At 36.4% G+C, this 144179-nt stretch overlaps 2 protein-coding genes and 1 long non-coding RNA gene across 3 annotated transcripts; 2 read left to right on the plus strand and 1 right to left on the minus strand.

The window, feature by feature from the left end:
- Window positions 1-29419: 29419 nt before the first annotated feature.
- Window positions 29420-54735, minus strand: LOC130246106 (uncharacterized). Its single transcript, XR_008839392.1, has 4 exons — window positions 54658-54735; window positions 42709-42817; window positions 36003-36057; window positions 29420-29525 (listed from the first exon to the last, which is right to left on the minus strand). It is a non-coding gene; the product is annotated as an uncharacterized LOC130246106 (long non-coding RNA).
- A 111-nt stretch (window positions 54736-54846) lies between these two features.
- rbm7 (RNA binding motif protein 7) lies at window positions 54847-65863 on the plus strand. Its single transcript, XM_056478857.1, has 5 exons — window positions 54847-55028; window positions 56164-56326; window positions 56735-56822; window positions 58597-58690; window positions 63333-65863. The coding sequence occupies exons 1-5, from the start codon at window positions 54936-54938 to the stop codon at window positions 63651-63653; spliced, it is 759 nt and encodes a 252-aa protein (XP_056334832.1). The 5' UTR covers window positions 54847-54935; the 3' UTR covers window positions 63654-65863.
- Window positions 65864-75912: 10049 nt separating this feature from the next.
- barx2 (BARX homeobox 2) lies at window positions 75913-111931 on the plus strand. Its single transcript, XM_056478686.1, has 4 exons — window positions 75913-76333; window positions 93574-93835; window positions 107676-107760; window positions 110324-111931. The coding sequence occupies exons 1-4, from the start codon at window positions 76147-76149 to the stop codon at window positions 110597-110599; spliced, it is 810 nt and encodes a 269-aa protein (XP_056334661.1). The 5' UTR covers window positions 75913-76146; the 3' UTR covers window positions 110600-111931.
- Window positions 111932-144179: the final 32248 nt, after the last annotated feature.

Below are 144179 nucleotides of genomic sequence, written 5' to 3' on the forward strand. Positions count from 1 at the left end.
TCACAGTGCCTGTGGGGTACGTCGGAGACAGCCCCACCTGCAGAACTGCTATATTGGTTTTGAGGCTTACCAGCATGGCTGTGGTGAGTTGATTATGATGCATTCCACAACTCTCTTTATTACTAGGATATGCTGCAATGATGCTACCCGTTCTTCCGTGAAATTGAAGAACTGACACACTATGTTTACCCTCTCTATTTTCGCCTCTTCCTCTCACAGCCTGCCTTTCAGTTCAATATCAAGCTTGAAGGTGGTCATTGGCATGTCTTTCTTGCTTCTTTTTTTTTTCGAAGCTCATTTTGATGGGCATTCAGCTTATCGACTCTTGACTGCCCTTTCTAAGAATCAATCTAACCTTTAGACAGGCAAGTCTTTATGGTTGGCGAGCTGGAGAAGAGTGTGCTGTGCTGTATTGTATAAGGTGAAAAAACCTCTCTTTTGACAAGACAGGGATTCTCAGTGGAAACACAGGTAGACAGAGTATCAGGAAAGACTTGTCACTGGATATAAGCCCAGTGGAAATGGGACGCAAAACAGTTGAACAACTGGCTCCAAGTGCTTGTCTGCATCTGCACAGAACATTGCTTGTTAGCATCAACATCTTTGCAAGATATTAACGTCATGAACAAACCTGCAGGGACCAAGTCGACCCGATGTTCAGTCTTAAATGTGACAGCAATGCTGTTTGTGCCTCATTGGTTTTCAAATCAGCTTGATTATTACACATCATGAAGGAAAGAAAAAATAACATAAAAATCTGAAGGTGGCACCTTGGTACACTTGTACAGGGCTGCCCAAACTCGATCCCGGAGGGTACTGCAGAATTTAGTTCCAACCCCAATTAGACACACCTGAACCAGCTAATCAAGCTCCTTCTAGGTATCCTAGAAATTTGCAGTCAGGTGTGTTGAAGGAAGTCGGATCTAAACTATGCAGGATAGCGGCCCTCCAGGACCAATTTTGGGCACCCCTGCACTAGTATATCACTATTGGATATATTATTTTGTCATTCCCCAAAGAATATTTAATTTTACATTTCCTAGAAGAATCCCTTTTTGTTAAGTGTAAATAATGTTTTGATAATCTAAGGAAACTTGATATGATATAGAATCTTTTATGCAATTTAAAGTTTACAAGAATTTTAACTACATTGAATCACTGATGCCATTGCCAATAAAAAATAATAATTATAATAATAATAATAATACTCAAGCACTTAAACACTCAAGCAATTGAACCTGTCTTTAAAATTGTATTTCAATAGGCACAGAAGTGGTCTTATGTAAAAACTTAGGATGCTTTCACACCTGCCTTATTTAGTTCGGTTGAATCGCACTAGAGTTCGTTTTCCCTCTTGGTGTGGTTCGTTTGGGCAGGTGTGAAAGTAGCAATCGCACTCGAGTGCGCACTAAAAGCAGACCAAAACAGCATACCGACACCTCCTTGAAGAGGTGGTCTTGGTACGCTTTCAAACGAAAACCTGAGAGGTTTTTTTGTGGTGAGAACATGGTCCGAACTAAAATAGACCCAACCGCAAATATTAGTGCACCTGTTTGGACTAATCCAGTTGTCGTAGTCCGATGCGCTGTGCATTATGGAATATGGAGGAAAAATATTTGTTGACAGCGCTTTACCAACAACTATAAACCGAGAGAGAGAGAGACAGAGAGAGAGAGAAAAACATTACCTGATAGATCATTGGTAATATTTCTGGAAGATGACCATGTTGTAGTTTAGCTAAATTAATTCACGCCTCTTCCTGAAGTGACTTGCGACGCGCCTTCGCCGTTTACAATGCATTAAAACATTTTTTTCCAGCCGCAGCCGCACAAAATGTATAGTTTTATCTAAAGTGATGTATACAAACTATATGGTATACTACGACCAGGGATACAATCAGCCAGTGCTGTCGTTCCTCCATAGTAAAAAGCGCCATTTTGTGTCTGCCTGTTAGTTTACTTGCGGGAGTTCCATTGGCATTTTCCCACATGTTAATTCTGACCAATAGAAAAGCAGTTTAGGAAATACGTTCAATAACATCTGGCTAATAAGGGATGTGGATTTTGTCACATGACTGCATTTTGGTTCTTTTTAAAGCTACGGTCACACTGGGCTTGGTGTGTGCGAAATTCTGTCTTAAAATTCTGTTTTAAACAAGATGATTAGACATTTAAAAAAACGAGCGATAGCTCTGTCTTAAATTTCTGTCCAGAGAGGTCCTGTTTTGATCCTAGAGTGGTCTCATGCAGTCAAGTGATGCGATTTCGCAGGTCAGAGTTCACCAAGCTTGAACTTTGCACCGCAGCAACATGCAAAACTTGACGCAGGACCTTGCGTTTCCGGTCTGACGCATTCGCGTGCGTATGAATGGAAGTCTATGGGAGGAAAAGCCCAGTGTGACTGCAGCTTAACTGGTTCGGACCAAAGTAATCAGAAAACAATTAGCATTTTTCCACCTCTGTGCATTTCTGTACACATCCAAGCTTGCAGGCATTGTTCATGTGTCCATTTACTACTGAAAGCAGGTGATAAACATCTTCACCATCTACGAGAGTCTTTCCACTGAAACAGGATCATCACTCTCACCGTCCTCAATCCTCATGCCTTTTTAACAAGAACAAATGATTATCGTCCACATTGCAAAATGTAAGTGAAAGCTGAACTTTGCTGCAGCGACGTTACACAGTTTCCCAACTTTTAAACAATTGGCAGCAGTGCTTTCGTAAAATATTAAGAAGAGCGATATGTTTAACCGTGCCTGTCAAGTGCATTCGGGACAAGAACATTGTGTGCCAACAGATTTCCTTGTGCAACATGAAATTCTGTCCAGAGAGATTATTTTCGCCAAAAAGAAACATGTTATGTATTGATTCCTCATGTTCGCCCGGCTATTAAACAGACTCTTCAACAACAACAAGACAGCTCTCATTTATTGCGACTGCGTCACCGCTGCCCTGCCATAAACCGCTGAAGCAAAGCTGACCGAAACTGATGACCTGAGCCCTTTAACGAACATGTGACACATCCTGACGAAAATCTGCCCTCGGCGTTCTCTGTCCCTGTCTCCTAAGTGATCACTTACATGCTCTTTGTGCAGAGAAGCATTAAGGTGTGACTGACTCTCTTGCCTTTAGCAGATCAGACAAGGGTCTGATGGCTCTCAGCACTGCTTCGCTGCTATTGAGGTCTTCTGTTCACTCAGAGCATGCTTGATATGTCTTTGAAGCTTGCCAATATAGTTACAACCCCTAAGTAGCTCTTAAAACTGACTCATTCTCTCGTGTTTTCCCTTTTTTAACTTCTTTCTTTCCTTCTTGCACTCTATTTGTCCACTTTGTCAGGTCTCATCAGCACAGAGATGAAGAAATGCTCTTTCCGGGGTTTGTGTGTATGTCTGTGCATGTGTGTCCATCTCCCTGTTCTTCTTTTCTTTGTACATTGCCCTATTTTTCTTCCATTAGACTCAATCCCCCCTGGATGTGAGACTTTTTGTCTTCTCAACATTTTCTACAACAATTAACATGTACAAGAAACAGGCCACTGCCCTTAATAGGTGGGATTTCTTTCAGTCAAGAAATCCAGGCTACTCTAGTACAGACATGGTTTACTGAATGCTACTTTGGAAGCAAAACAGTTCATTGTGCCAATAACAACCAAAATTCGATTAAACCTAAAGGCCTGATGCATATTGTATGCAAAATTGCAAAACATTTATCCGTTTAAAAGTTGTCATCTGACAGGATTGAGTTTTACAGGATTTACTGGGAGATGTGTGTTGTTGTTTTTTATTTGTTCAACTGGAAACAAAGCCATCATTACAGCTGACATACAGTCATAGAGTTATGAGAATTAGCATTTATCATGATCAACTAAAATCTAAACTCAACTCTGAGTTCTATGGCTTAAATCATTCCATGCTGGTCTGTTACAGTAGGGACAACAGCATTGACAATGAATTATGATTGGCTGTTTTAAAGGGGTGGTCCAGAGTGTATTTTTAAGGCTTGGCTGTGTTTATAAGATGCATTATTTGTGTAAAATCACGTTATTTTTTCATATATCGTACTTTGATTATATACAATTAAATACAATTTTGATTATATATATAGCTACTCAGCTAACATGAAAACGACGTGACATGAAAATGTCATATTTCCTAGCTCCTCCGAAAGGCCAACACTCAAGAGGCTCTGATTGGTCAGCTAACATAATGTGCTGTGATTCGCGGATTGGCTCCGTTAACGCTAGACACTACGCATGTAATAGATCAATTTAACCAATAAAAATACTTGCAGGTTGTGGCTCACAATCCACAGCTTCGTCTATTGTGGTTAGAGCTGCTCCTTCTTTGAGGAGTTTTTAACGGAATCCAGCACTAAACTGAGAGAAATGAGAGAAGCTAACTCTGTAAAAGCCAATGTCTCCCTTTCAGAGAAGTTGTTTATGTTCACACAGCTACATTACACATACACTAAAGTTTAAAATATGATATCATAGTGGACCACCCCTTTAACATCTCAGTAAAGCAACCTTTGAGTTGTTCCAGGCCAATAAAATCTATATCTTAAATATCTTAAATTGGGTACAAAATACATATTTGAGACAAATCTGATATATTTCCTCTATCAAAGTAACTACTTGCATATAAACTTCATTGCCTTTTCATGATTTGTACATCAAGTATCCATGCTTGATCTTCCATGACATCTTTTAAATGATGTAAACTTTGTAAGCAGGCCAATTTTTATTTATGAGTTAATAGCTCAAATCTGTTGATCACTCAGAAAGATAAAATGACTTAATATTGATTGATTGATTTATTGATTGATTGATTGATTGATTGAATGATTGAATGATTGAATGATTAATTGACTGGTTAGTTGGTTGGTTGGTGGGTTGGCTGGTTGGTTGGTTGACTGATTGGTTGGTTGTTTAATTGACTGTTCAGTTAATTGATTGATTGATTGTCTGATTGATTAATTGATTGATTGATTGATTGATTGATTGGTTGGTTGACTGATTGAGTGACTAGTTATTTGGTTGATTTGTTGGTTAGTAAATGGTTGGTTGACTGATTGATTGATTCACTGGTTAGTTGATTGATTGATTGATTGATTGATTGATTGATTGATTGATTGATTGATTGATTGATTGATTGATTGATTGATTGATTGACTGATTTTGTTGGTTGATTGGTAGACTGGTTTATTGATTGGTTGACTGACTGACTTTATTGAGTTCACCACTTCCAAACCAGCCCCACTACTGCATGACAAGGATAATACAACAAACACTTTCTGAAAAGCAATGTTTTACACTAAAGGTGAAAATTCTGCGGAACCAAGTACACAACAAACGGTAGAATTACCCGTCGAAAGTTGTTAGACCTGAAACTCACAAAAAGATATTTTCTACAAAAATATAACCGTAAAGTTTGGTTTATTTATACATTTTGAGAGAATCATGTGCTTATGATTGTCCACTGCTGGTCCCGCATTAGCTAACACATGATTCACCAATAAGACGATTCCTAATTCACAATAAACAACCAGAGTTTCTTACTTCAGTATCTTCATCTTGAAGTGTTTCCTCCTTTCTAGATTGGGCGACACAAATTAAGCGGGTTTCCCCAGGTTTCCTCTCAAATTCCAAAAACAAACAACCTAAGTATATTGAACATTCTAAATGGGCATCATAGTAAGCCGTATATCTCTCTTTAGCCATCCCTTTATCTGTCATTAGTCAGAAATATATCGGGGGAGTTCATCGAGACCTACCCCATTTCAAACTCCCCTCTCGTCCTGCTAACAGGAGGGAGCCCAGGCCTCGAGGATCTTATGAGCTCAGGGCTCTCTCCTGGGACAGCATGTCAAACAAGCTTTATAATCAATCATCAGCAAAGTGTGAACTCTTGAATTAGCAGTTTTCCGTATTTTGTGGCTCATGTTTTTATTTTCCCTCATTTAATTCTGCTTTTGAGTTTCATTTTGTGACCTTGATCTTTCTTTCAACCTTGATCTCAAACTTTTAACCTTGAAAAGATGTAAAAAGTGACTTTTAATAACATTTTTAATAGTTTAAAGTGATATATAGTGTGGGTTGGTGTTATATATCATGGTACAAACCCCTGGTAATAAACTTCCAGTACATTTTCTGCTATTTTACACTTGGAGTAATCATTCTGACTTATTTCCCTATGTATTATTTCTTATACATTATATGATTTCAAAATACTAAAATGTCAATAAAAGTCACTTTGTTAAACTGAAGAGTTGAATTTTCAACACCAAAAGTGGACAGAGCAGAGATCAAAATCCCATAATCCAATTCAAAACCCATAAATAAACAGAATTTTGTAGCTTTATGCAACGGATGTCAGAAAGGAAAACAGTCCCTTTTAGCAGTTGGGGTATTTTCACACGAATGATGAGCTCACCAAAGAAGCAAAGACAGGGCTGGACAACCATTTCACACATCTATAAGACTGGAACGCATAGGGACAGATGACTGGGCAGGAAAAACAGAATGCCAGGGAGCAAAAGGATGAGAAAAGAGGATGTGGTGATGGAAAAGAGAGCGAGAGCGAGGCATGTAAACAGTGCTCATCCATGGCTGGAGATGGTTGGCTGGCTGATCAGGAGGATGAGAGATGAAAGGGGTTCGTGCTCCTCTCATTGACTGTCTGTGCGTGTGAGATGCAATGTGACAGCAGAGCGGAGCTGGAAGGCCAGAGATGAATTCACAAATGCTCGCCCCGAGGATGAGCGTGGGGTTAAAGATGAAAGGGTGGGGCTGAACGGATGTGAGGTGAGGGAGATTAAAAAAAGAAGGCATCCAAGGATTTTCATTGCAGTGTTGAGTGGACCTTCAGTCTGGAAATTGTATAATTCAAAATTGTATATTAATATATTAATATATTTTTATAATAATATATTTTTATATATTTTTTTATATTTAATATATTTAATTCAATTATGTCTGATTTAATAATCACACTTGTTTTCAGTGTTTTCAGTGTTTTGAGGGGTATTAAGTGGTTCTCAATGATATTTGTGGTATTGAGTAAACAGTGACAGGCATCTAGCTTTACAGACACCTACAAACACCTTTTTTAAAGAAACATGTTTTGTGAACACTTACGCCAGAGATGCCCAAACTAGGGCACGTGGGTCAAAGTTGGCTCATGGTAACCTTTGATTTGGCCCACCATCCTATCTAAAAGAGAGGAAGAATGATGGGAAGGTGGTTGGGGCGAGTGCCATAGAATGATAGAGATTGTTATTTCAAATTTTAGCGTAACCTTTTTGTTATTTGTTTCATTGCTGAGCTACAAAAAAAGCCAAACTGAAATGAAATGATTCAATTAAATGTTGTAAATGAATCAGACTTCTAAAATGTAAATGTCACTTGACAGATAGAAGACAATGCAAGACATTTGCAAGCAAAAAAGGTAAAGGCAGGAGCATAAGTAATAAGTTTATTATAAAATCTTAAAAATGATACTGCATTAGTTAATATAATTTAAAGTAACTTTTCTAGTTATTGTTAAATATTACAGAATAAGTTGGGAAATTACCCATGCCAAATTTAATATATGCTTCAGTATATACAGCCCACAGCGCCCAATCAGGTTTGCTTTTTGGCCCTTAATAGGAAAAGGTTTGGGCACCCCTGACTTACGCTGTCTGTTGTTGCTCTCGATTTGCTGGTTTCAAACAGATAAATTAATAATGGCACAAACATGCATTTACAATGGTATGAACCATTATAGGGGTGGTCAAATGTATATTGAAGTTATCTATCATTTTAATTATAATTTTTTTTTAAAGATACAGATCAGAGCAAACCATTTCTCAACTATTAAAGGGCAGAACCCCCCACCCCACCCCAACCGTCTTTAAAGGGGACCTATTATGCCATTTTTTACAAGATGTAAAAAAAGAATCTGATGTCCCCAGAGTGTGCATGTCAAGTTTCAGCTCAAAATACCATACAAATAATTGTTTATAATTTTCAGAATTTGATTCGAATTGTGCCATTTTGGTGACTTTAAATCGCTTTATATTCAATTCAAATTTTAATTCAAATGAGCTTGTGCTCTTTTCAAAAGAAGGCGGAGCTATAAATGCCTTTTCATCAGTGTTGTGGCAGAATCAAAATATGACTAAGGCTATCTCTGTGAAAAAACGAAAATGTCAAAAAAGAGGCTCAGACTAAAGTTGTATATGAAGAATATGGTGCTTATCTGTGTGTCCTAAAACTCTGCATTTAGAATGACTCTTAGGTCTCTATTTTAAGGTGCAAAGTCTAAAGTGGATGGCGCAAAAGCATTAAGGGCATGTCTGAATACACTTTTGCCACTTTAAGGATGGAAACTACGCTTTGCGCCCTGGTGCATGGTCTAACAGAGTTGTGCTTATTTTCTTAATTAGTTATGAGTGTGTTTTGAAAATAACGTGGATTAAACCAATTAGAGCACGGGTGGGCAAAGTCGGTCCTGGAGGGCCGATGTCCTGCATAGTTTAGCTTCAACTAATCAAACACACCTGAAGATGCTAATCAGTGTCTTCAAGATCACTAATTATCTATAAGCAGGTGTGTTTGATTAGAGTTGGAGCTAAACTGTGCAGGACACCAGCCCTCCAGGCCCACCCCTGAATTAGAGCCTCATCTCCCATTCCCTTTAAGAGTCAGTTGCGTCCCACCATGGCGTATTTTCCATTTACATGGTGGACTTAATGTTCTCCATGGCAGACTCCAGTCGGCCTCTTTACTTTCTCTTTACTTTACTTTTACTCTTTACTTTACTCCTTTATAATTACCTATATATTTATTATATTATATATAGCCTACATATTTAATTTCATTTGTTAAGCACAAATTTTTGTTGCGAAACTATTTCTAAATTCAGTTCTAATTTCCAGCAAACGAATAAATGAACAATATTAACAAAGTGTTGTCATATCCAAACACACGTCCTGTTCTTATGCCCCATATCGTGATGCAGACGTCTCCAAAACCCGACAGATGGACAAATCTAAACTTGTTTTTATTAAAACAAATATAAATATGCATATAATAAATAATACTGCTAATAAAAATAACATTATACAAATGCAAACTGTCATGAATAAATTGAAAAAAGCCATGAATGTATGAAGAAGGCGTGGAGGTAGTGGTTTTATTATTTATGTAGAAAATAATCATTATTGTAACATTTTAATCCTTTAATTGTTTTCACATGTAAAGATATTTGCATATTGCTGTACATCCTGTGTGTATTAAGCAAGGTGTAAACGTTTGGACCTGCATAGGCACATAACTAATGCGCTCTGTGCTGGACTTTAGACCAGCTTTCAGTTGGTCAATGGCGCGTCTATTTCAGTTCCTCAAAATAGCAACGCACCAACAATGCCCCTTAACACACCTCCTTTTTAGACCAGCACACCCATGAGTCCACAAAGTGGCACAAATGGGTTTGCTATTTAACAAACGTGGAGCAAAGCATGAAAATTAGGGTTGCGCTGGTCTGAAAATAATTGTGCTGAACACGTCTCGCGCCTTATTGTGCCAAGTGTAGGGCCCTAAGTCGCTGACTCTTTGGCATATGGTGCAAACATCTAATGGCTGATGGCTGCCTCTCCCTATTTATGTTAATGAGGGAGATTGTCACAAATGGGTGGGGCTTTCCCCCTCTGACGACACATACAACGGGAGAATGTCAATCAATAATCAACGTTTTGCAGATTCCTTTTATCAAGTGTGATTATAAAAAATAGAATTAATTAATATTTTACCATTAGAGGCTGGATATAATCACACACTGCTGCCACACAACTGTGTTTAAACGTGACTTTTGCATAATAGGTGCTCTTTAAATTGTTTGTTTGTGGTAGTAGAATATTGCTGTTCCTCGGATTAATTTATGCAGACAAGTAATTGTTTAATGGCTTCGAAATGCCAAGGCGAGCAAGACAGTAGACACTTCCTGTCTGTTGAGATATAATTTAATTGTCTCCTTTAGGGAAAACAAACAGCCCAGACATGCTTGCTTGTGTCTTCTTCAATGAATTATGAAAGATAAGACAACATATGAAGCAACTGAAGGCAGAGATTTTTCCCTTACAGAACAAGTTATTTTTTGTGTGTGGGATGCTTTCAAACAGGGTCAGAATTAAAAACATTTGGATGTAAAAATTATATTCTCTCCATAGAGAATTATTTTTTTAAGATACCTGTCATAACCCAAAATTAATAATTAATTAATGGATTAAAATTAATAATGGATGAAAAGGGTGTCACGGTGGCTCAGTGGTTAGCATTGTAGCCTCAGAGCAAGAAGGTTGCTAGTTCGAGTCCCGGCGGGGTCAGTTGGCATTTCTGTGTGGAGTTTGCATGTTCTCTCTATGTTGGCGTGGGTTTCCTCCGGGTGCTTTGGTTTCCCCCACAGTCCAAACACATGCGCTATAGATGAATTGGGTAAACAATTTTTCAGTAGGTTGCGGCTGAACAAACATCCACTGGGTAAAACATATGCTGGAATAGTTGGCGGTTCATTCCGCTGTCGTGACCTCTGATGAATTGAGGACTAAGCGGAAGGAAAATTAATAAATGAATGAATGATGGAAACTGTGGATGTATACTACATTACCCATGATGCCCTGCAGAAATTTCCACAAATCAAAGAATCACAGTGAGCAAAGGATGCCAAAAAGGGATAATCTTCTCTGTCTACTCAATGAACAACCACACATTATGCAATCTAGTCAAGTATATGCTATCAAAATGCTTAAATGTGAGTGTATTTTGCAATAAGCTTGAAATACATTGTTTCTATAGATACAACAAAACAAATATAAATGACATTTTTAATATCATTCTCCATCATTTTGTTAATTTTAATTGTTACAAATGACTTTTCATCTTCTCAGATATGTTGTATGTATACAGATCAGTATTATTATTTAAGTATCATTGTAGTTTTTATTAATAGTTTAAATACTTTGTTATTTAAAGGGGACCTATTATGCAAAAATCACTTTTAATAAGGAGTTTAAACAATGATGTGTGGCAAGAGCGTGTGAATATAACCAGCTTCTAATGGTAAAATTGTATTGATTCATTTTTTTATAATCACACTTGATAAAAACAGTCTGCAGAAACTTTGATGAGAAACGCTTTGATGATACGCAGGCGTTTGTAGCTCCGCCCTCTTTTGAAAAATCTCATTTGAATTTAAAGCTACAGTCACCAAAATAGGACAATTAAGATCAAGCCTAAAAGAGTCAGTTTTAATGAGTTATAAAACATTATTTGTGTGGTATTTTGAGCTGAAACTTCACATAAACACTCTAGAGACAGACTTATTTTACTTGTAAAAAGGGAAATAAAAGGTCCCATTTAAATTCATGTCACAAAAATTTCAGCTAAAATATCTGCATACAGGCTAGTGTTATTGTTATGCTTGTTTAATATTACTGTAGTGATAAATGTAAATAATCCATTATTCCAAGCAATGAACCAGATGATATAATCTAACTTTAAATGAAGTATACATGGGTTACATAAAATAATCATTAGTTCAATGTATAACAAACACAAGACAGTGTTAAGTGCAATCACGATAATATATATAAAAATAAATAAATAAATAAAAAAGACCAACATTGTGAGGGTTTTGTTCATAATAGGGCTGCACGATACTGGAAAAAATATGCAATGTTGTTGTTGAGCATTGCGATAACGATATCTCTAATAACATTTGCCTAGTAAAATTATATTTTTATTAGCTGTTTTTTTTTTAAATAAACAGGCAAATTATATTCTTCTGAAATTTCTTTTTTAACTATGTCAAGGTGCAAACATTTAGCCATTAAAACCTTATGAATAAGTGAAAACCTCAGCAGATATTCTGACTGTGATTGGCTGCTATTTTGCTCTCTAGTCTCAACTCTCGCTATAAGTATTTATTTTCTGCTCTGGGTTTACCTTTGGGCCGCTCTAGCCAATAGCAGAACATCAACTACTTGGGAGGTGGGGATATCGATAGTAAGGCCACATATGATTGGTCAATTTTAGATAAACAACCAATGCATTAAATAATGCTTCAAATACATACAGTTAAAGCCAGAATTATTAGCCCTCCTAAATTATTAGCCGCCTGTACATTTTTCCCCATATTTTTTTCAACCCATTTCTAAACATAATAGTTTTAATACCTCATTTCTAATAACTGATTTCTTTTATCTTTACCATGATGAAAGTACATATTATTTGACTAGATAATTTTCAAGATACTAGTATTCAGCGTAAGTGACATTTCAAGGATTAACTAGGATAATTAGGCAAGTTGGGGTATTAGGCAAGTCATTGTATAACAGTGGTTTGTTCTGTAGACCAGGGGTTCCCAAACTGTTAAACTCGCGACCCCCAAAATACAATGCCAGTGTCTTGAGACCCCCAATATTCTCTGAGGTTACAAAAACATACAAAACTTGCATACACACCAGTAGACCCAAGTGTATTCTTTGTTGAATTTTTATGTGAGAGTGCTGTAAAAGGTGTCAAAGTTTAATCTGGTGCCATAAAATCAATCTGCTGCATCTGATGCTATTGCTGTGTCTTTAATATAATGTAATCACCCCAGGGGTCACAATACAAAGGCAGTTTTTTATTGCAACTATTAAATACTATTTTTATATACTGTAGTTGATGGATAAAATATGGTAATTCTAATAGTTTATTAAAACGTATTTGATCTTTGGAAATCACTAAGCAACCCTCGGGGTGTCCCGACCCCCACTTTGGGAACCACTGTAGACAATCAGAAAAAAAAATATATTGCTAAAGGGGGCTAATAAAATTGACCTGAAAATGGTTTTAAAAAATAAATATGCTTTTATTCTAGCTGAAATAAAACAGATATGACTTTCTCCAGAAGAAAAAATATTATAGGAAATGCTGTGAAAAAAGTCCTTGCTCTGTTCAACATCATTTGGGAAATATTTGAAAAAGAAAAGAAAAGAAGAAAAAATTACAGGAGGGCAAATAATTTTGCGAATAATTTTAAATACTGTATATGCATGTACTAATATCACAATAACAATAATTTTAATAATATAATATATTATATTATTAAATTATTATATTTAATTTAATTTTATTTTTAAATTGTTCAGAGCCACTTCATAATGTCCACCTTAACTGAAAAGCATGTGTGGCCAAAGGTCTTGTCAAAAAGTGAAAGAGCTGTGTGACTTCTCGTGGACCCATCGCCAGCACAGATGTGCCTTCGTCTCTGATATATTCATCTCTGCAGTAAGACGCAGCCCTGCGACACGTTCATAAGGAAACGTGGGCATCTGAGGCCCAGAGGTCTTTAGAGGAATCAATTTAAATTGGTTCGACGGATGATGTGATTCCGTCAGCGAGACCTCAATGCATTACATCAGGGTCTGGGTTTGTGTTGCATCAGTAATTTTAATAAAAATACCATTTCTACCTCTAACACCATCGATACGCACGGCAGAGGGCTAGATGAAACTCTGAGGTTTTATTTTACTCCAGGGCCGGATGTAGGAAACAGGGAGGAGAGTATTAATATCTCTCTCGTCTCCCTCCTGAGGAAGAAAAAAATACACAGCAACCCACATTTGCCTGTTAAAAATACCCACACCCCACTGCAGGGACAAACCTATATACAGCATCTGTACCCGAAGAGGAGACTTCTCATGCCTCTCATTTAAAGCCCACTTTGACACGCAAGATCCCACCGTGGTGTCTTCCTCCACTCTAGACCAATCACAGCACCCGCATTAATGTCCAGTTCAGTATGCGACTCCGAAAACTACAGTGTACACATTTTAGACTGCATAGACTGCACAGTACATTTTAAAGCTGTAAAATCAATTAAACAGACATAAAATAGTCAAGTTCTACAATAATATGTGAGAAATGTACGTGAATTCAATGGTAAAAACTGTAAATATGCTACAGTAAAAATCTGTAAGCTGGTTAACAGTATATTTCCTTAACATATACAGTAAATAACCGTAAATTGACTTTCATACACTGTTAACAATGTCCTGTAGAATGTACAGAAACTTACTGTGGATACCGAAAACTAGCCCATACCTCCCAACACTCCTGTTTTATCCGGGAGTCTCCCGTATTTCAGACCCATCCGCCACCCTCCCGTTTTTTTTATTTCTTAAGTAAACCTCCCGTAATTTCATCCCGCCCCCAGTCCTTAGCTTTTTGGTACAGTCTGTAACACCCCCGGATTGCCAACTTTGCTATAGCATCTGATCGCAGCGGCCAACCGAAACCCGGTCTATTGTACAGTTAATATCACCACAGTACAGTTACTAACCTTTTCTCAGCTGTGCTATTCAGACAAACACACACCGAATTTCCTGCCTGATCTCACGAGAAAACGTACGTATTTTACGTTTTGTCAGTTTAGTGGCTAATTCGTACGAATTCGTATGAGTTCAGTTGTACGAAATTGTACGATCTTTAAAAAGAGGCGTGGCACCTAACCCCACCCCTAACCCCAACCGATACTGAGGGATAAGCAAATCGTACAAAATTGTATGCTCATGGTTGTATTTTTGTCTATGTCACAGTTATTTTGTGTAGATTTTAGTACTTCAAAACATTGGTGTATGACATAAAACTGAATGAAATACCATAATAATGAAATACTTTTAATTGGTAATTTAACATCAAATTTAGCCATTTCTCTTATGTTCCTTCTGTATTTTAATGGTTACATACAAGCAACCACAGCTGTCATTTTGTAGGTATAGATTTTAGGTAGATTTTGTCCGATGAAACATCTGTTAAGCTGCATCCCAATCATCACAAATACTGCAGAGAACCTATTAGAATCAGCGTGGACCATGGAATCTTACAGAAATCAGTCAAGTTTGGTGAAGGAAAAATCAAGGTTTGGGGTTACATTCAGTATGAGAGGATGGCAACATCCATAGCCTGAGGTATCAAGACATTTGTGCTGCCCATTACATTACAAACCACAGGAGAGGGCAAATTCTTCAGCAGGATAGCGCTCCTTCTCATACTTCAGCCTCCACATGTAACGCTCAGGAAACACACTAGTCAGATGGATCCAATTGCAAGTAAAATTTAATGAATGAATCAAGAATGCTCAGCGAGCAACCACACAAAAACATCCAGCCTCGGAAGAGGAGGTAGTCGAATCTGAGGTGACCGAGAGTCCAAGAGAGTAACAGATCGAGGTTCCTTACAAAACACAGAGAGACCATAAACAAGTGTAACGAACTGACAATGAAGCACGTAACAACGCTTCTTAAATAGAAGAAGCTAAGTGCCAACAGCTGGGCTGAAGACAGATCAGCTGATCCTAGTGGTGAGTCACGTGATCACAACACACAACAGAAATACAAAACAATCCCGCGTGACATGACAGAAAGAGCGCATGCATCATCAACCGTGACACCACATCAAAGTTCCTGAAAGCAAAGAATGTCAAGGTGCTCCAGGATTGGCCAGCCCAGTCACCAGAAATGAACATTATTGAGCACGTCTAGGTTAAGATAAAGGAGGGGTCATTGAAGATGAATCCAAAGAATCTTGATTAACTCTGGGAGTCCTGCAAGAAGACTTTCTTTGCCATTCCAGGTGACTTTATTAATCAGTGATTTGAGTCATTGCAGAGATGTATGGATGCAGTCCTCCAAGCTCATGATGGAGTCATACACAATATTCATTCATGACTTTATATTCTATACTGTACATTATTTCTGTTCAGTGACAAGACTTTTGTCTAAGCAAAGTCAGAGCTTGTCCTAATTAAATAATTAAAAATCAAGGCATGATCATATTTTATTTTGGTCAAATAAGCATAATCTAGAGGCCTTTTATATAAGCTACTTCTGATACCAAATGATCAACTAGAAGTCAACTTATTAACTGTTGTTCCTAAAACTTGGATAGGCGACAAGACTTTTATCAGGTAGTGTATATATACACAATATGTTTATGTCTATCAAAGAAGCTTATTCCTAATTATAGCATTTAATTAATCAAAAGTACAATAACCATTTTCCATTTGATGAATATTTTTCCCCTGTAAGGGCCAAATGGCATCCCTCCAGTCTCCAAAGAAAACCCTGTTACGCAACCCTTCAAAACTCATTCTAACATGGTAATTTGGTACCTTTTTTTTGTTATTAGCGCAGCTGAAAATGGTTGTGCAGCTTAATGATGTGTGGAAATAGCAATAGAGTGTTTTCTTTTTTCAGCTGCTGAAATATTGAGAACATTTGCATTTCTCTCAAGTCACGTTGCACGCAAACACATTTTTCTAGAAACACAACAGCTCTTTGGAGGGATGTATAAGACTTTTCCTCGCAGCTTAGAACATAAAAAAAAGTCTGAAAAAAACTGGATCAAACCAGAACAGACAGAGAAGTGAACAGTCCGGATGCGAAATGAAGAGAAACAACAGCATGAGAGTGTGTAGTTTGAGAAACAGAGCCCTGACTGGCGCTCAGCTGGAAGCTTTATTGAACATCACACACTAAACACCAGTTTCATCTGCAACACCGACAGCCTTCGCTTTCAAAGACAAGTCACTGGAAGAGAGGGAAAATAGGTGTAATGGGGTCTACGAGGAGCGCCATCAGCTACTCAAAGAAACTACAACTGAAATAAATGCATATAGCTTTCTGCAAGTGTTGTAGATACCTATATGCTTGACCCCTACGTAGGGAAGGAGTGCAATGGAAATCATAGGGGGAATTTTTAAATAGCTTTGCAAGAGAAGAAACTATGGCGCCACATTAATTACAGAAAGTGGAGCAGTTAGAGTCGATGGTGAGGGATTCCCACTCTTATTCACTTTACTACGCCATTACAGAGGGAACTAATCAGCGCCACCGACTTTATCATGATTGGATGAGAGTGATTTATTGCTAGTCATGAGAAGAAATGACAGGGGAAGCCCTGCTCTCACACTTCAGCTCTTGAGAAGAAGTGGATTTGATGGAGCAAACAAAAAGCCTTCATACAATCTTATTTGAATAATATGTTAATTTCTGGGGCTGTTTACACCAGGGCCTTATGTATCAACGCTGCGTCCGCACAAAAACTTTGCGTACGCCAGATTTCATGCTCACGTTTGTATTTACTAACAATAACATGAACGTGAGAATGTGCGTTGGTCCGCGCCATCTTCATGTCTGGCGTACGTGTATTTCTTATGTGTCTTTGTTTTATTTTCATTGGCGACTCCTAGAGGCACTTATGTTATATAGCACACTACAAAGTATCGCACCAACAAAGTATCCTGGCAACTGGTTCTTTCCAAAGGGAACTGGCAGACCGCTCGGAGTTAAGCCAGTCGTCTTTGAGCCGTGCAATGCCAGCTGTATGGGACGGGATCATCCGCATGTCTAGCAGGTATATAAAGTTTCCATACCATGCAGTTGACCAGCCAAATATTAAAGCGCAATTTGCAGCGATTGTCGGTTTTCCCAATGTAATCTGAGCGATCGACTGCACGCACATTGCTATAAAGGCGCCATCCGAAGACGAATTTCCATACGTGAAACAGAAATATTTCCATTCAATAAATGTGCAAATAATTTGTGATGCTTAAATGCGATTGGGCAGCTGAAATGCCCGTGGCGCTGCCTTGATAAGAGAGGAGGGGTGCTGCTATACCGCCCTAACAAAGTGTTCCTCTAATACATCTGTCTCCCACAGACATGGATACTACTCCAGACAGTAAAGTGTCGCCCACAATTGAGGCAACTCTCTCCTTAAAGGGTGTTAGTTCAGCATCCCCTGTTCCCCCGCCTCTTTGGTCTACACTTTAACAGTGTGCCGCTGTTCTCTTCTTAACCTGCACCTTTACATCAGACCATTTCTTATTTAATTCACTCACAGTGCGATGTTCAGACCTCACTGCATTAACCGTCTCAGCTAAATTCTCCCACTCTATTTTTTTTTCTTTTGTTATTAATTCTGGAGGACAAACTTGCAAATAACACCGTTTTTCTCTGGTCTACCTCCAATAGGAGCACCTCCCATTCACATTCTGTGAAGTTTCTCTTTTTGCTTGCTTTTGCCATTGCTTTTTCGTTTGGTTTTGCGAAAGTGGAGTCATTACCATATTTATACGGGGGAGGAGGCAGAGAGGGGTTTTGCGCTCGTGCACGTGTGCTCAGTTTCACGTTAATTCAAATGTGCAAAGAGAATATGTGTGGGATTCTGCATACGCAGTGTTTCATACATCTGATTTTCTTACTGCGTACGCACATTTACAGCTTTGTCCTTACGCAATGTTTTAGTATTGATTCAACGCAAATCTTTGTACATGAGGCCCCTGGTCACTTCATGCACTTTTTTCTGAATCTAGACCAGATAGTTATCTGATTGTGAAAAGGCGTAAATGCCCTCCGAAATGCATTTGAGATGGATATGACTTTATGAGGTGGTTTGAGACTACTACATATGTAAACTGCTTATGGCAGGGGTGTCCAAACTAGGTCCTGCAAAGATTAGTTCCAACCCCAATCAGACACACCTGGGCTAGCTAATCTAACTCTTACTAGGCTTTCTAGAAACATCTTTGCAGGTGTGTTGAGGCAAGTTGGAGCTAAAATCTGCAGGACACCAGCCCTCCAGGACCGAGTTTGGACACTCCTGACTTATGGGATTTTTTGAAAGTGCATTTTGTTTAGTTTAGACATTCATTTTTAGTGTTTTGTTTTTGTTATGTTCTTCAATTTGAATGTGAATGTTATAAAGCAGTGGTCATCAACATTTTTATTACCGCGGACTGGTCCCGCTTGACAATTTTACCGCGGACTGGTTGGTTTGTAGGTTGCTAGGCAACCATCAACCGTTTTCTCAGAGAATGACAAGCAGAAAAAACATTGCTGCCACTCTGACACAAGTTTTATTTATAGAGGAAATAACAACACACAGCAGTGTTTAGATGTTCTAAGTTTGTCTGAGATAATTAGTCTACCGAAATGTACATATACGCTTATTTCACGCAGCCACCATTTTAAAGAATGAAAGCGAGGCTGCGGTAGGAAGAAACCCGGAAGTATAGGATCAGCACTGTAAACATTACAACAACATGCTGTGGACTACAAACCTCCAGCTATTGCTGTGATGTGGTGTAAACATCACTTTAATATCATTCAGTTCAGTTTAACTTAAACAATTTAACTTACAGCATATAAGGCATCAAACAACATCACAATCTCCTTACGAGTAATATGCTTAAGTGTCCTCCTAGACTTGAGTTCATCGCACCAGGCAAACCTCCATTTGAAGTAACAAACTAGAGTGAACTCTAGAAAAGACACGATATGCAAACGGCCCCTAAAAGGCTGCAATCATTTGCGATCTTCAGCAGTTGATCTTCTTGCACAGACATGCTAGATTGACCTGATTTGTTGACAAATAGTTTTCTGCAGTTTGCGTGTCCTTCACTGGGCTTTTTCCCCTTAGCAAAGAAACTATCAACAGACGTCTCTGTTTCTTGCTCACTTACTTGGCTGCTTGTAGGTAAAATTTGGGCGCTCAAGTGACCGAGATGTAACCAAGAGAATACGTCATTTTTCAAAATAAAATATTTTTCAAAATAAAAGCTCGTTCAGACTCACATAATATATAAAACAGAAATAATTAATGATTTGTTGTGCAGCCCAGTACCAATTGTTCCACAGAATGGTACCTGTCCACGGCCCGGTGGCTGAGGACTGTTATATAGGTATAGGAAATGGAATGGCACTGAGCCACAGACCAATGCAAACGAATGCTGTGCTTCTTGTCTGGTCTTGAGAGAGAATGAGAGTCTGGAATGAGAATACTGGACTGGAATGAGAGTCTTGGCCTAACTTACAGTATATCTTAACTCAATCAGGCAATGAAGACCATTGATTTTAAAGAAACCAGATCTTAATAATGTAATATAATGGCATGACAGTTCACTTAAAGTGCTTAAGCTGGCTTACTGAAAATGAAAAGTCCCTGTGCATATACAGAGGGGGAAATAAGCATTGAACACATCACTATTTTTCTCAGAAAACGCATCTCTAAAGATGTTGGTAACAACCAAAGAAGAATGTTGGTAACAACCAAAGAAATACATATACAGTATGCAAAGAAAACAAAACTAATTAGTTTACAAATGAAGTTATGTGTAATAAAATGGAATCAGAAGCCCTTGTAAATTCATATTAGCTAACATCTACGTTACCAGGATGGACATTTCAGCAAGACAATGATCCAAACACAGGCAAGGAAACTCTCTTATGGTTTTAAGAGAAAGAAAATAAAGCTGTATAATGGCCTAGCCAATCACCTGACTTGAAATTTATTAGAAAATACAAAATAAAGCCCAGATTTGATACACGAGACCCACAGAACCATCAAGATTTTTACACTCTGTTGAAGTCTGTGATATAAATCACACCTGAGCAATGCATGGGAAGTATATAAAGTATAAGATTGGTTTTGTTTTGTTTTATTTTTATGTTTGTATTGTTTGGGTTTTACCAAAATCTGATTTAATTCCCATGTCAGCAGCTCCTTTAGAAATATTATTCCCAGGAAAAAACATGACGTGTTCAATACTTATTTCCCCCACTGTAAACCATTATTTAGTATTCTCCACGAGCAATTTACTCACAGTCCACCTTGAAGGATCTCCCCATGTAACCTCAGGAGATCTCGCAATGTTGCAACAAAACTTTGGATGGTGTCAGACTGGTTAATGCGATTCCGACTGGCACTTTACCTCGGACTGAGAGCGGGGAGGTGTGTGACATGTAAGGAAGCCTTTAAAAATACATTCACAAAGAGCTTTTAGCAGACCCTGCACCAAAGCGCTGTAGCATCAATCGCACACGGCGACAAGCTCTCTCTGCTACTATGACAAGTGCTCTGTTTCCAAGGCCGCCGAGTATCTCTATCTTTAATTTAAACTGTAGTTTGCAAACAGTCTTGTAAAACTCCAAATGCACTTTATTGTACAATCCAAGAGACGCAAGATTTTGGTTCATACAATGGGTAAATCTGTAGACTTTTGATCCTGAATTCTATCAGAGGGCATCACGGTGGCGCAGCAGGTAGCACAATCGCCTCACAGTAAGAAGGTCGCTGGTTCGAGCCTAGGCTGGGTCAGTTGGCATATCTGTGTGGAGTTTGCATGTTCTCCCCGTGTTGCCGTGGGTTTCCTACGGGTGCTCCAGTTAACCCCACAGTCCAAAGACATGTGGTATAGGAGAATTGGGTAAGCTAAATTGTCCGTAGTGTATGTGTGTGAATGAGTGTGTATGGGATGGGATTGCAGCTGGAAGAGCATCTGCAGTGTTAAACATATGCTGGATAAGTTGGTGGTTCATTCAGCTGTGGCGTTCCCAGATTAATAAAGGGACTAAGCCAAAAAGAAAATGAATGAATGAATGAATGAATGAATGAATTAATTAATTAATGAAACTATCAGTAAACAACACACACAGAAATAATCGCTCTCATGGTGTTTTTTTACACTTTTTTTTCAATTAAAAACCTTGATAACAACAATGTGGGTGACTAATAAGGCCAAAAGGGTTTTTTTTGCAAATGAAATGATCAAATGAATAAAAATGGTGATAAAATGTTGATGTCTGTCTTTTTTGAATGTATAAGCATGAGCATGTCTGATATAGTATTTGCTTGGCACTTTATTCTAAAGAAATGCTGTGTTGTTTCAACCCAATGTTGGGTCAAACATGAACAAACCTAGCAGTTTGGTTAAGAAGTGTCATTTAAATTGAAATTGAAAGATTAACCCAATATTCCAGTTATGTGCATACATTTATTTCACCTCTTTGGATGGAAACATAGTTAGTGAGAACCATTAGTTCTGTGAATGTTTTGTTATGTTTTAAGAATTGAAAAGTCTGGTTTGTTTCCAGGTAGTACACGAATGATATCCCTGCAGGTGCAGGACGTCAACATGAAGTCAGACTGACATTGTACCCCCCAATGTTGTGGGGACCACGTTGCATTTTTTTTGGAAATTAAAATTGGGTTGACACCAGGCCGACGTCAATGTCCAACATCCAACCTAAAATCAACCAAATATCAACGTTTAATGATGTTACAGATTGACGTTGTGTGGATGTTACCACTATGACGCGTATCAGACGTTGGATTTTGGTTGCCATACCTGATGAACCTAAAATCAACCAAATATTAACGTCATTTAACGTTGCTATTGGACAACAATACCTTCCTTAGATGTTTGTAGACGTTGAATTTTGGTCACCTGACATAACGACCTAAATCTAACCTAATATTAAAGTCTTATGATGCTTTGTGCCTGCTGAAATGTCTCAGTTTTGCTTGAGACCATTTTTCAAATAATAAATGGGCAAAGTATGTTCGGTAACACATTTCTGGGTTTCTTACGGTTCAGACACTACTTTTTGGACCAATGACCAATTGTTTTTAAAGGATTACATAGTTCATCCCAAAACAAATTCAAGTTCTGTCATAATTTACTCACCTTTTACTTGTTTCAACCGTTATGAGTTTCTTTCGTTTGTTTTTGACATAAAAAGAAGATGAAGAAAGCTAAAAACCTGTAATAACTGGCTTCTGAAGTATCTGCTTTTCCTAGTTTGGTTCCAGGTTTTCAGCATTATTCAAAATATCTACTTTTGTAGGTGTGGAATCATTTGAGGAAGAGCAAATGGTGAGGAAATGTTTATTTTTAGGAGAACTATGCCTTTAAATCCTGGAGTAACATACACCGGTGAAATACTGACAATATTGAAAGAAGAAACTAGATTGCGCAATAGGAACACAAACATTTTCATTTTGGACTTTTTTGTGTGTTCGAGTCTTCTGTTGTTGTGTGGGAACCACCACAATATCCACCTAAGGGTCTTAACAGTTAATCCTGTTCTTAATGCTACCAAATGACATTCCCTTCAGAGACTCTCCCACATGGCCAAAACAAGCTTCCTCCAAAGCTTACAAAGAAAATATGACATTTACATTTGTGTGTTTTTTGGCAGATGCTTTCTTACCAGTGTGGCTTACAAGAAAGCAGACAATTAAGACGACGACAACAACAAAAAAACCTTAGTCTGAGCTTTAAATGGCACCTTTAAATGGACCTAATGATGCTAATTCCACACAAAAACAAATCTGAACACTGTCATCTGGGGATAGCCTCACAAAAACATTCTGGAAGACAAAATTATCTTATTGTCTTAGTGACAAAAAAAGAAAATTATGTACTCTCAAAAATAGTTCAGTCTGTGTAATGCTGTAAACTACATTGGGAGCCCTTTACTTTGACATTACTATAATATTAAAGTTTAAAATGATGCTAAATAAGAACTTCATTTTGTACTCAGGAGCCTATATAGGGATCTGTCATGCCACAGTTAACCCTTGCTGGAAACTGTACACCAGGGGTTCTCAATCTCGGTCCTGGAGGTCCAATGTCCTGCTGACTTTAGCTCCATACCCAATCAGACATACCTGGGCTAGCTAATCAAGCTCTTTCTAGGCTTTCTAGAAACATCCTTGCAGGTGTGTTGTGGCAAGTTGGAGCAAAAATCTGCAGGACACCGGACCTCCAGGACTGAGTTTGAGAACCCCTGCTGCACACTAATAAGAATTAGCTATTATTATTACTAGAGATTTATACTGCAAGTGTATACAATGGAATGACACCACTGAACAATAGTAAACAATGATCTGCCGTGATGCATAATAGCATTGCGTCTGCTGCTGACATGATCCGGCAGCAAAGTTCCTTGACTATTACGCCAGAATGAGAGTTCCTATCAATTATGGGCTAGAAAATAGCAACTTTTCATTTTCTGTTAGTTTTAGTACACAATGCAACAATAGTCAAGAATAAAATAGGAAAAATATTGAAACTCTTTGGTCATTTTTGAGCGAGATGCTAATGGTCTTATCAGATTCAATTATTTCTAAGATTAAAAAAAGCGCTCTGCCAGTCCCGGAGATCTTCTGAATGTTTTTTAAAAATGGTCACACTCTTGAGCAAGGCACCGATCCCCCAACTGCAACCTCGGACACTGCAGCAATGGCTACCTATTGCTCCGGGTGTGTACTTGGTTAAATGTAGAGCACAAACTCCAAGTATGGGTAATATACTTAGCCATGTCACAACTTTCACTTTTTTCACATTAAAAATGACAGAGTACTTATATATGCACATCTTTGTAATCAAGCATTTTATGTATGGATTTCATTTATATTTAGTGTTTTATCTCCACAATGTTTGTTTTCAGTGACAAATATCTCATTCACTGTTAATGAACATCATCATAAATGTTACTTAAGCAATCTCGAGGTGAGAACGGCCATTAGCAACTTCAGTCGCCACCCAGAGCAAAAGGCAGCTAAAAAAACTTGTAGTGTGAATAAAACTTAGGAGTTCTTAGTTCTTCCTAGTGTATAAACAAAAACAATAATCTATAAAGTACCTTTAGTAGAATTTCTTCATGGAAATACTGATTGCAATCAAGAGTTTTTATATTCAGCAGGTATTTTCCCAGTCTTTATGGTTCCTGTGAATTTGTACATACTTCTTTTGTCACATTGTTTTTCGCCTATATAGTATGGAAGAACATGGCTTCAGATGTGACATTCAGGTGTGCTTGACTTCTACTCGGCGATCAATGTCTGATTTACTGCAGTGTATGCCAGTAAAAATGTACTTTGACTTGAGGTGGCATGAAGTCATCTACGTGCAACCACAACATCTATCATTTTGATTACTTTAAGGGCGTGACTGAAGTTGGGGCTGGTGCGATCGTCATAGTAGCTTCAGCCATAGAAAATTAGTCCGCAATCGGCTACTGTCTGAGCTGGGGTATTTGCATAAAGTGATCTGATTGGCTGATGCTTCCATTGGCACTTAAAAAGTTCAGAAATTTCCAACTTCTGCAGTGAGTAATGACACTGATGGATTCACAATTCAGTTTGGCAACATTTGACGTCACCCATTCAAAATCAATAGGAAGCGTTAATGCTTATGCCCCGTGTGAATCGGGCATTACTTTTATCTTGTTAGTCATTAGTCCATGCACTCTTAAAATATGGACCAACCCAACAATTGGGGTAAAAATGTAATTTGGGTCATGTCCACACCTACAGGGGTACATTCATAAACACGCTTAAGTTTAAAAAATCTCTGTCATTAAGGATGACAGGGACCAACTAGATCATGTCATTTGCCATTTGCCAGAAAACTTTATAGTTCTTTATAATACTACAATTCTGAACGAAAAACTGTATTATATCAAGCACGTTTTCAGTTGTGTAGTTAGCAAGCAAAACTTGTCATATTGTGCAATATTTCATGCATGCAGGGATTACTGGTCTCACTCTCTCACACGCTGTCCTAATGCGACTACTGTATGCTTAGTGGTTGACCGTTAAACTTATTACTAAGCCATTCTTACATGCTATTTCAGACTAATTATTCAAAGTAACATGGCAAACAATATAGAAACCGTGTCACAGGTTGTCATTGTTCAAAAATTAACCAATGTAAAGATAAAACCAACTTCAGCTCAGTAAAGCAGGCTAGGCGGAATAGCGCTATTTACTGATGTTTTCTTGTTAAACTAAATAAAATCGACATTATCGATGCTGTAAAAGGTCCCTCATGAAACTGAAAATAGTCACATCAATCGTTTGCTGGGAGATTTCAGTGGCTGAAAAACACTTCTGTGCATAGCCCATTTGTAAAAACAAGACTACATCAGCTTTGTGTGACTAAAATTGTTTTAAAGCATAACATTGCCTGTCATTCTTCCTCCAGCGTGCAAAAGTAACTCCAGTATTGATTCAGAATTTTAAAGTTTGTATTTAGCATTTGCTTTTACCGCTGTCACTCCATGTATCCATGTGACCATGACGTGCGTGCACGTACGAATGGTGGATCTGCGTGAACAGATGCACAGTTGTACAGATCTACATTTGTTGACAGACAGTTTGGGCTACTTATCAGAACAATGGGAATTGTCGGTCCAACAATATTTAATTGGATGAAATATTTTTGTCCTATGCCTCACCCAGAATTTAAAAATACATATAAATGCATTTAGATCATTTACTTTAATCATTATACTGGAATGTGAAGAGACTTTCCACCAGCACAACAAAACATGTTTCTGAAGACATTCACCTACTGCACCTTATATATATATATATATATATATATATATATATATATATATATATAACACGGGGAGTGACAGAGGCAACTGAGGTTTAGGATCCACGTGCAGGTTTATTCAAAATCAGGGAAGCAATGGTCAACACAGGTGCAAACAGATGTATAAAGGCAGTCCAGAATCGTAGTCAAATACAGGCGAGAGGTCAGAAGGCAGGCAGCAGACAGGGAGAACTAGATAAACAAGACTAGGGTCAAAACACAGGAAAACAAGACTAAGGAAACGCGTTGAATTGTCACTTTACAGATAACAAGACTCAGCAAAGGAAGTGAGTGTGTGTGCTGTTTAAATAGTGTGTGTAATCAGTCTTTGACAATCCTCAGCTAGTGCAAGTGTAATCAGTCAAAATGAGGAAGCATGTGTGTTTGTGAACGGAGTGCATGTATGAAAATGTAGTCCATGAATGGCGGATTTGTAGTCCATAGGTTATTGTGAAGGTGAGTGCTTACCAGCGACCTCTGGTGGTTAGAGATCGCTGGTTATCATGACAATATATATATATATATATATATATATATATATATATAAAATCGCAGGCAAATTGCATACAAGTCAAAGCATACATGAGAACTGAGGAGGATTACTGTCCTGCAGTTGAACAATGCATAATATGCAACAAATGCGTTTGTCACGAACATGCGAAGTTTAACTCATTTCCGTCTTCAGCATTTGGAGTGAACCCAACTATGAGAAAGGATCAGAAAGGATAAAAGAGCACGCACAGTGATTGTCATGAGTCAAAAACTCCAATTGTAGTGTCCAAATAATCACATTTTTGAGTTTTAAAAGATCCTCACCTCGGCCAGAGTTTTCAGAAAGTTTCAGTTTCAGTCATCCAATACTCCTTTATAACAGCAAAACCAGGCTGATCTCATGAGAAAACGTAAGTATTTTACGTTTTGTCGGTTTAGTGGCTTATTCGTACGAATTCGTACAAGTTCAGTCGTACTCAAATGTACGATTTTAAAAAGGAGGCATGGCACCAGTGGTGAAGTCCAAAAAAAAAGGTGGTGTACTATTACCCACCCAACCCGCCCATGCTGTATTATAATTTTACTTGAACATTTCAGCGAGACATCATTCAGTTTACTTTGAAAAACTCACGAAATTTTCTCACAGCTGCTATGGTCGTCAGGGGACGGGGAATGGTGCAAAATATAAACAAAAATGCACCATTTGCAACAAATTAAGATGAGAGTTAAAAAAACATTTGGTAGTTAAAGGTTAAAGGTTAACACAGTTAAAGGGGACGCGAATACACGTAAATTAGGGAAGTCTAATCAGCAAAAAAAGTGAGTATACCGAGGGTATACGCAATTATTGATCCTCAGAAGTCGTAATACCCAAACAGCTAGTGGAAAAAAGTAGGCATACTGAGTATACATGCGTATAGCCCTGACTACTCCACTGTGTGGCACCGAACCCCACCCCTAAAGCTAACCATCATTGGGTGATAAGCAAATCATACTAAATTGTACAAATTAGATCATACGAATTAGCCACTAAATCAAAAAGTTACGAATTGTCGTGAGATTGCATTGGAAAAGCATACCGTGTTCATGTGCACAAGACTTAAAAACTAATTACAAACATTAACCCACTAGCTGGGTTGTCTATATTTGACCTAAATTTGAGTTAAAAATATCTAGAAAGTACTCCTGTTCACATCATGGTTGGCCCTTACTCGCCTTTAGTGGAATAATCATTTCATCCTAGTGTTTATGAATGTCTTTTGCTGCATCACTTCTTTAGTTTGTGTCTTATAGTGAAGGAGAAGCCTGTTTGTATGCTCTGGAAATCATCAGTTCTCCCACTGAGGTTCATTAGTGTGGTGTCTGACATCCATTTGTAATGAGCACCTGTACGGGTCACTCCTAATATCTTTGTGTAGATGCTAAAGTTGCGTTCATTTGTGCGTTCGCCAGTGTGTGCGTGTTCCCATCCATCCCGAAGGCCTCCGCATTCATTTATATTCATAATTTCCGCCATCTTAATTAGGTCTGATTTAGTATTTAGCCCAGAGGTGCTGTTGTTTGTGTTACGCCATTTTACCGCTTGTTAAATGTTAATGGAATTATTTTCTCCCCCTTATTATTATTCCTCTACATTTCATTTAGACCTAATTAATATCGCACTCTGAAGATCTCTGCATAAACGATTTCTTCAGGTGTTGATGCTGCAGGATTTCTGCTGTTTGTTGATTTTCTCTGTTGTGAAATCATATGTATTTGCCTCTGAGCAGCCATCTGGAGACCTGTGAGCCGTTTTGACGCTGACACGACGATTTGGAAATCAACAGCGTGATCGGCACATCCGTTCAATGCTGTAGCTGTTGATTTGGAGAGCGTCCCATTTCTCGCACATCCTTCACCGCCTCCCAGGCTGAAACTACTGTTATTTACCAGCACTTTCTGTTGCTCCAACCCCCATGGCCCACTAATGAGCAGACAGTGTAATTAGCCCTCGGTCTCTCTCTTTGGGTCCCATTAGTGCATGCTAATAGTGCAATAGCAGCTTATCCCATGCTATTAGACAGGAGAAGCAACTTTTGCCTACTTCTATAAATACTTCTACACAATGTGAGGCTCATTGGTTACTCCTGGAATGTAGTGTTAGTTTGATATGCATACCCGGGTGCTTTAAGAACTTCGCACAGATACATTTTTTATTTATGGACACTCTTATGTGTCAAATAACTTTGAGGTTCACTCATTGTAGCTCACTGTTTTGGGAGCACTTGTTCTATGGCCCATTACATAAGGTTTATTTCAACAGCCAATGTCTTAGCATTGATATTCTTGTGTACATTTTGGGGTTTTGTAGAGATTATGTAGATTAGTTAGTTTTAGTAATAGTAAATTACTCAAATTAAAAGTTTATTTCATTTAATGGGTCTGACATAGCATGCAAACAACAAACAGTTGTATAAGAAAGTTTTGTGTAAAACTACTATAATCAGTCTTGTGGTGATTGGAGTAAAAAATAAATAAAATAATGTCCCTATCCAGTTGCTTTTGTTGAATTTGTTACTGAGTCAAGATGTTACTTGATGTTGTTAGAACTAAACAAAAGCTATGAAAGGAAAAAGGCTAATTTTACAAGTCACCTAATGTTAAACTGTTGAGACTCACCTCAGCCATGGTATTGAGATGAGATGATGCCAACCATCGAGGACCTCAAGGATCAACACATACTAAGAGATGATGCCAACCATAAAGGACTTCTAGAGGTCTCCATATCTCTGCACTGTAAAAATAGATTCCGTTGAATTAATCTCACTGTAATCTTGGAATTAATCTAGATTAATCTAGGTTAAAATGGCTCATTTAAATTCTGCCGAAGGCATTCAGGATACGTGTGCTACCCAAATAATGACTAAAAGTAAGTCTTTGAGAATGGGTTTCTCAAGCCAGGTGGTGCATTAGAGCAGGGGCTCATCTCCTGTTTCCAAAATGCATCACAAACTGCTTGAGAAACTGATCTACTATGATAATTGGTGATGAAAATAAATGATGTTCAATAAGATGTCCACTGCACATGAACATTTGTAATTATGTTTATCTATCTGCCACTCCTGATTATTAATAGCATCCTGTACATATTCATTTATTGTAAATCTGTTCATAGCTAATACAACCTGTGTATATAATGTTATAGTACATCCATCTGTAAATATCACCATAGTTTTTCTATAACTGCACTTTATAACTTATACCTGTATCCTGCACTTGCTGCTATTGCACTGCTGGTTAGACCGAAACTGCATTTCGTTGCCTTGTACATGTGTAATGACAATAAAGTTTAATCTAATCTAATCTAATCTAATGTGCTTGTGTTTACTAACTGTTTATTCAGGTAAACATGAATTTTGAACTGTAGGCCTACATAAGCTCAAAACAGCGATTATTGATGACCTTAATCCGACTAAAGTCATAACTGGACTAAACAGAAATGGAATTAAGACATGTGAAGTATGCAGATATTAGTGGCATTGTTCAAGTAAACACTGCAATCAAACTATTACCGTCATGTAGGACTTTTTGCATACACACACATCGCAAAATGCAGAAGTTTTTTTCTTACTCATTTGGCGTGTGTTATTAAATTCCATAACACTCTCACCAGTCCTTACTCCTTATTTGCGTCTAATACCCCAGTTTGTCACAGGGGCATGAATGAAATGTTCATGAGTGAATGTGAAACAGCCGAACTGCAGTTAAAGTCACCTAAAATTACAGCAAACTCTTACATGAAAGCACTTCATGTAAACACCTTAATTATATTATTGTCTACTAAAGCAAATAACTAGATGTCCATGTAAGCGTAGTCAGTAGTCTTCGAAGTAAGTGAAAGATCCAGACGGGCATCCTGCTGATTTGATTCAGCTCACCGGTTTGACTTTCATTCACCGTCATTCATTTTAAAAAGCACCTGGTCAATTTTATTTGTACATGTTTTACTCGAACGCATAAACTCTGCAGGTGCCTGATAGTTAGATGTGGAGCTAACATTAATCAGATTCACTCTAGTGAGCTGCATCCATGTTAGCACGTCACGTTTGATGTGGTAATTTCACAGTAGGAACACACACAGGTTCGAAGACTCATTCTTGCCACCTACAGTGTAATTCGGTCGGGTATACATCCACGCTAAAATATCAAGGTGAAAGTCATCATAGCTTGCGTAGAACAGACCCAGCTCCCAACCCAACGTTGAGAATAGATTAACGACGATATTTTTTTTTAATCACCCGATAAGAGTCTCACGTTAACGTGCCGATAACGGCCCACAACTAGTAAATATTAACGTAAAATTACGTGTTACTCTCTAAAAATATAGAAAAAAGTTCTTTAAAAAACTGAAAAATAACGTAATCCCAAAATACAAACAATAACTGTAAATTTTATGTTAGAATTTCTTATGACAGAAAATATTACAATAAAATAACGTTTATTTTTTACAGTGTGGACCAGGCCGTATCCTGAGCAGATGCTGTGGTGGTCAAGGCTTCATTTCAGTTGGAGTAAGCAGTGCATCAAGGCCTCTTGCTAGGCTTTTCAACAGAGCTCTAGTTTGTTTTTGATATACCATTTTCCCTGTAAATCTAAACACGACTAAACCAGGACCCCAAACGCACACCCCCATACTTGATTATGCATGTCAGAGCTACCTCATTTTACAGATATGAGGCCTTGAGCATGTTACGCTCACCATAGAATGTATAAAAATCTGTACGAATCCCACAGACCTTTGGTACAAAGTTGTAATATCCAACAAGTGATTTATGAATTCCTCCTCTGATTTCCCCATCCTCCATACACTGAGGTCTAATTACTCTCAGCGGTCTCTTTTTTTTTGCCTCTGTATGTGCCACGTTCAAATTGATGTGCATAATTTATTTACCTCCCGACAGCTTTTGCATAAGAAACACAGAACCACTGCATAACCTTGCTGCATTCGCTGTCTGGATATGCTAATTCGCGGAACACTCCGTCGTGACTCGCTTTTGTTTGTCATCAGGAAGTTTGGCTGTGAATACGGGAACAGGACGTGGCTTGCTCTCCATTGAAATGTTTAATGTTTTAATATTAGTTTTATGGCCAGCATAAAGAGCTTTACTTTAATTCAAAGAAATCTCAAAAATGGTCTAAATCTCTTGCTTTTATAAGATGTCATTTATACAATGGCTCAGTGGTTAGCACTGTCGCCTCACAGCAGGAAGGTCGCTGGTTCGAGTCCCGGCTGGGTCAGATGGCATTTTTTTGTGTGGAGTTTGCATGTTCTCCCTGTGTTGGTGCGGGTTTCCTCTGGTTACTCCAGTTTCCCCCACAGTCCAATGAATGAAGACGCCATTTATTTGCATTGTGTTGTTACTACTTTGTCATAGAAATTATGAGATATAATTTTAACCCTTAATTTTTTATAAATAATAATTTGGTAAATTTGTCAAAATAAATCAAAAAACTCTCAGTCAAGAAATGTTAAGAATTCTCACATTGAAATTATTTGACAATTTATTTAACAAATACTGGAGTATGCTTTACTTTAATACTCTCTATGTTATCTAGATGTTATCTATCTACTGTTTAAATCGCTGACTCCCTCAAGAATTATTTGTGAAATTCACAAACAATTTCATGACATTTGGAGGGTTTTAGGAGTATTTTCAGAATATATATATAAAAACATAAATGAAAATACAGTTATGAACTATGTATATACAAAATACAGTTATGAAATACATATACATATAATGTATAATGTATTTCATAACTGTATTTTCATTTATGTTTTTTTCATAACTACACTGAAAATACAATATATACAGTTTAAATCAGAATTATTAGCCTCCCTGTTTATTTTTTTCCCCAATTTCTGTTTAACGGAGAGCAGATATTTTTTCAACACATTTCTAATCATAATAGTTTTAATAACTCATTTCTAATAACTGATTTATTTTATCTTTGCCATGATGACAGTAAATAATATTTGACTAGATATTTTTCAAGAAACTTCTACACAGCTTAAAGTGACATTTAAAGGCTTAACTAGGTTAATTAGGTTAACTAGGCAGGTTAGGGTCATTAGGCAAGTTTTTGTATAATGATGGTTTGTTCTGTAGACTATCGAAAAAAAAATTAGCTTAACAGGGCTAATAATTTTGACCATATATATATATATATATATATATATATATATATATATATATATATATATATATATATATATATATATATATATATATATATATATATTGTGTATTTTCAGTGTAATTATGCACTATTAACTCCTAATTTTAATTTTAAAAATCTATTTTAGTATTTGGGAAATTACTAAGCAAGGTGTGGAGAAGTATTGTTTAAATATATTGTTTCAGTATATTGCTACTTTTAACACTTTTAACAAATTTTTGTAAATAAAGAAGAAAATGCTATATGTATTTTTCCTTCAAATTTCCATGTGTAATATGGCATTTTTAATTATTTTAACTACAAGCAATTTCTAAGTAAAGCTTTTGTGTAATTTTCCAGTGTATTAGCATACTTTTAACTCATAGTTACTGTAAATAAATACAATTGTTTTATATGTTTAAAATGACATATTATTATTATTATTATTATTATTATTGTTATTATTATTATTATTATTATTATTATTATTATTGTTATTATTATTATTATTATTATTATTATTGTTATTGTTAATAACAATAATAATAATAGTAATAACAACAACAATAATAGTAATAATAATAATAATAATAATAATAATAGTAATAATGATAATAACAGTTGTAGTTGTTATTATTACTATTATATATACTAATAATATTCAGAGTATTTTTCACACTCTATTTTTGTTAATAAAGTCTAAAACAGCTAGATAAAGCAGATACACCACAAGAAAATACACCAATACTTCATGAGAAAGTAAAAAGACTGTAAACCAGTAGAAAGAACATTTATAAAGCACATAATTGAGAAATCATGTCATTAAAGGCCTGAATAAAGTGTTCTTTTCAGCTTCGTTGTTTGCTATGAATGCATGTCAGGATGATAACGCTGGCATATTTATGCACTAAACACTCCATAAGCATGCAAGAGGTCAATACATGTTCCATCGTACTACTTACAAACATAATCTCTGCTGGGTTAATGAACAGAACGAGTGTTTTCAGCGCCCCGGGCACCATCCCACCTCTCACATTTAGGGACAGCACCTCCCATAATCCAGAAATTAATATTTCACAGGGCCACAACGCCCATCAGACAAATGCGTGTGGACGTCCCGTCAATACATGGTTGAAAGATTGATGAAATATGATGGCTGTGGGCAGGCCGTGAACCTGTGTGAGGGGGCGTTGATACACAAGCCTATTTTGAGTGAGTTTTATATATTTTAGCTGCGAGCCAGAGTCGGGTAGGCAGGCGCACGTCATGCTTTCCTGGAAAATTTGAGCCAGCGGCTTCAATGCGACAGACTTGCCATCTCAAAGAGGAACTTACTGGATGCACGACTGTGATGATCTGATTTATCTGTAAATATTCACTCTGGCTTTTCATATACAGTCAGAATTATCCCCAATTTCTGTTTAACTGAAATATTTTTTCAACACATTTCTAATCATAATAGTTTAAATAACTCATTTCTAATAACTGATTTATTTTATCTTTGCCATGATGGCAGCACATAATATTATACTAGATATTTTTCAAGATGCTAGTATTCATCTTAAAGTGACATTAAAGGCTTAACTAGGTTAATTAGGCAAGTTAAGATTAGGGCTGCACAATACAGTGCATCCAGAAAATATTCATTGCTTCACTTTTTCCAATTTTTTTTGGGGGGGGGTGGGGGGGTGGGGGGGGTTATCACCTTTATTTGAGAGGACAGTAGAATGTATTGACAGGAAAGCATGGGGAGTAGAGAGAGGGAAAGGATCGGCAAAGGACCGCGAGGCGGAATCGAACCCAGGTCGCCGCGAGCACCAGAGTGCATGCGTCGACGCACTAACCACTACACCACTGATGCCAACCACTTTTTCCATGTTTTTACACGTGAAAAAACGTGAAAATAAGAGTTGTGCTGGTCTGAAAATAGTAACAAATTGTGCCAAGCACGTCTTGTGCCTTATTGCGTCGGGTGTATAATAGGGCTCTTTATGTCCTGTTTTTGGTTCGATAACTTGTCTTAGGTTTGCGCTGCACCACCACAGTTTGTTTATAGGAATGACTGAGACTCTTTTTTTCAGTTCACTTGTTTGATGTGTTCAAAGTTCAGATGGCTGTGTTCACACTTATTCAAACGGACAGCACCAATCAAGCAATCTCACTAGGGTAATCAAACCAAACATTTTAAGGGCGCACTCACTTTATGCTATGCGAACCATGCCCAGGCGCTTTTTCCAATTCGTTTGAGAAGTGTGAGTGCTCTGAATCAGGCTCAGGCATGGTCCAGTTGGCTGTCCCTGGCCCGGTTGGAAGAAGTGAGCCAGAACGCGGTTCACTTGGGCTTTGGTGTGGTACACTTGTAGTGTGAGTGCAAAACACGCCTAAACCCGAAACTGAAGACACAACGTCAATTTTAGAGGGCTGTTTCAGGTGAATTTATTATTTATTCTTAACTTTCAATAAACGCAAACTGTCGTAGTTTATTAAAGGTGCAAATCCCTCACTGCACGTCAGCTGCATCAACCTCCTAATAACAAGCAATCCTCCTAATACCTGCAGCACAAGGACTTTAATGATAATTTATGAGCATCAAAAATGGTGGATTTGTTGAGCAAAGTGTTTGACTGCGTGTCAATGCATCCCAAATGACTAAAAATAATACAAAACAATATAACTAAAGCAATCTCCACTGTGCTGAGCGAGAGCGCATCTCTTCCTGTTAAACTGCACAGTCGCATCATCGATAATGTAAGCGTCCTCAGGTCCGGTAGGTAAAAAATGCAATGTGAGTGCATTGGGGGACAATCGCAATTTGGCACGGTTCAAGTAAACTGTACCTAATGTGAGTGCGCCCTAAGTGTAAACACAGAACACACTATAAAAGTGATAGTTTACCCAGAAATGTTCACCCCATAGCTTTACTTGCTATTTATGCACTATTAAGTGATTCCAAACATTTATGAGATTTATTTATTTTTATTTTAGATGAAAGCTAAAAACCGGTAACCCTTGCCTTACATAGTAGGAAAAACAAATGAATGTTGATGCTTACCGTTTTCAAGCAGCCTTCAAAATATCTTCAACAGAAGAAAGAAACTCAAACTCATCTGAAACAAGTAAAGAGAGAGAACATGATGACTCTCCCTTAAAAAAACAATGAGCTATTGAAGAGTCAAATGATTGATTAAAAAGATCAGTCTTAAAACAATGTTTGGTACACACATCGGACAATGCTACAGTGATTTAAATCACAACAAGAGACAACACTGATTAATCACATCAGGAAAGCAGAAACAGCACGATCGCTGGCATTCAATAGCTCATGTGCCAGAGGACACTGAGTAAATAAGTAATGTGATGATTTAACTGCAAGCATCGTGAGCACTGATTGCCTCTTTACAAATGATTAACATGTCTCTTCGGCTAAAATTAGCATGCCAATGTGTACAATTAATTAACAATCTATTAGCTGAAATGTCATTACACACTCCATGTACTCTTTCCTGGTGCTGATGAAGCAATTTCTGAATTTATCCACATACATGTCAAAGCAGATGGATGCAGATGTAATTAGCAAAGACTAACTCATTTCCTACTGTAAAAATGCCTATACACAGTTGGAAAAATCTGACACTGCAATGGTTTATATATTGCGATATGAATATAATTAAACCAAATTAATTGAATAGCTCTGATTGGGAAGACTTCATTCATTTAGATAGATTGGGATGACCAAGCCTTTTTCTATGCAGTGCGTTAGCACAAGTCATAATAAATTACAAGTGTATAGATACTCACCGGCCATTTTATTACTGCTCGTTAACGCACATTTCTAATCAGCCAATCACATGGCAGCAACTCAATGCATTTAGGCATGTAGACATGGTCAAGACGATCTGCTGCAGTTCAAACTGAGCATCAGAATGGGGAAGACAGGGGATTTAAGTCACTTTGAATGTGGCATAATTGTTAGTGTCAGATGGGCTGGTCAGAGTATTTCAGAAACTGCTGATCTACTGGGATTTTCACGCACAACCATCTCTAGGGTTTACAGAGAATGATCCAAAAAAAGTGAAAATATCAAGAGAGTGGCAGTTATGTTGGCGCAAACGCCTTGGTGGTGGTGGTGTAATAGTGTGGGGGATATTTTTGGCACATTTTGGGCCCATTAGTACCAATTGAGCATCGTGTCAACGCCACAGCCTACCTGAGTATTGTTGCTGACCATGTCCTTCCCTTTATAACCACAGTGTACCCATCTTCTGATGCTACCTCCAGCAGGATAACGCACCATGTCATAAAGCGCGAATCATCTCAGACTGGTTTCTTGAACATGACAATGAGTTCACTGTACTCAAATGGCATCCACAGTCACCAGATCTCAATCCAATAGAGCACCTTTGGGATGTGGTGAAACAGGAGATTCGCATCATGGATGTGCAGCTGACAAATCTGCAGCAACTGTGTGATGTTATCATGTCAATATGGAGCAAAATCTCTGAGGAATTTTCCAGTACCTTGTTAAATCTATGCCACGAAGGATTAAGGCAGTTCTGAAGGCAAAAGGGGGTCTAACTCGTACTAGTAAGGTGTACCTAATAAAGCGGCCGGTGAGTGTATAAATAAAACAGAGCAAATATAAAAGTTAAATACACAGTGCTTTATGGTTTTCTGGAGAATCTAATAGTATTCAGGTACAGAAATTGAACAATTGAGCATAAAATAACATGATCATCTTTGTATAAATTATTTTAAAATAAAGTTTTATCTTTTAATCTTTAACAAATAATCAGATCCTGCGATGTGACTATTGCAGATAAACACATAACAATTTCGATGCTCAAACGATATATTGTGTAGCTATAATGTATTATATAATATATTGTTCATTCTTTAAAATTGCGCTCGGTTTAATATTGATTAAAGAGTAACTTGTTAAATAATAAGTCATTTTTTTAAGAAGCGTAATGCAATATTTTATAATGCAATAGGATTGACAACTAGTGGTTGAAATAGGTACTGCTGTTCAAATTCAAAAAGCTTTTTTCACCCGGCATGATGACATGATGCACATGCAGGTTGCCAGACTGACAACACCAACAGATCATAAGAGTGCCTGAAGGTCGAGCCTTACACTCTAAACTGATCAGCTAATGTTATGCATGTAAAATTTTAATAGTTTACAAAATAAAAACCACCTTATTTAGATTTTTAGAACACTGAATCTGCATCTCAAAACATAGAAATAAACAAGTAAAGCATGTGAGTATTTATAACAAATTGTCTGGTGCATTAAGACAGGAGGAGTGTAGCCCACTCACCTGCATGAAGCACACTCATGCACCATACCGTTATATGATGCATTGAGTGTATGCTTTACTTAAAAGATAGGTCTTGAATCTAGTTTTGAACAGGCAGAGTTGTGTCTGAGCCTTGGACATTATCAGGAAGGCAATTCCAGAGCCTAGGAGCCATAAATGAGAAGGCTCAACCTCCTTTAGTAGACGTTTATATTCTGGGTACTACCAGATACCCTGAGTTTTGAGATCTTAAAGAGCGATTGTAGCAAAACAGAAGGATGGTTAAATAAACAGGAGCTAGATTATTTAAAGCTTTATAGCTAAGAAGCAATATTTTATAATCAATACGAAACTTTACAGACAGCCTGTGAGATTAAAATAAAATACCTTATTCTGTATAACATGCTTTGAGATGCACCTTTAAAGGTGAGAAAATAAAGTTTATCATTATTATTATTATTATTATTATTATTATTATTATTATTATTATTATTATTATTAAACAAGCTGTGTTTTCAGCCAAGTCAACCCAGGATGCTGGTATATAATGGGTTAAACTGGCAGTGGGCTGGTTATAGAGATTTAAAGAAAGACAGACATTCCTACATAGGATGCACCTTTTCAAAAGAGAATAACTGACTTTAGCGCTGTTTTTCAGATAAACAAGTATGTCTACGTGTTTCTTAAATATCTGCAAACATATTATGATTTAGAAGTTTCAAAACTGTACATTTAGATGTAACTTTCCAAACGACTGTGACCTCAGCGCTGGACTGCTGCACCTCTTTCTTTATCTTGACAGTACAGAGGAAAAGGTGAAATAGCTGGATAAAAGAGGAAAACAGAAAGGTCTCTGGAGATTCGCTTCATATCTGAAGGTTAGCTCTGCCATTTTATGCCAATATAAGTCGGCTGCTTGATTCAATTATTCCATAAAGCCTCTGCCCGCAATTAATTTACATGCCAGGCATTGCCAACAAGATTGAGGATCCTTTGACCTTCTTTTACACTCTGTAAAATGCTCTATACAAATAGCTTTCTGCTATAATTACTTGGCTAAATGCGGGTTTCAATCTTCTTCTCATTTCATCACTGACTCCTGAGGCTCTACATGCTCATCTGTACCAAGACTCTGAAATCGAATTTATTCGAATACGAGAATCTGATACTCAATACTCATGCTTTGCTCAAAAGTAATATATCGTTCCTAATGGGACAGTTCAGTCTGATCTCACAGGGAAGCGCAAGTATTTTATGTTTTGTCAGATTAGTGGCTAATTCGTATCAATTTGTACTAGTTCAGTCATATGAAAATTATGTACGATTTTAAAAAGGAGGTATGGCACCCGACCCCGCCTTTAAACCCAACCGTCATTGGGGGATGAGCAAATCTTACTACATTGTATGAATGAGATCATACAAATTTATACAAACTAGCAACTAAATCCAAAAGTTATGAATTGCCATGAGATTGTGTCGAATAGTTCACCCAAAACTAAAATTTGCTCATCATTTATTCAACTTTTACTCACATGTCACAAACCTGTTTGAGTTTCTCTCTTCTGTTGAACAAAAATGAGATGTTTTGAGCTATTTTAGATGGTTAATATTTTCTAACATTCTTTAAAGATTTTATCTTCTTTTGTTTTCAACAGAAAAAGCTAACTTGTATAGGTTTGGAACCACTTTAGAGTGATTGAATAGAGACAGAATCTTCATTTTTGGGTGATTATGCCTTTAAAAGACAGGTTCCCATTAACATGCTATGGAGAACACCAATGAAGTCATTTGGAAGCAACTACACTGCAAAAAAGTTTTTTCAATACAATTCATTCATGTGTTTTCCAACACAAACCACTTATGTTAACTTAACAAATTTAAGTGAATTGAACATAAAACAATTAACTTAACTAGTCTTAACTAATATGTACTGACACTGAAATTAACAATTTGTTACAATGTACTTATTGTGTAAATACATGTTTTACATAGTACTAATGATTGATTAAATCAGAGGTCTCACACTCAAATCCTAGAGGGCCACAGCTCTGCATAGATTTAACTCCAACCACCTCCAACTCACACCTGCCTAACAGTCTCTGGTAGTCTTGATTACCTCGATTAGTTTGATCAGGTGTGTTTGATTAGGGTTGGAGCACAATTGTGCAGAGCTGCAGACCTCCAGCAATCGAGTTTGAGACCTACTGAGTAAATACACGCAGGTAATTACATCATTACAACATTTATAATTACATTGTTTACCATCCCTTACACCCTAACCCACCCTTAAACCTACCCCTACCACCAAACCTGTCCCTAACCCTACCCACATCACTTCAAGAGCACCAGAAGTGTTCTGACAAACATTATAAGCACAGTAAGTATTTATTTTTTGATGCACGTACATAGTAGTTAAGGCCACCTAATATAAAGTGGGACGCAGTATGGTTTTCTGTCTGTGCCTTTGGTATTGTCCTAACCGACCTCTTGTCTGTTTATCATCGCAGATGGCATCAGAAACAAGAGATATGAGATATTTTTGTCTCGGGCACCTATTGATTCCTGATTGTCCCCAGTCTAATTTTATGCCGCCCAGATCCAGTGGCACTATAGATAGACAAACTAAATGTAATCCAAAGCGACTCTATAAGTCAGAACCATAGTAATTCCTACAGATTAAACTCAACATGGTGTCAAATTACTCATTTGGGTGGATAATGTCCAATTTCACTCTCAATCGCGCAGCCAGAACATGCTAAATAAAACCGTCTCCTCAGATACTCGCGAGAAACATGCAGCTACAATCTGATTCCTCTGCTGATTCCACTTGACCTCAATGGCTCTCCGGTGACGTGATGCTATAAGAGAGCTTTCGCGTGAAAACTGGAGGTTTGACAGGACTCATTATCTCCTCCGAAGCATTTGAGGCGTAAAAAAGCAGCACCGGGATCTAGCAGAGGGTGGAGATCGGAGATGAGATTTCACTGATCTTAATGTCCCCCTGTTAATTGCTGCTGTAGGCCCGCACGGCTAATACAACCCGACTTCCATCCCACAAAGCATCTTGATTCTGGCTCCTCTGGCTAAAGCTATCATCTCGCCAGGTGATAGAGGACGACAGCGGAGAGACGAGCTTCTCCTGTGGGTGAATTAAAGCTAATGGAGTGAGTTTTGTACGTTTCTAACTCTTTGATTCATGAGTTGAGAGCCTCCCCGAGGAAATCCAAAACGTTCTGGCCTTACTGAAGTAATTAACACCTTCTCAGACAGACTGATGCGGTTTGATTGTACCAGTGATAACCATTCTGCAGTGTATTTTGCCAGCTGGCATTGCACCATATGCAACCATGATGCAATTGTTAGTCGAGCAGCTAGCGTGACAGTAATTGTGCCTAAAGTCAAAACAGAAATTCTATATTGCTGCAGTGCAAGTGTTTAATCCAACAGGGGAATCTAAAGTGTGTGTGAGAAGTTCCACACCAACCTCACTCAATCACTTTGTATGATTAAAAAAATACAAATTTGGTAACACTTTAAAATAGTGGTCCAATAATTAAGGTTGAGGGGCAGCATGGTGGCTCAGTGGTTAGCACTGTCACCTCACAGCAAGAAAGTCGCTGGTTGGAGACCCGGCTGTGTCAGTAGGCATTTCTGTGTGGAGTTTGCATGTTCTCCTCGTGTTGGTGTGGGTTTCTTCAGGGTGCTCCGGTTTCCCCCACACTCCAAACACATGCGCTAGGTGAAGTGGATTAACTAAATTGGCCGTAGTGAATAAGTGTGTGTGTATATGAGTGTGTATGGGTGTTTGCTAGTACTGGGTTGTGGCTGGAAGGGCATCTGCTCTTTAAAACATATGCTGGAGTAGTTGGCGGTTCGTTCCGCTGTGGCGACCTCTGAAATAGAGACTAAGCCGAAGGAAAATGAATGAATGAATAATTAATGTTAGTTATTGACTTGGACTTGTATTGATCATATTTAACATTCACTATAGTGTATTCATAAAAATCTAAATATTGAACAGCATTAGTTAATGCACTGTGAGTTAACAAGAACTAACAATGGACAACTTTATTTTTATTAACTAATAATAAGAGATGAATAAATACTGTAATAAATGTTTCGTTCATTGCTTGCTGGTGTTAGTAACTAACATGAACTAATGGACCACTATTTAAAAGTGTTAACAAAAGTTCTTTGTTGGCATTTTTAGTAATAAAACCTACATCAGCTGTGGAAATATGTCCATTTCATTAAAGGTTTTCTTCTTCTTTTTTTAGGAAACGTTCACTGAAATTTTTTTTGTGAAACCAAAACCTCCAACACAGGCTCATTCTGAAAATGTAGCCTTATATACATTTCTGGAGAATTATGTAGCCAGAAGTACGTATGGCTGCATTTCATTTTTAAAATGTACACAACGGGGCGAATGACGCCATTCCTTACCAGATGACGGCTTACCTTCATATGGACTGCTTTATCGTTGTTACCAGTTTTTCCAGTGGCTCGCTGCGTATGTCGGCAGACTTGTGACGTGGAGCGGAGTTGACTGCGACGATGGAGTTCGAGTCTGGTGAAGAACAGTTCCAGAAAGCAGGTAAGACAAAAACAAAAGCCAAAAAAATTAAAATAAACAAGTAAATAACAGGGTGAGAATCTGAAAATCTTAAATCGTGGTAAAAATAAGGCTTTTCTTTTTCTGAATTGCTTTTGAAAACACTATTGGTTGGGTGCAGGGAAGTGGGTGGGCAGGTCAATCTATACTTTTGAAAACACTATTGGTTGGGTTAAGGAAAGGAGGTGGGTGGGTCAGTCGGTCGGGTGGATTTACGTGAAAAGAGCAAGCGCAAATGGCACTTGCCAGAGAAATTTGAGATCTAAAAAAGCATACACAGCGCCCTCTGGTGGAAAAACGTACCTCCTGGAATGTATTTGCCGCTCTCCAGAAATGTATATGGGGGTATGTAGCTATAATGAGCCTGGCTTGACTATTTTAAGGTGTTACCCAAAGTTCTTTATTTGCACTTTAGCTTCAATGATGAACCCTCAACAGCCATGGAAATATGTCAATTTCATTAAAATTTCTTTCTTTTTTTCATTTTAGAAACGTTCAGTAAAATGCTCTTTGTGAAACCAAAACTTCTAAAGGCCTCAATGATAAAATACCTTTTAAAAAAAATCTAAACTTTTCAAACAAGCAATATCGTGTAACTTTATAAGGTCACTTGTATTGCTATTTTTTTAGTTCTCACCTCTTTGTTACCATTTTTGGTTACAGTATCTCTTTGTTGTCCCTGTGTAAACACAGCCATTGTGTTTTATATGTTCGTATTGCGTGTTGTGAATCAGTGTTTCTCAACCACGCTCCTGGAGGACCACCACACTGCATGTTTTGGATTTCTCCTTTGTCTGTCACACCCATTACAGGTCTTTCAGTCTCTGCTAATGAGCTGATGATCTGAATCAGGTGTGTTTGGTTAAGGAGACGTGGATAAAGTGCAGAGCTGGTGGTCCTCCAGGAACCTGGCTGAGAAAAAGACAAAAGCATTGTTAGCCATCTAAACTACCAACAAACATTTGCAAATGTGTTTCTTGTTGAATGGATAGTTCACCTAAAAATTTAATCTCTGCCATCATTTACTCATCTTTCACTTGATCAAAACCTATTTGAGTTTCTTTCTTTACAAAAGAAGTTATTTTGAAGAATGCTGGTCGATGGTACTAATTGACCTCAACAGTTTTTTTTTTTTGACTAAGGAAGTCAGTGGATATCATAAACCAGCATTTTTCCAGTAAAGTTTTAAAACCACAAGAGGGAGAATAAATGGTTAGCTAATTTTGATCTTTGGGTGAACTATCCCTTTAAAAATACTCAAGGCATTCAAATATTATTGTGCTGTTGTGGTTAAGCAGCAATGAGTTACATCATCCACAGAATAGCTTTATGTTTCATACAGGCTAAAATGTAGATATGCAGAAAATTCTTGATTTAAATTCATGAGTTTAAATTGGAATTAATCTGTCCACTCGATCCCACAGGGAGTTGAATTACGCTGACAAGAAAATGACTGAATTGTAACTCAATTACACAGAATGCATTACCTGTATTAAATTGAATTAAGCACTCTTGAATCCCAGGTCACAAAAGTCAATTGATTAAACATGGCGAAATATATGAACTACATGCATTTATATGGGTCGTATTTTAAATATATCTATATATGAATCTATAAATTCATCAATCCATAAGCCTTCAATGTATGCAAACAAGGATTTTTATTTACAATTATAGCTACATGCATTTAATTTCACTGTAATTTTATCTTCTCTCTGCATCCTGTTTACCTCAAATTCGTTTTAAACATATATTCAGCTTGAAACTGAATAGTCCACTGTTATACTGATCTAAACAGCACAAGCTCAATTAATTTTAAAATATTCCATTTTCATTTATGGGTGATTGAACGAAGGAATAAAGTCTTGATTGAATTGTGGTGGAAAGAGTACTGAAAAATCCAACGCAATCTCAAGGCAATTCATAACATTTTGATTTAGTGGCTAATTGGTATGAATTTGTACGATCTAATTCAAGGTTCGATGTGTTGTGTGTTCAGAGATGCTCTTCTGCAGACCTCAGTTGTAACGAGTGCTTATTTGAGTTACTGTTGCCTTTATCAGCTTGAACCAGTCTGGCCATTCTCCTCTGATTTCTGGCATCAACAAGACATTTGGGTCCACAGAACCCCCTCTCACTGGTTATTTTCTGTTTTACGGACCATTCTCTGTAAAGTTATCCTGCTGGAGGTAGCCATCAGAAGGTGGGTACACTGGTTATAAAGGTATGGACATGGTCAGCAACAATGCTCAGGTAGGCTGTGGCGTTTACACGATGCTCAATTGGTACTAATGGGCCAAAAGTGTGCCAAAAATATCCCCCACACCATTACACCACCACCACCACCAAGGCGTTGGCGCCAACAGAACTCCCACTCACTGGATATTTTCTGTTTTACGGACCATTCTCTGTAAAGCCTAGAGATGGTTGTGCGTAAAAAGCGCAGTAGATCAGCAGTTTCTGAAATACTCAGACCAGCCCGTCTGACACTAACAATTATGCCACATTCAAAGTCACTTAAATCACTTTTCATCCCCATTCTGATGCTCGGTTTGAACTGCAGCAGATCGTCTTGATCATGTTTACATGCCTAAATGCATTGAGTTGCTCCCATGTGATTGGCTGATTAGAAATTTGCGTTGACAAGCAGTTGGACGGGTGTACCTAATAAAGTGGCCGGTAAGTGTACATTCAAAGAAATGTACACAGTGGCCTCTGGCGGACTTACGAGAAACGGCACGTATGAGAAAAGATGCCCCAGCAATGTATTTAAGATTGTCAAAAATGTACACAGCGCCTTCTAGTGGATCTAGAGGAAAACAAAAACTTCAAGTCGACGTAGCCCTCAGTATTTATTTCTCAGTTCTCAGAAATGTATTCCTGGGCACATAATTCCAATGAGCCCGTGTTGCCATCTGCAGTTTCTCACAAAAGCACAAATTCTGGAAAAAAACGCAGTCAAACTGAATAACTAAACTTCTTCCAATCCGTCTGTAGGACACAGTCATTTGCCTTTGGCTCTCTTTATGACCCGAACACTGCAAACAGGACATGACATCAGTGTTTCAGTCTGCGCACTGATAGGATTTGTGTTTTCACTTCTCTTCAGGACATTTCATCTCAGTCTGGCAGCCATTTCACAGCTACGACAGGCCCGATGTCTGTTCCAGTCGAGACCTCCATATCAGACATCTGCATAGTTTATGTCATGCGCCGCATTCAGCCTATCGCTAGGCTTTTAATATCCCTTACATGTATCCATGCACTCTGCAGATCCATCAATAATTGCAGGCGTTCGCTTACAATGCAGCAGCGGAGGGCAGATGCATTCCCCAACCGTTGCATTAAGCAAGATTGATCTTTGTGAATCCCGTGACACCTCAGGGGCATTAAAAAAAGCGATCTCTCCCAAGTGGAGAAAAGCTGTAAGCTTGTTTCAAGACATTCTCAGCTAGCCATTCAACGGGGCGGGCAGAAAGTGCCAGCGGCCGGTGCGATTAAGGTTTCATCGCGCAAATATTCATGTGCATTTAATGATCCTACATCACTTCATTCCGCATGAATTATGAACATGATGAGTCAAAAGCAAATTGTGCTGGAGACTGAAGGAAACTGGGACAGAGGTTGAAGCCACCAGCGAATGATCATGGGCATACTGGTGTTTTTCCCCAAGGTTAGTGAAGAGGGTGAATGTGACGTAGATGATGGCCTAGATCTGGGAATCTCCACAGCCACACTTGCTTTTTTTTCATGGTGTCACCCATGCCAACCTCGCCCAGAGCGACAAACCCCCACCGTCACGTTCCTCAGTGCTGATAATAATGCCGGCTGGGTAAAAAACGCTGTAATATTATAGAGACGCGGATGCTGGAGTGCATGTCTTAATCATGTTAAGTGTAACAGTTGACATTTTAGTCCGCCTAGGGCTGCCTTGGACACATTTTAATCAGGAATTCAATACGCTTAAGTGCCCCCTTAATATAAACAAACTAGAAGTATTCTGTGCTCATGCTCTTTAGCATTTGAGTGAATGAAAAACAAGAGCGTATGCAGTAAAGAGAAATCTTTTAAGAAGCTAGTTCGAAACAAATGCCAAGTTATTTAGAAATTGACTCTTTGTATGGTTTTGGATAATGTCCATTTTCAAAGAAAATCAAAAATGAAGTCAAGTCTTTATATTTTAAATCCAAGTGACAATAAATAATAATAATATATATAATATATAATATAGTATTCATTCATTCATTCATTTTCCTTCCGCTTAGTCTGTTTTAAAGTTCGACACAGCGGAATGAACAGCCAACTATTCCAGCATATCTTTTACACAACGGATGCCCTTCCAGCCGCAACCCAGTACAGAGAAACACCTATATACTTTCATTCACACACACACACTCATACAGACAATTTAGTTTATTCAATTCACCTATAGCGCAAGTGTTCGGACTGTGGGGGAAACCGGAGCACCCGGAGGAAACCCACGCCAACATGGGGAGAACATGCAAACTCTATAATTTAATAATAAAATAAAATAAAATAAAATAATATAATATAATATAATATAATATAATATAATATAATATAATATAATATAATATAATATAATTTAATTTAATATAATATAATATAATATAATATAACATAATATAATTTAATATAATATAATATAATATAATATAATATAATATAATATAATATAATATAATATAATATAATATAATATAATATAGGTGACGCAGTGGCGCAGTAGGTAGTGCTGTCGCCTCACAGCAAGAAGGTCGCTGTGTGGAGTTTGCATGTTCTCCCTGCATTCGCGTGGGTTTCATCCAGGTGCTCCGGTTTCCCCCACAGTAAAAGACATGTGATACAGTTGAATTGGGAAGGCTAAATTGTCCGTAGTGTATGAGTGTGAATGAGAGTGTGTGGATGTTTCCCAGAGATGGGTTGCAGCTGGAAGGGCATCCGCTGCGTAAAAACGTGTGCTGGATAAGTTGGTGGTTCATTCTGCTGTGGTGACCCCGGATTAATAAAGGGACTAAGCCGAAAAGAAAATGAATGAATAATATAATATAATATAATATAATATAATATAATATAATATAATATAATATAATATAATATAATATAATATAATATAATATAATATAATATAAAATCTTGGCATAAATCTGTCTATATATATACAGTGCTGAACATAATTAAGTACATCCCATTTTAAAAATGTTTTTATTAAAAAATATTTTTCTCCATTTCTCAGTGAATATGGGTAATATATATTGGTGCGTCTGAAGAAAACAGATTTATTAAACAGATGTATTTATTAAAATAATATTTTACTCACAGAACATCTTCAGAAATAGAAAGATAATAAAATTTAATTCATGCATTTCAACAAAATTGTTTATATTTTTTGTTTCTCTTGATTTTTGCTATTTTTGAAATTGTTATTTAATATTTTTCCCTAACATATACATTTGGGCTATTAATATGTTTGAACCATTATTTTAGGTTATTTTGTCAGATTAGCCCCAGAGTTGGCTTCAGTACTGAGTAACCTGTACTCATATATGCTGAGCACTGTAATTTAGTGGCTAATTTGTATGAATTTGTGCAATGTCATTCATACAATGTCATTCATTTATATGATTTACTCTTCCCTAATGACGCTTGAGTTTAAGGGGACATGTAATTTTATATTTAATTAGTTTTTATGTACAAAAACCAATATACGTGATTAAATATCTTATTATTTATTCATTCATTTTCCTTCAGCTGAGGCCATGATTTATCAGGGGTCGCCACAGCGGAATGAACCACCAACTACTCTGCCATGTGTTTTATGCAGCGGTTGCCCTTTCAATATCTTACCATTATATTTGATCTAAAAATGCTATTTAGACAATATGCTCATACTTTTTCTACATGCTTTATACAATGCAATGCATTTGTAAACATGTGTATATTTTGTGTACATGTATTTATTTTATATATTTATTTACTTATTACATTATTTATATAACTGTCATTTTTTTTGACCACTTTTTTTTATCTAAATCATTTCTTAGTCAACTATAGCACTTAATTCCACTACATATTAGGCATAGGATGATAAACAGTTTCAGGGTTTATCGTGGTTTGGAAAAGTCAAGGTTGTAAAACCGCAAAAATATTTTGTTATACTGTTTTAAATGTTTATGTAAGGGTTTTTTTTCAATGTGTTGTACAGAAATCTGTGTTTTTGAAAGTGATGAAGACAGCAGAAGTGAATGATTTATTTGAATTATTTAGCCTGACATGTTTACTGCTCCAAAATATTTGAAATGTTTCCCAAATTAAAATATATTTATTTCTAATTGTGTTTTTTTTTTACTCGGGCATTTAAAAATAACATATTTTAGAGCAGTACTCGCAATACATTGGCAGAACAGTGGTTAGCACAATCGCCTTGCAGCTAGAAGGTCGCTGGTTCAAGCCTCTGCTGGATCAGTTGGTGTTTCAGTGTGAAGTTTGCATGTTCTCCCTGTGTGTGTGTGGGTTTCCTCCGAGTGCTCTGGGGGGTTAATAAAGGGACTAATATTTAGGAAGGGACTAAGCAGAAAAGAAAACTAATGAATGAATAATCACAATACCGTGATATTTTTATTCAAGGTTATGATACCGTCAGAAACTTACACCAACCCATGCCTACTACATATATGCTTTCCATCATATGTATAATTTCAGGCTAGGATTAAAATAAGACTGCCATAATGTGTAATAATAGTTTGAAACAAAACAAATGGCAAGTTTTTTAGAAATTGACTCCATTTTCACTCCAAAAATTTACTCCAATCCAACGTCCATTTGAAAAGAAAATCAAAAACATTTCATATCCAAGTATTCAGTTTTGAGATTCAGTTTTTGCAAATGTAATTAATTATAGACATTTATGATGATCGTAAATGTCCTCAGTATTTAAATAGCACGTTTTTTTTTGTTCCTTTTTTTTAGGGGGGGGGGGGGGGGGGTGCATCACATGACATGACATTTTTACAACCTTATCTTGTCAATTCACTGTCAGATTATTCAACATATATTTTATATGATTAGCTAGGGGTGGGGTTGGGGGACACGCCATCTAATATTAATTTATTTTAATGTACAAAAAACAATGTGTTTAAAGAGAGAATTATTTATTGTTATTTAGATAATATTTTCATATTTTTTCTAAATGCCAACTGACCCAGCCGCTGCTCGAACCAGCGACCTTCTTGCTGTGAGGCAATTGTGCTATCTGCTGCGCCACCGTGCTGCCCCAATGCTCAGTTATTTAAACCCAAATTGGACACCCAAACACAGGGTTAAATTTGGCCTTATAAAGTTAACTAACAAAAATAATCCCAGCAGTTGGTTTAGTCTGTATTACACCCATAATTGGGTTGAAAAAAACCCCGTTATGGTTATTTAGATTGTATGTGTATTTATTTTATATATTTATTTCCTTTAGGCTGTCATTTACATTTACATAGTTTTTCTCTAAACCGCTATAGCACCTTATTCCACTATATATGCTTTCCAATATATGTATATTCTCATAATTTCAGGCTAGGATTAAAATAAGACTGACATAAAGTACATTTCCACTTGACTGTAAATGAAGGCATTATGCTAATTCATAGCATGTTGACATGTTGCAACAAGACAGGTCACGACACATCAATTAAACACACTAGCATTAATTCTTCTTTGCCCAAGGCTAACATGAGCACTTGTAAGACTACAATTCAAACACTTTCAAATTTAATCCACTAAATTCGCATTTTAGCACTTCCTATCCAAGTCGTGACTAAGGCAAAATGATTTCAGCAATTCCCTGCCATACTGCGATGAGCACATTGTGAATCTCACTTCGGTATTTCTGCACAAAGCCTCGCCTCAGGATGGAGGAACAAGAACCGGACGCTAAGAAACTATAGAAAGAATATCTCCTTTGAGACATTGAATTTTACTCAGGCTCTCTCTTGTTTTTTATGTCTGAAATTTATCGAATAGGCTATACTTTGTCTCAACAGGAGTGTATCTTCGTGCCTCTGGAGTTTGTTTCGTTTTATTGAAGATTGAGGACGTTTTGAGGGCAAACACTGCCATCTACTGTTGAGACATAGAATACACTTAAAAATAAACAAAGTAAAGTAAAGGTAAGGCATAATAATAAGACCAACTGCAGTCTGCGGTCTGTCCCCAGAGGAAGAGATGACAACTGAGTCTGTTTAGCTTTAGAGTAGCAATGAAATTACTTTTAGATAATAACATCAATCAATCCCATTGCGTCATTAGTTAGACGACCACTCGATGATTAAAAAACAACCTCATTTTCATCTCAATACACCATAATTAGGCACACAAGAAATATTTACCTTCACCTTCAAAAACATAATTTCACAGGAAAGTAGCATATCAGTTTTCATCATTCACTTATTCATGTCTACATCAATACGATGAAATTCCGACAGTCCAAAACATAAAAAAAAAACATTTTTATCTCATTATTTGTATCACTACATATTCAAAATCCATGATTCACAATAGTATAGCTGAACAACAAACCGTTCAGTTCTTTATTTTAACGTTAATATTTTTTATGAAGCACACATCGATGCTTTATGCTTTTCATGGCCATATTCTGACCAAGCATAAAAGTCATATATGGTTATCTCATTTCAAGATGACGCAGGAATGACCTTTATAAATCACTGGATTTTATGCTTGGTACTTGCTTCACAATTTATCTCTACTTTTATTTCAAAGTAATATTGCATAGCATGTTGAAGACTGAAGCCTCCAACTCAGTTATTATTGGCTTTCAGTGAGTCACAGCCCTGATGCAGCAGCAGTGATAAATAAGCCAACAATAGCAAGCTAAACCATGTTGTTTATCAACCGTTATCACCACAACATTATCTCCTTAACATCGACAACTGCAGCTTCTGTCTGAGTTCCTGAGGTCGGACTGACAAATCATTAATCATTACCATTTTAATTCATCTTATTGGAGCACATAGCAAAGCCGAGGGCATGGATAAATCTATATTGATTTTCAGATTTGCACTAATTTTCACTGCGCTAAAGGTGAATTATGAGTCTGAGGGATCATTTATTTATCTCTTTAAAACACTGTGGATGAATAGGGTAAATAATAATAATAATAATAATAATAATAATAATAATAGTCTATATTATGCTGTACTTCCCCAGTTGATTAATTACATTAATAATTGCAAGCCTTTTATTATTATTATTAATATGACGACGCAGTGGTGCAGTAGGTAGTGCTGTCGCCTCACAGCAAGAAGGTCGCTGGTTCGAGCCTCGGCTGGGTCAGTTGGCGTTTCTGTGTGGAGTTTGCATGTTCTCCCTGCGTGCTCTACCCTCCAGGTGCTCTGGTTTCCCCCACAGTCCAAAGACATGTGGCACAGGTGAATTGGGTAGGCTAAATTGTCCGTAGTGTATGAGTGAGAGTGTATGGATGTTGCCCAGAGATGGGTTGTGGCTGGAAGGGCATCTGCTGAGTGCTGGATAAGTTGGCGGTTCATTCCGCTGTGGCGAACCCGGATTAATAAAGGGACTAAGCTGAAAAGAAATCCTTAAGAAATCCCTTGCCTCAAGGCCTTATGATATCCTCCACAATATGAACATGAACATATAAAAGTAATGATCACCTCTTTCATTGAATTTTGAGTGTTTTAATCAACCTTGTTACACCTGTGGTTATCCCGGTCAAAAGTGACCGCCATAGGAAATGAATGGGTATCCAGACTATATTCATCCATCAGACAGAAAACATCCCCATACACGCCACCCCAACTCACTCACGCATTTCAGACTGAACAATGCCTTTTGCAGGTACACGTCTCTTTTCCGCGCTTATGTGTCAATCCTCCAGCCCGATCTCACAAAGAAAATGTAAATATTTTACGTTTTGTCAGTTTAGGGGCTAATTTGTAAAGTCGTACGAAAATGTGCGATTTTTAAAAAGGAGGCGTGGCCCCAACCCACCCATCGTTGGGGATAAGAAAATCATACTGAATTGTATGAATGAGATTGTATGAATGCACAAATTCATAAGGGTTAGCCACTAAATCAATAAGCTATGAATTTCCGTGAGATTGAGTTGGATCCTCCAACGTGAATCAACTTCCTGATAAAACAATCTATCATATCTTCACACAGACTAGACAGGTGTCTGTTATGTGAACCCATCTGGGTGTCTTTCTTTCTTTCTGCCATTCTAGGTTTAGCCTATCTCTGTGTGTAGCAGGAGCACTTTTAGCTTAGCTTAGCATCAGTTATTTTATTGGATTAGACCATTAGCATCTCGCTCAAAAATTACCAAGTATAACGAGTGCTAGTTCTGTGTCCATGCTCACCGTCTATACCCACAGTCACTATCAGTACACTAAAATACAATTGAAGGACTGAATGAAAATTTGAGCCCTCAATACACGGGAAAGTATACCGTTTTGTTTGTGCTTTGCTGATTGATAAATCATTCAGATGGATTAAAATTTCTATTTCTTCGGTCAGACCCTGTGATAGTTATTTTAGCGAGCTGTCTGTTAGTAACGAAACAAAGTATTTTGATTTCTGTCATCATTGTTCAGTTTGTAATACATTATCAGTGCCTATTTGTATTTTCACTGCAGTTGTTTTATGTCTAATTCTATAAATTCATGTTAAACACTACTTTGAGATATAGTTCACAGCTAAAGAATGTTGAATAAAATTTGGTGGTTAAAAATGTTTTTTTTGTGCTAATATAAGAGCGTTTAAAACAGAGCGGTCAGTTTTGACCGGGAACACTAAAGTAAGGGGCTGGATGTGAACACGACACGAGGGTTAAAAATAATTTAAATGTATTTTAAAAGTGTATGAAGATAGACCAAACATACGTGGCCCACATATACATTTTTTAACATCTGGGCCAAATACTGGCCCACATCTTGGGTGCTGCCTTAACGATGGTGCCACCTCCATGAAATCCGGGCCATGTTTGGCCCACATGCCAGTGCTGGACGAATGTCTGCAATGCCAGCTTTATGGCAATCTGGGCCAGAATTTTTGCTACCTGGGATGAAGTCACGTTCAGAATGAAAGGATCAATAACGTTATTAGAAGTCAACGTAGAAGTCTGCCATTTTCAATCACTCGTCCCTGCTGAAAAATCCAGCTTAAACCAGCCTAGGTTGGTTGGCTGGTTTTAGCTGGTTGACCAGCCTGGTTTTAGAGGGGTTTTGGCCATTTCCAGCCCTTTCCAGCCTGGTCTTAGCTGGTCAGGTTGGAAAATGACCAGCTAAATCCAGCTAAAACCAGCCTGGTTTAAGCTGGACTTAGCTGGTTTAGGCTGGGCTCCCACCCTGGCTAGGTTGGTCAAGCTGGTTTTAGCTGATCATCACCCAGCCTCACCAGCTAACACCAGGCTGGAAATGGCTGGAAACCAGCCTGGAAATGGCCAAATCCCCTCTAAAACCAGGCTGGTCGACAAGCTAAAACCAGCCAACCAGCCTAGGCTGGTTTAAGCTGTTTTTTTCAGTAGGGGTAATTCTGAAAATACTGTGAACAGGCTTTTTTAAGAATAAAATGCAACACATAATAAAGAAAATAACGTTATGTAAGAACATATTTCTCAGTAAAAACCTTCAGAATAAATAACAAAAATCGACACAGTCAAACCAAGTCAATACGAACAAAATTTTAAAATGAAGAGGCGCATGAAAACCTGTTTTCGTCGACTTAAGAGCTGTGTATGTAACTGTTACCTTAATTTAAATTTTGACGTCCATCTCAAAAGCCCATGTGACGTCTTATAACTTCTTTGAACGGTTTTAACACTCCTGTCGTGTAGGTTAAAATTATGAAACATCGCCTCCGCGTGGTCTGCACCGAAACTGTACGCTTGTGTCGTGAAGCGACTGTGCATCACGACAGTTATTTCTCACATCCGGTAAAGGCGTTTTAAAGACAGACGGGATGGTCATACATTTAAGCTAACTAGCAGAGTTGACGCGATTAACCGACTGGATTATTAATTTAAAAAATGGGAATAGCCGACGAGGCTGACAGGACTCTGTTTGTTGGGAACTTGGACCCACAAGTCACAGAAGAAGTTATATTCGAGCTGTTTTTACAGGTAAGCGTGTTAGCGTTAGCTTGCTTGTGCTAATACTACTGAAGGCCTGAATGTTGTTTGTTTCAGGTTGATTTACAAACGATTTATTCATGTTGTATTTCAATAGATGCGTGTTTGATAATAGTGTGATATGTTTGGTGTTATTTTAAAATACGAATGTAATGTTTTCATTCAGTACATGTCTGTGTTTACAGTTCAACACAGTTTAATTGTTGGGCTTTTATATTAACGTTACTATTCGAATACATTTTAACGTTAGTCATTTATATGCACCAGGGTTGTATTTTTCTTTATGTAACATCATGTTAATTTAATAAATGTCAAAGAATACATAATTTCACTGCTAAATAATCATCTGCATTGCTTGAACTGACAATACAAGAACATCAGAAAAAAAATCTAAGTGATCACAGACAGATCTGAACAAAAAGGTCAATAATAAACAGTCATAAGAAAAAACTAAATCACATACTCGTACAAATAACGTATCATTACAGAGAAAGGGGAAAAATTTATAAATAAATAATAATAAAATTACTAAATTAAACAAACAAAATTAAACATGAATGAAATTACCATGACGCTTAAACAAATAATCAGGAAAACAACTAAAATCGAGGATGTCCTTTAAATACATCTGTATAATATTTCAGTCATCTTACATTTTTTTATATGCTTAATTAGATGAAGTGATTTTAAGAGTGAAATTCTAAATTTAAATATAATTAGTATAAATTAGAAAAATGAGAAAAACACACGAATTTGCATGTTTACAGAACATTTTAACATTTGAATTGTTTTTCATTACGCTAATATAGCCAGACTACTACGAAGAATAATAATTCATTAATTTTGTTGACATCTCAATTTTATTTATTTATTTTCGCAGAGGTGATTTCATAGTATTTTGGAATAATGTTGTCAGGTCACTTGTATCATTAACCTACCTAATAAATGCAGTTGTGGTGGTAGTGGTAATAATAAAGATATTATTAATAATAGTAGTTGTTGTTGTTATTATTATTATTATTATTAGGAATGTAGCTAATTAATGTTCACAGAAACAAATAAATGATTTCCTGTTTCTCATGTAAAGTAACATCAGAAGTCTTGTATGCATTTCCTTTTCCACTAGGCTGGGCCATTGATCAAGGTTAAAATCCCTAAAGACAATGAAGGAAAGTCGAAACTGTTTGCGTTTGTGAACTTCAAGCATGAAGTGTCAGTGCCCTATGCCTTGAACTTGCTGAATGGAATTCGTCTGCATGGACGACAACTCAACATAAAGTTCAAAACAGGTAGGATTTTCCATATTACATTAATTTTGCATTTCCTAAGGTTTGTCAGTGTCCAATTTTTCAGGATACCCTCATGCCGGCCAGTTTGGTGACTGAGCTTTTCCACAATATTAAAGAATATGGTGTTTAAAAACGCTATGCTCTTCATGCTTTTTTCTTTTTCCTGATCATCTGAGTGATTCATGTGTGCAATTAATTTAGAATGGCTTTAAAAAACCTTTAATCACATTTGCAGTTTGCCTTTCCTCTGAAACAACGTTCTTGAACATTAATTTCAGAAATAACTTGACTTGAATGTCTTCAATGACTTCAATGTATTTAATTTTTCTACCATAAATAAAATTCTGAAATATCTTGACTAGTATAAGGACCAGACTAATCTTCAACTAAACTGGTCCGTTTTAACAGGCAGCAGTCATATTAATCAGGAAGGCAAGAGTCCAGCAAACTCTCAAAACCCCAGTCCAGCAAATACACCGGGTCACCGCGGTGGAAGGTAAAGTTTGTTTTAAATACAGTAATTTAGTACACATGTTTACACCTGTGTCTGTTTCAAGTGATCCCATCAGCTGAGAGCGGTCACGTTTACACCTGGTATTTACTTGTCTCTTGTGACCATTGTGATTTCATCAATTGAAGTAATCACTGATTTCATGAAATCTGCATCAATCACTTGAGTTTTTTTTATCCGCAAGATTCCTAATTTAGTTTGACTCATTACAAAACACTTCTTTTGTGTCTGCTTGCTTATTTTGTAAAGCAAGCAAATGTATCTACATTGTTGTTTTAAATAACCTTTGTGAAAGTAAAATGTCAAATTATGCGTTAAATGACGTTTCATTATCATTAAGTGTAATGCATTTATGTAAAGTTATTTACCTAACTTTAATTTCTGATGTTTACTGCTGCACAGTGGTTCTTAAATGGACTTTTAACCTTTCATCGAATCACTCATTGATAAAACCCTGAAGGGTTACAGGGAATTATAAACTTTTGAACGTCTTTAATAAAAATGTAATCTAGGCAAGGCAAGTTTATTTATATAGCACATTTTATACACAGTGACAGTTTAAAGTGCTTTACATAAACGGGAATAAAAGAGAGAAGTTTAAGAGAAATAAAAAAACAAATAATAAAAATGATAGTGCGATCTGTCGGACGTAGCACAGTGCTCATTCAGTAAAGGCACAGCTAAACAGATGCGTTGTCAGTCTTGATTTGAATGTGCCTACTGTTGGAGCACATCTGATCATTTCTGGAAGCTGATTCCAGCAGTGAGGAGCGTAGTAGCTGAAAGCCCCTGCTTAGACTGAACTCTTGGAATTTCTAGTTTATATGATCCTAAAGATCTGAGTGATCTGTTATGTTTGTGTTCAGTGAGCATATCTGTAATGTATTGAGGTCCTAGGCCATTTAGTGATTTATAGACCAGTAATAATACTTTAAAATCTATTCCGAATGTAACTGGAAACCAGTGTAAAGACCTGAGGACAGGTGTGATGTGCTCTGATTTCCTGATTCTGGTCAGAATCCTGGCTGCAGCGTTCTGGATGAGCTGCAACTCTGTTCATGACGTTACCATATATGGTTCTTCCCCAATAAACTAATGAAGTAAAATACATCTTGTTTAGAATCTGTTACACTAGTTTAAGTTTTAATTGGTGTGTTGTGCAAATCATGGAAAAATATTATTATTAGTAGTAGTATTATTTATTCAAAAAACAATTAGAAGTTAGATGGGATGCATTACAGTACATATTATTTTATTGTTGACATCTTGGTCCTTAAAGTCGGCATGAAATAAATTTTCACTCTTTAATTTCTTCTTTTTATGTGTGTGTATATAGTAGTTCTAGTTATAAATGATATATCTGTGCACTTCATTCTTTTTATAAACCTTAATTTGCCCTCATAATCTTTTATCAAATACTATAACTACGCTCCCTCCTTAAATCTCCCTTTCTTCACATCTGGTCACATGGAATGCCTCTAAGGCAGGACCTAAATTGTTGCCCTTTTATTGGCAATGCCCTACTACCAAAGATCCAATTGATTACTGAAAGATAAAATCATGCACCAAACCTACATTTAAAAATTTTTTTTATTTCAGGATTATTTTAATTAGTCACATTATGGGGGGGGATAATAACTTGAGTTTCATGCTGACTTTAAACCTCTTGACTCTCACCTTTTAAACAGTGATGTGCTGTCCACCTTCAAGTGTCTTTTGTAGAACTTCTATCTTATTGTCTTGTGTTGTGGTCTTGCAGAACCCCAGAGCAGATGGGCTCTCCGTCATACTCCCCTCCACAGCACATGCAGAGGTCTTTCTCTTCACCAGACACACTGCAGAGACAGGCCATGGTGAGAACATTAACACGCGTTCATTCATATCAGACCACAAGTCAGCTTTTCTGCTGCATGAGCCATAAAGATGCTGTCTGTTCTAAACATAGGCCTGTCACGATTATTAAAAACAGTCTAACTGGGATTTATTTATTTTTTAAATATGATCTGTACAAGAACCGCTGCCTCCACTACACACTCATAATGTTCTTACAATCTTAGACCCTCTGATATTTTGCACATTTCTGCAATACTTTGCACATTCCCTTACAAAATTAGTATTATTATTTAGTTATCTTTCGTTTAACAATAGCCGCGTTTCCACTATCGCGCCTAAAGCGAGCGAGCCAGGGCGAGCCAAGGCCAGTCGCGTTTCCACTATCACTTCCGGGGCGTAATCGGGCCAAAGCGGGGCTTCCTTGGGGCCAGCGTCCGGCCTTTTTCAGCCCGCCGAATACCTTGGGCCAACTGGGGCTTCGGGGCGGGGTTACGTACAAAGGCGGAGTTTTCCTGTCAGGTAAAGAGGAGACAAGATGCTTTCTTCCCTTACATTTGTTTTGCTATCGCGCTTGATCAACTCACTAAGAAGAAGAAAAAATGGATAGCAGACAGTACTAGTCAGTTGAGGACACCAGGGCTCTTCTGAACATTTGGGCCGAGGAAACAAACAGTAAAAAAGCAATTGCTTCGGTGTTCTCCATCTTCCAGCTCTCGTAGTGATGCCAGGTGTTTGTGGTTATAATTTGAGTTTTTTCGTCCCGCTGAAGTGGGCGGGTTGTGTGACGGGCTGTGTGACGTTTGATTCGGGGGACGTTCTGGGGGCGGTGTTTGCGTGACGCGCTGCGAGCAACTAGCCCGACAGTGGAAACGCGACATGATTTCGGCCTCATTTCTCAACCTCCCGGGCTATTGGCCCGGCCTGGCCCGATTAAAGCCCTGGCTCGCACTGGCCCGATAGTGGAAATGCGGCTATTGTAGCAATCAGCACAATTAGTAAAAGGAATATTCAGCATCAGAGTATACAAATATAAAATTCAGTTAAACAGAAATCAAATAGCAGAATATGAGTGGTGGTCAGTGTGATAACAATGGGTATTATACTATGAGCACAGGTCAAAGGGTTCATAATGGGTCCAAAACATATTCCAAGTTTTAAAAAGTGTGTGTGTGTGTGAGTGTGTGTGTTTTTAACTATATGTTAAATATTGCAAATGCAGAGTGTCATTTCTGATATTTTGAAATAATTCAAATATTGGAGGGTGTTGTTCCCATTTTCCTAGACATATAAGAATTCAGACCCACCCTTTTGGTAAATAAAGGGTCTTATACTTTCAAAGATAGGACTTGAATGAAGTATATCAAAGGCGACTTGTGATATTTCTTTCCCAGGACTATCACAGAAAACTTTTGTACAGTATCCCAAAACTCATTTAATTTAATTGTTTCAAAAATATACGTAATGGTGCCTATCAGAGATGAGGCCTTTTATCAATGTTTACATTTTAAACAAGTGGCAAAAATTATCATTTTGAGACCAGGCATGATCAGACGGTCTATACCAGATGTCGAATTGGACATTCTAGGTTGACACATTCATATTTATTAAATAACGAAGAATCACCTAAATGTAATATCTGCCAGACTGCTCTTACCATCAAACATATTTTGTTGGAATGTAGAAGTTTAAATTCCATTAGACACAATTTTTATAAGGAGAGTACTTTGATGGACATTTTTAAAAAGGTACCACCAGGAAGAGTTTTACTTTTTTTTTTTTTTTTTTTTTTTTTTTTTTTTTTTTAAATCAAAAATAGAACTGAAAAACCATATTTAACTTTGAATTTTTTTTTTTGTAAATTTTATCTATTTATATTTTATATATTTGTCTAAGTAATTTATTTATTTATTTATATATTTTATTATTATTATTTTTTATATATCATACGAATTTGTTTTTATCATGTAATAGTTTAATGTATATCCATTTGGCCACGAAATAGCCATAAGTTGCTGATGTGGCAATAAATATGTAATAAATAAATAAACAAGTGGCAAGAGGAAATGGATGCATTAGAAAATAATAAATTATATGAAATCCAACCTGAAATTTCACACAGAATTTTAAGACTAGATTTGATCTAGTGGTTTTTACCAGATGTCGTATTGGACATACAAGAATAACCCATGTTTTTTTGCTCCAAGGTGAAAACCCTGCTCAATGTCTGTACTGCACCATTCCTCTTACTATAAAACACACTTTACTCGACTGTCCTGCTTTTAATGATTCCAGAAGACTTTTTTTATGAAATGAACTCTTAAAGATGTTTTTAGCAAAGTGACACCAGAAAATATTTTAGAATTTTTATCATGTATTAACACTAAAATTCTTATTTAATTTATGTTTTCATTTGTTCGTGATTCTTAATTATATATTTATTATTGAAATGTTCCTGCCATAAAAAGAGCCTTGGTTGCTGACATAGCATTAAATAAAAAACACATTACATTACATAATGGTGCTCTTATGTTTCTTGCATCTGTTGCATAAAGGTGATGCATTGGGATATATCCTACTGAGGCGAACTGGGGTCAAATATACCCTTACGGAATTCAAACTTCTGATGGCATTTGTGCTGTTATGGTTATTGGCCATATATGAAGAGTGTGTGTGTGTGTGTGTGTGTGTGTGTGTTCGTTTGTGTGTGTTCGTTTGTGTGTGTGTGTGTGTGTGTGTGTGTGTGTGTGTGTTACATGCCTGGTACAATCTGTGTTTAGAAGGTTGTGACTGGTTCTGGTATTTGCAGAATATAATAAATGTTCTTCGATATTAAAAAAATTCAACTTACAAAAAAAAAAAAATCTGTCACAATTTTTTGTTTATAATATTTTATAATTCTATTTCTAATTTTATATAGTTATTATATTCATGATTATTTATTCGACAGTACACACAGCATGACGAAACGGACTATCTCAATTATTTCTTAAACTATTGTCAGACAAATTTCATAAGCATAACCAAATCTGATAATTCTGTCATCATTTACTCGCCTTTTACTTGTCACAAACCAGTTTGACTTTATTTTTCTTCTGAACACAAAAGCTTTCTCAAAGCAGGAAACCAGTAACCATTGAATTCCATCATTTCTGTTTGTCCTACTGTGGAAGTCCACGTTTCCAGAAAATATTTTATTATGGACCCTTTTCACATTTTCGGGTTTCCTATCAGCAGAAGTCGTCATAGCTGGGTAAACTTAGAACGCAGTGAAAGGGAGAGTACAACAAACAATTTCTTCGTCGAAATATTAAAAAGAAAAACAATACCATTGTGGAGTTTGCCTTGCACAAGCAGTAACTTGTTTTTGTAATTTGATTTGATGTGATTCTATAGGAAGCTTTACAATATATATATATATATATATATATATATATATATATATATATATATATATATATATATATATATATATATATATATATATATTAGAATATACAAAAGGTACACAATTTGAGATAATGCAAATACAAAGATAATGAAACAATAACAAAAATACAAAAAACAACAACAATACAATCAAGAACCGGCAGGTGCGTGTGTTTTTTGTGTGTGTGTGCGCGCGCGTGTATGTAAAGGTCAGAGTACATACAAAAGGAACAATAACAGTCACTAAATGAAGCAAGTAACTTGTATAAGGAGTGACAACAATGATAGTGATATAATGATAGTAATAATGACAGTAAACAAACAAGAAAGGACAACAGTAATAATCAATAACAACAACCACTACAATAATAAAAATAATAAAAATAAATCCCAAGTACTACACCAACTACTACTACAGAGAGTTTCTAATGCTACAACTATTACTACTGCTACTACAGCCACAACCACTACTACTCCTACAATGTGTACTACTACTGATCCTATTACAACGACTACTACTACTACTACATCTACTACTGATACTACTACAGGAATGACTGCTACTACAACATCTACATCAACAACGTCTACTGCTTCTGATACTACTACACAGACAACGACAACGAAGCTTTACAATATTACATTTGTGCATATACATTAGATTAATCTTTACTGAAGCCAAATCTGGAGCTAATCTAACAAAATAACTTATGATAACAGTCCAAAACTAGCACACACACACATTTATGTGTTAGGGGAAAATATTAAAAAAATAATAATAAAAGGAAAAAAAAAAAGAAAAAAGCAACAAAAAAATATATAAAATTGTTCATTTTGTAGCTCGTAATTTCTTTTTCTCCAATATTTCACATTAATTTAAATGTATTATCTTTCTATTTCTAAAGATGTTCCGTGACTAAAATATTATTTTAATAAATATATCTGTTTTGTTCAAATTAACAAATATATGACCTAAATTCACTAGGAAATTGATAAAAATGTTGAGCACTGTACATATATATACATATATATACATGTGCATCCGTTTTCTTAAATATATTAAAAGTTTCAAGGATTTTAGATTCTGATGACCATTAAACGTCATAAATCTTATAAAAAGGGTTCATGTTTAGAATTACTCTGAGGTTTTTTTTTTTTTTGTTGAACTATCCCTATAATCCAATCCTCTGAAGCATCGAAAGTTGCCGTTAACAATCTCACTACTTGCTTTAACAGATGAACAACATGTGGCAGGTTCAGATGCAGCAGTTGCAAATGCTCAACGGAGCCTTCCAGCAGGGCGTGCAGCAGCTGCGGGGGAATGCAGACGGAGGCTGGTCTGGGCACCGCGGGCAGCGCCACTCGCCCCAAGACAACAACAACCATCAAGGCAGAGATCAGCGGCACGGGAACGGAGCAAACAACTATGAGCGGAATCGGCGAGATGGGCAGCAGGGCGATTTCTACCACCATGATGACCGAAGTGGAGGACATAACAGAAACTACCCACCCGACAGACGGAGAGACTCCAGAGAGGGGCGATGGAAACACTTTTAAACTCGAGTTGCATTTTAGTTTAGTTTTTTAATTGACCGTTTTTATAATCTTTTGTTACCCTTTTTAATTTTTAGGTATCCTATTTTGGTGGACTGCGTCTTACTGTTTTTTTTAAAACAAAAAATTAGCCATGCGGCTGTTTAGGGGGAAAAAATACATAGGCGATTTTTGAAAAGACGCAAGAAAAAAAAGGAGTAAGCAATTGGCCTTTTTGTGTGCAGGCCTGTTTTTAAAATCTATATTTCAGTCTCAGATGGATGCCTGTTTATATTATTTTATTATTAAGAATGTCCTTTTCAGGAAAAAAAAAAAAACATTTCTGTGTAACCTCAAAATTGATGTGCTATGGTGGAATTTGTGTTTTCAACATTTGTAATTTCTCAGGATTTCTCATTCTGATTAATAGAAAGAAAAAAAAAGTTTTCAAATGCTTTGGGTTTTTTAAAAAACATTGTTTTTTTTAATTATTATTTTTCTAAATGTACTCTAGGAATGAGACTATAGGACAGTGTTGACTCTTAAGCATTCAAGACAGTCTGTGACATCTGAGCAATTCCTTGTTTTAATACTTTTGTAAATACACCATTTTTAATGTCCAGTGGCAAGTTTGGTTCTTCATTTTCTTGTCATTGAGTACGTTTACATGGACACCAATGATTAGATTTTAATACGATTAAAACAGTACTCTGATTAAGAGTCGACCATATCAACTGAGATTTGGATAAATGTAGTCTGATTAAGGTCATAATCAAAGTAAACGGTAATCGGATTAAGACATCTGGAGTATGCCAATATTAGTCGCATTATAGAAGTGCAGTACGGACATGTAAACACCGCAATCAAACTATCACCATCGTGTAGGATTTTTGGCACATTTTGCGACAGGATATTCCAGCCTGATCTCACGAGAAAACGTAAGTATTTTACGTTTTGTCAGTTTAGTGGCTAATTCGTACGAAATTGTACGATTTTAAAAAGGAGGCGTGGCTCCAAACCCCACCCCTAACCCAACCGTCATTGGGGGATGAGCAAATCGTACTAAACTGTACGAATTAGATCGTACGAATTCATACGAATTAGCCACTAAATCAAAAAGTTACGAATTGCCGTGAGATTGTGTTGGATATTACATTCACACACTGCTGTTTGACACTATTCTCTGCACCTACCGAGTCAGTGAACGACCACAGTGCCCCAGCTTCGTGAAATGCAGAGGTTTTTTGCCGATATGGCATGCGGTATGAAAACAACACTCCTCCAGCAGTTCATACTCGCATCAAATATCTCATTTGTCACGGGGGCATGAATGAAATGTTCCTGAATGAAAGTAAAAAGTGCCAAACTGCAGTTAAAATTGACAAATTAAAAAAAGAAACGCCTGAAATTACATGAAACTCCGTAGGAAAGCGCGGTGATACAATGACGTTAATCGAATTATGTGTTATAACATGTAAAATGGGATCATGAACGGAACATTCAAAAAGCAACTCATGTAAACACCTTCATCTTATTGTCTTATTCAGATTAAGACATAGTTCGATTGCTGATGTCCATGTAAATGTAGTCAGTGACTGGTATATTTCTGTTGTGAATGAATGTTGTTGTGAACGTTGAATATAATGTTCGTGTGGATGTAAAGAGCACACGTTACACTACATATAAAAACACTTATGTTGATAGTGTTCTACCACTTTGAGGGATGTAAACAAAGACAATGGTCCCAACGTAATTCCTGTTTTACATTTTTTAATTTCTATAGCTTCCGAGTTACCAAAACAGAGCCACATATTGATATATAATGCTGTTTTAACATTAAGATATGATTGAATTGCCTCTTGTTACAGTTATGAAATAGTTTAATAACAAGCAGGAAATGTACACGGGCCAATGATGTGACAACATTGAAATGGTCTACACTACAGTAAATAAATGTAACTGCAGTGCTCGTTGAATCATAAAATTAGGGTCCTCATAATAAATAGCTCACACAGGTAATTCAGTGATCTGTAGGTGGCGCTGTAATTCATTCTGGTGGAGTCTTGCAAACAGTGCATCCAGAAAGTATTCATAGTGCTTCACATTTTCCACATTTTTTTATGTTACAGCCTTACTCCAAAATGGATTAAACTCATTTCTTTATTAAAGGGACTAAGCTGAAAAGAAAATGAATGAGTTCATAAAGCAGATGAAATAAAAAGTCTTGTTTCTTGTACTTGTTTCAGATCTTTACATTTCTTTCTTCTGTTGAACACAAATGAAGATATTTTGAAGAAGTGAAGTTTCATAAACTAATTTCGAGAGGAGCACGTGATATACTTGATCATCTGTAATCAGTAATAATCCAATCAGAATGATCCTAGTTTACTATAAATGGATCATTTCCTCCCTACTGTTCTATCTTCGTTTGGAAGAATCCCCCCTTCCACCCCATCTCCTCCTTTTCCCCCCTTTTCTAAAGGGGAAGCTCTCGAGACCTACCTGATCTCGGATCTCCTGATATGCTTATCGACCGGGCGGGAGCCCTGGGCTCAAATATCTCCGAGCTCAGGGTTCTCTCCCGGGACAGCATGCCAAACCTGCTTTATACGCCAAGCATATCTAAGTGGGAACTCTTGAAAGTTGGAAACCGGTAACCATTGACTTCCATTTATTTTTCCCACTATGAAGGTCAATGTTTACCGATTTTTTTTAGCATTCTTCAAAATATCAATCACGCTGGTTTCATGTTAAATTGTTTACTAACATGAACTAACATACTTGTACAGCATTTATTAATCATAGTTCAATATTTACTAATGCATTATTATCATCCAAATTCACGCTTGTTAACATTAATGCCTTGTTAGTTAACATGAACTAATATTGAACAACTGTATTTTCATTAATATTAACTTGCTGTAATGTTTAGTTCATGTTAGTAAATGCATTAACTAATACATCCTTATTGTAAAGTGTTACCAAAATATCTTTATTTGTGTTCAGCAGAAGAAAGAAACTCTTGAAGGTTTGGAACCACTTGAAGGCGAGTAAATTTACATTTTGGGGTGAACTATCCCTTTAAGAGAGTTTTATTTTGGTGGAAAACCTCAGGGAAACCTACACTGTATTTTCAAACTACTCCCAGCCACTTCAGAAGGTTATCATGAGCAGCTCGTATGGAAAGATCGCAGTGCTGTTCATCACATTACATTTATATACAATTTCAAGAGTTCACACTTAGCTGATAATCAATAAAGCGTATTTGGCATGCTGTCCCGGGAGAGAGCCCTGAGCTCGTAATATCCTCGAGCCCGGGGCTCCCTCCCGTTAGAAGGGCGAGAGCGGAGTTCGAGCTCAGGTAGGTCTCGGGGACTCCCCTGCTTGTCGCCGCGTGAGAAGTGTAAACTAGTGTAGTTTTCGGTGATAATTTGGTTTAGTCGATTGGCTATGGTTTATGTTTTTGGATGGTGGGAGGAAACCGGGGGACCCGGGGGAAACCCACGCGAATATGGGGAGAACATGTAAACTCCGCACAGAAACACCGACCAGCCTGATAGGAGGTTGGACCAGCGGTGTTCTTGCTGTGAGGCAACAGTGCTAGCCACTGGGCCATCGTGTCGCCCTATCAGAAAAAGAGGGAGGAAGTAGGGGTGGAAGGGGGGGGAGCTTCAAGACGAAGATAGCTGGAGTGAAAAACTCTGGTTATTTATAATGCTACCTTAATCATCTAATGCAGTGTTTCCCAACCCTGTTCCTGGAGGCGCACCAACAGTACATATTTTGGATGTCTCCCTTTTCTGACCCATTAACTTGAGGTGTTGGAGTCTCTTCTGATGTTATGATAAGTTGATTCAGGTGTGTTTGATTAGGGAGAGGTTGAAAATGTGTACTGTTGGTGTGCCTTCAGGAACAAGGTTGGGAAACACTGATCTAATGGGTCAGATTACGGGGGTAATGAGGAGCCAGCCGTGTTGATCATAAGCACGTGATCCTCTCGAAATGAGTTAAATAAATAAACCACACTTGTAATGCAGTCTTAGTGAATTATTTGGTTTATTTTCAAACAAAATATCATACATAAAATATGATTAACAAAAAATACGTTTCAACATGGTCCAAAATGAAGTGGAATGAAGCACAAGCTTATTGATTTCCAACCCCATTACCACAGACATCAGTCATCTATTACTTAAACTTATTTCTTCTTTTACTGATCTCTTCTTTTTACATAAGACATATTTTATTCTTTTGGCATCTTTGACCCATTATATGTTTGATTCCATTTGTACCTTTACATTTTGTAACAAACCCAGAGTAAAAAAACAGTACTGCAACTAATTAAAATTTCATCACAACTTTCTCTTTTTATCCTTTTTCAATCACCTTCATCATTATATTCCTTTAATAATATATACCTATACACTTTATAAATAGATTAATATCCTGACATTGTTTGAGAGCCTGATCTAGACTGTCACATATAACCATTCTAAGGCACATGTCAGGATTCATGAAGCAGTTAAGTGACAGTTCACCCCAAAATGAAAATTCTGTCCACATTACTTGTTTCAAACCTTTATGAGTTTATTTCTTCTGTTGAACACAAATGAAGATATTTTGAAAGTTGGAAACCATTGACTTCCATGTGTTTTTCTTACTATGAAGGTCAATGGTTACAGGTTTTCAGCTTTCTTCAAAATATCCGTCACACTTTGCTATAACGTTTCATTAATGTTAGTTAATGTTTTTACTAACATACTTGTACAGCATTTATTAATCATAGTTCAATATTTACTAATGCATTATTACCATCCAAATTCATCCCTGTTAACATTAATTAATGCACCGTGAGTTAACATAGACTAAAAATGAACAACTGTGTTTTCATTAACTAATGTTAACTTACTGTAGTAAATGTTTTGTACATGTTAGTAAATGCATTAACTAATACAACCTTATTGTAAAGTGTTAACAAAATATCTTAAGTTGTGTTCAGCAGAAGAAAGAAAGTCACTGGAACCACTTGAAGGTGAGTAAATGGTGAGTATATGTTCATTTTAGGACAGTGTTTCTCAACCACGTTTCTGGAGGACCACCAACACGGCATGTTTTGGATGTCTCCTTTGTCTGTCACCCATTGCAGGTTTTTCAGTCTCTGCTAATGAGTTGTTGATCTAAATCAGGTGTGTTTGGTTAAGGAGACATGGACAATGTGTAGAGCTGATGGTCCTCCAGGACTGTGGTAGAGAATCACTGTTTTAGGGTGAACTATCCCTTTAAAGGGCAACTAAGTAACGAGTAAGTCTTGCACATGACCCTTCACTCCGAAAAATAAATAAATAAAGGTTATTTACGGGAATAACTATTCTGCTGTATAACTGTGAAAGCTTCTTTAGATGTTATTAACCAAAATTGTTTATTTATTATGAAAAGGGATTCTTCAGATTTTCTAAATGTTTAAGATTAAGAGTAATAAGGATTAAGGCACCTTTAAGAACTGATCGCAGATTGTTTCATTTCATAGGAACCAAAACTGGTTATTCAAGAAGTTAGATGATTAAATAAGATGATTAGATGTGTAAAAATTAACTTTGTGTGCTGATACAAATTTTATTAGCATCCAAATTAATCTTGAAACGTATTTGCGGACTATTATCCTTTCATATTTTCAAAGCATCTTTATTTTCTATAGCGCTTTTACAATGAAGATTGTGTCAAAGCAGGTTAGCTGCTTTCCAGGTTATATAATATTTAATTCTTATTCCTAAAAATATAATACAATACATTTTTAAAAATCGAAATAATCAGATAAAGAAAGATCTAAAACTAATTGCCAAAAATTCATTAATTTTCCTTCGGCTTATCCCGTTATTTGTCAAAAGTTGCCACAGCAGAATGAACCACCATTTTTTTTTTCTTTGCTAGCCATAAACGAGTTGTTTTTGCGGAAAGAAAGACAGAAAAAGAAAGAAAGAAAGAAAGAAAGTCGGGTCTAAAAAGAATAGCCAAAGTTTCTAGTCTTAGTTTTTAGTCACTTTCTTTCTTTCTTTCTTTGGTTGTTTTTGCAGAAAGATGTAGAATATATCATGCTGGAACTGCTACTTTAATAATCGTGATACAATTAGCACCGTTGTCCCGCCAGTGGTCGAGTTTACAACATCCATGCGCGACACCCCGCGCGGAATCCTTTAATGTCCGATCCGAGGTCATAATCTGCCCTTCCGAAAGCGCTTTATCTGCTAACAGCGGCCCCCGGTGCGTCTGAAGCCGTACATCCCCACAAAGCTCCTGCTGGGCCCGAGAGCGGAGGTGTGCTGAGCCCTGTGTCTGTGCTTTAATCTGCGGAGGATCGGGTTTTAATCAAGCTGCTGTACTGGGAAACGCGTTATGAGGAGCTCAGCCTCTCCACGGATCTGCTTAATTGATTGAGCTGCCTGGCGTCCGACATCCCCTTCTGCCTGTGGTAAAAGAGAGACTGAAGAACTCTCTTTGGATATATTAAGTTCAGTAGTCAACATCTGAAGTGGATAACAACCTTTCAAAGTTGTCCTAAAGGTATTTTACCCATTTTTGTTTTAGGACAATAAAAAAAACAACACTTGTTTGATACACTTCAAATGTGAACTACTGTTGTTCCTCTCTCTTACGCTTTAAAGAACCATAAGCGTCCGAAATTAGGTTTTTGCAACAAAATTAAAAAATTAATTAAAATAAATCACTTAATAGTGCGGAGAAAAGCACGTTTAAAATGCTAAAATGCTAAATTGTTTGTCCTAAAACGAACTTTTTCTGCAGTGTAACGCTTGAACAGATATTAAAGTTTGTTAAAGTTTAAAGACGACACAAAGGTAAAATTTGGACAAATCTAACAACTGCTTTAAGTTATTATATTAATTTTTAACCCAATGGTTTATTGAAATTTTCCTTAGTGTACACTGATGAGTTAAAACAACCAAATATTTTTTGAGAATTAATCTAACATGTTAAATTATAATCATCTTACTCTCATTAATAATCTCTATTGGCGCCATCTATCAAGAACGTGTACTATTTCAACTCGTAATGTATTTTATGAGACATAATAGTGTATACAAATAGTGTAGACATAATAATGTATACAAAATAAAGGTCCCCTGTCATTCTCGTGATAATATTAATCCAAAATAATTCAATTTAATAATATCCCTGTCGGCAAAGCAAGTGACAGGTTATCGACCTGAAATGAAAATATATAATGTAGCTATAAATAAATACTAACATATCTGTAATGGTTAATGATTCACGGATTTGATGCATTATCTATCTATCTATCTATCTATCTATCTATCTATCTATCTATCTATCTATCTATCTATCTATCTATCTATCTATCTATCTATCTATCTATCTATCTATCTATCTATCTGTCTGTCTGTCTGTCTGTCTGTCTGTCTGTTCTCCAGTTTATCTATCTATCTATCTATCTATCTATCTATCTATCTATCTATCTATCTATCTATCTATCTATCTATCTATCTATCTATCTATCTATCTATCTATCTATCTATCTATCTATCTATCTATCTATCTATCTATCTATCTATTTAATCTGTCTGTCTGTCTATCTATTCTCCAATCTATCTATCTATCTATCTATCTATCTATCTATCTATCTATCTATCTATCTATCTATCTATCTATCTATCTATCTATCTATCTATCTATCTATCTATCTATCTATCTATCTATCTATCTATTTGTCTGTCTGTCTGTTCTCCAGTCTATCTATCTATCTATCTATCTATCTATCTATCTATCTATCTATCTATCTATCTATCTATCTATCTATCTATCTATCTATCTATCTATCTATCTGTCTGTCTGTCTATCTATTCTCCGATCCATCTATCGATCCATCTATCTATCTATCTATCTATCTATCTATCTATCTATCTATCTATCTATCTATCTATCTATCTATCTATCTATCTATCTATCTATCTATCTATCTATCTATCTATCTGTCTGTCTGTCTGTCTGTCTGTCTGTCTGTCTGTCTGTCTGTCTGTTCTCCAGTTTATCTATCTATCTATCTATCTATCTATCTATCTATCTATCTATCTATCTATCTATCTATCTATCTATCTATCTATCTATCTATCTATCTATCTATCTATCTATCTATTTAATCTGTCTGTCTGTCTATCTATTCTCCAATCTATCTATCTATCTATCTATCTATCTATCTATCTATCTATCTATCTATCTATCTATCTATCTATCTATCTATCTATCTATCTATCTATCTATCTATCTATCTATCTGTCTGTCTGTTCTCCAGTCTATCTATCTATCTATCTATCTATCTATCTATCTATCTATCTATCTATCTATCTATCTATCTATCTATCTATCTATCTATCTATCTATCTATCTATCTATCTGTCTGTCTGTCTATCTATTCTCCGATCCATCTATCGATCCATCTATCTATCTATCTATCTATCTATCTATCTATCTATCTATCTATCTATCTATCTATCTATCTATCTATCTATCTATCTATCTATCTATCTATCTATCTATCTATCTATCTATCTATCTATCTATCTATCTATCTATCTATCTATCTATCTATCTATCTATCTATCTATCTCTAATCTCCACATGCACATTTCACAGGTGCCATAGGCATGTATCGAGTCCCCTTCTCACTGTCCTGTCTGTTTATCTTCTTGATATTCTGTTTTATCCCTCAGTTTTAAATCCAGCAGCAGTTGTTCTCATTTCTCCGCTTTGATCAAGGTCTCCAATCCAAAAAAGAAAAAAGAGCTCAGAGCTTTTCCAGCGCAGATCTCTATATTTCCTTTACATAATCCCCGACGCTTTAAACGCGGCGGCTGTTATCTCGGATCCTCTGCGAGTTATATTTACTCTGATACATGGGAAAATGATAATCATTTGGACAGCGGACACACACACGCGGCTCTCTGGACGGCAGAAACCCGACACTGCGCTCGGTGAAGGAGTTCAGCATCAAAGCGCCGGTCCATCTGTAATAAGCATCATATAATGTCAAACAAAAACTGCTGCTGTCTGGAAGGAGCTGTCTTTCTCACTTGTTCTGTAACAAAACCGAGAGAAATGTCTGTTCACCTCCATCATTTCACACGGTTAATACTGTCTGACACTGATATGAGAAACATTTCTGGAGCACCTGTCAATTCTGACCCTTACCCGTACAAGAGCAAGCCGGGAGAAAATAAATCATTTACTTTGACTTTATTAATTTCACAACATATTTTGCTACGAAAAAAATGGCAAGTGAATAAACGTTTCAGAAATGTCAATTCATTATCTATATGTATTTAAGTAACTATCTTTGCTTTTATATTTCCCTAGTTGTAAGTGTACTTAATATACTGGTCAGCTTATAATAATAATAATAATAATACTAGTAATAATACTAATAATAATAATAATAATAATAATAATAATAATAAAAATAATAATAATAATAACTAATAATAATAACAGTGATAATAATAATAACAATAATAATAATTATTATTATTATTACCACTGTTACTATTATTATTATTATTATTATTACCTCTGTTGTTATTATTATTATTATTATTAGTAGTAGTAGTAGTAGTAGTAGTAGTAGTATTGTTACCACTGTTATTATTATTATTATTAGTAGTAGTAGTATAGTTACCACTGTTATTGTTATTATTACCACTGTTATTATTATTAGTAGTAGTAGTATAGTTACCACTGTTATTATTATTATTATTATTATTATTAATATTGTTACCACTGTTATTATTATTATTATTATTATTATTATTATTATTATTATTACCACTGTTATTATTATTATTATTATTATTATTATTATTATTATTATTGTTACCACTGTTATTATTATTTTTATTATTATTATTATTATTACCACTGTTATTATTATTATCACTATTATTTTAATTATTATTAGTACATTTAATTATTTTCCGTTTGCACTCTATCAAACAGTTGGATTCGTTGCCTTTGCTGTGCCATACAGAACTGTGATTATTTCCAAACATATAGTTTAATCTTTATACAAATATTTAATAATCTTTAATCTTTTTCACAGTAAGTTAAACTCTTCAAACTTTTAATCTCATGTAAAGATACCATTTGATCTGATATAATCAACGTAAACAGGGTAAAGTTTGTTGTACTGTTATCATTACAAATGGTTAGGCAGTGCGTTTGAAAACTATTCACATTCACGTTAGTTCTATAATGATTAAAACCATATATATATTTATCTGATAGTCTGATTGAACTATTTGAAATAGCCTTTAAGTAACTTACAGACACTATGTTTTTAGATAATAAAAGTTCTGTCATTTGCGAGGCAGTTATTATTTGTGGATCTTTGGAAACAGAGTTACGCGCTTCTGATTTGCTCTTAGTAAAGCGACGCGCTTCATTTTGCTCTTCATATGTGAATCAATGATGCCACTTGTCCTGGCAAGTGAAATAGTTGCTTTACGGGACCGTTGAAAGTTTTAAGACACGCAGGGGTTTCCATTTCATTAGCAGCAACGACAAAAAAAATTACGGCAATAAATAAATCATTAAATATTTACAATATGGTGCTTTCAACTGATACTTTAACTCTTCTGTAAACAAATAACAAGCCTGACTCATGTTTACTCAGAGGAGATCTTATCATGCATTTTTCGGAAACATTCAGAGTCTCTCTCTCTCTCTCTCTCTCTAATTGCTCTAATTGAAGAAAGGCACAATTTGGCTAATTATATAAATATTTAAAACTGCTTCATTCTGCCTAATATTATATGTACTTATTATATAATTATATATAGATGTAATTATAAAACTTATTAAATTGTTAAATCGCACATTTGTTTCTTCTACAAATTTATAATAAATAATAAAAAAATTATTATTATAGTTATTTATTAATAGACAATATTCTAGTAATAATAATAATAATAATAATATTAATTATTATTATTATTATTATTATTATTATTATTAGCATCATCATCATTATCAGGGCCTTTTGTTGTTGTTGCTATTATTATTAGTAGTAGGCCCTATTATTGTTGTTGTTATTATTACATTATTATTATTGTTATCATTATTATTATCATCATCATAAGGGCCTATTATTGTTGTTGTTGTTAATATTATTATTATCATCATCATCAGGGCCTATTATTGTTGTTGTTATTTTTTTAATTATTATTATTATTATCATCATTATCATCAGGGCTTATTATTATTATTATTATTATTATCATCATTATCATCATCATCAGGGCCTATTATTGTTGTTGTTATTATTATTATTATTATTATTATTATTATTATTATTATTATTAGCATCATCATCAGGGCCTATTATTGTTGTTGTTGTTATTATTATTATTATTATCATCATCATCATCAGGGCCTATTATTGTTATTATTATTATTATTATTATTATTATTATTATTATTATTATTATTATTATCATCATCATCATCAGGGCTTATTATTGTTGTTGTTTTATTATTATTATTATCATCACCAGGGCCTATTATTATTGTTGTTGTTATTATTATTATTATTATTATTATTATTATTATTATTATCATCAACATCAGGGCTTATTATTGTTGTTATTATTATTATTAATATTATTACTATTATGATCATCATCACCAGGGCCTATTATTGTTGCTGTTGTTATTATTATTATTATTATTATTATCATTATCATTATTATCATCATCAGGGCTTATTATTGTTGTTTTTATTGTTATTATTATGGCGTAATATTAATGTTGTTTTTATGATTATTACTATTATTGTTATTATTACTGTTGTTGTTGTTATTGTTGTTATCATCATCATCATCATCATTAGGGCCTATTGTTGTTGTTTTTGTAATTATTATGATCATCAAGGCCTATTATTGTTGTTGTTTTTATTATTACTATTATCACTATTATTATTATTATTATTATTATTATTATTATTATCTTCAATCATTATTATTTTCTGATTTTCAGTTTAACAACAATTGATCTGTTATTTCATCACAAGTATCTCAGATATTCCTTGGATCAGTGATAAGACAGAAAAAGAAAACAAAAAGAAAACCGGTTTATTGTTCTGTTGTACAGTGACGGCGAGAAAAGGGTGAGTTAGTAAGAGAGAGAGAGAAAGAGAGAGAGAGAGTGATTGACGTGAAGTGTGTCTGCTGTTGCATACAGTGCAGTGGTGACAGGATAGTTGGTTTATATAGCGGTGACTCAGAGCGAAGCGCGCACTCGCTGCATGAATGAGCGCGCGGAAGACACTGAACACACTGTCAGCTGCAAGAGCACGCCGGAGCTGGTCAAATGACATGTCGTTTTAGATCGCTAACATATCTAAGAAGTTTTCACAACTTTTAACAAAGCGAGAATCAGAGTTTTATTGTGTGTGTGTCTGTGTGTGTGTGGTGAGCGTCGCGCGGATCTGGACACTATGCATTGTCAAGCAGAGCTGAGACTCGCGAGCAGCGCGCAGTTGAAAGCAGCCAGAAGAAGATACAAGACTTTCATGATCGACGAGATCCTCTCCAGGGAGACTTGTGATTACTTCGAGAAGCTGTCTCTTTACTCGGTCTGTCCCTCTTTAATCGTCAGACCCAAACCTCTGCATTCATGCTCGGGTGAGTGACACAACACGCTTGCGATTTATTTATTACAGTATGTCGTCTAATTTTGAATGATCATTGGTATGTTTGCGCTTTTGACTTGATCATTTTCTCTCAAAGCTTCACTGTAAAAATACATAAATAATAATAATTTGCATTCAACTTTTCAGCTTAATGATAAAGCTGGGAAAAAGTCATAATTTGAGAAGGAACTACATGAAAAGCTACTGATAAACGCATCGGTGCACTTTACGCGTGCATTATGAATACCATGACAAAGTGATGTATTTTAATGTTCATTTTAATTTATTTATTTTTACTCCTGCATATGTTGCAGGAATAAAAATTTAACGTAATTAACGTAGCAATTTTAACGTATGCTTCTCATAATCAATCTCAACTCAACTTCTTTATTTAGCACATTTACCTGCATGTAATAAAGGGACTAAGCCGAAAAGAAAATGAATGAATGATGCATTTACATGCATGTTAAATTTACCCTGTAGACTAAAATCAATGGGGGAGAGAACCTTCTCTGTTGCTGCACCCAGGTTATGGTATGCTCCCTTTTTCTGTAAGAAATGCTTCCACACTAGCTAGTTTTAAGAAGATGCTAAAACTCACATTTTTAAGACTGCATTTTTAGATTCTTGATTATTCTGTGTTTATATTTCAGAACTTGTATTTTATTGCATGTTTGATTGCTCTGTTGTTGTAGCGCTTTGGGTTTTAGAAAAGCTCATTATAAATAAAATGTACAATTATTATTGTCCAAATGCTTCACACAAGTTAGATAAAATAAAATATACATATGACATGGACAGTACAAATTTATTAGGCTACTAATACGGCGAAATATATTATCCAACTCTGTTTCTAAATATTGCAAAGGAGCGGACAGGAAAGCGACAGCTGAAAAAAGTCAAAATCTGAACCCATTATGTCTCTAAATTCTAAACATGCAGAAAAGGACAAATAACCGATGGTTATTATTGATGACATAAATCCGAAATTAAAACAAATGCTTTCAAGGAAATAATAAACAGTCTTTTTAAAGTTTATAATAGACTTTAAATAAGTTTACGCTCCAAAATGCGCTTTAACATTGCATTCTTGTTTAAATGATTGGTTAAATTTTATTTAACAATGTCGTAAGTTGATTTGTGCACATAAAGGTGTTTTATTTGCACCCACAGCAGACTTTATAGCCACTGTGTAAAGCACACAAGATAAAAGTAATTATGACACTCATGTATATGGCATTATTATAAAATTTACTGATACATTTACGCATAATTTAGTCGAGATGCGCAATCTGTGTCTTTCTTTACATTTACGTTATTTAGTTATTATTATTATTATTATTATTTCATATCCACCAAAAGCATAAAGTTCATATAATTGAATAATTAAATAATTGATCTGCGTTCTTACATGTTCTCCCCGTGTTGGCGTGGGTTTCCTCCTGGTGCTCCGGTTTCCCCATCACAATCCAAACATATACCCTATAGGTGAATTGAATAAACTTAATTGTCCGTAGTATTTGTGTGTGTGTGTGTGTGTGTGTTAATGAATGTGCATGGATGTTCCCCAGTATAGGTTGCAGCTTGAAGGGCATCCGCTGCGTAAAACATATGCTGGATAAGTTGGCGGTTCATTCCGCTGTGGTGATTCCTGATGAATAAAGAGACTATAAGCCGAAGGAAAATGAATAAATAATTGAATTGCGTTTTATCTCGTTTACTGCAGTGAATTTAAATAAATTGTTGAACCCCACAGATAGATAAGCCTTTGAAAAATCACCACACCTCCCTGATGATTTATCATGGCACACTGAGACAACACTCTCCTCACATTTCATCGTTAAACTTTCTTTTGCCAGTCTCGTTTTGACCGTTTTTGCCTGCGTGACCTGAGGGTAGCTACTGGTGCGCGCGCGTTCCCCAAACTGCATTTGTTTCATTCATTTAAACTGTCACATTAAAACGAGCCGGGTATCTGCGGTAAAATAATGACATCTTCTCCTCTTACTCGCCCCAAGGAACACAAACTCTTGGAAGCCACGGGACATTTTTCTATTTACAGAACTGACTGTGCAACATAGGATGCAGTCAGGTATGACATCCTGAAGCAACAGGTGCAATGTCATTCCATCATAATGAGAAGCATTGTGCGAAGTTCACAAGACGTCCCTGGCACGTTATTAATCCGGATAGTAATACATCAGGCAACACGGGGATGCGTATAAAAACGTTTGACCCTCAAGATTATGATAGTGGCATGGCTGTATTGGTAGCAGCAGCCGTGTAATTAGGTTTAAGGGATTGATTAGGCGCATCTGTGAATTCTCACAGCAACTGTGACCCATCCAAAGGTTTAGCGCGGATTTAACTCTGTGGTTTCCAATGCGATTTCACCAACGGTGGATTGTAGATCAAATATTATTCCATTTATAAACTCACTGTTGTAAATACTCAGTTTTCCCTTAATAAAAGCATTATTTTCATAAAATTAAAGTTGGCGCGGCACGATCGCCTCACAGCAAGAAGGTCGCTGGTTCGAGCCCGGGCTGGGTCGCTTGGCATTTCTGTATGGAGTTTGCATGTTCTCTTCGTGTTCGCGTGGGTTTCCTCCGGGAGCTCCGGTTTCCCCCACGGTCCAAAGACATGCGGTATAACTAGCAAGAGGAGGCCCGTACATGCGTAAAACATATGCTGGATAAGCTGGCGGTTCATTCTGCTGAGGTGACCCCTGATTAATAAAGACGCTAAGCCTAAAAGAAAATTAATTAATGAAAAAATAAGTTGGCGGTTCATTCCGCTGTGGTGACCCCTGATTAATAAAGACACTAAGCCGAAAAGAAAATGAATTAATGAAAAAGTAAGTTTACAGTTATCCCACGCCCATAGCTAAGGAGTGTTCGGGTGGTTCAAAAGACCCACCTCTTACTGACAAATGTCCAGAATTTATCCACTAGCTCATTTGTTCTATTTTAACTGCTCTGCCATAATAAATTGTCAAAATAACCATTGAAAAAGGTTATAAGACCAAGCAGAATCCTCTTTTGGTGTTGCTTCAGCGTGACTGGGGAAAGTTAAATGTGCTGGCCAGTTTGTGTTAGCCTAATAAATGACAGTAGGCTAGTTTTTCATTTAAAACTTGAACAGTATCCGTTTTTCTAATGATATATGATGTATAAAATTTATATTTGGAAAATAAGTATTATTCTCTTATTTCTTTTTCCTCCAAATCCTTAGTAAATGTTTTTGGTACATCAAAAAGTGTGGTTGATGACCATCCAACAAGCTAATCCAGCAAAAAACTGCGCTTAAAAACTATTTAAAAGTCATAATTAAATAGAAAATTAGTCGAATAACTGCAAAAAGATCCTTATTTTAAGACAAAAGAACCACTTCTTTCACCAGGCTGGCTACGGGCCTGTATCCTCAACTAAAAATCTTTTTTTATTTTCCTTGCTTGTTCAAATGACTTATTTAAAGTAATCTGAAACAACACAGTTGGGACAACTTTTTATGTTCAGTCCACTTAAATTTGCTAAACTTGATCCATTTGTTTTGGGACCACATGAATGAATGGTGTGCTTTTTTTTTCTTACAGTGAGTGCAGACCATTTCATTTTCTCTTTCCTTTTTTCCTCTCTTGTAAAACTAAGTGTTGCAAGTTGCAAGGCGAGCAAGTTTTTCAGGTCAGAATGACTGATATCACCGCAAATCTTGTTTAGAATTGATGGATATCTTTAAGTAGATACTCATCTTGTTTCACAGCCCTTTAGTCATTCTTCTTTATATGTTTATCTCATCTAACAACTAAGCTTAAGCAGATGATTTTAAAATGACAAGGGAGATGTTGATGATGTGACGTTTCATATATTTCCACCTGTACATGTCTGAAACAGCAGTCAGATTGTTTACATTTTATTTTGAGATGTCCTTGTTACACACTGTAAACAATTATATGATCAATTAGTCCTGACGGCATATGTTTTTAGGTGATTGTAACTAACATTGTAAAGTATGCTGGGTTCCACACAATTGCTTCATGTTGTCCCAACATAAATCGATTAAGTTATCTTAAATGTTTTTACAAATTTAAGTGGATTGAACATAAAACAATTAAGTTGTCCCCAAAAAAGTCAAGAATTGTGTTGATTCATCTAATTTTAAATAAGTAGTTTGACCAAGTAGCAAAAATAACTTTTTGAGTGCAACCTAAGTTAATCATGTTCTAACTTAATTTTATAAGTTACACAAGCTGTTTTCAGTCAGTTTGGCATAATATAAGTTCAATGAACTCATAAAGTTAATTTGATTCAGCTTAAAAATTTGAGGCAACCAGGGTTTTTTTTTTTTTACAGCGTACGCTCATAAAATGATTTTTGCTGCATGTTCAAACTACATATTTAAAATGAGCTGATTCAACTCAATCCTTGACTTTTTTGGGGGGACAACTTAATTGTTTTTTTTTTCAATCAACTTAAAATTGTAAAAAAAAACCATGAAGTTAACTTTAATCCATTTGTGTTGCGACAACATGACAAAATTATGTGGAACCCAGGATATTTTACAATGTAGTGTAATTTCCTAAACACAATTCCATCACGTAGTCACAACACAAATCGATTAAGTTAATTCAATAATAACAGTGAATTATAGATTATAACATGCAAAATTGATAACTTGAACAAATTATTTTAACCTGTTACAGTTAAATGAATTAAGTTTGACAAACCTAATTTATAACAGTTTTCAGCAAATAAATTTATTTACTTCTTTTAGGTGTAACCAGTTTTAATAATTTACTAAAGAAAACAAGAATGGAACAGTACATACAGTACAGTACAAATCATTCAATATAATATTATTAATATAATAATATTAGTGAAAAATACTTTTATTACAGTACAAATAATTTCCTTCCCATGTTAATATAATAACAATAATAATAATAATAATAATAACAATAATAATAATAATAATAATAACAATAATAATAATAATAATAATAATATTAACAATAATAATAACAACAACAATAATAATAATAATAATAATAATAATAATAACAATAATAATAATAATAATAATAATAATAATAATAATAATAATAACAATAATAATAATAATAATAATAATAATAATAATAATAATAATAATAATAACAATAATAATAACAATAACAATAATAATAATAATAACAATAATAATAATATTAATAATAATAATAATAATAATAATAATAATAATAATAATAATAATAACAATAATAATAATATCTTTTGTGGCAAGTACAAGTACAGCTCACTATTAATAGTGAAGAATACTTATACTTGCCATAAATAAATAACTAAACCTTGTTACACCTAAAATAACTAACTTAATTTATCACTGAAAAATGTTATAAATTAAGTTCGTCAAACTTAATTCATTTAATTGTAACAGGTCAATATATTTTGTTTAAATTTTCACTTTTTACGGCGTAAAAGCTAACCCTACACTCAAAACATGACTTTTGCTTCTTGTTCAAATCACTTATTTAAAATGAGCTGATTCAACTCAACTCTTAATGGTTTTTGTGGGATAACTTAATTGTTTTATGTTCAATCTACTTAAATTTGTAAAAACCTAAGTAAACTTAATCCATTTGTGTTGCGACAGCATGAAGGTATTATGTGGAATGGATATTTTACAGTGTAGTGCAATGGGGTCCACACAATTCCTTCATATTGTCACAACACAAATCGATTAAGTTAACTTAATAGTTTTTACAAATTTAAGTTGATTGAACACAAAACAATTAAGTTGTCCCCCCAAAAATGTTAAGAATTCTGTTGAATCAGCTCATTTTAAATAAGTAGTTTAAACAAGTCATGTTTTGAGTGAAGGTTTAGCTTTTAGTTGCATGTAATAATCTACAATTCACTGTTATTATTACTATAATACATGCCACAAGTGTCTAAAATGATTTAGCTGCGGTGCAAAGTTCCAACCTAGACTCAAAAAGTGCAGAGTATCCCTCCCCGATCTTGACGCGTGTTGACAGAAAGCATCTTTGCTCACCCGTACCTGCTGTGCAGTTTGTGAAATCAGAGACTCTTCCACTGAATGGAAGGGACTGTGATAAAAAATAGCATTCGTTCACTTGATTTCTTCACGGATCAGCCATCAAACATGCACACAAACATACGTGTAAAGATGCACTACAAAACACTACTATGCACACCAGTATACATGAAGTCATGAATAGGCACACGCATGCTTCCTTCTGTTTGTATGTATGTCCAGCTGTGAGATACAAGGTAGTGTGAGATTTTGGCAGGCCGGGGTGGGAGGATAGAATAACCAGCCCAAATATCAGAACGCTGCGCACCCTGTGCCTTTTCAAGTCTGCGGGGTGTGAGATATTCTATATGCCAGCACATCAATGGATGGTACTGCTTAATATAGAATATAACTGGCATTAAGACTGGCACTCAGTGAAAGGCCATTGGACCTGCACTGTATCACATAGAGAGGAGGATCTGTCGTCACAATTGTAAACGCTGCGACCGCTAGGAGCCGCTAGAACACACGTCAAAATATACCAACCACAAGCACTGCAGTCAATTAGTCAAAATGACATCGTTTATAATGCTTATTCAATCTAAAATACATTTGGGAGGAATTTAAATACTTCTTTGGTAGTTCGGGATGTTTATTGTCTGCCTTCAACATCAGAACATGACTGAATTCAGCGCTGAATTCTCAAGTGCAACTACTTAAATATATCAGGTTGCAGTTATGATGTGAGTCTCTGACAGGCTAAATCATTTTAAATGTCAAGCAATCATCTTGAAAATCAAAGAGATTAAATGTGTCCAATATTATTATACTGGTTTCGCTACTGGAAGCCATGTTTTTTTTGAATATGCGAGATTGATTAGCCGATATGGAAACAAAGTGCAATATTTGCATTTCCGCCGTGAGTGTAATAATAATATGTTTTAATAATAATGATGTAATATGATTTATTATGCATTAAATCATAATATGAGCACTAATACACAACCAAGTTACCAGTATCAAGCAGAATAACTTGTGTATGTCTATCAAACTGGTTAAGCTGGAGGAGACCGCAACCTAAGTCTTTCACTCGCGTTTTTATTATTATTATTATTTTTATTATTATTATTATTATTATTATTATTATTATTATTATTATTTTGAAGATGCAATGGGGTATATGCACACGGACTTTTAATTTTCAGCCGGTTAGCCCGGCGGCTTCCGGTGAACTGTCTTTCCATTACAAAATCACCATATTTAAGATCTGGTTTCTTTACAAATAAGTAATCTTTACTGCCTAATAGATATTTGACATAAAGTGGGTCTCTGACCGGACAAGAAGCACTCATTAAATTCCATTTTTTCCCCGCCATCTCTTTGAAATATGAAAATTAATTTTACCTCAGTATTTTGAATGGAGTTTCTGCGCTGGCCTGCTGGTACTGACGGCCCTACAGTTTATATGGTCTATCATCTCGTTTATCCTTGAACAATATGCAGGGGGAAACCTGCAAAAACAATAAATAAATAAATAAATAAATAAATATATAATAATAAATATGTTATATATATATATATATATATATATATATATATATATATAAATATGTTATATATATATATATATATATAAATATGTTATATATATATATATATATATATATATATATATATATATATATATATATATATATATATATATATATATATATATATATATGCAGGAATCTGTAGATTTATATATAGATTTATTCAATTGTGTATGTACATACATTTATTTATTTATTTGCGTATTTATTTATTTATTGTTTCATTTATGCAGGAATTTGTGTATTTATACATTTATTTATTTATTTGCGTATTTATGTATTGTTTTATTTATGCTGGAATTTGTGCATTTATTTATTTACTTGCGTATTTATTTATTTGCGTTATTTATTTATTGTTTAATTTATGAAGGAATTTGTGTATTTATTTATTTGCGTATTTATCTGTTTGTTTTATTTATGCAGGAATTTGTGTATTTATTTATATATTTATGTGCGTATTTATTTATTGTTTGATGTGTGTATTTATTTTTCATTTATTTATTTGCATATTTATTTATTTATTGCTTTGGCAGGTTTCGTCCTCCATAGAACAACTTAATGAATGCTTAAGTTTATTTAACTGGTTGTATTTTAATTACATTACAATGCCGATGCTGTAAAAGGAATCTTATAAAATTTAAAATAGTCACAGAAACCTTTCACCAGAAGTTTACCATTGGCTGAAACACACTAGTGCTTATAGCCCATTTCACTAACATTAGACTGGTCAGTAGCTGCATTTACATTCATCCACAAGGCTAAATTCTCCTCAATCACAAAACATTTTTCAAATGATCCAATATATTTTTTAAAGCAAATAAGAATGAACTTTTTTTTTTGTTAATAACAACAAACTAACCTTCCCAAAGCATTGCATGAACTTCGTCCAAACAGAAAGAACATTATATTAACCAACACTAACCAACAGAGAACGTTCTAGGAACCTAAAACTAACGTAATTAGAATGTTTTGGGAATCTAAATTCAAATATTGGTTTGTAAATTGTAATATCTAATTATTTTGACAATTTGTCATGTCCATGTACTTATTAATTTACTGAGTGGCAATAAGCAATACACAACACTTAAGTAATTTACAGAATTTTCTGTAGATACAAACCTCATTTATCATCATTCATTCATTTTCCTTCAGCTTAGTCCCTTTATTCATCAAGGATCGCCACAGCGGAATGAACCGCCAACTATTCTAGCATATGTTTTACACAGCAAATGCCCTTCCAGCTGCCACCCAGTACTGGAAAACACTCATACACACTCATTAGCAAACACACACTCATACACTACGGCCAATTTAGCTCACCAATTCACCTATACCGCATGTGTTTGGACTGTGGGGGAAGCCGGAGCACGCTGCGGAAACCCACGCCAACATGGAGAACATGCAAACTCCACACAGAAATGCCAACTGGCCCAGCTGGGACTCGAACCAGCGACCTTCTTGCTGTGCTAACCACTGAGCCACCGTGTCGCCCCTTATCATCATTCTACTTTGTCATTTCAAACACACTGACATTAATACACACACTACAAATGCCGATAAAGGTTAAGTATAGTTCTACCTACTTTAAAAGTTCACCTGAGAGGACAGCACAGCTTAATTGCGGGTTTTAATATTTAGTTTGGAGACATGTCTCTCATCGTAATGCACGAAAGGCTTTTAAAAGCATTTTCTGAAAGGAGATACAGATAAATTTTGCAGATAGTGTAATCTCCTTTGACAGCATGCTGAAAAACGGCCTAATAGGAGGACAAGTTTCCTTCAGAAGAGTAAATGATGGCAAGAACTGTCCACACCTCGCCTTCACATTTATCCACTGCAGACAATAAATCTGATCTATATATCTCATACAAACCAATTATTTTCACACACATACACGATTATTGTCACCATTGACAGGCCTCACCCACGATACAGAGGGTGTGGCTTTTTGTGAAAATGCATTATCAGGGTATTACTATGGCTATCTATTGTGAGATCTTAGCTTTAGGCAGTTATGGAAGTCAAATAATTCACAGGGTCGCGTTTCATGTCTAAACATTTTGAAGAAATATAATACACCAAAGTACGCGCTGCTTAATGCTTTCCATATCTTAACACTTTTGTTATACATATAGTCAGAATGGATTTTGTTAGATGCTTGGAAGAAAGAACTGTCAAAGAGAGCCAAATAAAAGCCATCAGCTGTATTATCAGCTGTACTATAGCACTCACGGCCATTTTATTAGGTACAACTGTCCAACTGCTTGTTAACGCAAATTTCTAATCAGCCAATCACATGGCAGCAACTCAATGCATTTAGGCATGTGGACATTGTCAAGACGATCTGCTGCAGTTCAAACCGAGCATCAGAATGGGGAAGAAAGGTGATTTAAGTGACTTTGAATGTGGCATGGTTGTTGGTGCCAGACGGGCTGGTCTGAGTATTTCAGAAACTGCTGATCTACTGGGATTTTCACGCACAACCATCTCTAGGGTTTACAGAGAATGATCCGACAAAGAGAAAATATCCAATGAGCGGCAGATCTGAACATGTCCATCCCTTTATGACCACAGTGTACCCATCTTCTGATGGCTACTTGCAGCAGTATAACGCGCATGTCATAAAGTGAAAATCATCTCAGACTGGTTTCTTGAACATGACAATGAGTTCACTGTACTCAAATGGCCTCCACAGTCACCATATCTCAATCCAATAGAGCATCTTTGGCATGTGGTGGAATGAGAGATTTGCATCATGGATGTGCAGCCGACAAATCTGCAGCAACTGTGTGATGCTATCATGTCAATATGAAGCAAAATCTCTGAGGAATATTTTCAGTAGCTTGTTACATCTATGCCATGAAGGATTAAGGCAGTTCTGAATTTAAAAGAGAGTCCAACCTGGTACTAGTAAGGTGTACCTAATAAAGTGGCCGGTGAGTGTATTAAAATGCTTGAGTGAATTCGGCAAACGCTTGCAGCAAGGAACATTTGGAAAACTATACTTTCCATTGGCTTGCAGAGGCTCTGTCTAGTGTGTGTGTGCGCGCGCACGTGTGTGTTTTCTGTTGCTCCATAGATTTAGATATAAAAAAAAAACTCAAATGAGTGATGAAGCATTAAATCTGTCACCACACGGCCCAACCAAAACACAGTGTACGTGTTAGAGAGAGTTCAAATGTACATCAAGTGCCAAATGAAATCATCTCGCTGGAATCCAATCAGTCAAGGGAAAAATAAGACAGGAGTGAAAGAGGCCAATCAAGAGCTTAGGCTTTGCTACTGTTTTTTAGCCATCGGTTGGGGAAAGCGCAGGGTTCACGGCTCTATTGCGAGTAACGAAAACTTGACACTTCGTTCCAAAACACATGCATGACAAGTCAAGGTGTTGCGCTCAAAGCAAAAGATTTTCTGATATAGCCGGCCTGTCATAACAAGGAAATGTAACACCCATAACTGCTTCAGATATTTTTGGGTCGAATGAAATGTTACTGCTTTTTTTAGCACAGATTTTTCGCATTACATTTTCTCAAACATGAGCAGGGCTTAATCCAAAACTGTGGCATCATTATAACGAGGCCTCAGGAAAATGATTTCATTGTTTCATGCGAGTTACAGTAATTAACAGGGATCTCGGATGCAGTTAGACAGCTCTTAACTAATAACTGAAGGCGTATTACTAGTGTACATGTGAATTGCAGACTGTGGTCGAACAGGTTGATGATGCATTTGATTAAAATGAGAGAAACCGCATATCTGTTTGCTTTGATGAGAGAAGCAAAACACTAAAAACCATTGTAGTAACTTTTGATTTCATTAATATAGACGTATACAGTATAATAAATATCATAAATATTACTATGTAATGAAATATTGTCAAATTAAGCATGAACTAGGGAGGTAGGAGGGAAAGACAGAGATGAGCCAGAAGGCATGTCATGCCTGGACGTGTTGCATTGATAGCGGTGAGATCATCCTGACTTGTATGTATGTGTAAGTGCATGCATGTTTGTGCATTGATGAGTGTTGAAAAGTTCTGCTTTCCCTTTGTCTGTCACTTTGTAAGTTGCTAATGAAAATTAACCCAACATCATTATATTATAAACTCAAATTAGTATCAATTCTAATGTAATATATTTTTAACATTTATATAAATTCATTTTCTTTTTAGCTTAGTCCCTTTATTATTTCGGGGTCGCCACAGCGGAATGAACCGTCAACTTAGTAATGTGGGTTTCTTAACCTGATAAAAAGATGCTAAAATAAAATAATTCCTAACACCTATTTTACATTTGTGCAAATACATGTATTTATTTTTAACGTTAATATGTTATAATGAAATAAAGAGACTATTGTTCAATAGCATGTTAAGGAGTAGCAACATTTACAGTCTTACAATTATAACTGGCCATTTGAGGGCAGCAATAATGCTGAAGTGGCCCTTGGTGAAAATAAGCTTGACCCCTTTTGCAAAGTCAAATGGTAAATGATTGGCCCAGCATGCGAAATATTGCATTTTTAGCCATTTTTCACAGTATATGTGAATCTTTTATTGAGGTAAATTGGTTTTATATTCACACAGTCTGACCTTCTCCTTAATAATATAATTTTTAGAAAAGTATCCAAGCAGGCCCATGACGTCAAGAAAACATCAGATTGACGTTGTACCTCAGCATTGTGGGACGTTGCATTTCGTTTGGAAATGAAAATCAGGTTGACGTCAGAATCCAAAGTCAGGTCAACGTCAAATTCCAACATTGTACAGACGTTGCATTTTGGTTACTTCTCAACACAACCTAAAAACAACAAAATATCAACGTCTAATGATATTACAGCTTGACGTTGCGTGGACGTCACGTTACCAATATGACGTCTAACGGCATTGGATTTTGGTTGTTGAATAAATGTCAGTATTTGATATCAATATGATGTTGGCTCGGTGCTGGATTTTATTCACACAACCTAAAATCAACAAAATATCAACGTCAATTCAGTCATTATTAGACGTCAAAATAACATTGTCCTCAGATGCTTGCAACCTAAATCTAACCTAATATTAACGTCTTATGATGTTATGTGTCTGCTGGGATGCTTTGCAAATTTTAAATAGTGAACTCATCCAATATTAGCATCCAATGACTTACAAAGTACAGCATTCTTTACAGTCAAATACATAGTGCTAATGTTGTTTTCAAGTCATATTTATATGTGATTTAAATATACATATTCAAAGCACCATGGTAAACAATATTGGGATCGTGTCACAAGCTGTGGTGTAAAAAGTACTAAAAAATCATAATTAAAAGTACGTAAAAGTACCATTACTTGCCTAAAAATGTAGTGCAAGTAGAGTAAAAGTCTCTATTGTAAATATTACTCAAAGTATGAGTAAAAAGTAGACCTTTCAAAAGTACTCATGAGTAGTGAGTATTACGCTGTTAAAAGCTGATGTGTTTACTTAGTTCGTTGATGTGTGTAAATGTAAATTTCAGTGTAGTGCATTTAGTTATTGCCCAGCAGGCACACAACGTGGTAAGACGTTAATATTAGGTTAGATTTAGGTTGTGATGTCAGGTGACCAAAATTTAATGTCTAGCCAGCGTCTAAGGACAACGTTATTTTGATGTCCAATAATGACGTCAAATGACGTTGATATTCGGTCGATTTTAGGTTGTTAGAAACTGACCAAAATCCAACATCGAACCAACATCTTAAACCTACGTCCTATTGATGTCAGATATTGACATTTAATTGGCAGGTATGTCAACCAAAATCCAACGTCTGATAGACGTCATAGTGGTAACGTCCACACAACGTCAACTGTATTGTCATTAGACATTAATTGTAGGACTTTCTAGTATGTGTCAGTATTGTTTATAATATGTATATTATTAATGATATGGGGTTATTATGCTTCAGAGTATTTGAAGAATAAATAAGTATGTATATTTTCCATGTTAGTTTAAATGCAGGCACATTTATATTATATTTTCATATAAGTCATAATTCTGATTATGGAGATGTGTATTACTGTTTCTAGCCGATAGGTTGTGTCTGTATATAAATTAAGACGCAAGTTTCGTTAGTTATTGTTTGGGGCCGGTACGCTTGCCGGTTTATAACCTAGCTAGCTATCTAGCTAGCTACTAGCAACTGTTGATTATACGAGGAAGAACGTTGAAGTTTGACAGACTAATGTATCGCCAGTACTTAGGCTGTCTAATTGTGGACAAACATTGTGTGTGTGAACGCAATAAAAGTTCAGCAGTGGCTCGAGTTGTATCCATCGTACTTGCCCCGAAACCCTTCCAGTGGGGAGTTTATTGAGGTACAGTGAGTAACTCGGTAAAAACTGGACATTAATATTTGGTTGATTTTAGGTTGGACGTTGGACATTGGAATAGGCCTGACATTGAGTTCTGATGTGAAACTGATTTTGATTTCCAAACAAAACGCGACATCCCCACAACGTTGGGGTACAACATCAATCTAACGTTATGACCCCTGCTGGGTGTTCCGTCACCATACAGTAAACATCCGTCATCTTCTCATCACTGACATGCATCTAAACAGTCTCTGGGTCAATGTGTGTAAAGATTTTTGACATCTTCTTGGACACTTTTAGTGAAGTTTCATAAACTAATTTCGAGAGGAGCACGTGATATGATTGAGCACGTCTGGCCACTCATCTGTAATCAGTAATAATCCAATCAGAGTGATCCTAGTTTACTATAAATGGATCATTTTCTCCCTACTGTTCTATTTTCGTTTGGAAGAATCCCCCCTTCCACCCCATCTCCTCCTTTTCCTCCCTTTTCTAAAGGGGGAGCTCTCGAGACCTACCTGATCTCAGATCTCCTGATATGCTTATCGACCGGGCGGGAGCCCTGGGCTCAAATATCTCTGAGCTCAGGGTTCTCTCCCGGGACAGCATGCCAAACCTGCTTTATACGCCAAGCATATCTAAGTGGGAACTCTTGAAATGCTTACAGTTTGCTGCGAAATAAAGCGCACATGTCTTGAGGTAGTTCATCATGATGCGATTAACCTTCTATGTGCAATTTAATTGGACAGGAATCACAGGACTGATTTTTCTAATCCTCATAGACAGGAAAAAATAAAGTAGTGACTGCAGGTTGAAGGGAAGTAGTGGAGTAAAAGTACCGATACGGCTCTAAAAATGTATTCGAGTGAAAGTAAAAGTACACATTTATAAAACTACTTAGTAAATTACAACTCCTGAAAAAAACTACTCAGTTACAGTAATTTGAGTATTTGTAATTCGTTACTTTACACCACTGGTCACAAGTTGTCACTGAACGAATGTGCAAATATATAAAAACAATGAATCTCGAAGGCTTTCCATTGTTAGCACATTGCTGTCATATCAACTAGTGTTTCCTTCAGGTCATATTCTACAAGGAAATGATTTTTGATAAAAAAAACGGGCTTTACCGCAAACATTTCTTCCTTTTATCTACAAGCAATTATCCATCAGATAAGACATGTCAGGCATTTACTGCGGATTAAATAAGATTGCAGCCACTTTGCCTGTGAAACGGACATGACATCATGTATTCATTTCACAAAAAAACGCTCTCCCATTCTCGCTTTCCTCAGTAAATCACAGGATCAGTTATTTATCTTGACGACATAAGCTTTTTTTTTTCCTCCTGGAGGTATTATACACTACACGACCTCTCTCTACGCTCAGACTGCTCCCGTACTGCTTTTTATAGACTCTGGCGTCTTGCTGATGTCTGAAAAAATAAAAGAGCATGAGACAAAGAGAGAGAGAGAGAGAGAGAGAGAGAGAGAGAGAGAGTTAGTAATATTAAAACCTAAGGAAGGTGGTACTGATGTCTCAGTTAAAAAATTATTACCCAGAGTGCATCATGTCGGTGTCAGTGTGTATCACAGGAGAGTCATTATCCTCCCAGAGTTCAGTGTGAAACTGCAGTTACATCACTGCAGTTCAGCCACCTTACATCACACAGGCCAACACTCTTAACACTTACCTACGCCATTAGTGAAGGTGGGTCGCCACCATTACAAGGTTTGAGTTCACTCAGGCGTGACGGCTGTTAAAACTCGGGGTTATAGCTGGCTCACTTTAGCAGCTTGTAAACTAGATTTCACAGTCGTGTGTGATGTTTAAGGGATGCGCAACTTCATAACTGATTCTTCTCTAATGCTTTAGAATAATCGTTATAAATTATGACTAGTTTAAAATGATAATTTGTATATATTTTTATCTTTATATAGGCTTTACAGGCACCAATTTGTAATAATGTACATGAGTCATGAGTCAGACAATAAGTCATGTCTTATAGACTTAATACAGCCCTAAAGATATACAATTATATTTTGTATGACAGCTATACGGACACATTTCTTTGTTTATTAATATGACTTTAGTAAAGAAAGGTTAATTTAAGGTAAAAATTAAGTAAAACACTTCACTCTTTGGGCGGCATGGTGGCTCAGTGGTTGGCACTGTCACCTCACAGCAAGAAGGTTGCTGGTTCGAGTCCCGGCTGGGCCACTTGGCATTTCTGTGTGGAGTTTGCATGTTCTCCCAGTGTTGGCGTGGGTTTCAAAAAAGACTACAAATAAAAATCAAGCAGTGCATATACATATAAATACCGTGGCATGGGCCGGTATAAGACTCTGACGCTATGATAACCTTGGATAAAAATATCACGGTATTGCGATTACTGCTATAAAATATATTCTTTTTAAAAGTCTGGGTAAAAAACAAAAACTTTTTTCCCCTTTAAACATAATATATTTTATTTTTTGAAAGATTTATAATATTTTGGAGCAGTAAACACATCAGGCTAAATAATTCAAAGGAATTATTGACTTCTGCTGTCTTTATTAGTTTCAAAAACACAGATTTCATTATGATTTAAAAGGACATCTTTGGATATTTTTCCTGCTGAAGATACTGTTGTCCTAAAAAAAACTAAAGGGTAAATTAAAAATCTTACGCATACCTTAGAAATGACTGAATGGGTTTTGGAAAGGGAATGCTTTAAAATCTTTATATATATAAATAATTAAATTTATATTTTTATTTGCAGTTCTTTTTCTTTTGTTTACAAAATAAATTTTTATTTCTCAAAATGTAATTTTCGCTTTGCGATTTTTGGAAATTTGCATTCATTTATTTTTGCTCAATACTTTACAATACTCAATACAATACAATTTTTGGTTTGCTTCTTTTATTTGGCAAGTATATATGGCATTAGATTGACTCCATAGTATTCAGCTTAAAGTGACATGTAAACGGGCTAACAAGGTTAATTAGGCAAGTTAGGATAATTAGGCAAATCATTGTCTAACGATAGTTTGTTCTGTAGACTATCGAAAAAAAAATATATTGCTTTATTCTAGCCAAAATAAAACAAATAAGACTTTCTCCAGAAGAAAAAATATTATAGGAAATACTGTGAAAAATGCTTTGCTCTGTTAAACATGATTTTGGTAAATATTTGAAAAAGAAAAAAATTCACAGGAGGGTGAAAAATTCTGACTTCGACTGTATATAATAAGTGCATTATACCAAACGTTTAATCATTGTGTTGCTCTTGTTGTCCAGGCTCTGTTCCTCTGAGGTCGTATCCTCTGCTGTCTGTGATCACACACCAGGCGTCCAGCAGTGTGTCTCCTCTGTCTCAGGCGTCTCCTCATCTGCCTCCATCCAGTGAGACCCCCGTCAGCATCAGCAGTGAGTCTGATACGGAGCACTGCACCCCGCGGCTGAAGAAACCCCGCCGCAGTCGTACCATCTTCACCGAGCTGCAGCTCCTGGGCCTGGAGAAGAAGTTCCAGAAGCAGAAATACCTCTCCACTCCAGACAGGTCAGTGTGGGTTCAAGGAAACATCTCAAACTGTGCTTTTGATTTTAGTCAGGCATTTATATCCAATATTTGAGCTTGACAGAAGTTATATTTAAGTTTGCAACACAGGCTCATTGTGAAAACTTCCCCCTCATACATTTCTGGAGAGCGCAAATTATGTAGCTAGAGCTACGTCTGGCTGCATTTCATCTTTAAAATGAATGATACAGGACAGTATGATGCCGCCGACAGCTTCCGCTTTTTTCGTGCTTACCAGCTGACCACTTACCTCCGTGTGGACAGCTTTTCCGCTGTTACCAGTTTCTCCAGCGGCTCGCTGCGTACGTCGGCTGACTTGTGATGCAGAGAGGAGTTGACCGTGACGACGGGCTTTGAGTCCGATGAAGAACGGCTCCAGAAAGCAGGTAAAACTAAACCAAACAGCAGAAAATGAAATAAATGAGTAAATAACAGGGTGAGAATGTGGTAAAATCTGTAAACGTGGTAAAAATCAGGCTGCCGCGAGGGCTTTTCTTTTTCTGGATTGCTTTTGAAAACACTGTTGGTTGGGTTTAGGGAAGGAGAAAGGTGGGTCATTCGGTCATTCGGTCAGTCAGAGGATTTACGATGGAAAAGCAGGCATGAGCGGCAATCGCGAGAGAAATTTGAGATCTGAAAAAGCGTACACAGCGACCTCTGGTGGATTCACAAAAACTAAAACTGCAACAAATGTAGCTCCTGGGATGTATTTTGTGCTCACTAGAAATGTATACAGGGGTACGTATCAATAATGAGCCTGGGTTGTAACTTTTCCAATCCAAAACCCAACATTTTAATTTAATATCTGATATCTTTTATATCCAATTTCAAATTACACTGTAGAAGCATACACACACACACACATACAGAATACACATATGCATGTTACTGTTATAATATGTTATGTTATAACATGTTATAATATATGTACACTTTTGTACTTCAGTACCTAAAGCAGGGGTGTCCAAACTCGGTCCTGGAGGTCCGGTGTCCAGCAGATTTTAGCTCCAACTTGCCTCAACAAACCTGCAAGGATGTTTCTAGAAAGCCTAGTAAGAGCTTGATTAGCTAGCCCAGGTGTGTCTGACTGGAGTTGAAACTAAACTTTGCAGGACATCGGCCCTCCAGGACCGTGTTTGGACACCCCTGACCTAAAGGATGCATAGTTTTACCTAAAAGTTATATATTAGAATATAAAGGATTCATATTGGTGCCTTAGAGTTATATATTAGTACCTAAAGGGTCTATTTTGTACTTCAAAGACACATAATTTGTACCTAAAAAGTACAAAAAAATAAAATAAGTGATGTTGTGTAAATAAATTTCGGGAGGAGCATGCGCAGAAGTTTCAGCATTAAATACATCATTGACAATTATTCTATTATCCAATCAGTTCTTGACCAAACCCCTATTCCAAAGCAGTCTTACCTGCAGTATCTCACGACTTTAGCATCCCTCCACCACCCCAACACCTCACCTCTTAAGCATTACATTCCCGGGGGGAGCGTTCTGGGGCCGGGCTAGACACTTCGCTCGAATCCCAACTCCTCTCTTTTCCCTGATAAGGGGAATAACACGAGTTGGGGTGTCTTCCCCGAGCTCAGAGCCCTCTCCTCGGACAGCACGCCAAATACGCCTTATTCTTAAACATTCGCAAGTGTGAACTCGTGAAAAGCCTTTTGGAAGAGAACCACCTAGGACTGCACGATATTAGAAAAAACTGACATTGCTATATTACGTTTTTCTGCAATATATATAGCAGTATGAATATAATTTTACAAGATGACCCTATTTGGAAACAATTGCTAAACTTATATTGATTGGAATCATTTGCAGAGCAGTGCATCAGCATAAAATATACAAAATGAATAAATCAAAACACAGATGAAAACACTGAACAAATATAACAATCAAATAAACCACACTGTGTGGTTTTCATCTGGAGTTTCACAGTATTGAAGTATAGAATTTCAATAATCATAAAAAAAAAATAATATGTAGCATAGTCATATTGTATTAAATAATTAAACACAATTTCTCTTTGTTAAAGCAGCAAACTTTATAATTTCTTGTGCCCAAATGGTTTGAATTAACTTGAAATCTTACAGTTGCAGGCCTTAAAAACCAATCCAAACAAAATACGCTCGTATTATTAGATTAGCCTTAAAATTGGCAGGTTTTAAGCTGTTTTATGGTTAATTACAATCCAAACTTGACGTTGCAGATCCTGTGATGTGACTATTGCAGATTTGCACATTGCGGTATCGATGCTGAAACAATATATTGTGCAGCCCTGCTACCTACGTTACAGCATTTGTACTTTAATTTCTGAAAGTGTACATATACATATTAATATTATTATTATATTTACATTGAACATCTTATATGTTAAATAAAATGTTATATTTATTTATTTATTTGTTTGTTTATTCATTCATATCATAGCTATGCTTTTATGACTTATAATGGAACCAGAAACATTTAAAAAGCACATAAGAGTTTGAGTAATTAATATACTACAAGCGTGCTAACATGCAATTCATTGTAAAACAAATTGCCTTTCTTGCATTTTTTAATACTACAGTACATTTTTAATGAAACCGGTAACATGAAAACAAATAAAACAGGAATTTGACTTCATGTGACCTCAAAGAAAGCAAAGCAATTATGATGTACCGTGAATTAAAAAGTACTCTGAGTGCATATAAAACCTGAAATAAACACATGAAGCGGATCGCTGTTAGCCAAACGACTACCTTGCTCGGTGTTAGGACGACAGTAACATTTTAACCGTGCTTTGAATTGCTAAAGAAGTCTTTAAAAAGAAACACTACCCCATTCAAGACAACAGGGACGCGCGCCAAGAACAGCAAACAAAAATGTATTACATTGATTTCATGCCAATCATTTAAAGCACACGCAGGTGCATTTTAGAAACTTTGGGGCTTTGTACAATGAGATGAGGTAATCTACATGTCGCGGGTCTTCTCTCGCGGGATGGTTTTTCGGGCCGTAACACATTTTCCATTTCAGTTTGGCTCTGCGTTCAGATTTGGCCCTGGTGGATGCGTTTCCATTATGGCCTAAAGGGTGCATTTGGGTGAAAATCCATCAAAATTTGCTCTGTTTCATCTACAGTGATTCTGAGAGTATATCACACACACACACATTCATGAATGGACGCATACACACACAATATACTGTACCATATACTGTAATGATTTTATAAACTGTAAAAAATGCTGGCTTCAACTCAATTCCTTCATGTTGTCCCAACACAAATTGATTACGTGAACATACTCGTTTTTACTAATTTAGGTGGTTTCCCAGTACTGGGTTGCAGATGGAAGGGCATCCGCTGTGTAAAACATATTCTGGAATAGTTGGTGGTTCCTTCCACTGTGGCGACTCCTGATGAATAAAGGGACTGAGCCGAAGGAAAATGAATGAATGAATAATTTAGGTGGATTGAAATGTCATATGATGTTGACCTTTAGTTTTGTTTTGGTTGCGACGTCAGGTGACCAAAATTTAACGTCACTTTTCTGTCTAATACTGATGTCAGCTGGTGTTGATATTTGGTTGGTTTTAGGCTGTGGCATTAACTAACGAAAATCCAACATAAATTTAAGTGAAGTTTATTTATAAACAAATTTCGAGAGGATCGTGTGCTTATGATTGTTCACAGCTGTTCCAGCATTAGCTCATGACCAATTATCCTATTAGACGACTCCTAACTCACTATAAATAACCAGAGTTTTCTTATCTCAATATCTTCGTCTTGTCGAACCCCCCACTACTTTCCTTCCTTCTAAACGGGTGACACGGTGGCCAGTGATTAGCACTGTTACCTCACAGCAAGAATGCCCTTGGTTTAATTCCCTTCCAAACCAAGCGACATTTCTGTGTGGAGTTTTGTTCGTTCTCCCCGTGCTCGTGTGGGTTTTCCCCGGGTCCTGTGGTTTCCTCCCACAGTTCAAAAACAAAAATTAATCCAAAATATTTATAGCCAAGGCCTGAATACACCTCTTCTCAGCCATCCATATCTGACACTTAGCTACAAATAAGCAAGGGGGAGTCATCGAGATCTACCTGAGCTCAAACTCCCCTCTCGACCTGCAATGGGAGGGAGCCCAGGGCTTGAGGATCTTACAAGCTCAGGGCTTGTTTTATCACTCATCAGCTAAGTGTGAACTCTTGAATGTCATGATATGACATCCACACAACGTCAAAGTCTAACATCAGCTGACGTGGTTTAATGTTGTGTATTTACCTAATTAAAATTTAACGTCACTTTAATTTCATGTGACGTCTATACAGTGTTAAGGTCTAACGTTAGTAGATGTCGATATTATCTGAGGTCGATATTATGTTTTGCCATTAACTAGCCAAAATCCAACATCTTGATGTTGGAGCCTGACTTCAAACTGACTTTGGGTTCAGACGTCAATCTAATTTTCCTATACAACAAAAATTCAAGGTTAGTCTGATGTTGGAGCGTCAACCAAAAAACCTTAAGAACTGTGTTGTTTCAACTCACTTTAAATAAGTAGTTTAAACAAGCAGCAAAAGTATTTTTTTAAGTATATATTGTATCCCTTTACCCCAACCCTACCTTTAATGTCATTTATTTTTCACATATTAATTTACAATATTGCTTTCTGTATGATATAGATGGATGTTTACCCAGAAGGATCTCAATTTTGTTCCACATGGGTCTGTAGCATTCAGATTTAGGTCCCCACTGGTATATAAAAGCACAAACAAACACACACTTGTTCCTATATCCCAGTGGAGACTCTCATAGACCTTATGTTTCTACTATTTTGTCCCCTACTCAAACCCTGCCTCTAAACCCAAGCCACACAGAAACATGACTGCATTTTCAAAATACTTCATTCTGTGTGATTTATTTGCACACAAGTCCCCATGAATCTGTGTGCGCTTATGCTGAAGTCCCCATTGGGATATAAAAACAAGTACACGTGCACACACACACAGTGAAATTCTCTGGATTTTTGGTCAGACTTAGCCTGAGGATGGATTTGGTGTACGAGCTGCTGTCAGACATAATTGTCTGTAACTATCGCCACCAGCAGACGTGCAATGAAAACACAGAAGTCAGTGTGTCACAAGACTTCCTCTGACGTAGACAGAAAAACAAACACTATAGAAATCAATGTTTCCAGGTTTCCAACATTCAACAAAGTATATTCTTTTATGTTCAGCAGAAGAAAGAATCAAGTTTAGAACAAGTGAAGGGAGCGTAAATGATGACGGTTTTCATTTTGGGGTAAACTATCCCTTTAAAAAGTGCAATTTTTTATTATATATTTTTTATTTTGAGTTTAACAGCCCTATAAATATTTAACACAAGTGATATGTAGGTGGAGACAGACAAATCAGACTAATACTAATGAATACTGCTACTAACGGTGTGTTCACACCAGACCCGGATGAATCGTCATGTGTGAGTTATTTACAAGTCAAAGCAAAGATGCGATTAGATATCCTGCAGCACGAATCGCGCGATTGAGGAGGCACGAATGATGCGATTCGCGTAAATTAAGCGTTTTGCACATCCAGTTGGAAAATATGAACTTTAGCGAATATTTGCGCCATGATTATGACGTAGCGCCTGTTGTTGGTGTCCCGAGGGGAATTCCTACTGCAGACACCGTACAGCAGCTCATCAAACTGGGCTCGGCTCAGTCTGAAGCACCGCCTAAAGCTTCCATCATCCAGGTATAGTTTCTGTTGATGCTGATGAACTCACAGAGCTGGGTGCACCTTTGAAAGGATCTAGTGCAGGGATGTCAAACTCAATTCCTGGAGGGCCGCAGCTCTGCACCGTTTAGTTCCAACACTGCTCCGACACACTTACCTGTAGGTTTCAAACAAGCCTGAAGGACTCAATTAGTTTGATCAGGTGTGTTTAATTAGGGTTGGAACTAAACTGTGCAGGGTCGCGGCCCTCTGGGAATTGAGTTTGACATCCCTGATCTAGTGGATTCAGACACGGTGCCGAAGAAATCTTCGCTGTTGTTCAGCCTTCCTAAACCACTTAAAGCACAGCTACTCTCTCAATAAAATCCATGTCAGCCATTTTACAATTAAACTAGAGTCACCTGGCAGACAGAAGCCCTGCTCATGACGCAAATCCGTGTCTGTTGTGAAGTGAATTTCACGTGCAAATGAAGCGAATAAACTCAAAATGTTCACCTATTTATGCACGAATATCGCGATTTATTTGTGCAAGACACATCTGGTGTGAACACAGCACAACACTAATAATACCAACAACAATTTTAACGTATAATAATTTATTACACAAACACAAACCCGACCAATATGTAAAAAAAAAAACAAGGTTCCACACAATGGAACTTAATCCATTTGTGTTGGGACTAGGGTTGACAAAAAAGCATCAAGTTTGTTACCAATCGGTGCTGAAATTTTTAAAACGAACAACTGATGACCTTCATGGCCAATCACAGTCATTTCTGTTGAGCACATGGCCAATCCGTGATGTTTAAGCATGCGCTCAAATGTTTCAGCAGCGATTAGTACCGAACATCATTTAAGAAATGTCTTTTGCTGCTTGTTCAAACTACTTATTTAAAATGAGTTGAAGCAACACAATAATTTATTTATTTATTTTAGGCACAATTTAATTGTTATATGTTCAATAATGTTCACTTACATTTCTAAAAACGATTAAGTTAAATTAGAGTGGATTGAACACGGGCGACGCAGTGGCGCAGTATAGGTAGTGCTGTCACCTCACAGCAAGAAGGTCGCTGGTTCGACTCAACTCGGCTGGGTCAGTTGGCGTTTCTGTGTGGAGTTTGCATGTTCTCCCTGCATTCGTGTAGTTTTCCTCCGGGTAGGCCGGTTTCCCCTACAGTCCAAAGACATGTGGTAAAGGTGAATTGGGTAGGCTAAATTGTCCGTAGTGTATAAGTGTAAATGAGTGTGTATGGGTGTTTCCCATAGATGGGTTGCAGCTGGAAGGGCATCCACTGCATAGAACCTGTGCTGGATAAGTTGCCGGTTCATTCCGCTATGGCGACCTCGGATTAATAAAGGGACTAAGCCGAAAAGAAAATGAATGAATGAATGAATGTATGGATTGAACACGATACAATTAAGTTGTCCCAAAAAATGCCAATAATTGTGTTGTTTAAACTCGATTTACATAAGTAGCCTAAACAAGCAGCAACTCTTTTTTTTTCTTCATTTTTTTAGAGTGTGTGTGTGTGCTGGGGTGGCGGAGGTCAGTTTTGTTGGTTTCTGTTGGGGTCAATTGGGTAACTGATCTTGTTTTGTTCAGTTCAGAGTCAGGTCAAGTCGACCTGCGCTCGATCACTCTGTCTCACACACACACACACACCCAGCAGCTCGGCCTCAGGAATGAATGGATTAATTGATGTCTGAATGAAACACAAGTGTGGGGAATTCCTCAAGTGGGCCTCGCAGCGCCTCGGGGTCCCGTTTTATCTTCCTCAAAGACCACCTGAAGCTGTTTGTGCTGTTTTTGGCTTGTCCGCCTGGGCCACACAATCTGAACATGAAAGCAATGAAAAAACATGTCGCAATATCGAGCGTAATGATTTATATCGTGAAGTTTTAATGGTTTTTTACGAGGCAGAGATGATTATAATCATCTTCATCATCATTATGAATAAATGTCAGGACCCAAACTCAGCTTAAATTACACTCATAATTCGAAGGAACAAGCCGAGATTGGAATGCTGTGTGTGTGTGTGGGTGAGTGTGTGTTTTTCTGAGCAGTAATAATAAGCACGAACACAGAGCTGCTCTTCCTTACCACCAATTACTGTGCAGAAACAGCCACAAATGACTGACAGTAAGATTGGGGATGTTTTTTTTCTTCAAAAAAGCCCTCATTTTCTACTCCATTTGTACTCATATGTTTTACTTAAATGCAATTTAGAGTGATATATGACAGATGTGACACTTAGAAAATAAATAAAGGCATATTTCATATTTACTCTGTCAGTTCGGTGTTGTTTTCTGTTTCAGTTTCAACAAAAGCACTAAATTGCAGCTCTATTATTTTGTGCAGTAGTATGTAAATATATTATTCATGCTATTTTAACTTTGGATGTATATATATCCATATATGACCTCAATTTATACAGTTTATTATCGAGTGTTTTAAGCTGCTGTGACACGAGCAGAGCGATCACCCCCATCTACTGTCTCATTCAACCCTATGACCTCTCCTTGAAGCTCTGAGAGTCTCCCGCACATTCATAGTGCCTCCGTGATGGCCGCAAATCATGGCGACGGGAGTGAATGAGCAAGAGAACAGATCACAAGAGGCATGCAGAGATGTTCTAGGAATTACAGGTGTTAGGTTAAATTAATAGAGCACTTAAGATATCTTGAGTGAAAATCTCCCCTCTCTCTCTCTCACTGAGCTGCTTTGAGATTCTCTGGAGCTGCGATCATTTTGCTGCTGTCAATAGTTGGAGATGAGCAAAATATTTGAATGGCCTTGCATGCATGTGCTGTAGGCCTTTTTACATATAAGAACTGAAAGTTCTGTATTTTTGAGTGAACTGCAAGCTCACTAAAACCTGTCTGGAAAATTAGGGAAATAAAAAAACATTTATTTTTAACTTAAATATTTAATAATATAACTTTTGTCATTTGCTTATTGCAATAAACAGTAGTTTATAGATCTATTTCCTTTCAGTAAAGAAGCAGTATACTTATACAGGTAGGTGTGCATTTTAACTTCTTATGCATCAAATACGCACTCCAAACCTGTTGAATTCTTCTTCTATCAATTGCAATGTGTCTAAATTGCATTGTCAATGCTTCTTACCTATTTTTTTAATCTGTTTTATCAATTTTTTTCGGTAAAGCTCCTCACTAATTGGTTATAAGAAACGTGTTTAAGGGATTATATGCAACATCCTTTATTTATTCTCTTAGGTAAGGTGAGATCTTATCATACTTAGATATATATATATATATATAAATATGTGTGTGTATGTGTATGTATGTATGTATGTATGTATGTATGTATGTATCTATCTATCTGTCTGTCTGTCTGTCTGTCTGTCTGTCTGTCTGTCTGTCTGTCTGTCTGTCTGTCTGTCTGTCTGTCTGTGTCTATCTATCTATCTATCTATCTATCTATATATATATATATATATACATACTAGTCATATATATACTAGTCAGAATTATTAGCCCCCCTGTTTATTTTTTCCCCAATTTCTGTTTAACGGAGAGAAGATTTTTTTTTTTTAAACATTTCTAAACATAACAGTTTTAAGAACTCATTTCTAATAAATGTATTTTCTCTTTGCCATGATGACCGTAAATAATATTTTATTAGATATTTTTCAAGACACTTGTACAGTATACAGCATATACACAGTATATATTGACACTATACAGCTTAGTGACATTTAAAGACTTTACTAGAATAATTAGGTTAGCTAGGCAGGTTAGGGTAATTAGGCAAGTTATTGTATAATGATGGTTTGTTCTGTAGACAGTCGAAAAAAAATGAGCTTAAAGGGCTAATAATTTTGACCTTAAAATGGTTTATAAAAATTTTAAAAAATGCTTTTATTCGAGCCGAAATAAAACCATTAAGACTTTCTCCAGAAGAAAAAATATTATCAGACATACTGTGAAAATTTCCTTGCTCTGTTAAACATCATTTGGGAAATATTTAAAAAAGAAAAACAAATTCTAATAAATCTGACTTCAACTGTATATATACATTTATGAATTTGTAAAAGTGGGATGAGCAAAGCACGATTACACAGTTCTATTACAAATTCAACATATTTATCATAAAAAAAAAATAAATAAAATTTAAAAAAAAAAAAAAAAAAAAAATATATATATATATATATATATATATATATATATATATATATATATATATATATAATGTGATATGATGTTAATAATAAATAAATGCATATTTTATTTTAATTCTGTCAGTTTATGAAGACAAGAAGGTGTTTATAAAAACACTACAAATTAATTTACTTTGTACTTGTGATAATGAATAATGAATATTGTGCAATGAGTAAAATATTCAACTTTAGTAAATTAGTTTTACAGAGTTAATATTTATGTAAATAGAATTATATATAATATATTAATATATAATAATATAATATATTATATATTAATAGTGCTATATATATATATATATATATATATATATATATATATATATATATATATATATATATATATATATATATATATACACACACAGTTGAAGTCAGAATTATTAGCCCCCCTGTTTAGAAAAAATTTTTAAAGGGGGGCTAATAATTCTGACTTCAACTGTATATCAATCAGTGTGAAGGAACAGACATTTGCATTTGGATTTGGACTTGAAACACATTATTTTCTTGCATTGACCTATATGTGGATAAAATATATTTCAATCTATTTTAAATGTGCAAATTAATCCAGGATGTTGATTTTTGTAACAGATTTATTTTAATATGTAAGTCTAGGTTAAGTGTACTATAATAGTATAAAACAGTCTTTTTATAGACATAAAAATACAAATAACAAAATAACAAACACACACAAACAATGAAATATATTAGATTCAATTAAACAACATAATAAATAATAATTACACATAATGTTAAAAGATGCTTTACTACGGTACTGCCACAGTACTGGTCTCAACACAGAAGAGAGTGCAGAAGAAATGAACTCACAGACGGACAAAGTGAAGTAGAGAATAAAACAAGGCTTCTGTGAGCGAGTGTTAATCTGCTCATTTCCAGCAGATCAAGACCCTCGCCGGACCCTCAGAGAGTCTGACTGTAATCCTGAGAGACTTTTTCAAAGTACAAATCGGCACACTCGTTTGATATCAGGCTCTCCGTTTCCCTCAAATCCGTCTCCTCCATTACAGCCGCCGACCTTAGCATTAGTCACACGCTGTTGCCTGATGCCCCCTAAAACCACCTCCTCTCCCCCCAAAACCATGTCCGGGGCTCCTCTGCCGTCCAGATACAGCCAGATTAAGGCATTCCACACCGGGTCTGCCATTACACTGGGCCTGGGAAGACTCCTCAGTTCAGGGTTTGGCAAAACCTACAGATCTGTCATGCCAGCTTTGGGAAATTTTGCAGCGATTAGATATACATCTGCGCTCTGCATGGCCACCCACCAGCTTTTATGCACAAGACAACAGGTGACTTGAAGATTTCACTCAATTATATTCAGATATGAAGTTTCCTGCCTCCTTGGAGGTCATTCTTGTTACTTTCTTGAGGGTTTTAAAGGTCATTGATGACATTGGGAGTTTTCTTATACTGCCGACAGTGCTTCATAACAGAAACCACAGAAGGAGATCATATATAGTTGTATTATATATACTTTTATATTGTGATAATTGTACATTCAGTCTTCAAATTAATGTACAATCAGACAGACTAGTCTTCGCTGAGGCCAGTTTCCAGCCTCCGCCACTGAGACTGCAGCTCTGCACAAGACGTTTGGCCAGCGGAGAAATTAAAATGGTCGTGCCCAACTGAGCCTGGTTTCTCTCAAGGTTTTTTTTCTTCACTTTCGCCATTTAGTGAAGTTTTTTTCCTCTCCGCTGTCGCCACTAGCTTGCATGGTTCGGGATCTATAGCGCTGCGCATCGTTGGATTGGCCCTTCAATATTTGGACTCTCAGTAGTGATTATTAAACCACACTGAACTGAGCTAAACTGAACTGAACTTAAACACTACAAACTTACTATGACCTTTCATGTGAAGCTGCTTTGACACAATCTACATTGTATAAGCGCTATACAAATAAAGGTGAATTGAATTGAATACAATCAACATAAGTATCATGTAATTTAAATATTTGCCTAATTGCATCTTTATTTTGAGACTGAAGGATCACAGATACCAAAACTACTGTTGTTTCTTGGATTTTTTTCTTCACTTTTTTATACTGTTGTTCTATATAAATATTTAGTGTAATAAAAATATATTGTAGTTTCAGTAATTTGTGATTCACAAGTGTTTGCTGCTTATTTACGGTTGTGAATTGCGTTATGGGATGTTGATCTCTGCTCTGTTGACTTTTGATGTTGTACATTCAACTCTACAGTTTTTTTAAAGTGACTTTTATTGACATTTTAGTAGATTGAAATAATATATAAGAGAAATGAATCTGTAAAACAACAGAAAATATACTGGCAGATTATAACAAGGTTGTTGTAGCATAATTTACAACACCAACCCAGACAATACATCACTTTAAACTTCAACATATTAATAAATCTCACTTTTTTCTAACTTTTCAAGGTTAAAAGTTGTTTAAAAGAAAGATCAAGGTCCCATAATTCAACTCAAAAGCAAAAATAAATGGAAAAATAAAAAATAAATTGTTAAAAAGTGTTTTCCAAGCAGGTCTGTGCACGCGAGATGAGAAATAGTATTTTTTTTTTTCATTATTTTTTGAATCAGAAAATATATATTTATATATAATATCTATATTTAAAAAACATTTCCATTCATAAATGAGTAATAAAAAAATATAAGTTTTATGTTGTTTCCACATTCCCTCCAAAATTTTTAGCGGTCTAAGAGTTTCTAGTATTCATTAATTCATTCATTCAACCATGGTGAACGTTGAATGAATAAAGGCCCTTTTTGCACTTTATTTCAGCCACCATGAGAATCAGCTTCTCTCCCATGGTGCACGACAACACTGAAAATTCCGTGCGACAAAGGGGCGTATTCCGACAGTCGTGTCCAAATGTCGTGTGCAGCGAAAAGGCAGCTTTAGGGTTCAAATTTGCAATGACTCCAAAAATCATGTTCTGAAATGTGGTTCCTGGTCATTGTAATCACAACTCAACATTGCAGATCCTGCGATGTGACTATTGCATATTTGCACATTGCGATATCGATGCTAAAACAATATATTGTGCAGCCCTACTAGCATCTACATATGTAAATTTGATATGTAGCATCTTAGTTACACCAAAAACTGTGCAATATAACACCTAAATTGGTTCCCTATGTTTGTAATCTACTTAGCAGTGCTAAATAGCCCCTCAATTACCACAAAGAACTGCCGAAGAATCATTTTGTGTGTGTGTGTGTGTGTGTGTGTGTGTGTGTGTGTGTGTGTGTGCACAGTAATAATGTCTTTTGGAGACAATCAGATATTAACACATGATAAACAGACACTAGTTGACATAGTTACAAAGTCAGTTGCAGTCGTTGGACCATCAAAATAAAGCATTCATTAATTTCCTTTGTCTTAATTCCTTATTTATCAGGGGTCGCCACAGCGGAATGATTCACCAACTTTTAAAGCATATGTTTCAAGCAGCGGATGCCCTTCCAGCTGCAACCCAGCACTGGGAAACACCTATACACTCTCACATTCACACACACTCATACACTACGGCCAATTTAGTTCATCCAATTATAGCGTATGTGTTTGGACTGTGGGGGAAACCGGAACACCCAGAGGAAACTCACGCTAACACGGGGAGAACATGCAAACTCCACACAGAAATGCCAACTGGCCCAGCCGGGACTCGAACCAGTGACCTTCTTGCTGTGAGGCGCCAGTGCTAACCACTGAGCCACCGAAATAAAGCCTTATCACATTATTTACTTCTTGTTGAACAGACTTGATAATGAACACATTGCCTTAAATGCTCCCTCTATAGGCAGCTTGGGACTGGAATAATAATCTTCCATTGGTGTTTGATTGGCGCTCTTTGATTGAACTGCTCTCTTATGTATGTGTGTGTGTGTGTGTGTGTGTGTGTGTGCAGATTGGATCTGGCTCAGTCTCTGGGACTCACGCAGCTCCAGGTGAAGACGTGGTACCAGAACCGACGCATGAAATGGAAGAAAATGGTGAGTCCAACAAGCTCACAGGATCGTCGACCTCCATAGCCTATAGTCCATTAGAAAACTGTCAATAAAGCATCTGCGATCAAAATCCACCACGAATGGAAACTCTGAGACATATCATTAAAAGTCCATTAGACGGTTTTGAGCTGCCCTCCTCAGCACTCAATACAATCAGTGTGTGTAACGGCTACGACCTCGGGCGCCATCTGTGTGTGTGTGTGACATGAGTGATGATTTAAAGGACAGTACAGCTCTACGTCAGTGTGATCAACCTCTCAAGCAGGAACAAAAGATTACCTCGGAGATAAATGAGCATGAACAAACAGCCCACACGGCTATATGTCTTCCTTAATCACTGTAATAACCATCCTCACCTTTGACTAGGCCAACATTTGTCACAGAGTAGCCAAAAACGGAGCGGTAAAAACTATTACTGAAATGATTCACTCGAGTAATGGTAAAAATAACAACATTAATAATTGCTTGAGTAAGAGTAAAGTATCCAACGACAAGACTAGTCAAGTCATAAGTTAGTAGTGACTTTTGATTTCTTTTTGATCATTGAATATTCATTGAGTACTGCAAGTCTGATATCTAGGGAAGCCCGTTCCCACCACTGAATTGAAAAACAAAAAATTAATAGAAAAAAAAAACGTAAGAAAAAAAAATTTAAGGCAGAATTCTGAGCTATTAAGTCAGAATTGCGAGTTATTAAGTCAGAATTGTGAGTTATAAAGTCAGAATTGTGAGTTATAAAGTCAGAATCCTGAGTTATAAAGTCAGAATCCTGAGTTATAAAGTCAGAATTGCGTGTTATTAAGTCAGAATTGCGAGTTATAAAGTCAGAATTGCGAGTTATAAAGTCAGAATTGCGAGTTATAAAGTCAGAATTGCGTGTTATTAAGTCAGAATTGCGAGTTATACAGTCAGAATTCTGAGTTATAAAGTCAGAATTGCGAGTTATTAAGTCAGAATTGCGAGTTATTAAGTCAGAATTGCAAGTTATAAAGTCAGAATCCTGAGTTATAAAGTCAGAATCCTGAGTTATTAAGTCAGAACTGCGAGTTATAAAGTCAGAATTGCGTGTTAAGTCAGAATTGCGAGTTATTAAGTCAGAATTCTGAGTTATAAATTCAGAATTGCGAGTTATTAAGTGAGAGTTCTGAGTTATTAAGTCAGAATTGCGTGTTATTAAGTCAGAATTGCGAATTATTAAGTCATAATTCTGAGTTATAAAGTCAGAATTGCGTGTTAAGTCAGAATTGCGAGTTATTAAGTCAGAATTCTGAGTTATAAATTCAGAATTGCGAGTTATTAAGTGAGAGTTCTGAGTTATTAAGTCAGAATTGCGTGTTATTAAGTCAGAATTGCGAATTATTAAGTCATAATTCTGAGTTATTAAGTCAGAATTATGAGTTATAAAGTCAGAATCCTAAGTTATAAAGTCAGAATTGCGTGTTATTAAGTCAGAATTGCGAGTTATTAAGTCAGAATTGTGAGTTATTAAGTCAAAATTGCGAGTTATAAAGTCAGAATCCTGAGTTATAAAGTCAGAATTGCGTGTTAAGTCAGAATTGCGAGTTATAAAGTCAGAATTCTGAGTTATAAAGTCAGAATTGCGAGTTATTAAGTCAGAGTTCTGAGTTATAAAGTCAGAATTGCGAGTTAATAACTCAGAATTCTGACTTAATTTATTTATTTTTATTATTTTTTTACTTATTATTATTTTTTAAATTAATTTATTAATAATTAACTTATTAATAAATTTTTTATTCTTTTTTATTCAGTGGCGGGAATGGGCTTCCATAGATATCTCATTCATTCTCTATCTGAAAAAGCAAATAAAAAAATGTAAGGTGTAAAATGTATACTTTTTATCAGACCAGGACTAAAATACACACAAAAAAAAGCAGACTTACACACAATTTCTTCATGTTGTCCCAACACAAATGGATTAAGTTACCTTAATCGTTTATACAAATTTAAGTCAATTGAACATAAAAAATTAAGAACTGTGCTGGTTCAGCTCAAAATAAATAAGTATGTTGAACAAGCAGCTAAAGTCACTTTCTGTGTGTATTTAGGCCCCAGGATTTCACAAACCTTTTTGCAAAACCTTGGTAGATCCCATTAAACCCTGGTTAATTTTTGTATATATTACAATTATATATTATATAATTATTTTATTATATATAAATATATATTATTATTATATATTATTATGTATTTATATTAAATTGTTATACTTATTTGACTATTTACTGTTTTTATTACTGTATTTTCAGCTGCTATTCATGTTGTGATGATGAATGATACTGTGATTTTTACTGGTTGTATTCTGTGTGTTTTGTTCACTAATGTAAGGTAGTAAATGCAATTTGTGCAAAAAAAAGTTATTCTAAGACAACTTGCTGCAGAGCTTATTGAGTTGACTCAACTTAAATCGAGTCAAGTGCAGTACTTGGGTTAAAAGATAAGTCAACTCAAAGCTGTGCAGCAAGTTGCCTTACAATTTTAAGCTTGGTCAACTTTTTTTTTAACAGAGTGTGCGTGTCTGTTTCTTTAGGTGCTAAAAGGCGGGCACGAGGCTCCAACCAAACCTAAAGGCCGACCCAAGAAGAACTCGATCCCGACCACGGAGGAGATCGAGGCCCAGGAGCGAATGGAGGCCAAACTGGCAGAGGAGGAGAAGCTACATGCAGAAGTGGAGGACGAAGTTTTCCAGTCTCAACCTCAAGATCTCAGTACATCCGCCACATCCGCTGCAGAGTACGTCTGTCCAGAAAGCCCAGAGCGAGAGCAGGCACCGCCGTCTCCGTCAGAAGCAATGACCACCAGCTAAACACAAGCGAACGCCAACACTGAAAAGACTTTGGAAGGACTTTTGAACGGCTTCCCGGGCTGATTTAGAGTTGACAGTGGCTCCAGAACGTAGAGCGATACTTTAGGCACATAAAATGTGTGAATGTCATTGTCAAAACAACAAAACGTCAAACCTAGTGGCTTGTATAACAAGAAAGGATTGAATAAGCACACTTCTTAAGAAAACATTTCACAGAATAAGCTTTTTTTTTTTAGGTGTTCAATGGTTAAACAGTAGCATTTTACAATAAGGTCTCATCGGTTAACATTAACTGACATTAAATACTTACACAGCATTTACTAATATGTTTTTAAAATCCAAATCGTACATACTACTGAAGTTTTTAATATCATTTTTTAATCATTTTTATGTATAAATAAATATATAGTTGACTACTTAAAAATTTTCACTTTGTCAGCAATTATGATTTATAGTTATGTCTGATTAAAACAATTCTATGGTGTTTTTGTCATTTTTATAATATTTTTAATATGAATATATAGTTTTCAAAATGTGTAATTTAGTTTAAATCATATATATATATATTTGCCCTCCTGTGATTTTTATTATTTTTTTCAAATATTTCCCAAACTATAATTAACAGAGCAAGGAATTTTTCACAGCATTTCCTATAATATTTTTTCTTGTGGAGAAAGTCTTATTTGTTTTATTTCGGCTAGAATAAAAGCAGTTTAAAATTTGTTTAAAACCATTTTAGGGTCAATATTATTATCCCCCTTAAGTAATATTTGTTTTCGATTGTCTACAGCAGTGTTTCCCAACCCTGTTCCTGAAGGCACACCAACAGTACACATTTTCAACCTCTTCCTAATCAAACACACCTGAATCAACTCATCAGAAGAGGCTCCAAAACCTGAAGTTATTGGGTCAGATAAGGGAGACATTCAAAATATGGACTGTTGGTGTGCCTCCAGGAACAGGGTTGGGAAACACTGGTCTACAGAACAAACCACTGTGATGCTGTGTTCACACCAGATGTGGCAAGCACGAATAAATCACGGTATTCGCATGTAAATAGATAAGTGAACATTTTGAGTTTGCTCGCTTCATTCGTGCGTCCAATTCACTTCATTCATGTGTTAAATGCACTTCACAATAGACGCGGATTCGCGTCATGGGCAGGGCGTCTATCTCTAGCTTCATTGTTAAATGGCTGACATGGAACTTATTGAGAGAGTAGCTGTGCTTTAAGTGGCTTAGGAAGGCTGAAAAGCAGCATAAATTTGCTCGGCGCCGTGTCCGAATCCACTAGATCCTTTCAGAGGATTTCAGACTGCATAAACTCCTTCACAAACTTATATATATATATATATATATATATATATATATATATATATATATATATATATATATATAAATAATAATAATAATTAAAAATAAATAAGTAAATAAAAATAAAAAAAAGAAACTATACCGGGATGGAGGCTTTCAGCAGTGCTTCAGACTGAGCCGGGCCCAGTTTGATGAGCTGTTGTCTGGTGTCGGCAGGAGGATTTCTCCTCGGGAAATCAACAACAGGCACTACGTCGTAATCACGCCCACACTAGAGCAGGCTCCTGATTGGACGCTAGGGCTGTGCGATTTGGGGAAAATATCTAATTGCGTTTTTTTTTTGACAGATATTGCGATTTCGATTTGCGATTTAATTTTGTAGTCAAGCTTTAGCTCAATAATCTGTATTGTAGCGTAACATTGTAGCGTAGATTGTTAGTTTAAAAAAGGAACTAAAAAGATATTAACTTATATTAGCAAACAACTGTGAAATTTTACTTTGCTGTTGCTTGCTACTAAATTTAGTGTCACTGGCAATACTTTTAGTTGACTTTTTAGCAAGATGCTCCTCAGATGATGCTGTGGTACTTTTTATGTGCTGGTTGTTGTATTTTCTCAAGCTGTGGCAACAATTCTGCAACAGCTATTACAAATGACCTGGTTTTGTTTAGTGTCTGTGACTTTGAAACCAAGATATTCCAACACAATCTCACGGCAATTCGTAACTTTTTTTTAGTGGCTAATTCGTACGAATTCGTACGATCTAATTCGTACATTTTAGTACGATTTGCTCATCCTCCAATGACGGTTGGGTTTAGGGGCGGGGTTAGGTGCCACGCCTCCTTTTTAAAATCGTACCATTTCGTACGATTGAACTCGAACGAATTCGTACGAATTAGCCACTAAACTGTCAAAACGTAAAATACTTACGTTTTCTCGTGAGATCAGGCTGGATATTCCAATTTTACCGAATTGAATTAGTCTATTAATGCTTCTGAAGTGGCAGATGCCATCATCCCACTCGTTCGCACTTTCCTGTTTCTTTGTTTTATTGTGCGCTTTCCACATAGTTCAGTTGCGCAATTCTGATTGAGCAGAACGAAAGTGTGAACACTCAATTGGCTAGTAAGTCATGTCACGCATAGACAGAAGTCACACATTTGCTTTGGGTGGAGGAAGTTAAATAATATACATTACATATTACAGCCTCTTGCGATTAGCTAATCGCAACGTTTTAAATCGCAAAGCCCTAATAAACGCAGTGCGAATGTCCGCTGAAGTTCAGATTTTCCAACTCGAAAGATTTTCGCATCAAATGCACAAAGCGCTCAACTCACGCCGCTTCATCCACGTAAACTGCGTCATTCGTGCCACCTCGATTGCGCGAATCGCTCCGCAGGATGTCTATTTGCATCTTTGCATTGACTTAACATGTAAATCACTTGCGCTTGATGCTTTATCTGCGTCTGGTGTAAACACACCATTTTACAATGACTAGCCTAATTAACCTAGCTAAGCCTTTAAATGTCACTTTAAGCTGAATACTAGCATCTTGAAAAATAACTAGTAAAACATTATGTACTGTCATCAATAAATCAATTATTAGAAATTAAAACTTATTTATTAAAACTATTATGCTTAGAAATGTGTTGAAAAAAGTTTCTCTCTGTTAAACAGAAATTGGGGAAAAAATATACAGGAGGGCTAATAATTCTGACTTCAGCAGTATAAATGATGAGTTCAGTTGCAAAAACCTCTAAATGCCGTCTGAAATTTCCATCAAAAATTAACATTTTTGTCAGCCTCCTTTGTTTATGTTGAAATATTTAACTTTAAAGACCAGGAAAGGGGCTTATTCTTTGCCTTAAAAGTGATATTACTGAACATATACACAGGAGCCTGAAAAAAACTAGAGGTATTTAGAGGTTTTTGCATCTAAACTCTTCATATCCCTTGGAAAACACCTTTAAAAAGTTTCATTTAGATTTTTTTAAACCAAAAATTACAAATATATGACAATTATATTAGGTTTATCATGTTTAGTTTGATTATTTAACTCTGCTGTAATCTTAAGGTGTACTAAAATGATCATTTTGATGATTGATTCATGTTCAGATATGAGAGCTTATTGTAAAGTGTTCCCAATGAAACAACCGACAAGATAAACTGAGTAAAACTGACTTCACAAATCCAAAAATCAAGATTGAGTCAATATGTTTGCAGTTTTTGTTGTCTAATGCAATGATGTGCAGGCATTTTAAAACCTGTCCAAATACTTTCCACTATATCGGCTACTGTATGGCGAATAAATAGCTTTAAATGTTCCTATCATACCGCTGCCTTTATTTTATAAATCATTTTATAATATGCTGCCAGACGTGCCAACGTAGAAATCTGAATCTCAGCGGTGCAGTGTATGAACAAACAGTTAGTGTTTATTATATGCATTTTTTCTCAGCTACGTTCCTCTCTTTCCCTGTAAATATTCGCTGTTTAATTGCGCCTGTAGTTTACGGTGCACCTGTGTACTGTAGCTTGGGATCCTGTGCCAAAACACATATATCTGAGAAGCTGAAGTGCCCTTTGAGGTATTTTTTTTTTTTACACATCCACGAAGCTGCTGCCATTAAAACTTAATAGGACGGGTTAGTATGAATACCAGTGTAAACATGTACAGAGTTGTGGATTTCACATGAGACTCTTTTTAAAGCAGGATTGTCCAGTTTGGGCAAAGATTAGCCATATCCATTCAACATCCACAGCGGATAAAGAATCTGTCAGAAAGCGAACATAAATTTTAAGAAAACATTAAAGGTTTTATTGATTCAAGCAAAGCTTTTTTCAAGTGCCCACTTTCTGCCAAACGTCAAAGTTTTTTGCTTTGTTTGCAGAGAAAATGACTTTCTTTTGTTCGTTTTATGCTTCGTATTCATTGTATTTCAACCGAATCCTTCCTTCAAATCACTTTTTGTGTTTGAGTGTGTGCGTATAACTTTGCGCGGTCATTTACTACTATTCGTTAAGGCTGAGACACATGATATATGAACTCCCAGATGGAGCATGTTGTGTGCTTCTTCCCATTTCGTTCCTTCTGAATGAAAAGCCAAACTAAAATGAACCCCTTTCCCCCACTGTGGTGTGGCGCTGTGTGACACCACTAAGTGCAGGCTGGTTTTATTACTGTACGAAAAACCACTTAATCTGTCAGGGACGCAAAGCAATTAATAAATCAAACTCGCACTAGTAAAACCAGCCGAAAAGAAAAAAAAACGAAAATCCGCAGGACATGTCGAAGCCCGCGGGAGCTCTGCACATGCCTACAGCTGACTGACGGCCCACAAATACATCATCACATGCATGTCAGAGGCTCCGCCGTTGCCTTTATTTGCAGATTTTACTTGTATAGTTGTATTTTTTTGTGTTTGGCTTACAATAGCTATTGAAAATATATTCCTTCTTTGATATAAAAACACTATTTTTCTGGTGTACATACTGAATTTTATGGGGTGAGTAGTTATTTTGTATTCTTTAGTTTTATTGAGGATATAAACAGACATACCCAAGCGTTCTGTATATTTTTCACCCAAACGTTCTGTGATTTTTAATGTAAGTGTGTGTGTTTGCATATTTAATAACCTTTAATAAAGATGCTATTCATTTTGGAGGTCTGATGTTGTTGTTTCTGTTTCTTCAAATGAACTCTACTACACAGTAATTACACAGTATTTAACTGTATTTTGAACTGTATTTTACCGTACACTCTCAGACAAAAAGGTACACGGTGTCACAAATAATATTCCTTAAGGAGCAGTTTTCTACCTTAGCAAAAGTTGTACTTTTTTATGGTGCAGAAAAAACCTCTTATGATACTGTTCTGTACCTTTTATGGTACAATTGAAATGAAGATACATAATTGTTCTCATAAAAAATGTATATAACTGTTGGACAACTCCTTTACTACAATATCTATAAAAATAAATATGACTGGAAGGGCAAAGTGACTTTATAAATAATTTCCATATTAAAACATGAATCATCATTTAAAAGCAAGGTTATAGAAACTCATAAACATAAATTAGTCAGTTCTACAATACGAAACAACTGGTAAAACAAAACTAGAGGTATTTTTTGGTTAACATTTGGTAAGCATTTTCTGATAAATACATTTTTATTATTGATATACCCGCACCTTTTGGCGTTTGCTTTCCACTACGCATGTGAGCTGGCAAAAGTCCTGCATATGCCAACCCAGGCTCATTCTGAAAACGTAGTCCTGTGGACGTTTCTGGAGACCGCGAAATACGTAGCCGGGGGTACGTATGGCTGCATTTAATTTTTTTAAGCGAACGCTGCGGGGCGCTGTGACGCCGTTCCTTTCGGCGCTTGCCGGCCGGTCAGCCGGCCGCTCGCCTCCGTGTGGAGGGCTTTCCCGCTGCAACCAGTTTGTCCGGTTAGCTCTTCATGTACTCTGGCGGACTCGAGGCGCAGAGAGGGGCTGACCACGACGACGAAGTCCGGGGAAGAGCGGTTCCAGAAATCAGGTAAGAAAACAAAAACAAATCCAAAAAAATGAAGCGAACAAGTTCATCACAGGGTGAGAATGTGGTCAAAATCCGAAAACGTGGTAAAAATTAGACGAGGGCTTTTCTTTTTCTGGACGGCTTTTGTGAATCGTCGTTGGTTGGGTTTAGGGATGGAGGAGGGTGGGTCAGCCGATTGGCCGGTCGCACGGTCAATCATTCTGTCATCCAGGCAGACAGGCGGAAGGTCGTTCGACAGCGGCCTCTAGCGGGTTTACGCGAGAACGGCGCGGAAAAAAGTGCGCACTGCGGCCTCTCGCGGATTCGCGAAAAATAAAAACTGCAAAATACGTACCTCCCGGGACGTATTTCGCGGTCTCCAGAAACGTCCCCGGGACCACGTTCTCAGAATGAGCCTGGGCATATGCAGTGTTCATGCAGACATTTCACAATTGTAAAACTAATCAAACATTGTGCAGATCTCATTACAATACCTCTGCATATTTTCTATTTTAAAATAAAGTTAATTAAATTAACTTTTAATTGATAACAAAGGCATTGTGTGAAAATTTGAGAATTTTTTTTATATTGTACATGGGAGGATGTATTTCTGTAACATTTTTGTTAAAAATATTGTGAAATGTTTATCAAAAAATAGATCTTTTGATTGATGTTAAAGTAATTTTTCTTCTTTATTGTAAATGGAAAAGGTGCATTTACACAAAGAGAAACTTTAAAAAAAAACATTGCTTAAAATGTATTTGCTGTTTTATATTTACTGAAAATAAACTGACACGTTTTGAATATGCAGTAGCAAAATGCCTTTAAATAGTTCTTGAAGGAACACATTTGACACTGTTAAGGTACAAAGTGCCTTGTCACTGTGGTGGTACCTTCATGGATCAGATTTGTACCTTTGATAAAGATACAATATTTTATCTGCAGGTTTTAAAAACTAAAGGTACATTTTGGTTTCCCATGGTACAAATCATGTCCTTAAAGGTACAAACTGCAACGGTACAAATTAGTTTCTTTGACTTAAGGTACAATTCTGTTCCATAAAAAGGTACTGCCCCCGTGACAAGGGTTTGTACCTTCTTTGGTACAACATTGTACCAATTTTTCTAAGAGTGTAGGACAGCTATGCAGTATAGTGGTCCCTTGTTATTTGCGGGAGTTACGTTCTAAAAATAATCCGCAAGTAGTCCGCTTTATTTTGCACAATTATTATAGATGTTTTAAGGCTGTAAAACCCCTCACTACACACTTTATACACATTGTTTCCTCAGATAGGCATTAACATTTTCACACTTTTCTCTCTTGTTTAAACACTATCAAAGTTCAAGCTTTCATAGAAAAATAAGCCCAGAATGAAACCGAAGATCAAAACCTGTAGTCAGGTGCAAAACATTCATCGTTGTCAATAAAAGCTTTTTCATAAAGCGTTTTAGCTTCTGTGTGGATAATGTTGGCATCCAACATAATGTTCTTTATCCTGCAGTCACTGATCCACAAAGCGAAAGCAGACTCCATGCTTAAGGGGGTCGCACACTGGATACGCTGCGCACATGACAGTTGGAAGTAAAACACACTGGACGTGTACATTCGTATGTTATTTAAAATGAAATTATTCAGATGGAGCTCTGTGGCACGGCAGAAATATGAACAGTGTCCTGAATCGTAGCTGGGCGCCATGAACAGTCGCCGGCTTGCGCTGCCAGTGTGCATACCCTGACATAAACCTATGTTTACAATTTTAAAATGCATGGGGCGTTGAGGTGCGGCAAATCCGGTGTCACCCCCTTTACAATAGTCTTAATGTGGACAGTTACAACCCTATTGGCATTCTTGTTGGAACTCACACTGCTAGCGATCAATGATTTATGTTAATCTGACAATCTGAACGCATTCTGTACTGTACAGGACACACAAAAATTGATTGTCAATGGTCTACAGCCAATCAGGATGCAGAACACAATGCACTGTAAAAAAAAATAAAACTAATACTAAAAATAAGCATGTCAGATTGCACAAAAAAATCCACAAAACTGCAAGGATGTGATATAGCAAGGTGTACCACTGTATATTCCTATATTGTAAAGTTGCATTGTGAAAATTACAGTGTATTTTACAAGACTGAAAATACATATACACATATAAATATACAATATAAACTGTGCTGTAAATGTAAATTACAGTATATTTGCTGTAATTGATTTTCAGTAGGTTAATGTAGATTTTACAGGAACTTGTACTGTAAAAATTGTTTTGCTGCCTTTTACTTGAATCAAATAAACCTTTCTAGTCATCTCAACTTACATCAATCAAACTGACTAAAAATGTTAAGTTAAATGTATAAAAAATTAAGTTAAAAAATTTAAGTTATTGTTTGTTTTATAATTTATACAATTAATTAATTAATACAGTGTAGCAAACAAAAATACACATATATTCAGTCAGAGACTCATTTATTCATTCATTTTCCTTCAGCTTAGTCCCTTATTTATAAGGGGTCGCCACAGCGGAATGAACTGCCAACTATTCCAGCGTATGTTTCATGCAGCGGATGCCCTTCCAGCCACAACCCAGTACTGGGAAACACCCATACACATTCACATTCACATTCACATTCACATTCACATTCACACACACACACACACACACACACACACACACACACACACACACACTAATGACATTTTAGTTTATTAAATTCACCCACGCCAACACGAAGAGAACATGCAAACTCCACATAGAAATGTCAACTGGCCCAGCCGCAAATCGAATCCAGCGACCTTGTTGTTGTGAGGTGACAGTGCTAACCACTGAGCCACCATGCCGCCCCAGTCAGAAACTTCATTCACAAATTTCACGCAGATATTTCATAAAAATAACAGCGAGATAGCAACTAAATACGAAGTTCTAAAATAGAAAGATAAAAATAGTATTTTCCTGGCAAGCACACTCCAAATATCTTTGTTTAATACTTAGTAAAAAACATTTTCTACATTTTCTAAACATCTTAACCGCATTCCTTATTTAGATGTATGTGCACTACCATGGAATAGCTGTTGTAGTTCACTGACTCCAATGGAATCTGCTTCATAAAAATTCCCAGCATCATTCACTCACTAGAAAGGTTGCCAGGTATTGTGAAATCTCCCATCTAAAAACAAAATGAGAAATGTTTTACATCTTTTGCATTTCACTGCTAACCTGTATAAAAGAGAAAAATCCTCCACAGTCTTCTAGACCTGATGAGCAAGTATGAATGCGTGTGTGTGTGTGTGTGTGTGTGTGTGTGTGACAACATTAAGTGTACTGAACTCTGCTGCATATGGGGCTTCATACCAGCAGAACAATCGACTTTTTGGTTGCTTATATGTTCAAATGGCTTATTTAAAATGAGCTCCAACAACTCAATTTTGAACAATTTTCACAATTTACTTTAGTACTTTAGTAATTTACTATTACTATTTACTTCACTATTTACTTTTATTCTTTTGTAATGACAATGAAACTTATTTAAAATAAAATAATGGTGATTTATTGCATATTGTAGACAAACACAAAGGAACACATTGCATTAAATAATAGGGGTGTGATGAGATGCTTACTCCTTGAGATGAGACGAGACACGAGATTGGGTTCACGAGAACAAGACAAGACGAGATTTTTAGAAAATTATTAGGAAACCTTTGATTATGAAAACCAAAAAAAAATGTGCAAAACTATTGCAAAACTTTTAGGTGCTATTTATAAATCAATTTGTAATGAATGTTATTTTACTTCTATTCTAATGAATTCTATGCAGTAAAGCACATGAAAACACTACAAAATATTTTTCTAATAGCCTATGTAAGTGGAACATAGTCTTTTATATATAATTTTAAATATTGTATCATGTTAATACGTTGATTCAGGTCTTTACATGTCTGTACTGTTCTTTAATAATACAACTCAAATAGAAATACTCCACATGTCTTAATTATATTTGTGTTTACGACAATTATGACTTTAAGCATAACTGAAGTGCTATTCCATCGCATTGTTATGAACCATAATGTGTGTGCGGCTGCAGTTGTAGCCTCTGTTGGACGTGGCACCCACTGAACTGAAAGCGTTCAAGTGACACTCCGAGGCCAGCCTGGGTTGCCAGGTGTGTGGAAAGCACTTGGTTTGCAGTTTAAATCCAATCCTGCCTTCGATCTTCACTGCTAATTTTACCCTCATGCTCCATCATAACATCACAACTCATGAAACAACTTGTCATTGATTTAATCTCGCGAGATCTCATCTTACGAGATCTTGTTCCTCCTCTATTAAATAATATAAAATAAAGCGTTTACTGTACATGTATATTAATAACCTCTCTTGGCTTCATTTGATGCCTCATTTAAGGAGTTCACGCTGGTTAACATTACTAAAAATGTAATCAAATTACATTTGAAAATAGCTGATGTTATCATCAGTTTTTCAGTCTGAATGATCAGACATCTGTTTTTGAGGCACATTATTTTCTTGTTTTGAAATATATGCCGGTAAAAAATATATTTGCAGAAATGTATATGAAAATATACAAAAAAAAAGGCAACAAAAAAATCTTAATATATCCGCATGATTATATTTACAAAATATATAAACATATATTTAGAAATATATTTTGGAAAATATATATTTTTGGCCATTTTTTAATATATTTTGCAATATATTTCAAAATATATTTGAAAATGTATATATTTTTTGCAGTATGGGATGTTAATGTTTTCTATCTCATGACACTTGAAAGAGACCAAATTTATGTTCTCAACATACAGATTCACATACAAGACTAAAAAGCAAAACGAGACACTTTTTGTAGACACTGCTTGAGGCGAAATGTACTTTGCCGTTTTATAGACTAGGGTCAACGTCAAGGCAATTAAAAAAAGTCAATAAAAATGCAATTTATTTGCTTTGTACCTTTAAAAAACTGCACTGATCATTGCAATATTTCCTACGCCATTTTATTTTTCATTTTAAAGGGTAGTTCACTTAAAATTGAAAACTCTGTCATCATTTACTGCCCCTTCACTTGTTCCAAACCTTGAGATTCTTTCTTCTGTCACACAAAAGAGGATATTTTGAAAAATGCTAAAAAGCAGTAACCGCTGACTTCATTGAAATAATTTTTCCTACACTGTAATAAAAAAAGTAAAATACTTAAAATTGTACGGCAACTTGCTGCTGAGCTTTTTGAGTTGACTCAACTTAAATCGAGTTAAGTGCAATACTTGGGTGGAAAGTTGAGTCAACTCAAAAAACCTCTGCAAGTGGCCTTAAAATTTTAAGTTGAGTCAACTTTTTAATACAGTGTACTATGGAAGTTAACTTAATACATTTGAGTAAATGAAGCAATTTGAGCACAGTAAAACCCAATAAATAAAGAGAACTCAAATCGTTTGAGGAAACCGATTGCTTCAAGCCATTTGAGTTAAAAACCTAATCTATATGAGTACTGTGAACTTACTCCAAGTTGAAGTAATGAGATATTAAGTTAACTCATTACCTTCAACACAGAGTTCAAAACTCTTTTTTAAATAAGTAGAATTAACTTTCAGTAAATTTTGAGTTAACTACACTCATTTGATTTGATAAAGTTGACTGTTGGGTTTTACAGTGTTTAAAATTGACAAATATACACAGAAAAAAATTTGATTTCTAGACTACTTTTAAAAAAGTGAGTAAATCTATCGCTTTTAAAGTGATTAGTTGACTTTACTTCAAAAAGTGAGTAAACCTGTTGCTTGAAAGTTATTAAGTAAATCAACTATATGCAAACTTACACTCAAAGAAATAATTGTTTAATGAAAATGAGCTGAAACAACACAATTCTTGATATTTTTGGGACAACTTAATTATTTTATGTTTAATTCACTTAAATTTGTCAAAACCAATTATCTTAAACTATTTGTGTGTGGACAACATGAATGAATTGTGTGGAACCCTGACTTTTTTATAGTGCATAAGGTAACACTTTACAATTAGGTTCATTAGTTAATGCATTTACTAACATGAACTAATCATGAACAACACTTGTACAGCATTTATTAATCATAATTGAACATTTACTAATGCATTATTAACATCCAAGTCTATGCTTGTTAACATTAGTTAATGCACCGTGAGTTAACATTAACAATGAACAACTGTATATTCATTAACTAACGTTAACTAACATGAACAAATACTGTAGTAAATGTATTGGTTATTGTTTGTTCATGTTAGTAAATGCATTAATTAACATTAACTAATGAAACATTTGCTCATCTGAAAACGTAGCCCTATATACATTTCTGGAGATTGCGAATTATGTAGCCAGAGGAACGTAAGGCTGCATTTCGTCTTTAAAATGAATGCTACAGGGCGGTATGACGCCATTCCTTTCCCGGTATGACGCTACCAGCTGACCGCTTACCTCTGTTACCAGTTTGTCCAGTGGATCGCCATGTATGTTGGAGGACTTGAGACGGAGAGGAGTTGACCGTGATGACAGGGTTTGAGTCTGGTGAAGAACAGTTTCAGAAAGCAGGTTAGACAAAAACAGAAACCAGAAAATAAAACAAACAAGTAAATAACAGGGTGAGAATGTGGTAAAATCTGAAAACGCAGTAAAAATCAGGCGAGGGCTTTTCTTTTTTGGATTGCTTTTGAAAACACTGTCAGTTGGGTTTAGGGAAGTGGGTGGACGGATCAATCAGTGCTTCTGAAAACACGTTCAGTTGGGTGGTGGTATCGATGGGTCAGTCAGTCGACAGCGGCCTCTGTTGGATTTACGTGAGAATAGCAGGCGCTAATGGCACTCGCGAGAGAAACCTGAGATCTGAAAAAGCGTACACAGCGGTCTCTGGTTCATTGGTCTCTGGTCCATTTCTCTCCAGAAATGTATATACAGTAGGGGTACGTATCAACAATGAGCCTTGGTTGAAAAGTAAGATAAGTTCCAAGTTGCAAAGCAATGCCTCACAGTAACGCCCCATTCACACGAGGTGTCAGCTTCAACGCTTCCCATTCACTTTGAATGGGTAACGTCAGGTATTGCCGAACTGCATTGTGGATTGACAGTCCCTGCAGAAGTTGGGACTTGCTCAATTTTTCAAGCGCCGATGGAAGCGTTAGCCAATCAGATCACTGTATGCAAATACACCAGCTCAGACAGTGGCCTATTGCTGAGTAATTTCATTGGCTGACGCTGCTATGAAGATCGCGTCAGCCCCAACTTCAGACACGCCCTCTGTTAAGCGTTGGCGCTGAAGCGCCATGTGAATGAGGCATAACACTAATCGATTAAGTTAACTTGATCATTTTTACAAATTTAAGTGGATTGAACACAAAACAGTTAAGTTGTCCCCGTATAAATTGTGTGGAGTTCATGTATGAATCTTCACGTATTGTGTCGTTTCAGCTTATTTTAAATACGTAGTTTGAACAAGCAATGAAAGACTTTTTATGAAAGAAAGCAACACGTTTACTCACTTTTTTTAAGTAAGTAATTACCAGGCAAGAGTGATGATGTGCTCTATTTGTAGCGTTTTCGCAAATTACACATCTTTTCATCACACGCTTTTCCTTACACAATCTGTTCTTAAATAAACAAGCCTGACTATTATAGGCTTATCTTTCACTCCGCACTTCCTCCACGCTGTCCTGTAGTGCACCTCGCTCCTCGATGACCCGCTCAAACAGGTTTGTACCGTCAGATGCATTTTTTGGGGGGGTAGTTTATAGCACACACTGATGAGAGCACAGGCGATCACCTCAGGCTGCATGTGTGTTTGTGCATGCGTGAACAAACGCATGGGTGTCTTTTTAAGCGAGTGTGTATGAAGTGAAGGGGTCAGGGTCAGAGGTAAAGCTTCAAACCCCAGGCGGAGGATTACGGCTGACAGGAAGTTGCGGTGGAAATGTTGATGATTGAAGTGTCACTGATAATCGCTAAAGAGTGACACAATGTTCAGCTTTAACTTTTTGGGTCATGAAACACAGTTTTGCAGAAGGCGGTCTGAGTTATACGTTTCAATAATGTTCTGTTTGTTAAATATTATTTAATTACACTAAATGAAATGAGTTAACATGTATTAAAAACATTGTCATGATTTTATTGATTAAATCTAGGAACAAAGAGTTAACAAAGACTGATAAACACCTAAAATATATTTAAAATAAATGCACAAACTGCACTAAAAATTCAGGGTTTCACACAGTTCCTTTATGCTATCCCAACACAAATCAATTAAGTTAACTTAATTGTTTTTACAAATTTAAGTGGATTGAACATAAAACAATGACGTTGTGCCAAAAGCATGCTAGAATTGTAATTTTCAGGTCATTTTGAGTGTCCCTAATGGATGATTGTTGATTATTAATGGCTATTTAATTGTATTAGAATGGCTTTAAAACCAAAAAACAGTGTTTTTTGTCTCACTGACAAATTACATACTGTCATATAAATTAATATGTAAAATATGATAAGATTCATTGCGATTAATGACATTCATTCGTTCATTTTCCTTCGGCTTTGTCCCTAATTTATCAAGGGTTGACACGGCGGAATGAACCGCCAACTATTCTGGCATATATTTTATTCAGCAGATGCCCTTCCAGCCGTAACCCAGTACAGGGAAACACCCATACACTCACATTCACACACGCATTTATAAACTACGGCTAATTTAGTTCATCCAATTGCCCTATAGTGCATGTATTTGGCTGTGGGGGTAACCGGAGCACCCGGAGGAAACCCACGCCAACACAATGACTCGAAAGAGCAACCTTCTTACTGTGAGGTGAACCAATGAGCCAACAATGTTTTGACATTGTTTTGTATAATTTTGTTTTTATGTTTTTATGTGTGTGTGTGTGTGTGTGTGTGCGTCACATTCATAATAAAAATATACAATACACACATATACAGTTGGTCAGGATTATTAGGCTCTCCTGTTTATTTTTCCCCCAATTTTTGTTTAACAGAGAGAAGATTTTCTTCAACACATTTCTAAACATAATAGTTTTAATAACTCATTTCTAATAACTGATTTAATTTATCTTTGCCATGATGACAGTAAATAATATTTGACTAGATATTTTTCAAGATACTAGTATTCAGCTTAAAGTGACATTTAAACGCTTAACTAAGTTCATTAGGTTAACTAGGCAGGTTAGGGTAATTAGGCAAGTTATAGTATAACCATGGTTTGTTCTGACTATCGAAAAAAATATATAGCTTAAAGGGGCTAATAATTTTGACCTTAAAATGGTTTTTAAGAAATTAAAAACTGCTTTTATTCTAGCCGAAATAAAACAAACAAAATTTTCTCCAGAAGAAAAAATATTATCAGACATACTGTGAAAATTTCCTTGCTCTGTCAAACATCATTTGGAACATATTTAAAAAAGAAAAAAATTAAAAGGGGGGCTAATAATTCTGACTTCAACTGTATATATTCAGATTAATTAAATAATCTTCCATGACAATTGTATTTTTAAAGCACCTTGTAGATGCTGGGAATATATATGTTGAAATAACTATTAAAAATGCATTACAGGTTTATTTCCAGCCCTGTCAAAGCCCATTGGAATCTGTATGCTGTGACTTTATTAATGAACATGTGTATATATAGCTGTCATATAGGGCTGGGTCTGCTTAGTCTCACTTGGTATGACAGGTCACCGCAGGCCTGATGCATTCTGGGTAATTGCTGTGTAGTATATGGTCAGGTTATGGAAACAGCCCGCAGGTATGCGTCTAATCGCAGAGGCAATCATTCGGCCTCTGGGTTCACCGTCAGGTCAGTGGAGTCCGGTGACCAGAGCCACCTTTATATGGACATTAGAGATCTTAATATTGACCTTATTGCTGTGTAAGACAATGATTTATATGTAAAGCTTTTAGAAAATATTACATTCTTTAACATAATCTGCTCAAATGTAAAGATAATGTTGCTTTTTTATTTTAGTTTCTTACTCTTATTATATTATCTAGCGTTCTTATTTTTGTTTTTGTGTCAAAGCATGAATTCACCAAGACAAATTCCTAGCGCTGGGGCGGTACGGTGGCTCAGTGGTTAGCACTGTCGCCTCACAGCAAGAAGGTCGCTGGTTCGAGTCCCCGCTGGGTCAGTTGGCATTTCTGTGTGGTGTTTGCATGTACTGCAGGTGTTCTGGTTTGCCCCACAGTCCAAACACATGCAGTATAGGTGAATTGGCTAAACAAAATTGGCTGTAGTGTGTGTGTGTGTGTGTGTGCGTGTGTGTGTGTGTGTGTGTGCGCGTGTGTGTGTGTGTGTGTGTGTGTGTGTGTGTGTGTAAGTTTCCCAGTAATGGGATGTGACTGGAAGGGCATCTGCTGTGTAAAACATATTCTGAAGTAGTTGGCGGTTCATTCCGCTGTGGCGACTGCTGAAATGGAGACTAAGCTGAAGGAAAACAAATGAATGAAATTCCTAGTGCATGTACACCCAAAAGTACTTGTCAGTAAACAGGATTCAGATTCATGTTCCCATTTTACATGTTATGAAGCATAGGTCGGATTAATGGCACGTCATTACATCTTTACAAAACACCATTTAACGTTTCTTCAAGAATTTTACATATCAACATACATTTGGTATTCATTATTGTACTTTGTTTTGGGTGTTTTTAATTTTTTTTTTATTTTACGAATGCTACAGGTGCTGTTATTAGTCATGCTACATAAAAAACAGAAAACTTTTTTGTTCACCATCAAACAGAATTACATTGAACAAGCAAAATCTTGTCACAAAATATGGTGAACAAACGTCACTGCTGCATTTTTGTTTTAAAACGTAGCCTATATAAGTTTTGCTATGGTTATGATGCTAATGTCAACACCACTCCGTCATCTTCGACTTGCGAAAACGAAAAGCTGAATATTTTCACTTTGATAGCTAATGCTGGTGTTCAGTTTCCAACATGGGCTCATTCTGAAAACATAGCCCTATATACATTTCTGGAGATCGCAAATTATGTAGCCAGAAGTGCGTATGGCTGCATTTCGTCTTTAAAACGAATGGTAGGGGCGGTATGACGCCGTTCTGTTTTGAGCTTACGAGCAGACCTACGTATGAATGGCTTTTCCGCTGTTACCAGTTCATTCAATAGCTTGCCATGAACGCTGGTGGACTTGAGACGCAGAGAGACGGTGACCATGACGATGGGGTTTGAGTCTGGTGAAGAAGTTTCAGAAAGCTGGTAAGACAAAAACAGAAGCCAAAAAATAAAACAAGTAAATAACAGGGTGAGAATGTGGTGAAATCTGAAAACGTGGTAAAAATCAGATGAGGGCTTTTCTTTTTCTGGATTGCTTTTCAAAACACCACCGGTTGAGTTTAGGAAAGGAGGAGGGTGGGTCAGATCGGTCAGTCAGTCAGTTGACAGCGGCCTCTGGTGGACTTTCGCGAGAAGAGCAGGTGCGAATGGCACTCGCAAGAGAAATCTGAGATCTCAAAAACTTTACAGAACGACCTCTGGCGAATTCACGAAAACAGAAAAAAAAAAAAAAAAACTTAGTTCCTGGGGCGTATTTAGCGCTCTCCAGAAATGTACAATGCGGTCAGAATGAGCGTAGGTTGCCAGTTTCAGTATGCTCATGCAATTTAAAAGTGAAACTGTACATGTCAAAAAATTTATCTGTAGCCAAATTTACTCTCTCTATTTTGAATATTATGTGATCACAGTATAAACACAGCATTTGTGGTTAAAAATCGTGTTTTATTACATTGCAAAAGCAATTAGAAAAGCAATTTTGTAGGCTGTGTGCATGTGATCGTACTCAGATTTTCATTGCACTTGAAATCTCCATACCCACTTCCACCTGTCAGCCCAACTCCACTGTTGCCAACTAATTTTTTAGAGGTAGTTTCTAAAGGGTTAAAAATTTGTTGCTAAAAATTGCTAAATGACATTGAGACGTCATTGCTTGATGCCATAATCGCAACAAAACTGCATCTTAATGTAATATGAAAAATAATTAATGAGTTTTCTCTAACTGACTGGCCATCCCAACAAAAACATTAGCCTATTTGAAATATATAGCACTGACTTTTTATTTTACTGACCTTATGTAGCTCTACACTCTACCAGGTTAAACCTGCAGTTTCTTTCACTTTTTTAAAAGTAGCTAAAAGTAGAGAAATGAATGTTAAAAATGGCTGAAGTTGTTGCTAGGGCTTTTAGAAAAAAAAAATGTTGCTATGGTAGTATGAAAATTTGCTAAATCTAGTAATGTTAACAAAATTGCTAAGTTGTCAACACTGGCTAGCATTAAACTTTATTGTTGTTATGGCAATGTTCTATTTTTGTTGTTGTTGTTTTACTGACTATCCTAAAAGGCTTTTTTTTTTAGTTAATCTGCAAACCAAATAATAATGTGCTATATTACCACCAGTATCAGACTCTTTAAACAAGCCCTACGCACTTTAAATAACTTCATAAAAACTATTTATTTATTTTTTTTATATTTGTACAGTGTCTTTTTATAGCCTACTTGCCTCCACATTGCATCTATTTTTGACTGTAAAATGTTATATAGTTCTTTAAATAAAAAACAAACAGCAAAAACAGTGGCTAGCGCGTTAGCCATTAGCATAACGCTTCGCTACGACAAAAAATACAGTATATCAACAGAACTCAGGCTAACATCCGTGTAAACTTGGCTTATCTGCAACGGGGAGGTGATATCTACATACCAAGAGGAGAAACCACAACCTGTCCAGAGGAAAGGATCCACCCTTCTGCCGCATGAACAATAACCCTGTTGTCTTCACCTGCTGATGAAAACCTGTCATTATCATCAGGGCATGAACATAAACTAACAGCAAACACGCCGTGCCGTATCATAACTCATCGTGATGACTTCCATCATTCTGACAGAGAAGGATTCACACTGATTACATGTTTGTATAGTCACGTTGTGCTTTCCTCTGATTATGTACAGTATGTCATCATATGATCAACTCCAAAACATTCAACTGTTTTATTATACGCTACGAACTAGTCTGAAATCGATCCAATATCGATGATTATTTTAAAATAATGTATACAATGATGACGATTGTTCAAGTTCTGTACATGAATATTGCTAGAATCTCCAGAAAAACATAAAGCACTGTTTATTTTAACTTTTATATGTGCTCTTGTTTTATACACTCCCCGGCCACTTTATTAGGTACACTAGCACCAGGTTGGACTCCCTTTTGCCTTCAGAACTGCATTAATCCTTCGTGGCGTAGATTCAACAAGGTACTGGAAATATTCCTCAGAGATTTTGGTCCATATGATAGCATCATGCAGTTGCATCAGATTTGTCAGCTGCACTTTCATAATGCGAATCTCCTGTTCCACCACATCCCAAAGGTGCTCTACTGGATTGAGATCTGTGCCTGTGGAGGCCATCTGAGGACAGTGAGCTCATTGTCATGTTCAAGAAACCGATCTGAGATGATTCACACTTTATGACATGGCGCGTTATCCTGCTGGAAGTAGCCATCAGAAGATGGGATGGACATGGTCAGCAACAATACTCAGGTAGGCTGTGGCGTTGATACGATGCTCAATTGGTAGGCTACTAATGGGTCCAAAGTGTGCCAGGAAAATATACCCCACACCATTACACCACCAGCCTGAACAGTTAATACAAGACAGGATGGATCTGTGCTTTCACGTTGTTGATGCCAAATTCTGACACTACCATATAGAAATGTGGAAGTTTTGGATTGCCAATGCTAAGCTAAAGTGTTCTGGATGGATAAAAAAATATTATACATGGGGATGATTTTTGCTTATTATTACAGAAAGTGAAGAGGTAAAGATGTTTTCAGATACTGTACATTGTAGCAAAAGCTGACAATATAAATCATGTCTACAGGTGTCAGTGTTATTCACAACCAGAGGAATCACGTGCATCAAGATGATGTACATAACAGTAGATTATTAAAAAAATTCAAAATCTATAGTCAGGCATATTTAGAGCAATAATTATCTGAAGATATATTACAAGAGTATATTTAGGCATCACAGTGCAGCTCCAAAATACTATATAAATAAGAAATTGTTATAATTTTCCTTTATCACTGAAACCACTATAGGTTTGACTGATTTGTCTGGAAGAAGTATTTTAATAATTACAACAAATCATATTCATCACAATGTCTTCTTTTATAGATTTTAATAAGTACAATGAGAATGTTTAATTTAAACGTTTAATTTTTTCATAAATGGGTAACACTTTACAATAACAGTACATGAATAATGATGTGTTAATATGTAAACTAAACACTGCTTAATTAGGATCTAATGATGCGTTAATGTATGAGATAGTCATAAACTAACTACCACATTAGTTCATGCTTGATTTAACCACCATGAACTCATGATATGTTACTGTATAATTAAATCATGACTTTACTTGGAGGGGCACATCATCATTAACCCATTCTTAACTACTCATGAACTCCTTATGCATGTCCAAAGTGTCTGTCAACATCAACAGCTTAAACACATGAGTTCATGAGGAGTTAATGATGATGTGCCCCTTCAAGTAAAGTCATGAAATAATTTTACATTAACAGCTCAGGAGTTCGTGCTGGTTACATTTAGCTTAAATTAAAATTTTTTATAATGCATTAATTAACAACATGTACTAACAAGGAATTAATATACATGAATAATTAATGTTAATTAAATTTAAATGTTAATTAATACATTAATTAACAACATGTACTATAACAGGTAATTAAGATAGTCTTTAATCACACATGAACTCTTGTGACTCATGTTGTAGTTAAAGTTACGTCATGATTAGCGCATACATTAACTCATCAATAATTCATAAATAATGTTTAGTTTACATAATAATACGTCATTAAACATCAGCTATAACCATTCTGGTTTTACAAAAGTAATTTGAAAAGTTTATTATTTCATTATATGTCAAATTAGGCACTTTATAAATATATATCCTTTCTTCTATAGATTTAAGTAAGTACATTAAGAATGTTGTTAATTTTCTGTATTGAATGATTGAATTTTACCCATAATTTGACATTTATACTGTAAAAAAATGCACAACCAAACAGAAAGGAATTCAATTACTTAAAAGTTTTCTTAAATAGTTCATCATTTTAAATAAGTAGTTGGAACAAACCGTAATCGTCATTTTCTGACTGTATATTTATGAATATTTTGATTGTAATTTGATTTTAAAACCAAAATGGAGAGTCTCGTTTCATAACAAACGATATAATTAACTTTATTCAACATTAGTTTGTAACAGTTTAAAATGAAAGATTATTTCAGAACTTTATTTCATCACTAACTGCTTTGATCGTAAAACTCTTTATTCAAGTGAGGTGTTGAAAAGTAAACAAGACTCACAATACCAGCCAAAAAAAAGGTAATTTGAGTTTCAAGAGTTTTATTATGCGCTACAAACTAGTCTGAAAACAATCCATGCAATATTTTGCACAAACAATGTAGTTTTAAATACAGCAGAGTGAACATTTTCAAAAATATCAACGTTTTCCTCGTTGATTTATCACAATGTGTTAAAGGGCACCTATGGTAAAAATCTACTTTTCAAGCTGTTTGGACAGACATATGTGCATGTATGGTGTATAGACAGTCATATTGGGGTGATATAAGCACACCCAGTGCTTTTTTTTTCAATTTAACAACATAAAAAACGGTGGACCAATTGGAGCGGTTTTCAAATCGACCGCTACTTGACGTAGGAGAGCGGTCCCCCCGCCCACCAATATTGATTGACAGGCGCGTCATCATATCCTCAGTTTGTTGATCCACGTCCGCCATTTTCAGTGTAAGTCAGAGCGATATCACTAAAGGAACACCCTAGCTCTATTTTTAGATGCAAGGCTCATTGGGCTCAACACAAGATCAATATTCTCCACATTATCGCTCTAATCGGAATTATTGGTTGTATCTTTAGGTAGGTTTGCAAACATGTGTACTTCTCATTGAGTCTACCTTACACTTCAGCCGTTTGCATTTCTCGCGATCCCAGAAGCTCCCTGTGATCTTAACTAGCATGCGTTTTAGAATTCTAAACATCGGTTTCTGTCAGGGTACACTCAAGTCGACGGCTGGGCGCCGCGGACCGATGCAGACTTGAATTGCCGTTGTGTGTACCCTGATAGAAACCTATGTTTAGAATTCAAAAATGCGTGGCGCGACGATTCGGGACACTTCATGTTTCTGCCGCGCCACAGAGAGTGTCTGGTGTGCCGTGTCGCAGCTTCGAGCGGCGCATCCGGTGCCTCAGTCAAAGTTAATTCAGTGTGCGTGGTTATTAGTTTCTGTGTACAAGCTCGGCACTTGAAACTAGCACACGGTTGGCTGTAAAACTGTACAAAGACACACATGATTTTGTACTCTCTGCTTGGTCTGTGTCCGAGTCGTACATGTACGACTGATTGCTGAACCTCTCACTCCTGCTCCTCTCAGACTGCCTGTCAGACTCTGTTGCAAATGCAGAGCGGGTGAGCTCATGGCCCCGCCCCCTTGTTACGTTGGCCGGAAGCCGAAACTAATTTACATGTGAAGCAACACACCCCTAAATCAGCGAACTGTGGACACGCCCCCAACTTGACACTTTTTAAAGAGCCCATATTATGGGTTTTTGAAAATGCCCTTCCATGTAGTGTGTAACACAGCTCTAAGTGAAGTGAAATATCCAGCTAAGGCTTAAATCTGTAAGTGTACAGTGTTTAAAACTATTGATTCATCTATAAAAGAGTCGACTCATAGTGCTTCAAACGAGTCGCCTTGATAACGAGTCATTAGGTGTTTCGCGATGACGCAGCCACGAAACACAAGCCTCGCCAGTAGTTACGCGCGCAAACCAGGGAGATTTGAAACCTGCGGCCCCGCCCACTAACACAGAAAAAACACTAGACACACACACACAGACGCCGCCGGTCGAATTAAGTCACGCTGTGCTCAGATGGATAATATTGACAGTCTCTACCCAAAGATGAGTTGTTAACCTGGTACAGTACACGCGGTTACTCTTTATATTCTCTTATCACATGTAAGCCACGTTAAAAACGCGACGCGTGCCGCTTTGTTTACGGATTTAACGTTAAAGGCTTTTGTGAGCTCGCGTTCCACTGCCGTTTGTCGTTGCTATGGCGATCGATCGTAAGCTAGGAGACTTGTGTCACTTTCCCTAGTTCTTCTGAGGAGCGTTGTGTGTGTGTGTGTGTGTGAGAGAGAGAGAGAGAGAGAGAGAGAGAGAGACTCGCGTCGCTTTCCCTAGTTCTTCTGAGGAGCGTTGTGTGTGTGTGTGAGAGAGAGAGAGAGAGACTCGCGTCGCTTTCCCTAGTTTTTCTGAGGAGCGTTGTGTGTGTGTGTGTGTGTGTGAGAGAGAGAGAGAGAGAGAGAGAGAGAGAGAGAGAGAGACTCGCGTCGCTTTCCCTAGTTCTTCTGAGGAGCGTTGTGTGTGTGTGAGAGAGAGAGGGAGAGGGAGAGAGAGAGAGAGAGAGAGAGAGAGAGAGAGAGAGAGAGAGAGAGAGAGAGAGAGAGAGAGAGAGAGAGAGAGAGAGAGAGAGAGAGAGAGAGAGAGAGAGAGAGAGAGAGAGAGAGACTCGCCTCGATCTCCCCAGTTCTTCTGAGGAGGGTTGTGTGTGTGTGTGAAAAAAGCCTTACACTATGAAGCGCGTGTGCACTGTGACTACTTTTATATAGTTGATTACCAGCTGGGCATTTCACTCTGTCTCGTGCTGAAGCCTGTCACTGTCGACCAATCGCAGCAGGCTGTCATCGGTCCAATCAGCGCAGATTAGCTTCGCGCTGAGGAGGGGGTTGGGAACAAATGAATCGCTGAACGATTCATATGGGAGTCGTTGGGATAATTAGGTAAAAATAAATGCAGGTTATAAGACCATCAAAGTGTTTTATGACCTTGCATGCATATTAGACTGTTGTTGGAGACCCTTACAACCTAAATATGACCCTATTTCATGTATAATATGGGCTCTTTAACACATTATAATAAAACAATCTGAATTGTGTTTTAAACTGAACCTAAACTGGCGCACTCAGAAGAACCATAATATTAAATCATAAAAAAGAGGTAAACTATGTGCCCTTTAAGACATTTGTTTTGAATGACTTATTTTCTAAAATTATATGTTAAATGTGCATATGTGTGGAAGACTTTGGTATCTGCATCAAAAAAAATGTGCATAATACATAAGTATTTTTATATATAAGGCTATACTTAAGAAAACTGAAGACACATCTTATTGGACAAGCTTCTGATTAACAGTATGGTAAGTTGGTTTTACATTTGGTCTCAACACCTCTCTTGGAGATGCACTGTAAGTGAACTGGATGAACTAAATTGGCTGTAGTGTATGAGTGTGTGTGAATGTGAGAGTGGGTGTTTCCCAGTACTGGGTTGCGGCTGGAAGGGCATACACTGTGTAAAACATATGCCAGAATAGTCGGCGGTTCATTCCACTGTGGCAACCCCTGATAAATAAGGGACTAATCTGAAGGAAAATGAATGAATGAATTCAGCCTGATTTTTTTGTATTGGGAAATCATCTGTGAGACGACCAAACAGTTTAATACTCTACATTTTCTCAGCCAATTTACCAGTCAGCTGCATCTCAAGTCTATCAGTCTTAGTCATCTCACACCCAGTTATTGGTGGTTAATGCTGTTCCATGTGGACAGCTGCTTGTGTTATTTCAGATACTTGCTAATGTATTTACAGTAGCAATTAGCCTTCAGCGGTTCGCCTCTGCTAACTCATGCTAATACACTGGTCAACAGTCTGTCCAGCGTCTGCGACATGGCGCTACCACCTACACACACACACACACACACACAAACACACACACACACACACACACACACATACACACACACACATACACATTCACCTGCTGCTCATTTTTGGGGAGGTTTATGATTTTGACCAAAAGGCTTGACTGGTAAACAAACTATAGACCACTTCAATATGGCGATATCATTGGTGCATGGACAGTTCCTGCTTGTCGTTAAACTATTTCAGAACTGCAGCAAGAGGGGATTCAGTCATAACATATGTTAACGAAGCTGTCAGGATTTTTTTTTTATTGGACACTTTTGGATTTTAGCTATGGAAATTAAAAATGTAAAACTGTAAATAGATCATTGTTCATTGTTTTTATTGTTAGGATCATTGTTATAGTTTACACCCCTCAAGATGGTCTATAAGAAACAGGCTTGTATAGATAATATATAATATTTATTTATTTATTTTTTTATTTATAAAAAGAAATAATCACATAAAACAATATCAGTGTAAAAATGTTGAATTACTGAATTACAACTCTGACAACTCTGCTTCAAACTATTTTTTTTATTTGTTTAAAACAGTTTAACAGTGACTTTTATATACTGTACATCTTTAGTTTAAAATTATATATTATATTTAGGGAAAAAAATTAGTCCTTAGGCTTAGTCCTCTTATTCATCAAAGGTCGCCACAGCAAAATGAACCGCCAACTTATCCAGCATATGTTTTACACAGCGGAAGCCTGAAAAAAAAACAATTTAAATTTACCTTAGTTTCACATATAAGTTCAAACAATGAAGACAAAAAATAACAGACAAACAGTATGAAACTAGAACAGCTCTGTTGTGCTTTTTAAAAGTATTATTATAATTACAAATTAAATGATGACCAACAAGCTCTGTAAAGCTAAATAAGTGAGAAAATAATGAGAATATTATTATTATTAATAATAATAAAAATAATAATAATAATAAATTTTCTCATTATTTTCTCACATATTTAGCTTTACAGAGCTTGTTGGTCATCATTTAATTTGTTTGGGAAAGAATATGAGCATCCTGTCTGGTTTATAAAAATAGATACTCACTGTGAATTTGATTGACACAAGAAAGAGTAAATGATGACAGAGTATTCATGCTGTTTTAAATGTTTTTTTGTTTTGTTTTGTTTTTACTGTAGTCTAAAAGCAAAAAAGATGTTTAGTAGCATTCTCAAACTGCTGTTTCATGCAACAAAGAACATTTTAACGTGCTGTAAAACTCAAATATTAAACAAAATCTAACTAAATCACTAATTAACTAACTAAATAAATACATTTTTAAAAATGGGCAACACGGTGATGCTGTTACCTCACAGCAAGAAGGTCGCTGGTACAAGCCTTGGCTGGGTCAGTTGGCATTTCTGTGTGGAGTTTGCATGTTCTCCCCATGTTCGCATGGGTTTCCTCCAGACGGGCTGGTCTGAGTATTTCAGAAACTGCTGATCTACTTGCATTTTCACGCACAACCATCTCTAGGGTTTACAGAGAATGGTCCGAAAAAGAAAAAATATCCAGTGAGCGGCAGATCTGGGGGTGCAAATGCCTTGTTGATGCCAGAGGTCAGAGGAGAATGGCCAGACTGGTTCCAGCTGATAGAAAGGCAACAGTAACTCAAATAACCACTCGTCACAACCAAGGTCTGCAGAAGAGGATCTCTGAACACACAATATGTCGAATCTGAGGGAGTGTACCCATCTTCTGATGGCTACTTTCAGCAGGATAACACGCCATGTCATAAAGTACGAATCATCTCAGACTGGTTTCTTGAACATGACAATGAGTTCACTGTACTCAAATGGCCTCCACAGTCACCAGAGCTCAATCCAGGGACGTGGTGGAACGGGAGAACATAGATGTGTAACCGACAAATCTGCAGCAACTTCGTGATGCTATCATGTCAATATGGACCAAAATCTCTGAGGAATATTTCCAGTAGCTTGTTGAATCCATGCCACGAAGGATTAAGGCAGTTCTGAAGGCAAAAGAGGATCCAACCCAGTACTAGTAAGGTGTACCTAATAAAGTGGCCAGTGAGTGTATGTATATGTATATATTCATTAATTTTCCTTCAGCTTAGTCCCTTATTTATCAGAGGTTGCCACAGCGGATGCCATTCCAGCTGCAACCCAGTACTGGGAAACACCCACACACTATGGGCAATTTAGTTAATTCAATTCACCTATAGCACATGTCTTTGGACTGTGAGGAAAAACCGGAGCACCTGGAGGAAATCCATGCCGACACAGGAAGAACATGCAAGCTCCATACAGAAATGCCAACTGACCCAGCTAGGACTCGAACCTGCGACCTTTTTGACTATCTAACCACTGAGCCACCGTGCCGCCTCATTGATTTTCTTGGCTTCAAAATAATAATAATAAAAAAACGATAATAATATAAATGACACGTCATGCCTTGCCAGTTTTTGAGAGTTCAAAATGTCCCAGTCCCCATTCTCTGCAGTTATATGGAAAAATCGTGCGCATCCTGTCTGCGGTTTATGATGAGAATGACTTAAGAGTGATCAAACATAGCCAGAATCTAAATTGTGTATGACCTGTTCCTCCACCATCTAAAACTTTGGATCCACAGAGAGATGAGTCAGAGATATAGCCGGACATCTGATCTGCTGTTCTGGAGCCCATTAAGACAGTGATGTGGATGCACAGACAGTGAAGAAGGACGCGGAGGGCACAGCGGTCACTGTCACCCAGCTGGCAGAGCTATAAGTCATCAGCGGGCACAGCTGTGCACAGATTCTCCCAGAAGCCCCCATTGCAGATCTGCTCATGGCTTCTTGTCTGTGCGATGCGTTTTTCTCTCAGCATGATCTGAGACCCTGCTAAAGCCTGAGCCAAAACAGACTTTCCAGCAAATTCCACGAATAAGTCAACAGCAATTTAAAAACACACACATAGGCCTACAGTTGAAGTCAGAATTACTAGCCCTCCTGATTTATTATCCCCCTGTATGTATTTCTGTTTAATTCATTTGACTTCCACTGTACAAACTAACTTGTTCGCTATTCAGTAATCCCTATATAGTTTATGGCAGATGAGTGGACTATATTAGCAAAGAGGGAACAAATATGTGTGAGTGAATCTGGCAGCCCATGCTCATTCTGAAAACGTACCTTTATATACATTTTGGAGAGCGCCAAATACGTCCCAGGAGGTACGTTATTTTTGCTGTTTTTGTTTTCGCAAATCTGCTGTGTCCACTTTTTGAGATCTCAAATATCTCTCAAGATTGCAATTCGCACTTGCTGTTCTCACATATATCCACCAGAGGCTGCTGTCGACTGACTGACTGACTGACTGACCGATCGACTGACCCACCCTCCTCCATCCTGAACCCAAACAATAATATTTTTAAAAGCACCGATTGACCCGCTCACCCACTTCCCTAAACTCAACCAACAGTTTTAAAAAGCAATCTAGAAAAAGAAAAACCATCATCTTATTTTTTACCATGTTTTCAGATTTTACAACATTCTCACCCTGTTATTTACTTGTTTATTTTATGTTTTGGCTTTTGTTTTACCTGCTTTCTAAAACCGTTCCTCATCAGACCCAAACCCCATCGTCGTGGTCATCTCCTCCTTGTGTCTCAAGTCCACCAACGTACATGGTGAGCTACTGGACAAACTGGTAACAGCGGGAAAGCCGTCCATATGGAAGAAAGCGGTCAGCTGTAAGCAAGAAAAGGAATAGCGTTATACCGCTCAGTAGCTTTTGTTTTGAAGATGAAATGCAGCCATACGTAGCTTTGACTACATAATTCACAATCTCCAGAAATAGTATCGGCTATGCTTTTGGAATGAGGCTATGTTGGATCTTGGACAGTGAGGTAAATTGCCAGAGGCAGACTTTATCTACGCTGTAACCATACCTGCCAATACTCCCGTTTTTCCCGGGAGTCTTCCGTATTTCAGACCCATCTCCCGCCCAACTCCCGTATTGCTTTGTCTCCCGGAAAACTCCCAGAATTCCATCCCCCCTGGGTTTGGCAGACCCCACCCCCCCAACCACCCACCGAGTGTGATTCCGGCGTCCATCAGCCCCACCCCACCCCCTTACTGAGCTTGATTCCGGCAACCGTCAGACCCCACGGACCTTGATTTCAGCCAGCAGTCCGTGCAGGGGGCCCCCGCATTTTGCACTACGCCACTGGCGCACCCCCGAATAAAATCTCCTGGATTTTATGATCCGAATGTTGGCAGGTATGACTGTAACAAATATTTGTTAATTAACAATCTCCATATTTAAGATTCACAAGTGTTTTTTGGTCTATTTACGGTTGTGAATTGCATTATGGGATGTTGATCTCTGCTCTGTCGACTTGTGATGTTGAAAGTTCAACTCTACAGTTTAACAAAGTGACTTTTATTGACATTTTAGTAGTTTGAAATAATATAATGGATAAGAAATAATACCTAGACAAATAAGTCTGTAAAATAACAGAAAATGTACTGGCAGTTTATTACAAGCTTTTTGTACCATAATATACAACACCAATTCAGCCTATATCAGGCCCATAGCTAGGGTGGGTTCAGGTGGTTCGAAAGACTCACCCTTTACTGACAAATGTCCAGAATTTATTCACAAGCTCATTTGTTCTATTTTGACAGCTCTGTCATAATAAATTGTAAAAATAACGATCGAAGAAGGCTTTAAGACCAAGCAGAATCCTCTTTTGGTGTTGCTTCTGCATGACTGTGGAAAGTTAAATGTGCTGGCCAGTTTGTGTTTGCCTAATAAATGACAATAGGCTAGTTTTTCATTTACAACTTGAACAGCATGCTTTTTTTTTAAATTCTAAAATCTTTAGTAAATGTTTTTGGTACATCAAAAATTGTGGTTGATAACCATCTGACAAACTAATCCAGCAAAAAATAGTGCTGAAAAGGTATTTAAACCTCATAATTAATTAGAAAATGAGGCGAATAACTGCAAAAAGGTCCATATTTTAACAAAAAAGAACCACCTAAGGCTGACCGCGAGCCTGTATATATCACTTTAAACCATTAAACATGTTCATAAATGTCACTTTTTTTTTTACTTTTTATGGCTAAAAGTTGTTAAAAAAGCAAGATCAAGTTCCCATAATGCAATTCAAAAGCACAAATAAACAAAGAAAATAATCTAAACTTGAATGACAAAATAAGGAAAACTTTATATAAAAGTTTATACACTTTTTTTCATCACATATGTAAGGAATAATTGATGACAGGTTGTTCAGTTAGGTGGTTTTCTACTAGTGCTGTGTTCCAATTTGCATACTATTCTAATTAGTATTCAAAAATAACTATTAGATAGTACTATGTATTATGTTGAAATGAACATTCCAAAATTACCCGTATGTCTCTTATTTCTTATACCTACTATTAATATTATCTTTATTAATATTGCCAACAATACATTTTGTGTTAGACGTTAAATTGATTAGAACTACAAAAACAGGTTAATAAACTACAAACATGGCCGAAAATCAAGATCTTTAAGAGAGAGGCTTTCTTTAAATAGAAGTTTGAATGATTGTAATGAATATTTAACCTTCTGGAAAATATTTATTTAACCTTTCCTGGGTTTTTATTTCTTCTCAAAAACAATGTATTATATGTTTTATATACAATGTTTTATATATGTTGTGCACCTCCGGATGACACAGTATAATTGGGATGCAGCCAGCATTACACATCTAGTCCTAATCATTTTATTTGTTTTACTTTGGATTTTTGAGAGTTGTCGTCTGTGACACAAAAGAAATAATTATGATATGTAGGGGATTATGTACACTGAAAAAAATTGTTCAAAGATGGTTCCTTGGATTTACTAAAAAACATTTACGTTAAGTGGTTGTAAACAATTTATTTGTGTTGAATTTAAACAAACAAATTAAGTTGAATTTTCTTAAATTTAATTTGTTTAAATTCAACACAAATAAATTGATTGCAACAGTTTTGCAGACATCTTTTTTTTTTCGGTGTACATGTAGGTGGTTGTTATTGCTTAATAACTCTGTGAAGCAGAGACAGAAGTACTAGACGTACATTATATTATAAATATATTCACTAATAGTTCGTAGTACCTGGATGAGCCAGTGTTATTAGATTTACCGGTTGTTATCTTAGAATAACACCTTGGAATGTCATGATTGACCAATCAGAATCAAATATATCAGCGAGCTGTGTATTAAAAACCTAATGTGGTTAAGATCTATCTGGTTTTGCTTATGTTTATCAGCCAATCAGAAGCAAGAATTCAACAAAACTGAAGAAGGAAATATAACATAATATGTATATTCATCCATTCATTCAGTTTCTTTCGCCTTAGTTATCAGAGGTCGCCACAGTGCAATGAACCACCAACTATTCCAGCATATGTTTTACGCCCTTCAAGCCGCAACCCAGTATTGGGAAACACCCTTACACACTCATTCACACACACTAAGGCCAATTTAATTTATTCAATTTACCTTTACCGCATGTGTTTGTACTGTGAAGGACACCGGAGCACCTGGAGGAAACCCACGCCAAAAGGGGAGAACATGCAAACTCCACACAGAAATGCCAACTGGGCCAGCTGGGACTCGAATCAGCGACCTTCTTGCTGTGAGGCGAATGAGCCACCATGCCGCCCTAGTAAGTATATGTTATATAGAATATTCATTCATTAAAATAGCAGAGGAAATGTCCTATTATCTATTAATTTTGCTGACTATTGATGTAATGCTGTTGTAAATAATATATGAAATTTGCCTTCTGGATTTTGGATCCAGATCAAAATCAGAGTGGATTATGGGTAAAAAGGAGTGAGCAATGTAAGATTGAAGTCAGACAAAAATACAGACATCTGATATAGTGCACTTGATAGGGAGCAGTTTCATACGAAGTTACAATATGTGTGGTGTTTGAATGAGCAGACTATTCCTCTATCCGTCTCCTATTATGATAAAAACAAATCTTAATGCACTTCCTAAAATATTGGCTTTGTAATTTGCATTTTACACTGCTATCTGGATTCATAAGAGAAGCCGAGTTTCAAGCCAAGGAAACATCAGTGAGTGCCACGCAGCAGACTGTGTAATGTAGGATCAACTGCCTTTGGAAATCGCTGCGCAATTACGTATTTGTTGACAGGCCGTGGCAAAAACCAATGTGTCTTATGGAAACGATATGCTTCAGTAGTCCACGAACACGGCCAGGCTGGAAGACTTGAATTCCAGCTAACTGTTTAAGAACTGTCCCACAACGCTAGAAAAGAAAAACTGATTAATTACTTTTGGGTGCACAGTAGATTCCCTGCTCAATAATGGATGATGTACAGTCACACCGCGCAGCTGTTTTTGAAGCCAGCGTCATTTCAGTTACAGACGCTCTCGGTTTGAGAAATAAAAGTGGAAAATTAAGGACTGACTGAGTAAAAAAAGTTGTGAATTTTATTATGGGATGTTGATCTCTACTCTATTGACTTTTGGTGTTGAAAATTCAACTCTACAGTTTAACAAAGTGACTTTTATTGACATTTTAGTAGATTTAAATAATGTTTCCACTCACAGAAATAAAGGTACGCAAGCTGTCACTGGGTGGTACCTTTTCAAAAGTTTAAAAAGTTTGTACTTAAAAAGTCCACATTGGTACCTCAAACGTATATATTAGTACAGGGGTCACCAAACTTGTTCCTGGAGGGCCGGTGTCCTGCAGATTTTAGCTCCAACCCTAATCAAACACACCTGAATGACCTAATCAAGGTCTTACTAGGTATACTTGAAACACCCAGCCAGGTGTGTTGAGGCAAGTTGGAGCTAAACCCTGCAGGGACACCGGCCCTCCAGGACCGAGATTGGTGACCCCTGTATTAGTACCTACAAATTTTATGAGGAACACTTTTGTACTTTTTAGGTACCAATATTGTACCCTTGAGGTATTAATATGGACCTTTCAGCTACAAATTTGTATCTTTTGAAAAGGCACCACCCCAGTGACAGCTCGCGTACCTTTATTTCTGTGAGTGTACAGTAATAGAGAAATAAGTCTGTAGAATAACAGAAAATGTGTTACAAGGGTTTTGTATCGTGATATACAACACCAACCCAGAGAATATACCACTGAAAACTATTAAAAATGTTCATAAGAGTCACCTTTTCCAACTTTTCAAGATCAAACGAATGATTAAGGTCTCATAATTGTCACAGGGAAAAATAAAAACACGAATCACAAAATTAGTGATATTTATTAATGTTTATTGTGAACAATTGTTTTCATGACCATCATATATTTCATACGAGTTTTTAAACATTAAAGGTGCAGTAGGTGATCTGCCTAAATGCTAACCGGTTAGCATAATATCTTTTAAGTATAATACCTTCCCTGCAGTCTGTGCTATATTATGTGCGATATTTCAAGGATAGCTGGTCTCACTCTCTTACACGCTGTCCTAAAGTAACTACTTTATGGTTAGTGTTTGGCCGGTGGCGTGCAGGAATTACACTTATTACTAAACCATACTTATGTGCTGATGTAGCATGCATGTATGCATGTATATATAAATGTATGTATATATATATATATATATATATATATATATATATATATATATATATATATATATATATATATATATATATATATATATATATATATATATATATATATACACACACACACACACACAACAGTTCTGTCAGCTTCTTAAATCTGATTGGCTGATAGCCGTGTGATATTCCGCACTGGTCCTGCCTCTTAACCCTTCACTTGTGTATTACTCCGCCCACATATAGCAACAAGCAGAGGACACACTACAGTTTAACAAATATTGCAGCTGTTGGACAACATAATATACT

Source organism: Danio aesculapii, chromosome 18 (genome assembly GCF_903798145.1).
Source record: "Danio aesculapii chromosome 18, fDanAes4.1, whole genome shotgun sequence".
NCBI classification, from domain to species: domain Eukaryota; kingdom Metazoa; phylum Chordata; class Actinopteri; order Cypriniformes; family Danionidae; genus Danio; species Danio aesculapii.

Coding starts and splice junctions, on each gene's coding strand:
- barx2 (XM_056478686.1), top strand. CDS start 76,147: ATGCATTGTCAAGCAGAGCTGAGACTCGCGAGCAGCGCGCAGTTGAAA. Junction 76,334..93,573: donor ACCTCTGCATTCATGCTCGG/GTGAGTGACACA, acceptor CTTGTTGTCCAG/GCTCTGTTCCTCTGAGGTCG. Junction 93,836..107,675: donor TACCTCTCCACTCCAGACAG/GTCAGTGTGGGT, acceptor GTGTGTGTGCAG/ATTGGATCTGGCTCAGTCTC.
- rbm7 (XM_056478857.1), top strand. CDS start 54,936: ATGGGAATAGCCGACGAGGCTGACAGGACTCTGTTTGTTGGGAACTTG. Junction 55,029..56,163: donor TATTCGAGCTGTTTTTACAG/GTAAGCGTGTTA, acceptor CTTTTCCACTAG/GCTGGGCCATTGATCAAGGT. Junction 56,327..56,734: donor CAACATAAAGTTCAAAACAG/GTAGGATTTTCC, acceptor CCGTTTTAACAG/GCAGCAGTCATATTAATCAG.